The sequence below is a fragment of the Mustela putorius genome, unplaced genomic scaffold (assembly GCF_011764305.1).
Source record: "Mustela putorius furo isolate JIRA1106 unplaced genomic scaffold, ASM1176430v1.1 tig00000179_pilon_pilon_pilon, whole genome shotgun sequence".
In the NCBI taxonomy this organism is placed as follows: Eukaryota; Metazoa; Chordata; class Mammalia; order Carnivora; family Mustelidae; genus Mustela; species Mustela putorius.
Genome location: NW_025421305.1, coordinates 2,115,805 through 2,259,983, shown reverse-complemented (window position 1 = coordinate 2,259,983; position 144,179 = coordinate 2,115,805).

The window sequence follows — 144,179 nt, the reverse complement described above, 5'->3', positions numbered from 1 at the left end:
CATCTTGTTGGTGTCTCAGTTTTTCATTTGTAAAGTGGTACTACAACTACTACTAAACACTCTGAACCCTTCATATTATTTTACATCTAGAATAAACATCCAGATTTAAAAAAAAAAAAAAATGTTCCATGTGTAAGACTGAGTCCTAAAAGCTCTGTTTTAGCTTCTGGGCAAACTGCATGAATTAAGCCAATGCATAAGCTAATTGCAGTTTGTTGTTTAGTTTTGGGGTTTCTAGTCTTTAAGAATAAAGGCCTGTCAGGACCAGTAAGCCAGAGACACAACATTCATTATTCCTTTTCATGGAGTTGGTATTTATGAACTTCAAACATTAAATGTTGAGGAAAGGAAATCATAGATAAAAGCATTTCCTTTAATTACTTGGCATCAGTTTCCTTCTCACATTCTGTCTTAGGAACATGTAAGTAACAATGCGGGTGTTGTTGATGAAAAGTATTTTTAGATTTAGATTCAACTTAACTTTGTCACTTTAATGTACAACACTGATAGCTTACTCTTATTTAATAAATAATAATGAGAATTTAGAGCAATTATCCAAGGACACCGGGGGTGGGAGCAGGTTAGGATGCAAGCTGCCAGAATGTTTAGGCAACAGCAAATGGGCCAGGTTAACCAGAGGGCAGATCTGCTGGGTCCTACATAGAATAGGGGTCCAAACTAAAGGGTACAAGGTAGAGAAATTCGACTCAGCTTGGGCATAAGTCTAGAAGATCATCCTGAAATCTGTCCAAGGTGACAGGAGGCCAGATGGGTGCAACATAACCAAAAACAGAAAAGAATTCAAAATGAGATATATCAATCCAGCCAAAAATAGCATCTGGAAGCTCCAAACAGCAGACAGTCATCTTGAAAACAAAAACGAAAAGTGAGGATAGGGCATGTCAGGGAGTGATTTCTACCACTACCACAAAGGCAGTGGTTACCAACACAGGCTTTGTATTCAAACAGACTGAGTTAAATACCTATTTAACTTTGGATAGTTCTTTCAATTTTCCAAAATTCATGTTCTTTTTCATACAGTTGGTAGACAATTAAACAATGTTTATATAGTGTTCACAATATCTAGTGTGCACATTATCTAGAATGTTCTCAATAATAAAAATAAAATGTAACTTTAGCCTAATGAACATGATAATTATGAAGATATTCAGACTTCTAGGGTAAGTGTCCTTTTTGTGAATAACACTGCACTATTAATAGAAGATATATAGATATAAATATATCCTATCTTTCTTCAGTCTTTTTAATCATGAGGGCTCTTTTTCTTTGGATAATAAAAATGTAAATAAACTTGGCAATATGAGACTGCCTTTTTCAGATTTGTCCAGCTGTTTCTACAAACTTACAGAGCCAAGACTGACCAGGACAGAGTGTTCCAGAAGTTTCCACCCTACTACTGGTTAGGATGCGGCATAATTGATACTAAAGTATCTCTGGTTTGGCATCCCATGTACATTGGGCAACCCCTTAGTCTCCAGGTTCTTATGCCTATCCTAATGTTGTAGCCTGTCCCTAGACCCTCTTTGTTAGGTCAGCAAATCCACCTGAGCTTCTTATTTTCTCTTTGGTATTCCAGTGTCTAAAGCTAAACCCAAGCTTTAGCTCTAATTTGTTGTGGATTGCAGTTAATCATCTACCACTTTCATTCATGGTAAGCTGGGGATATGAGAAGAATTAACTTTTATGAAATAAGGTGCAGGACCTGACAAAAATGTGAGGAAACAAGGCAAGCTAAAGGCCAGAGAAACTGAATTTTACAACTGACATGGTAAGTCGTTGCTGCAGTAGAACTCTAGGGAATGGGAAAATTCTTTCAGGATACTGAGAAGAGATAATAGTACTGCAACTCCACAGGGCAGGCTCACCCAAGGTGTCTAAGAATTAAAAATGGACCCTGAAAAGCTGTGGAAAAGCTGAAATGCTCATTGCTTCCAAAACTACTCTGTGGAAACTTTAGCCAATTTGTAGAAATAGTCTGACACTTCTAAACTAATTTAGGGTATAGGAAAGATTAAATAATTCCAAATCTTTCCTGGCCTCTAAGTGGAGCATAAGATTTACTAGTTTGTTAATTTCCATTTGGAGAAAATATAAGGGCAGCAAAACCTGGAAATTTCTGGATATACATCTGAGGTACTGAAATTGGAAAAAAAATAAGGTCAAGGGTGATTCTTGCTAGCTCAAAACTTCTTGAACAAACACACATATATACACACTCAAATATACTCACTCATACACATACTCACAGTCTCTCTTGCTCTCTCTCTCTCTCACACACACACACACATGCACACACACCCTTTCTAAATTTTATGATGATTGAGATCAATCACTAGGTCCTGTCCCTGGATTTTTCTTCAACTGTCAGCCTCAGAGATAAATCAAATATCTTACTATAAATTATATCAGATTAACCTATTTAGCCAAATTATTAGAGTTGTGATTGGAAAAAAAATGTGATAGACACAGTACATCACTGTTTGGCAAGGCAACAGACAAAGATTCTCTTGTAGAATGGGAATTAAAGAGGAATAGAATGATAAAAGTTTTGTGAAAGAAAAGAAGCTAACTGAATTAAATGAATTAGTAAGTGTTTTAACACAACGCTCAGAGAATAATTACAGAGAACATCACTCAGCTTAGAAATCTGACAGAGCTAACTTTAAGTATGAGCTCGAATATTTATTAGCTTTATAACAATGGACAACTTGCTTAACTCTTCTAAGCCTCTGTTTCCTCAACTCTTTACAGCAACAATAGCAATAACCTTCATATGGTGGTTCTGAAGATTCAGTGAAAGTTTGTTAAATCTTCTTAGCATAGTGATCTATCTTGGCTTAATTAAAAAAAAAAACTTTTTGAGGTGCTTGGTTGGCTCAGTCAGTAGAGCATATGACTCTTGGTCTAATAAGGGTCATGAGTCAACCCCCCACATAGAGCACAGAGTTTACTTAAAATAATTTTTTTTTAATTTCAATTAAAAAAAAACTTTTCAAGCTTTGCAATTCAAAGATAAAATGTACCATCTTGAAAAGATATGTAACCCTCATACAAGTATAGTTTAAAGATCCTGTCGGTGGGAATGATATAGAAAGGTATCAAATATCAGATGAGTGATGGAATGAACAATACTAAGATCCCTTAGCCTATGAGTCTACAATCCTATGCCCAAATTATTAGACAGTTGGGATCTATGTAATAGATCCCCAGTCTTTCAGCAATCTTTGAGGAGATAACAGGTGTCGTGTCCCTGGGGCTGAAGATACTGGGAATGCTGCACTATGTAGCAGTTGTAAAGTCTTCTGTTCAAGTAGCAAACACCTTTCTCAAATTGGTCAAGCAATAAGAAAATATAATTATTTTAATTATAACAGTTGAAGGACAGGTTACATTGGGATTAGATAAATGAGTGATTTAAATAAATTATCTAGCAATTTTCTTATGACTTCTTCTATTAACAGGATCTTTTTCATCTTAAAGCAGGTTTTCCTCATAGTCCTAAAATAAAATGGCTGCCAGCCACAACTGCGGAACCATGCTTTCTGGTTTATAAACATTCCTCACTCCCAACTGCTCTTTTCTTTGGTACAACTGGGCCATTGAAGGATATAAGGTCACCTCCAGAAGATTAACATTACCAGTGCATTTCTAGGCACTGACTAGCTTATACCAGTTAAAAATGCACACTCCAATTAATAAATGGAATCAACTTGCCAGAAGCACATAACCAAAGAAGTAGAGGTCAAGACCTAAAGAAAATGGATGTTTTTAGTAAGGGAAAAAAAATGGTGAAAGCTGGCTAGGAACAGGGCTCATTGTAGGCTAACAACTTCAGAAAATAGGGTTGGGTAAGAGATCATCAGTGCATACCCTAAGACTGGATGCTCTAGAATAAGAACAAAGTAAGAAAAGAATTAGGTCAAATTTAAAAAGATACAGGATATAGAAGCAAGTGGACTTTATTCACATTTTTTTCCAACTACAATTCTCTTCACATAAGAATAAAAAAATTATGGAAAATTGTAAAGAAATGATGCAAGTTAAATATGACAGGCACCTATTAGGCACTGAATATTTTTTCAGTACATGTATATGATTGTAATAGGAAACATTTTTTTCTGAGTACTCATATTGTGATGATGCTAAGTATACTCTATACATTATTTTATTAATAGGAATTCTTATTGACTAAATAAATGAATAAATCAGTGTGTTGAGAGAACATCTATACAAAGGCAATGCTACAAAATCATAACTCATTCAAGTTTCACCTTTCCATAAAATTGATCTAGAATGGTTGTTAAAGATAACTAGAATGTGAACTTGGCTGGGTAGTAGCCAAATGTAAGTTTGGGAAGTTGTACGAAATTGTGGGAAATGTGATTTGGTTTGATAGAAACAAAACTTTGAAACTCAGGTGGAGAGTTAGAGAAATTGGTGATAATTCCAGAACAGAGAACACAATACCCTAAAATAGCTTATAATGGCCCCCCCAAAAAGGAAGCTTTCAGATAAGTTTGTATGCTGTTAAAACAAAAGAACAAGAATATCCAAAGAAAAGTTTCATTTAAGCATATAAGTATTTTCTCCTTGGAAAAAGTCAACAAGACTTTTTAACAGGATCTTAAGAGTTCTCAATGGCTGTGTCCTTCTTGTCTTGATTTGGACTTGAATTCACCATGTAATAATAATACACTTATTATACCAAGTTTGGTAAAAAGTAGAATCTCAAACAAAGGCTGTATGCACATAACATAAAGCCCACAACTTCTCTTTTCCACAAACCCCATTTTGCTGGCTCTGGGTTTCTCTTGCCATTTCTTGCCAAATTATATTTGCTCTCTGTCAATGTCCATTGGCAATCTGACAAAGTGCTGAATCTGCAGGAAACATGGCATGCTGTGCAACAGTTCCCAGAGCAGATTTCTGACAGATTTTCTTCCCCTGTAATAATAAGTTTTGCACTACATTTTATGCAGAGGGGCACAAATTAGTTAATATTTCTAAAGCATTTTGAAGATGAAAAGTGCCATATATATACTAAGTTTTACTATTAATTTCTGCTGCTTTAAGGATCAAGGTAAGTAAGGAAACACATTAAGTTTTACTCATAGAAGCATTAACATGTTGCTAAGATGATCAGGATGCCCGAAAATGACAAAACATTTCATTTGCCTTCACACTGGACAACCTTTGATAAAAGAGATAAATCAATGTTCTGGTTTAAAAAAAAAAAAAGACATCACATTCATAATTTATTTGAGTTATAGATGAAATACTACAAAGATTTTCCGTATTTTGACAATGTTGTAGATAGTCACTTGAAAACTGAGGACATTCTCAATTAATTCAAAATCCTTTTAGTAGAACTGGTACTTCTCTGTCTGCATCTTTCTCCTTTTCACAGATAATATTTCACTTAACGCAAAGTCCCCAACTAACAAGGACAGACCTAATTCCTAACAATTTCTTAGCACCCAGGTTAAGAAATACCAATTTTTCTTGGCCATATCTCAAAATATTAAATCAAAACCATCAGGGATGAATCTGAAGCATTTCTGTTTTTAACAGGAGTTCCAACTGCTTCTGCTTTGCAGTTGTAGTTGGAAATCATGATCAGCTAATTCCTATAGTTCTAAAAGCTTTGGGGGGTTTTTCCTGACAAACCACAATGCTTTCACTCTTAAAATATGCATTGTGGTTACCTACTTATCTTAAATTGGTTCAAACTGTAGGAAATGAAAATCCATAAAGTTTTTAGAACTTGGGCTGCTTCTTCTTAACCTCTGATTAAGTTTCTAACTTTTATTAAAAAAGTTTTTCTCTTCTTTGCAACTTTGGTCATTTTTCTATTTCCATCCTCACTTGCCAGAAAGGTTTGGTGATATTAGATCAGGAAATCACCTATAGTCCTCAGTACAACTCTACCCTTTGATGGCTACTATAGTCCTCAGTCTTGCTCTGGCAATGCATTAACTTCTTGCTTTTAACTATTTTAAATTCAGACAAGACTTAACTTAGGCCTTTGAAGATATTCTGTTCAATGGAATTTTGTGTGTTCACCTTGTCTACTTTTACTGTTTCATCTCATTTTCCTTTAAAGTCCTATCTCTCAATGTGTCTTTGTTTTATTTATTTTTCATCCACCTTCTTATTCTTTTCTTTTCAAATGTGGAACGAGAGGTGCCATTATCAAATGGTCAGGTTCACTGCCAGCATATACCAGAATACTATAATCAACCCCAATTGCAAACTGGGCTCCTGTTAGTAAAACTGTGTCACTTCATTTCCTGACCAATTCAGATGTATCATGGTAGAGGCAAAAGTGCATAAGATCTAGTGTGAGAAAGTTTATTTAATCTGCGTTTAGACCTTTATTAACTGTGACCTCAAACAAGAAACTGACTCCCTAGCTTTGTGAAAGGAAGACAATGATAAAGGCTCTACCCACTCCATGGAAGGGCTGTTAAGATCCAATAAAATCACGGATCTGAAAGTGCTTTGAAAACTGTCAGATAACTGTTGCACATAAGAGAAAGTCTACAAACTAAAAAGCCATGGCTTCAATATAAAAGTCACCGGAAATTGATTAACTTTTCCATTTATCTCTGGATAAAGAAAAAAACCAGGTGGAAAAGTACAGAGAAAGACAATACTTCAGTGAACCAGACACAAAACTGTAGGAGCACTGAGCTGAAGCCAACATAACAGAAAGCAGCGTAGAAAGACACAGAAATGAGCAGCATCACTTGAGCCACTAGATCAGGCTTGGCCTGACAATAGTTCTACTTTGGGACTTTTCAAATAAATGAGCAAAAGCCTTTTCTTTTGTTGTTTTTTTTTGTGTTTTTTTTTTGTTGTTGTTGTTGTTAAATTCTGCTTTAAGGTACTAAGGTACTAAGGCACTATGCTAGGTTCTAGGATTTAAAAAGTTGAATACACATAATTTGGCTTGAGGGGAGGGTAGTCTTTGCTAAAAACATATTTAAAAGGGGGACCTGGGTGGTTCAGTCAGTTAAGCATCTGACTCTTGATTTTGGCCCAGGTTATGATCTCAGAGTATCATCTCAGGGTTGTGAGATAGAGCCCTATACAGAGCTCTGTTCTGGGTGTGGAGCCTACTTTAAAGATTATCTCTCTGTCTCTCCTCTGCCCCTCCCCCCATTTCTCTCAAAAGATAATAAATTTAAAAAAATATTTAAAAACTACAAATATCTTCACTTAGAAAGGATGAATGAGGACGTCCTTGGGAAAGATTATACTTTGGAATGTTACAGAACTGTGTCCCTTGACAAAATATTCTTTTATAAGAGAAATGTGGGTCTCAGATAAAGCTATTGTATTATTGACCATTGCCAAACATCTACCCTTTTTTAACCTTAGGTTTTGTGGAGAAATTTTTACTTCACTGGAAAAACATTTGAGAACAATGGAAGCCTTTGTCAGCAGTATTGATCTACAGTTAGTCTTTGATTCTAAAGACAGGCATCACTATGGGCCAAACTATGTGATCTCAGCACAGGTCTTAGGCTATGAAGGTCCCTTCAAAGTCTGAACCATAATACCACTGTGAGAGAGCAGATAGGTATGGGCTCTCAACATTAAATTTCAATCAGAAACCAAGAAAGAGACTTGTGTTCTAGCCCTACTTCTTTTTAATTTATTTCAAATAATTTGATACATCTTTCGAATGATCTGAATGAATACCTTCCTGCCACAGGAAATAAGAAGACAAGAACCTACTTCTGTGCTGAAGACACAGATTTCTCATTAGGTTCCAGGAATTGCCCTGATAAGCTACGAAGCCTGCTGGCTAAACACTGTCAGTTTAATACCCATTGTACCAAAACCCCAAATTATTTGAGATAGACGTCCCAAAATGCAGATGAAAAAAAATGAGTGAAATCCATCCAAAAGGATTTTTAATTTAGGTATCTGAACTAAATATTAATATATTACATTTTCATTGAAAAAACAGATAGCACATGCCAGATTGTTTGTTAGGAAGGATTTGAGGTTGCTTAGTAATTAGGATTCAGTCCTGGGGTATCTGGGTGGCTCAGTTGGTTAAGTGTCTGCCTTCAGCCCAGATCATGATCCCAGGGTCCTGGGATGGAGCCCTGTGTCAGGCTCCCTGCCCAGTAGAGGAGTATGCTTCTCCCTCTTCCCGTGCTCCCGTGCACATGCTCTCTCACTCACTCTCTCAAATAAATAAACAAAATCTTCAAAAAAAAAAAAGAAAGAAAATAAAAGATGCAGTCCCTGCCCTTAAGAAACTTATGTTCTGAAGTGGAATGTTAAGACCATACAAATTCTATAGTCATATTTTGATAGAGACTAAGGTAAGAAGTCAAACTGTTGAATAATTGCTTTGATCAGACAATGAGCAACAGCAAACTATGTCTCTAAGTTTATTGTAATTACAAGTTCAGCAAGTATCTTTAGCTAACATGACTTTGACCCTTAATCTTAGTTAATTTTCTTATGTTTATTTCAAGAATCCTCAATTTTTTTAATGGTATTTTAAATCTTTTGAAGAATGGGTAAAGTTTTGGGTCTCTGCTTAACCATCAAACCTGCATAATAAGGTCACCTCTTGCATAACTTACATTTCATTCACTAAAAACTGAATGAACAAGAAAATGTGTTACAAACGAGGGAAAAGGGAAAATACAGCACCTTACAATTGAAGGAGGCCAGGCCATCAAGTTTAATACAAAACCATTTGGGAAGGTAACATTTGACGAAATCTCTCATGATATTCCTACATAACAGTTAACAGTAGTACCCACAGGTATACTCAGATGCATGAACAGAGTTGACTCGTGGATTATGTCCAATCTAGAAACCAGACTCTAAGAACATGTCTTTTTTTTTTTTTTTTTTTTTTTTTTTTTTTTTTTTTTTTTTTTTTAAATATTTTTATTTATTTATTTGACAGAGAGAGATCACAAGCAGGCAGAGAGGCAGGCAGAGAGAGAGGAGGAAGCAGGCTCCCCACTGAGCAGAGAGCCCGATGTGGGCCTCGATCCCAGGACCCTGAGATCATGACCTGAGCCGAAGGCAGCGGCTTAACCCACTGAGCCACCCAGGCGCCCTCTAAGAACATGTCTTAGAAGGTATCCTTGGTTTCATCCTGTGCAGTGTCTTTAATCACATATCAGATGAAGCCATACAAGCCATATTTAGTATATTTTCAGGATGCAATAATTTCAGTGGGATGGCTAAATTTCTGGATAGCAGAAACATGGCATTTAAGGCTTTCATCTAGATTCACATACCCTGTTTGATTCAACAATTAAATATACAAATTCAAGCTAGACAAGACTGCAACTGATTTTAATTTGAAATCACAGAATCGGTGTGAGCCAGACGTATTCTACTATTCCAAAAAGGAAACAAGGCTATAGTGTGAATGCTCTATACTTTTATTTCATGGAGTTAATAAACAGCAGTGTGCAGGAATGGAAGCAGGGGTGGTGATGGTCCCAGAGACATCTCTGTAGAAATGTTGAGAGAATGTGCAATATTTAGCTTGGAAAGAGAGATGCTTGACTGTGATCTCCAAATATTTGAAAGCCTACTGTGTATAAAGGAAAGTAGACGTATTATAAACATTTTGAAAGTCAAAACTAGGATCAATGGGTAAAACTTATAGAGAGGCAGATTACATCTCCATAAAAGGAAGACATTTAAATGACAGGAACTGGTAAATGGATTTCCTTAAAAGAAATGAAAACTGAGAAAATGACAAAATGTAAAGTGGTCATGCATCAAGGGTGCTGTGGGAAAATTTCTTAATTGTGAGAGAAGTTAACACTTCATGGTCCCTAGTTTGTTTAACTCTAAGAGTCTATGGTTCTATACATTGCATTATTATTAGTATACACCTTATATAAATATCTGTCCACCAATTTTTATTCTTTTTATTTTTATTTCTATTCAGTATTCCAGAATTCATTGTTTATGCACCACACCCAGTGTTCCATGCAATCCGTGTCCTCCCTAATACCCTCGACCAGGCTCACCCAATCTCCCACCCCTTTACCCTCCAAAACCCTCAGTTTGTTTCTAAGAGTCCACAGTCTCTCTTGGTTTGTCTCCCCCTCCAATTTCCCCCAACTCACTTCTCCTTTAATGAGCATGCCCTCAGATCTTACATCCTCTTTCCCACATGGCATTGGTATCCTACTCCCTAGGATGAAGCTAGGTGTGCCCTCAACACAAGTTATTAATACTATCTCAGCAACTGATAGAACATCCAGTGTAATAAAACAAAACAAAACACAAATATAAGAAAGAAGTTGGAATTAGGTGTTTTCAATGATTTCAATAATAGTTTTCTATACTGAGAAAGGGGACTGAAAGTTACCTTTTCCCAAATTGATATGAAGGTTTGGGAAACAATAGCTTTTTATTTTCATAATCACCCTGATATCAGTCCTCACCAAAAAACCACACTGACAATGCAGAGATCCCACAAATCATTTTACATGAAATAATCTATGTCCTTGGTTAATTTTTTTATTCACTTATCCACCTAAAGAAAGTTCTACTCTTCAAAACTTTGCCAATTTTTACCATTACTTCCAAACTCTATGTCCTACACTCTGGAATATTTCCTAGTTGTTCTCCAACTGGAAATGCCTACTCATCTTTTAATACCCTAGGTAGAAATGCCCATTCCAGCTTTCTTGCCAATAAATTCATTATCTCCATTATAGCTTTTGTGATGCATTATTTATGTGTTAGTTTCCCCATCTAAATTAAGAATACTTTTTAGGAAGAAATTTAATTTTGCTCATTTTTATGACCTTTTTAGAAGCAAACCCTAGGGTATCTGGGACATGGCAGCTATTAAAAACAGTGAGGAAAAATGACTGTAGTAATACATACAGTGAACAAGCTGATGTAGTGATTAAGTAAGAAAAATTCACTTGTAGGAATGATGAACTTAAAAGTATAACAAATGTATCATTACATGAAATAAATACACACCTAAAGGAAATACAGTAAACACAATTTCTCTGAAAATAAGCTAAGGTTCAGTGCCCTAGCATCATCCACTATCACTTACAGCAACAGACTTTAAATGATCATTATCACCTAATCTGTCTGATTCTTGGAAGGATATTCACATAAGAAAACTCTGCAGATAATAAAATTTAACTTTTTTTAATGTGTCAAACTTCCATTTTTTTCCTAAAAAGATTAATCACTCTCACTTTAATGCTAAAGATGTGTTTGTTCATTTTTGCTTCTCAGACCATATATGTAGCAAAAACAACAAATACTTATTGAATGTATTTATCATTATACATTCTATATCAGCTTTTCTCTCTCCTTCCTTAATCCAGCACCTCTGCTATTAAAAATGCTCTGTATGACTCCTTCTTTCAAATTACTATCTTCATAGATTAAGAAATTAGGTAAGCCTATGGTTAGATTTGTGTGAAAGAAAATTAAAAAATCTGAATCATATGCTTTTCAGGGTACTGAAGTTAGAGCTTCACTTGTAATTTTTCTTGATATGGCTCATTTTTTAGTCTCTTTGTGTTTGATATTGGTCAAATATTGACTCCCAGATACAGAAGCATGAAATTTGAAAAAAAAATATCTATTGGTATCAGGTACCTAAATGAGGAGATGGTATTGTTGTAGTTCTCTGACAGAATCTCTTGATTTTTACACAAAAGTGAAGTTGATGACCAATAAAATCAGAACATTTAATTTCTTATATCTGGATTTGAAAAAAAACATTATTTGTTCTGAGTGAATAATAATAAAACTAATAAATATTAGTAAAAATTTAATGGAAAAACAAGACTGATACATGTGGGTCAACAAAGTGTATGTGACATCACTGATTAAAGTTTCACAAATTCAGTGCAAATATGAGCAATATTATAGGATGGGAATATTATCTTTGGAACTATACTATGATAGTACATTTGGTGGTTTGTTTTTTGGTTTAGGTTTTTTTGTGTTTTTTTTTTTTAGCACTAAGAACTTTGCCTAAACTGTATTACTTAACAGCATAATGCTGTTATTTGAAATGTAAATAGTGGGTGCTCTATGGAGCTATGTGCTGAATTGGACACAATCTGATTCAAGGGTATTTTAATCAGTGAAATTTATGGAGCAGCAGTATAACACCCTCATGATACCGATACATTCAGTGTTATTCATGCAGTGGTACTGTTGTATGCTTGTTGATTACTGAAGTGAGAGGTATGCCACACATTATGTGTTACTTTCTCAGCAGCTGAAGAACACTTTAAATGTTATATCAGAGATGAAATACTGTCTCCTGAGCAAATCACATGACTCTCACTCCCCTAACACTTTTAACATATATCACAAATGGATTTCAACTATATCTCGCACTTCAGATACGTTTTAAAATTTTGTTTATACAGTCAAGTCATACAGTGTTATAAAACAAGTTAAAGGAACTGCACTTATTAAGATTACAGAGATAACTCCTAGGTTAAGGAAAATCAACTTGGGCAAAGAAAAGAACTTGTGGTCCGTTCTATCCTAGGTCTAAAGTTGGTGTCAAAGAATGTTTTCATTTGTAGGTCTTCTGTATTTTAATGTCTTTGTATGTGCCTTTAATTGTATGTATTTGCATTATGTTTTAAGGATTTTAGTACATGGAAGTGAGACCCTGTGTGTTTGAAATTCTTTGTCAGCTGGAAATATAAAATTCCGTGCAGGGAGCTTGACAACACGATCAATAATAAGAGGTTTATGTTCTTTACTTAAATGCTATGCATTTCTCATCTACTGAATCCTCAAACAAATTCTGAGTTGTATATTGTTACCTCTAATCTACATAAAAAGACATTGAGGTGTGGAGTGGTTGAGTGACTTGCTTAAAATCACACAGCATTGTTCAAGGGTTGGAACCAGGTCTACTTCCCCCTCTGTCACAAAGTTATGATCTCCACCCAAGGGCTGTGCCAGAGAATAATATAACAAAGGTGTGTCAGATTCCATTCTAGTGTTTGTTCCTTAATATTGATTTAAAGGAGACAGAAATATCCCAATTCATTTTTTTTAATATTTTATTTATTTACTTGACAGACAGAGATCACAAGTAGGCAGAGAGGCAGGCAGAGAGAGAGGAGGAAGCAGGCTCCCTGCTGAGCAGAGAGCCCGATGTGGGGCTCAATACCAGGACCCTGAGATCATGACCTGAACTGAAGGCAGAGGCTTAACCCACTGAGCCACCCAGGCACCCCTCCCAATTCATTTTTAACTATAAACATATAAAACTATTTTTCTGTTCCACATTTATTTCCAGGGAAATACAGAAAAAGCATGCAAAGGGAAATGGGAAAAGTTAATCCTAGGTCTATAACCATCTTGAAATAATACTCTGCTTAGCTTTAAGGTCTTTTGAAAACTCTAACAATGATCAAATGACACTACACAACCAAATTGGTGGTATCTTTTTTGGATCATCTTGTTAGTGTGCTCTTGAAGGGCATCCTGACCTATGTTGCTCCAAGTGTCCAAAAAGCATCAATTTTCTACCTTGATTTTCTCTGATTATTGACAATTTTCTCTGCTAGGGACTGTGTGGATGATGAGCCAAAACTCAACGTGATTGGCCAGGTTAACAAAGTGAGAACAATCCAGTCAATCAGTGTTCACCTCATTAGTATAGTTCTCTTTTGTAATTCATGAAAAGGTATCTTGAAATATACAAAGAAATTTTCACTATAAGGTAGAAAACATTTTCTTGTGGGTTTGGTCTTACCCATCTTGAGGCTTGTAGTATTTAATGATAAAAATGTAAAAGACTTCTTTCTCTGTCTCCATTACCAAGTCCCTTTCTAATTTTTTTCCTTATCCTTTGGTACTTGGAAGTAGCATTTTTAATCTCATCCACCAACATGGTATAATTATTTAATAATTTAAATCTCTTTGCTTATAGATTGCTTATCCATAAGAAAAATAAGGAGCCATAAAAATCTTAGATAATTTTGAAGGTACAAGCTTCAAATATATTTTAGGATATGATTCCTTATTTGTCAATAAAATAAAAAGTTATACTTACAATTTAGAATAACTACTAGGAAATACTGTCATTTGATAACAACAGGAAGTATTCATTTCATTATGAATTTTCTAACTTTGGCAAGGACCTTGGACTTAAAATAGTGTTGAGTTTGGAAAATGGCCAAGAATGTATTTTAAAACCATAAGAATATAAAACCTAAAAATAGATAATAAAGCTTAATGTAGACTAATGCTTGAATATGTAGTCAAGTTAGTAAACTGTGTCTCTGATATAAACTGCCATTATTCATAAAATGGCTGCATAAGTCAGCTCAGAGTAGCAGTAGATAGATGGTACTATATAAATTCTTAAAGCCAGTGAATTTCCATTGGCAATTAATGCCAAACTTATTCTGCCTATAAAAGAAAAGCATTAAAAAATGGCATACACTTAGGTGTCACCTGTCATCTATTGTTCTTCAAAATACAACTCCATATCAGCTTCTAATACTCAACAAATATGTCCATATGCATTGTTTACTTTTACCTGTTTAGATGTTGTCTTAAAAGATTCTGGGAATAATAATTAATGGAAAAGGAGGAAGTATTACAGACAAGAGTTCTTCATAAGAACTATTAGCTATAAAATTCTTCCTATTGTAGTCTAAAAATTGTATATATAACTTTTTTCTCAACTATGAAGCCAATCCATTAGACTGAATGTTAAACCAAAAATGACAATGTCTCTAATTTTATGATTGCCTGCCTGTAATCTTTTTGTTAGTCTTTTGTTCTATTATATACAAATTAAAAATATTTGCAAATATTATTTTATCTATTCTAATTTACAAAACTATGATACCTAGAATTTTTAAAAATCTTTATAAGTAGATGAAGTTCGTAGTTTTATTTGACTGTATTATTTTGGAAACAATGTTTTGAAGATAGCAAGTTTAATTTTAGGGACATATTTTGACATATTTTAGAGACATATTTGTCTCTAGAAATAATACTTGAGAAAACACATCTGTTTGCTTGCCAGTGTTAACACATGAATTGCAAGCTGTTTGAAAGTTATTGAAGAGTCGTGACAAGTAACAGTTTATAAAGTTGTTTGGAGGATCTTATGTGTATCACTGGGACCAATGTTAGGTCCAGTTAGTCTCTTTTAACAGCTTCATCAATGATCAGGAGGAAAGAAGAGACAACATGTTAATTAAATCCCTGGAGCCATTAAATCCGAGAATCAATCTATAAAAAGTATCAGTCCAAAGTACTTAGTTCAAAAGAACACTACAGAATTTGTATTTCAACAAGAAAGTCATGGAATAATATTTAAAATGGTACCTCAAAAATTACATTTCCTACAATATGGAAAAATTGAACAAAGGTGACTTTTTGCCTAAATTTCATGGATGTTCATTTTTTATTTGCCCACAGAGATGAAAACAAACAAACATGAAAATGTACAATGTATGTGTACAGAGCAGTAATATTCAAATAAATTCAAGCTTAACCATGAAACTCATTTGCCCTTGACTGTTTTTCCTTAGAGCTAAGCACTTTGAACTTTGCTTGCAGAGTCAGCTTTTCTCCATTCTTTAAAGAACAATGCTAACTACAGTTTATGGACCCAGAAGGAGCTCTGTTGAGGTCTCTAGAGGTAGATGGATGGCCCAGACTGCTACTGTTCATCTGGGTCCAGCCTTAAAGATCACTTGTGTAACTGAGTTTCTGTCATCTTCCTGTTTCTAACGGGAAGCTCTTTCCCACCTTTCTCTCCTTGTGCTTTTGGCCCAGCTTTGTAATGTGACTGGTCCTCCAGTATCTGTGCCATGACATTTTCCTTCTTCGTACTAGCCATCCCTCTTTGTCTTGCCCTGGGAACTGAAAATTCCTGTTTCTAAATCCCAAATTCTGCTTCATGCCAACAGATACTTCTGACAATACTTACCTGGCTGCCTATCTGCTTCCCTGAGTTATCAATATGTTGAGCTTCTCTGGCATTCTATTTTCCTATGTTCTTTCTCCTTGCTTATCAGAATACCTTATTATTCAATCTTTCTAATAGCAACAGTTTGCTGTCACAAATGATGAGTAATATACACATACCTGTAATTAATAAACAATATTACAAAGAAACAAAATGCTTCTCTAATTTTAAGACAAAGATAGCAGTGTAAAGTTTATTTCCCAATTATCTTTAATAGTACATATGAATGTAAAATGGAATATCCACATTAAAAAAATTCCAAATGAATGCAACATATTTGCTATTAGACAAATCTCATTTGCTAATTTCATTATGGGAATAAATTCATTGTTTTTATTGTCTTAATCTGAACTAATCCTCTATTCTAGATTTTTGTTTGGGGCAATTTTCCATCACATTCAGGTTTAAAAAAAATAATTAGAATTTTGCACTCAGTAAAATGTTATGTATCAGTGCTGTTATTATAATGATGACTTAATAATAATAATTTTGTTAGTTGAAAAAATAAAGAAGAAATATTACACCGCTTGTCACTTCCTGTTCCACATAATAATGCTTGGCACTTACGAATTATTCTTGCACTTCAGCAATGCATAACTACCTGAAGACACAATTTCTGGCCCTAGCATGAAGCATAAAAGACCCAGTTCTTTATTAAACTCTATTCTTGGTATCCTCTGCCAATTAATCAAATGTTTCATAAGACCAATCTTGTTCCCTTCCATGACATATAATTTCATCCTTGGGACTTTTGTTTTCATATCTATCTAAGGAATCCCTGCTGATTTTTGACGCAGGGATGTGCTAGTAAATATTTAACAACCAGTTCTCCAAGGGGAGTAAAAACACTAATTTATAGCATTTAGCAACTTTAACTTAGACATGCACACCACAGACATGTACCTCCTGGATGGAGTTGTCCAACTCTCCTTCATTAGAACTGAGTCTCATAAGGGGACAATGAAGCCCAGAAATATAGTCCTAACCCCAAAAAACAAAACTTTTCATCTAAGGCAACAGTCTAAACCTGAAGATATCTATTAAGCCGTCCTTGATTCCCCACATTAAATTATTTCAAATTCATTTCTTTAATGGTGATGGGACTACCCAACTCAGTTCACCACTGTTAACTTTAACTTGGCTTTTGCTTCATGAGACATGCTTTGCATCTCTTTCTTTTTAAACATTGTTTGACCTCTTATAACTGTGCTCTCCGGGTTTCTGTGATCCAATACTTTTTATGGTTCACACTATATCTCACTATTATTCTTTCTTTGTCTCCACCAGGGCTCCCTCTTCCTTGTCTAACTTTTAAAGGTTGATTTTCTAAGGATTTCTTTTTTGGCCCTTTAATCATTTCACTCTACATATATGTCATAGATTTTATGTATGCCCCCAAGTAGTAGCTCTTAAAGTTTTAATCAGCTCAGGTATCTCTTCTAAGTTTAGACCTTTTCATGAATGTTTATAGTATCTTTATTCATAATCACCAAAAACTGGAAATAACAAAAATATCATTGACTAAACATATGAATAAACAAATTGTAATCTAACTATACAATGAAATACTACTCAGCAGTAAAACAAAACAAAACTTCTGATATACGGAGTAGCATCCATGCGTCTCAAAGGTATCATGCTAAGTGAAAGCAATGAGATACAAAAAGTTATATACTGTATGATTCTATTTTTATAACATTACAGCAAGAAAAAAGTTTAGTGACAGAAAACAATTTAGTGTTTTCCAGATATTGGATGTCTATGAAAGATTTATTGAAAAAGAAAGCAAGGGAACATTATGAGGTGACAATGTCTTCCATAACTTGATTTTGATAGTGAGTCATATATATTTGTCATAATTTTTAATCTGCACCTAAATGAACTTATCTTTATTCCATGTAAATTATACTTTAATAACACTGATGTTAAAAAAATCAACATATCAGGGGTACCTCGGGAGCTCAGTTGGGTAGGCACCTGACTCTTGATTTTGGCTCACATTATCTCAGGTTCTTGTGATCAAGCCCCACTTAGGGTCTGGGCTCAGGGCCGGGCCTTCTTGTCCCTCTCTGTCCCATTCACACGCACTCACTACCACACTCTCGCGCTCTCGCTCTCTCACTCTCTCTCTCTCTCAAATAAAGTCCTCGGATGCCCATGTGGCTCAGTCAGTTAAGTGTCTGTTTTCAGCTCAGGTCATGATCCCATGGTCCTGGGAAGGAGTCCCAGGCTCCTTGCTCCTACTCCTCTGTCTACTGCTTCCCCTGCTTGTGCACTCTCTCTCTCTCTCTCTGGCAAATAAATAAAATCTTTAAAAATAAATAAACAAAATGATAAAATCTTTTTAAAATATCAACATACCAAATACTGAATCCGTTATCTTCCCTTCCTCAATTTTTTCCTGTACCTATATTTTAAATGTCAATTATGTCAACTACCCAATTATTTAAGGAGAGTTACAAAGTCATTTTTGATTCTTCTCCCTTCCTAACATTCTGTATTTACTCCACTGCCAACTCTTGACAAACTAAATCTCTAAAACATGTTTTCAAATTCCTTCCCTCCTTAGAGCAAATGAGCAACTACAGACTTTCATCTTCTCTTGCTTAACTAAAACAAAATTTTTGAAGTCCCCTCTGGGATATCACAACTCTCCATTCCTCCTTTAATCACCAGGAACACTCACGTTTATCACTAGGATGCCTTATTATATAAGCTGGCACAATTTACTGTCCTTTTTCATGACAAAACCTTGTTAAATTTTTTGATATCTGTATTTAATATTATCCTAAATGCACACACAAGATTTCTGAAGAACTGATTTTTAATTTACTTACAAAAATAATAAATGTGTAGTTCTCTTGTGTCCCAATTTTTACTTCTGTGGAAATGTGGTGAAATGCAGGTATCATCCTACATATAGGGCATCAGTATTACAGGTGAAGAACTCAAAAAATATAGACCTGGGTATTCATATGAAGGAGAGATACACTGTTTCCTCCCCTTCCAATAAAGTTTTCTTAGAAATGTAATGGAAAGGATCCTGAATCCTAACCTTTTGGAATGTAAATAAATTCTCCAGGGAAAATGTAGAACCAGTATATCTAGTCTTATCCCCTCTTAAAATAAAAACACATGCCTCCAGGGAGGTAAATCTCTCTGGATGGTTTTTCACTATCCACTCAGTCATAATTTAAATCCCAAACCTGTCTTTTAATTCAGATCCCAAGTTTCAGTAAAATTTGCTCAGAAAGCTCTAACTGCAGAAACATAAGAAAATCTGTACAGTCCCACATGCTACTCCTGTTGCTCTGTAACTCTCATTTTATCTCACAGCAAGATTATGTTAGTCCTTTAGAGGTGTGGGTGGGGGAAAGAATGGGTATTTTGAAAAACTTTGCTTGTAATTCATCGTTGTTATGCCCTACTTAAAAATTACCAGTATGATGGATGATAATATATTGGGACTAAGTAGAAAAAGCAAATAAAATAAAATATCATTCGCATAAAGAGTTGAATTTACTAATTACTTTTATCTGGCCAACTAAATTTTCCTTCCAAATTAGTTTTCCTTAAGTAGCTGCCCTTCTGCTTCTTATCATCTGCCAAGATTAATTTATTAATTATACAAATATTTATAGAATGTCTATAATATGGTAGCAATTATGTTATGTGCTGGCGATACAAATCATGAGCAACAAGTACACAGTCCCTATTCTTGGTGAGTCTAAAGCATGTAGGGGAGTCATATATTAATCAAATAATCACAGTGATGACATGTAATTAGGAACTGAGATGGGTATACTGAGGGAAATAATCTATGAGGGAATATATCCCATATACCTGATTTATACAGGGAATCAAGGCAAGCTTCCTGAAATACAGCTGGCTAGGATATTAAGGATGAAAGAGTTACACAACAAGGAAGGAGAAAGGAAATATTCCTCACAGAGAAAAACGGAGCATGAAAAACCCTGTTGCAGAAGTGAGCAGGCAGATCCTACAGACCTGGGGTCAATGAAGAGAAAAGCAGAAGGTGGGAGGCCAGAGACGTCAGGGATAGCAAGGAGCCAGACTACTGGGGGCTTCATTGCCATTTTAAGGACTGTGGTCTTTATTTTACTTTTTCTAAGATCAACAATCTCTCAATAAAAGTTTTTAAGCCTGATGTGTGTCTGATGATCGGCATTTTTAAGTATCTGGTTGTTATTGAAAGACTATATTGCAGAGGAAAAGATAAGATATGAGGAGAATAGGTTTTAGTCAGTTCTGTATTCTAGGCTATAATGGTTAATTTTATGTGTCAGCTTGTCTGGGCTAAGGCATACCCAGTTAGCTAGTAAAACATTCTTTCTGTATGTGTTTCTGAGGGCATTTCTGGAAGAGATTAACATTTGAATCAGTAGACTGATTAAAGACAAGGTAGGTATCCTGCAATCCAATCTGTTGAGGGGCTAGTTAGAGCAAAAGAGCAGAGGAAGGATGAATCTGTTCTCTTTGCCTGATCTAGGACATCCATTTTCTCCTGCCCTCAGATACTGGTGTTTCTGGTTGTCACACCTTTGGATTCACTTTGGGATTTACACCATTAACCCTCCCCACCAATTCTCCGGTCTTTAAATCTGAACTGAGACACAACCATCAACTTCCCTGGTTCTAATGTCTTCAGATATAGACTGAATTACAATACCAGCCTTCCTAGCTTGCAGATTCTCAGATTTCTCAGCCTCCATAATCATATGAGACAATTCCTATACAAAAATATCCTCTTTTTCAATCTCTCTCTCTCTCTCTCTCTACACACACACACACACACACACACACACACATTATTGGTTCTGTTTCTTTGACTAGTGCATAGGCAAATGACAAGGGTAATCTGGACTATGACTGTGATACTGGAGGTAAAGAAAAGTGGATCAATTCATGAAATACTTAGAAAAGAAAATAAGGGGTACCTGCCTGGCTCAATCAATCAGCAGAACATGTGACTCTTGATCTCAGGGTCATGAACTCAAGCCCTATGTTGGGTGTAGAGCTTACTTAATAAAGAAAAATAATAATAATAATACTTTAAAAAGTTAAAAATAGAAAAGGAAATAGATTGCATTATATGGCAGTTGACGAAATGAAGGAGTCACAGTTTTCTACCAGCTTTCTTGTTTAAGAAGTAAAGTGTCATTTTCTAAACTGGGCAATAGCTTGGTGATAGAGAGTTCAATTTTTTACCTGATGCATTTGAACTACATTGAGACAGTCAAGTAACTACATTAAGTTAGCAGTTGTGCAGTTAGTTCTAAAGCTCAGAGAAGAGGACTGAACTGGAGGTCCTAGTTTTATATTTGGTAACTAAGGCTATGGCATGGATGAGCTTCCCTAGGGGTAAGAATAGAAGAAATCTTCAATTAAGCCTTAAGAAATTTCAACACTTAAAATCAGATAGAAGAAGACAATCTGCTAAGAAAAAAAGAGAAGAGATGCACAGGTAGAAGTGAATTCAGGAAAATGTGATGTTCAGAAAGCCAAGGGAGGAGAGAATTTTAAGAAGGATATAGTCAATATCACTAAATAACGCTACAAGGTCAGATTCAAAAGTAATTGGAAAGTGCTCACTTATCAGAGAAATATGGAGGAATTTTATGATTTAGTGAGAGCTCTTTTGGGGAGTAATGGAGTACAAGTTAGACTAAAGAGACTTAGGAGTAGAAAATAAACAAATACAGACAGCAAGTTTAGGGAACTCTTCCACAAAGTTGGTCACAAAGAGAAAAAAAAATGGGCAAAAGTTTGAAGAGCTATACTGTAAACAGAGTGTTTTGGTGGCACACCCAGAAATGACAGCAATTCTAGGTCAAGTTTGGAAGTTAAGGAAAACCCTAATGACTCCAAACTATACCCATGAACTGTAGCTATAGAATTGTTCTGAGATGACACACAGAAATAGATATGAGTTAAAATGGTGAAGAGCAGGAAGTCTGAGATAAGATGAAGAGAACTGATCCTTAAAAAAGAAACAATTCAGATGTAATAAACTATCCATTTCAAGCATTGCTCTCTTAAGGAAAATATAGCCAAAACAATGAAAAGACTTGGAGATAGATAGATAGATAAATAGATATCTTTCTTTAATTTTCAAAGAGAAATTTTGCATTTTTTTCTTTTTAAAACATGTATATGATTTTAGCAATACACTCTTTTTGCCCATAGTTTTGTCACTGTGATCTCACCTATTACCAATTGATAAAGGGGGTAGGGGGTGAACTGTCATCTTTGGGAGAATTTTGTTTGACTTTTAAGAAATAGAACACTGTTTTGAAATGATTTAAATGTTCTCAAGACATCTGAACACAGAACAGTTTTCTAAATAACTAAATTGCACACCTCAGGTTAGCAAAGTGCTGACGAAGATAAGTACTATTCCTACTGGAAATCATAGTCTAAAGTCAATGCAAAGAGTTTTGAGTTCATTAACACCAGCATATTTTCTCAGAGTCAAAAATACATCATTTTCTGTATTTATTGTTATGACTTAAACCATTTTGGATGGAAACAGAGAAAGAAAGAGAAAATACTACTAATCCTATGCCTGTAATTACTTTATTCACTATTCTCAAATATCCATAGATAAAATTACATATAATCATTCAAGATAACTGTCAGGGTTTGTTTAAAAGGAAACTCCAAGTTCATATTTAAAGTTTTGGGGAAATGTTTAACAATATCTATTTGCATAGGAAACTAAGAAATAATGAAATATAAGAGAAAAATCATCCCTGGAGATCAAGGTAAATTATAGCAGGAAGAATGACTTCTGTTTTGAAAAGTAATTCATGATGATTAGCTCATATATATGGCCTGGAGGATTTGTTGATCTTATCAGCAGACCTCTTTCAAGTACATCTACATGATGCCCGTATGTATGCATGCATGAATAAGTAGATGTCATTTAAGATATATTAATTGTGTAAAAACACACACACAATTACTAAATGGAGTTTGTTGTTGTTGTTGTTGTTTCTTCCCTAAATGGACTATAAGAAGGAGAAACTTCTTTTTGAAGAAACAAAATTCTAAAGCATAACACCAGACATTAAACTTCTCAACCAAATTCCTTCCTAACTGTTCACTGACATTCAAGAAAAATATTGTTCAGAGGTTTAAAAACTATGTACCAGAATTTTAAAAATATCTATCATTGAGCACACTGTACCCAAATATCAGAACATAACCCCTTCTATATATGCATAGTTAGGAAATGCCAGGAGATATAATCCTAATTGACACATCTCTGAGCTCTAATATTCTTAAGACTTTTCACATGACACTTTCTACTACAAATAAAATATTCTACAAGTTTATAACTAGTGCTAAGGATAAACAGAGGTTTCTTTAGTATGTATATATATATATATATATATATATTACCTTTTATTATAAAATCAATTTACTAAAGTTCAATGATGAAGACATCCTAGGGTGATCCCACAATGATTCTAGCCTTTCTATAATGCCCTGCCCTTGAGCATAGGTGACATCTATGATTTGCTTCTAACTAATGGAATATAACAAGGAAGGCGAGATGTCACTCCCTTGCTCAGGTTATGTTATATAAGACCTCCTATCAGACTGGAAAAAGAGACTTTCTTATTGGTCTTGAAGAAAGAGGCCAGGTAGCAGGAAACTAGGAGTAGTCTCCAAGAGCTGACAGCCTCAGTCCTATTACCTCAGGACACAATTCTGTAAACAACATGAATGGATTGGAAAGAGGACTCTGAGCTCCAGATAAAACGCTGCCCTGGCTGACACCTTGTGAGACCCTTGGTAGCCATGTCCAGACTCATGACCCACCACAGAAACCATGAAATAATAAAGGGGTGTTGTTTTACATCGCTGCATTTGTTATGCAGCAAGAGAAAGCCAACAGATTTGTGTTTTTTATAAAAGACTTCAGAATGATTCCCTAATCATTCTGTTTGGAGAAAATCAAAGCAACCTTTGAGAGTTCACCAAATCTTGTTCTCACGTCCCCTATTGAAAGCTTTTCATATTACAGCATCCTTTAGAATGTATTTGCTTGTGCTTACCTCTTGATGACTTAGGGAGTAATGACTCAGTTATGCACACATGCATTTTTTAATCCTTTAAAAAATGTAAGGCATAAAAAATTTAAGAAATCTTAAACTTCAAGATAATCAATAGTATAATAAACTTAAATCCCAGATGAGGGAAATCATGTGGTCCCAAAATAAAACAGAATGTTGGAAATAACAGCAGATAAAAAGTTAAAGAATAATATAAGTAAATTATTACAGTATTTGAAAATTACAAATAAAATATCTCCAAAGCCAAATACAAATGCCAAGAAGTCCAAGTACATATGACAAGAAAAACATACTTGCCAAGTCCTAAACAGTATTAAGGTATTATCAGTAGTGTCAACAGAGTTGTAATTGTCATTTAAGTATTTTTTTGCTGTGTCCCAGAGACTTTATACCTTTCATTTCACTAAAGTTCTTCTACCAGGACTATATAATATAGATGTTATCATTTACAAAGGAGGAATTTATAATTTACAATTCCCAATTTACAAATGAGAAAATAAATCTTAAAGAGGTTCAGTGATGTTTTCAACTTTACTTACATCTAGTAAGTAGCAGAACAGTGAACTAAAGCCATGTCTTTCTAATTCAGAAGCTGATATTTAAAAATCTACTCGAAATTTCTTCCCAGAGATACAACAACTTATATGGAGAAACTCTCTTCTCATTTAATTTATCTGTTAACTTGACTCTTGAAGTTCTTGTTACTTGTTTGTTTCAACAAAGTATGTCAGACAAAGAGTACATAGATTATGCTGCTGTAAGAAACAAACCCTAAATCCCAGTGGCTGACAAGAGCAAAGGTTTATTTCGCTCTGGCTTTCCATGTCCTGCATGGCATTTGCCCCTGAATCACATCACCTTCAAAGTGGGAGCCAGACTGTGGACAGCCTCTTTCTGAAACACTGCTGGTATCATGGCAGAGGGATTAAAAAGAATAAAGCAAACTGAAAGCTAGCTATCTTGTTTTCAACTAGAATGATATCCATTCTCATACTTCATTACCCAAAGCAAATCACATGATTACATATATAGTCGATAATGTCGAGAAATAAATTCCTCTTTCGGTAAAGGGCAGAAAATAGTGAATACTAACAGTCCAATACAAAGTACTCATATATTCCAAGTCTTTGAATATTTGTAAATGTTTACATATATGAATAAGTGCAAAGAAGGATTTCATAATTATAAGAGATCCAAAATCAAAGGACAGATATAAAAATCCAGAGTTATTTTTTAACAAAACAATATAATAAAAAAATAGCTACCCTAATCAAGAAATACATAATATATACATGTTTATATCCACAGTTGCCAAGGAATCAAAGACATCTAAAAATGTTTTATACAACTCTCTGATGGTAAATCTGAGAATCTGGATGAAATGAGTGATTTCTAGGAAAATAAAATACTTATCTGACTTAAAAGGATGTAAAAAACTTAGTTATACTAAGAACTATAAGAAAAAATTAGAGTGTTGTAAGAAAACTACCCCTCCAAATAAAACACCTCATGGAAAGGAAATTATGGTGAACTGATTTTCTTAAGCCAGCATAAAGTCAATTAAAAAAACTTTTTGCCAATAACAGTAAGAAAGAAAAAAGGAAGAAAGGAAGGAAGGGAGGGAGGGAAGGAAGGGAAAAGAATATCACTGACTAATAAAACATTTAAAATTTCCAAACAGAATGATATTCAATAATGCTGAGGAATCGACACATGGATGAACACATGGATGGATAGAATGAAAGATCTCAAATATGCCTGGGAATCAAAGATATGAAGAGGTAATATTTTACATGGTTGACAATAATTTTATTAGTAAATAAAAGGAATAAGGATAACTGAAGTACTTAGGATGAAAAAGTTGAATTTCTACTTCATAATGAGTACAAAACAAATTCCAAATAATTCGTTTTTAAATTTTACAAAAAACTCAGTTTTACATTTATCCATAATTTTGTATGGCAGAGAAACTATTCTAGCATGAAGACAAATCCAGAGTTGATTAAGAGATTAGTACAGTACATGTTACTGAAATAAGGTAAAAACAAAATTTCTGTATGACCAAAATTGCCATCATCAAAATCAAGCTGCAGTTAATGATGAGAAAATTAATATTATAACTCTTAGCATAGTAGCTAGCACTGAGACATTACTTGACATTTTTTTGAATGAATGTATACATTTGACAAATAGCTTATTCTAAAAGTGTACTTATAAATCTGTGCATAATACATGAATACCCTAACAGTGGAAGAAGCAAAGGTTATGAACTAGAAATTTACCAAAAATAAAGGATAAATGGCCAGTAAATGTGTGAAATATATATACGTTCTACCAGGAAAAAAGTAAACTAAAACAACAGTGATACAGTATTTCTAACTTTCAAATTGCCCAAGATTAAAAAGACTGTGAAAAACAAAAGATAACAAATGACTCTGAGTATACAGGTCACAGGCACTTCCGACAGTGTTACTGGAATATAAACAAATAAAAATTTCCTATAGAGCTGTTGGATGGTATGTATCAAAATTTAAATATGACTTCCCTCTTCAGAATCTAGTAATTTATCTTAAAAGATATAACAGAATCACTGCACAAAGATTTGTCAGATTAGACTCATGATGATACACAGAGAGATGAACAGATAAATATAAATATTGATACATATTTTTGTGGATATAACATTTAAAATTAAAATATGATACTCATCAATATTATTGAGTTGAGAAGGTTTCCATAAAACAAAACCCCTGAGCACCTGCAACATCATCTATAGGTCATGAGGCAGGAAGAGGAAGATGGCCTGCTTCAATCAATTTGAGTATCAGGATGCCAATGTCTTTATGGGATCCCAGCCATTCTCCTTAGAGGCAGTCCTCAGCTCTCTGCAGCATCACCAAACCTGATGTAACTATGCTCAGTCTCTGGGAATTATAGTCATAGGTCAAGTTCTGAACACCCAGGGATTCTACTAATGCTGGGCAGCTAGCTTGTCTCTGAGTCTGCAGTGGGAGCACTTAGGTCCAGTAAAATATCCTACAGTTCCCTAGGTTTTCTTGGGTTCTACCTATAACTTACTCCATCTGTCTCCTTTTTGATTTCTCCAATAACAGACTCCTTCATAAAAGAGTATTCGATATTATAATAGGCTCTTGAAGACCTCTTTATATTTCTAGAAGGTAAACTCCTTATATATCTGAACCTAATCCTGGACCCTGCCACCATTTGTGCATAATCCTCAAATAATCCCATGGAATCTGAGGCACATTTGCAGCTCCTCATGACACTAGGATACTTATGACACTATCTGATGGTTGGCCACTGCCATAAGGGAGATATTTTCTACTCACTTCTCCAGCATCAATTTGTCCCCCAAACTTCTCCCCTGTTTACTATCTCAAATGTGGGGTTTTAATTTGTACTCCTCTTACATCACACTATATTGACATGGTATTTTATCTTTTTTTTTAAGATTTTATTTATTTATTTGACAGAGATCACAAATAGGTAGAAAGACAGGCAGAGATGGAGAGGAGGAAGCAGGCTCCCTGCTGAGCAGAGAGGCCCACGTGGGGCTCAATCCCAGGACCCTGGGATCATGACCTGAGTAGAAGGCAGAGGCTTTAACCCACTGAGCCACCAGGGTGCCCTTGTATTTTATCTTCTAATAGAATGATAACACCTTAAAAAACAGCATTGTTTATTATGCTACCCCCCAAAATGCTTAGCACGCTACTGTACAAATTTGATTCCCAATAAATATTTGAACAAATAGAACAAACATATAGATGTTTATTTAGAGGTAATATAGGAAACATAAAAAAAGTCTGAGATTTTAAATATCAAGTATTCATCCTTATATTTTAGCCATAGACCTATATAATACTAAAATTTCATATGTAATATTTCCAGAATGCCTGATTTCTTAGTACTAGAGCTGATATATACTGTGTCCTTTGTCTGACTGTAGATATACTTGATAATGACTTATGTTTCATGTAGATATACTTGAAATATTTATTCCATAGAATTGTGTGCCTGAAAAGTTCTTCCAAATCTTTCTGCAAATTGTCTACAAGGCAATAACATTATTGTATCATATGCAAATTTAGTAGCCTACTAAATGTAAGAGCATTTCATACTGTAAGTTAAATGTCTTTGTAAATGTGCAGGACACTAAAAGTTTCAGATATAGGAATTTTTGAATTAAGTCTTACCACTGGACTTGAGGAAATTAATACCAACCAGCAAGGATTGCTCATCTGGTGAACAAAAGACTTCCCTTGATTAAAAACCAAGCAGTTAGTGTGCCTTATTTTAAAAAGACTTGGCTTGGGTGCCTGGGTGGCTCAGTGGATTAAAGCCTCTGCCTTCAGCTCAGGTCATGATTCCAGGGTTCTGGGATCGAGCCCCCCATGGGGCTCTCTGCTCAGCAGGGAGCCTGCTTCCTCCTCTCTCTCTGCCTGCCTCTCTGCCTACTTGTGATCTCTGCCGGTCAAATAAATAAATAAAATCTTTAAAAAACTAAAAATAAATAAAATAAAAAGACTTGCCTTCAGAGACAGTGGATTTTGCTGCTATTTTGAATTTCTAAATGAGGCCCTGATTTCCGATTGCAATGGGTCCTGCTGACAAGTTCCAGGGTTTCACAGCCATGCCTCACTGCTTGAGTTTTGCTTCACTGTGTCCTTCTGCTCACATCCTGGAAAGCTCCCTCCTCCATTTGCCATCAAGCAGCTGCTTAAGCATCCAGCTGTCATCTGTCTTTCACACATGCCCCACCCAGAGGAGTTTCTCCTGCAACATGCTGTAAGTACTTCTGTGCTGAGGAACTGACTGCATTCAAAACCCCACAGAGAATAACAAGTTCAAGGGACACACTAAGACTCTGTAGCCAGTTTGAAATACCAGAATAATTGTAATGGAAGTAATTTAGCAAACCTGGGATCAGTAAAGTGGCAAATTGATTAGTTATCTACATCTAATATATTGATAACCAAAGAAGAGAAGTCATAAACCAAAAGGTTCTGAAGGAGTGAATAAAAAGGAGAAAGATAAATTAATACATGGAGTGAGCACTTTGATTATTAAATACGGAAATATTCCCAAGGCCACAAAAGAAATTAAAGAAATAACAACATGAAATAGTAAACTTTTAAAGATTTCATTTATCTCTTTGGAAGAGAGAGAGAGAGGACCAGCAGGGGGAGGGGCAGAGGGAGAGGGAGAAAGAGACTCTCCACTGAGCAGGGAATGTGACAACATGGGGCTGATCCCAGCATGCTGAGATCATGACCTGAGCCAAAGGCAGACACCTAACTGACTGAGCCACCCAGGTGCCCTTGAAATAGTAAATTTTTTAAAAAATGTTCCTGTTTCAATTATTAGTCATTATAATGCAGACACATGAAAACATATTCCAGACTCTACGTTTCTGTATAAAGTTTATACAAATCTTAAAACTGAAAAAAGCTTGGTGATAAATGATCCAGGTGCTATCTTCATAATGCCTTGGAGGTCTCAACACTTAGGCCATCACCAGCACCTCATAAAAATTCCCTATATTTTGAATGGGAGAGGGGCTGATTTGATGTAGTGTTTATACCCATGATATTGAAAGGAACTGACAGAAGTGAATTTGTACAGGAAAGGGCAAAGAGAATAAAATAAAAATTCAAGGCTATTAGTCAAAAAGAAAGAAAAAAAAGTAAGTTCTTCAAGGCAAAGTGATTAAAAGCATGACAGTGAAAAGGTCCAAAGGGAATAAATGTTTCAAACAAGGCTAGAGTGTTAAAATATACATCTGGAAGGATTTGACACCTACATTTCTAAAGGGCCTGAATGATTTTCAGCAGACCTCAGGCTAAAAATTTGTAATGAGAACTTCTCAGAAGAAAATACCAAGGGGAAAGAATCGGCTGTTAATAAAAAGGAGTTCGTATTTTGTTTCCTTTAATTCACATTTGTTGAATTTTCTTTAATGAGGAATATGACTTATGGTCACAGAAAAGGTAAGAGAGAATAATAGTTTGTATCTACTAAATAGAACATTTCTGATTGTTTTGTAAACACTACCATATAAAATGTCTATACAATTCAGTGACATTCAACAAATATCACAGTGAAATAACAAAGTGAGCAACAAGAAGAGAGCAACATTGTCTGCCTCTACTGCTCTACCAACAGACACTGAATAGAGATGATGGGAAAACCATGGAGAAGAAATTAAAGATGTCCTTACACATATAGGGGAAGCAGTCAACCTGCCTACAAGAAGATTTAAAAACAGACATAACACCTTTCCATAAATATAACTATAAATATATCTCAAGTTATAATGTCTGAAATTTAACCAGCAATACTTCTTTTTTAGTGTTATTATTATTTTATTACTATTTTCTTTTATTATATGATGCTAATAATCATTTAGTCAAAAAAGAGAAAGGCCTAGGAGAGATTAGTTAACAACAAAATGAAAACAAAAATCCTTGTAAGGATCTTGACATACAGAACTTGTCTATTTGAGCACCTTGAAAGGATGGGGAATCAGAAAGCAAAGTAAGAACTGAGTAGAAGGAGAAAACAATTCAAAGATAACCACTGAATATTTTGAAATCTTATAAGACTGGCAGTGGCCTTTTAAAAACTGTTTATTTTATTTAAGATCTGAAAGTTGCAAAAACAATACAGTAAATCTTCATACAACTTTCCCTATGATTCTGTAAATCTGCAAGTAATATCTAGACCTTACTCAAATTTTACCTCTTGTCCCACTATTTTCCTTCACAAGGAAAGAGAAAAAAAAATTCTGGTCCAAAATCCAATCCAGGGTCACACATTTAACTGTGAGGTCACTTTAGTTTCCTTTAAACTAGAAAATTTTCGCTATCTATCTTTGTATTTCTTCACGTTGACATTTTAGAGATTTTATAAAATGTTACTTAATTTTTGTTTTCCCAAGGTTTTCTCACAATTAGATTCAGTTTATGCCATTTTGGCAAAAATAACACAAAAGCGATGTGGCCTCACTGCATCATATCAGGCAGCACATGAGGTCGATCTGTCCCACTAATGGTGATATTAACTTTTATAGTCACTAGATTAAGGTAGTATGCCAGGCATTTCCACTGTGAAGTTACTCATTCTCTCTTTTAAATCAGTAAGTATCCTGTGAGGAAATATTTTAAAACTATGTAAATGTCCTCTTGCTCACTACATTTTTCCTCCACTAGTTTTACCTTGCAACAATGATTTGTACCTAAAACAATTATTACTATGGAGGTTGCCAAAGGGTGATTTTCTTATTATTTCTACATTTATTAGACCTAACCATATGGTTGAATTTGTTATTAATTGTGAATAAACTAATCTTTAGTTGATTTATCTAACAGGTGATATTAAGAGAAACCATTGATTAAGGCATTAGAGGAAAATATTTTTATCTGTTATATACATCTTTTTACAAGCTAGATATTCATCATAAGACAGCATCTTCTTGAAACATAATTTTAGAACTGCATTAAAACCCCATCACAAAGAACACTAAATCCAGACAAAACTGATAGTCTCCAATAGCGGACAGGAGACTGGAACCTACCAAGAACAAGATTAGCCAAATAACATTGTCTGAGTGCCCCTGAAAAGTAAGAGAAGAATGTCTAGATATACTCATTAACAAGCTTTATGCTATATTTTTCTTTTTAAAGTTACCCTCCTTCTGAAGAAATCTTTAGGTCTATCTTCTGTGAGACTCAACAGAAAACTGAAGAAATCACATTATATTTTTACAATTAGATTTGTAATTGGAACGATAGTTGGGCATTCAGAAAATTATGTGGGGAAATTTTTTCAAAGATGCTTTTCTACATGCCTGGAAGTTCAGAAGTTTTTTCAAAATTGTAATTTATACTTTTCCTCAGGCCCCTTATATTTTGGCGTTTATGGAACCACTTTATTTCTTTTTCCCAAAACAAATTTTCTGAACAGCACAACAGAGTGCCAAATGAGCCATAAAAAAATTTTAAGTTTACTATATAAGTCACGGTTCTCCAGAGAAACAAAACCAATCGGGGATATATAGAGATAGATAGAGATAGAGATATACAGATATATAGATATAGATATAGATATATAGATATATATAGATATGCACTAATCAATTAGGATATATACACCCAATAGGATACACATGCACATACACACACACACACACACACACACACACATTTGTATGTAGGTTTATTATAGGAATTGACTCATGCAGTTATGGAGGCCAAGAAGTCCCACAGTTTGCCTTCTGCAAGCTGGAGAATGAGGAAAGCTGGTGGCTAGTGATATAATTCAGTCTGAGTCTGATATAATTCAGTCCATGAATCAGGACACCAATATCTGAGGGCAGGAGAAGATGGAGGTCCTAGCTCAAGCAAAGAAAGTAAATTCAATCTTACCCCAACTTTTTGCTCTCTTCAACCCCTCAAGATTGAGTGATACCCTCCCACATGGATGAGGGTGGATCTCTTCACTCAGTCTACTGAATCAAATACTAATCTCTTCAAAATACTAATCTCTACTCACAGACACATCTAGAATAATGTTTTATATATATTTATATTTAATAATAAATATAAGCTATCTGGGTAACCATTAGGCTAGTCAAGTAAGTTGACATATAAAACCAGCTATTACCATTTACCATTTTATGATCATGGAAAACTTACTTACTTTTTGGTCATAGAACAAAATTCGACCTTTATGGAGTAAATGAGAAATCAGAAATGTCTAATTACATATTAATTGTTAATAAATTAAAGTCACAGTTTTCAAGTATTTGTATTAAAACAAGTTATTAGGTCCTGCTAGATGCATTTTGCTTCCTGTATAGATCTGAGATGATCTGGAGATCAACTAAAGCTCTAGAGGCCTAATAGTCAGGACACCCAATGTCCAGATTCAGCTCAATACTAATTACTTATGTGATACTGGGTGAGTTAATAACCATCACTCACACTGATTTTCTGTAAAAGGAAAGAGGTAGATAATATCATCTCTTGGATTTAAGACCTAAAATTCTATAAACCTAAGGAAAAGCTGTTCTGATTCTGATAATATTTCTTAAATTCTGATTACATTCCCAATTAGCACATTATATTCAAAAGACATTATTCTACTCTTAATATATATTAACCCACCTGCTCCTTATATATATATTTAACTACATACATCCTGTCTCTATTATTTTAATGAATTATGTATATGTTACTTCAGCTTAGCCTAAAGTATCATTAATTCCACATTAGTTATGATCAAAAATAAAATATCACTAATTCAAATTATTAACATCCAAATCATGAGACTTTACTACATAGTCTATGTTTTTCCTTTCTGTCAATAAACATTTGCACTATCCAACTAATAAATCTTTTCCTTTCTTATTACAATAAAAATTATCATAATAAATAATTATCATAGTAATAATTATTATTATTACAATCAAATTTCACTTGCATGAAAATTTGCTTTCATATAGCCTGCATGAACATTCTAACCTACCTGACAATTTCCCCAATATCAACAAAATGCATTCTGGTAAAATATTTTATTCTCACCTTAGTTTGGTTAGTATGAACCAACCCCTTCAGGTTTGGCTGTCTCTACAATACTGAACAAAAACCAAGTTCCTATATGACTGGGGGCGAAACTACCATGCCTAAGACCTGGCAAATACAGCAAGACAGTTGAGGTCTGATCATAGTCAGTAAACTTTGCCCCAGGGGTTCCACTCACCATAAGCTTCTCTTAGAATGTGCTATTTCCCTCTACACTGGACATTTCTGCTAGCTTCAAGCCAATTAGTGGAGCTTTTCAGGTAAAACAGACTCTAGTAATTTTGTACCTAACTCTTAGAGGTTTGCCTGATAGAAAACTAGTGTTAGATAAGAGCCACCAATCAAAAAACTCAATGTTTTCTATTTAAATATGAGATAACAAAATATGAAAAGACACAAATGCACAAAGTGATTATTCCAGGGCCTGGGATATTAAGGTGAATGATGAAAGAAGCTTTCCAAAGTTAAATCATTAAGTTATAACCAATATCCAGGTTTATCTAATAATATATATGCCTAACCTGGTAGCACATCCCGGTGCACAAAGCCTAAAGAAGAGCTATTTCACTTCAAGATACTGGATATTTTTTTTCCCATTTAGAGAAGGTATATATCTAATGTTCAATTAGCCTTGTCAAAAAAAGTAGACAGACTCATCCTGGACCAAACTTCTCCCGCCATGCCACTTTCATTACCTGCTTATGAGTCTACTGTATTGTGCACAGCGGTATCCAGGTAATAACAGTAACTTACCAGGAAGCGGTCTTTGTCACATGTCACTAAAGAGACTAGGGATGTGTTAATAGGTTAAGCCACATTAAAGCTTATGAGTCTACTGTATTCTGCACGGGGGTATCCAGGTAATAACAGTAACTTACCTGGAAGCAGTCTTTGTCACATGTCACTAAAGAGACTAGGGATGTGTTAATAGGTTAAAGCCACATTGATCAAGGTTGGTGCTCATCTGAAGGATCAACTAAGGAAATCTATAGTTATCTCTATACTCTATAGTCATCCTGTTGACATGGTATGGTTCTCATCTAAGTATAACCATATTTGTTCCTTCTGGCTTTTTTTATATGCTTCTCTTCAGTTGGCTTCCAACTCCCATCTGATAGCCTTTTTTCTACTTTAAGAATAGTACACAGGTATAAACACCCTAACAGATAGATAGATGGATGGATGGATGGATGGATGGATGGCTAGATAGATAAATAGATACCCTCTTATTCATTTCATCCCCATATTTTTTCCCTCTCTCTCAAACCTCTCTGTATCTCTTCAAACAAATAAAAGCAACTATCAACTACCCCTACCTAAATCCTAGAGTTTCTCTCCTAAATCATCAGAGTTTGATTTCTAAAGATATACATCCTAGAACTTTCTTACACAGAGATTAACCTGGGTGAATCTTGGACTTCAAATTTTTTCCTACCTCCTTCTTCTCTGGTCCCTGTACTCTACTTGTTGTTGCCACCAACAACCAGGATTCAGGATACACATTTTTGAGTGCCTCTAGACACCAGAGGCTTTGTTATCTCATCTCGTTAATAGTACTAACAAGCATGCCAAGGAGTGAAAGTTATCCATATTTTACATTCAAAGACACTGAGAATGAAAGAATTGTAGCCGTGCCATGCATCACAGCTAATCAGTAGCAGATTCTGATATGTCTAATTCAAATGGCCATGCCCTTCCACTATAACAGATTGTTTCACCACAAGAATACCTCCTGCATGCTTTAAGTTTACCTGTGTATCTAACAAAAAAATAAGTCAGAGTCAGCAGTATCCCAAGATGTCACTTTGTTTTAGATCTAATCATTTTTCAAAATAGTGCATATTATAAGCATATAACTATATAGGGTGTGGTGTGTGTGTGTGTGTGTGTGTGTGTGTGTAAAAACAAGCCCTGAATTTTTAGGATATCCTTTTTAATGATTACTTTTAAAAAGTATTGTCACAGAAAAGGTTTGACTGAGTATAGCTGAATTTATTACATGCCAATTAAATTAGCACAGTACACAAGTAACTTTGTGCTTTGGGACCTCTTCGGGAATCTCCTTTTGATTTGGGGATTGCCATTTACCCATGCCTAGAAGGAAAGAATGATAGCTGAGGTGGCTGTGGATAGACAATGACTTCATTAATCATTGTGATGGAGATATGGGTTGTTCCTTGCAGTGACTCATTACAGAGTGCATCAAATAATAAACACTGACAGCTAGCTAGTAGTGAGTGAAGACTGACAGATGGTCAATAAATTCAGAACTGGCATATTTTTGTAAATTGATTGTAGGTTTGATTGCTTACAGTGCCTTTCACCACAATTTTAAATTACCAAAGTTGCCTTCCAGATTAAGCAATTAAAACTTAAATATGGAAAGTCCTAAAATTTGAGAATGGGATATTTCCTACTCTCTTATGCCCCTGAAATTAACACAATTATTTTTAGAGAAAAAAAAATCATTTTGGGAGTTTATGCAAAGAAAAAAATATGGTGGCTAAACTACAAATACTTTGCAATGAATGTCATGAAAGGTCTATGTAATATAAAAAATATAGCCACAAAATTCATGAAACTTTTTCCTATCTGGAATTATTATCTCCAATCTAAATATGCAAAGTTAAAAAAAGAAACAAATACAGAGCTTGAATAATGTGATACTTCATAAAATGCATTTCACAAGTCTAGATTTTCTGCCATATAAGATGTAGTTACTATAGGTAATATAGTTCCCTCTTCCCACAACTTTCAAAATTGCATGAATCTTATTTTAGTGGTTTGGGGAGATTTATAAAAAGCATGCCAATTTCAAAGCCCAAGGCAGTACATTCAATAAAGGCAACAAACCTGTCTTCTGTGTCTATAGTGTTCAAACAGCCTGTACCAGTTACTCTCCTTTGATAGCTCTTCCTCACAAAGCATAGATTGTAAAAGAAATCTGTCCTCAAGAATGATGAGAAAATACTCAGTCACTTCTATTAGTGACAGGCTTATGTTCCATATCAGCATCATATGTAAGTACTCAGAACATACCTTTTTTTCTCCATGTACTGGGTCTCTTCTATTTGCCCCTCTAGACATCCACCCTTCCCTATTATGGGTTTAATTGTATCCCCCACAAAAGATATGTTGATTTCCTAATTCTCCGTATCTGTAAATGTGGCTTTAACTTGGGAAAAGGGTCTTTGCAGGTGTAATCAAATTTGAAATGAGGTCATACTAAATCGGGTGGGCCCTAATCTACTCTGTCTTCATAAGAAGAGGACACAGACACATCATGTGATGACAAAAGGAGAGGCTGAAGCAGCTGCAAGCCAGAGAAGATCCTGGGTGGCTGGCAAAACACCAAAATTTGGGAAGAGGCAAGGAAAGATTTGCCCATGTAAGCTTCAGAGAGAGCATGGTCCTCCCGACCCCTTGATTTCAGACTTCTAACTTAAAAAAGTAAAATAATATATCTCTATTATTTTAAGCCATCCAGTTTGTCGTTCTGTGCCGCTAAGAAATGAATGCACTGTCTATCTTGCTTTGTGCCCAGGAAGATGACCCATACAGGCTGTAACAACGGGCTTCCTCTCACATTTGGTTCAGCTAGGCCAAAATAAAGTACTAGCAGGAAATGCAAGAGCAGTGGGAGAATGAGGATGTCTATTTAATTCCCCTAGTTACCTCCTGCTACTTGCTTTGACTCTATTGTTTCTCTCCCAAAGGCCACAGCTCCTGCCAGTTACCCTTCTCCAGAGAGCTATGCCCTCCAGGTCTACTAACCACCTTGTCCCCTTCGACCTTCAGGCTTCTGGGTGGTATCTTTTGCTACATAAGAAAATATCATCGACTCAGTGGCCTGAAACAGCATACATTCATTATTTCAAAGTTCCTGTGAGTCAAGAATCAGGGGTGGCTTAATCGGATCCTGGATTTCATTGTCTCCCAGGAGACAATGAAAGGTCTTGATCAAAGTTGGTGCTCATCTGAAGGATCAACTAAGGAAATTCATTTACATGGTTGTTAGCTATATTTAATTCCCTTTGGGCTGCTGATCTGAGAGTCTCAGGCTCTTTCTGGCTATTGACCAGAGGCTGTCCTCAATTCCTTGCCATGTGGCCTTCCCCAGCATAGCTACTTGCTTCATCAACACCAGCAAAAGAAAATACTCGCAAGACAGAGCCGGGATCTTTTGTAATTTAATCTTACAAGTGGTAAATTCTTAAAGTTGAGATATTCTGTTGCTTGTAAACAATCTACTCAAGGCGGGGGGTAAATTACATAAGGCAGCAACTACTACAAGGTCAGGATCACTGAGGATCATCTTAGAAGTTGCTGAACACACCATCTCTGGTTTTATTACTGAAATCCTGCCCACACCTTAGTAAACAGTTTCTTTCAAGTGTGCCATCTGTTTCCTTCCTCACTGTTGACTGATATGTAGGGTGATCAACAGAACCTAATCATTCTTCTTTCTATTCACTGTGATTAATTATTATCTACTTTGAACAAAGTGCTGGTTTCCCAGATTCACCAAAACCAAAGAAAGCCATATAGATTTGATTGTAGCAAGGCAAAGCACTGCAGACATTCTCAGCATATTTAGTCATCCAGGCCAACAGGGTATACAAATGTAACAATTCATCTAAGGCATAGAATAAAACTTTTTTTCTGAAATGATTTACATTTATCGTGGATTAGATCAAAGACAAAAGAGTTCCTGAGAAATTGTGCAGGATATCAAGGACCAGGGTAACTTCAACAAGTGTGTGAGTAAGGCAACTGAAAATGTAGTAATCAAGATCAATAGTAAACATGATCATGGAGAGAAGACAGCAGTCAGAGCTGGAGGACAAACACTAAATGTTTCTTCCAAGTGATAAAGACTGTAAGCAAGTAGACAGGTCAAGAAGGAAATTATGAGAATGTCGAGAGAAGCCCGGAATGGGAAATACTGAGATGTGTGCAGGGCAGGAGTATCAGTACAACAGGGAAAGAAGCACACTTGGACTTGGAGCAAGGGCAAGCTAGGTTAAAGACTCTTGCAGAGACATATAAGATCTATGTGGGAGAAGCAGGCATATCAGCAATTCCCTTTTGAAGAAAACAAGAAAAGGTGGTTTCCTTTTCCTTTTTTCTTTTATTTCTCAAGTAATAAAATATTGTAAACATAATTTCAAGGAAAGACTACCAAACTAGAAGTAGAATCAGCAAATATGGATCCCTCCTTGCTCCAACACAAACATCAATTTACCATGGGATACAGAGCAATTTACTAAATTATTTTAAAATTTTAATTTCCCATCTATAATATGATACAATAATATGTGACTTTCCCATATCACAAGAATGTTGGAACGATTAAAGATGATGAATGAAAACTACTTTAAAAAGTAAAAAGCATCAAATAAATATTATTAAAAATATTTTTCAGAGCTCAATCATGTGGCATATATTTATAACGGTTACAGGTCTCAGTAAAGCATCTCTTCGTAGGCATCTCTAAATTTTGTCATTAAAGTTTCAAAAGCAAAAAATTTTCTTTGCTTGATCGGGCCATTTTGGTAACTATCGAACTAAAACATATAATATATAAAAGATATATCAACTTAATGGCACTAGAGAGTTTTTCCCTAAGATATTTCAGTAATTCATGTCAGCTCAATATTGTGAAAAATGAGAATAATATTTTCTAATATTTTCTGACATAGTTTCCTTCTCAGTAATTAGATACCTCCCTGGGTAATGTTATCACATCTCCCTGGGAAATGTTATCTTAGAGGCAGAAATATATGATAAAGGAAATAATCCTGAAGGAAAAAGAAAAGGAAAATAGGAACTTTTTCCAAGAAAAGAGGACAAAAAGAGAGAGACAAAAAGAAAAATCTCAATCCTCATAATCTGTCATCCTAGCATATGTAAGAAGAAAGGAAGTATGGTAAAAAGGACACCAGACGACTTAGAAGTAAACTGGGTTCCTATAGAGGATCTTTTGCCCTACTGAATGTCTAGAGTGTTTCTCAACAATATGAACTGACCACTACACAGGAATGGTAGGGTGACTTCCATGCAATGTGATATGCTGACAGGGGATATTAGAAATAGCTGAGAGGTAAAAGTTAGTCTACCTACCATGGGGCAGTGTGATAAACATCATGAGGAACTATGTCAGAGACTGAGATGAAAAGTCTAAGCCAAGACAAACAGAATTTGGTTGGGACTCAAGAGAATTTATAGACAACAAGTTTAGGAGAGGCCAACTCAGCCCAGGAGTTACTCCAAGTGTCACTAGGTTTCCCAGCTCTGTAGAAAATGGTGGCAGAATACCCAATGAGCATATGGAATACCATACCTATCACAGAGGCCAAGAAGGAGTCAAAAATGGCCACATGAAGGCTCCACCCACACCCAGAGAAAGGCCACAGCAATCTCCCCATCTAGCCCACACAGCATCTTTGGAATAAGCAGACAAAGGGAAAAAACAACTCTCAAACAGCTGAGGTCATATTGCCTCAATATTTATCCCAAAGGAGAAGGGCTTAAACTAGATAAGACTGAGGTACATTCACTTAGTAAGTTCACATTTTATCTAACAACTCTGTGGATAGAGGTTATGAAAAAGTTCAAATGAGTTACAGAGAAATTTTTGCACATCTGGTTATAGGGTATGAATTTCAACTTTACCACTTTTCCAAACCTGTTTCACACATACACATTTTTTTAAAGTATCACATTTCAGACCCACAAAGAACTTAACCGTTTAAGAGGGACAAACATAATTTGCACAAATGTCTGTCTTACTGTGGAATGACAGGTTCTGAAATGAATGTGTATGTGTAATGTGGTACATTATATGTGACAAGGGGTCATGACACAAGACAAGCATCCTCAGGATCTAATGCCCTCCACTTTGGAATTAGATATAAATCCTGTAAATCAAATTGCAGTAGAAGTGCAGCCCACAGTTCTTTATTTTACAGTTCGCAGACTTTTTCCATCCTATAAAGTATTCATAAGTTCTTTTGAGTAGAAATTTTGAACTGGAATTCCATGTTTGTTAAAAAAAAAAAACAGTACACATTATAACAATATACATAAGGAATAATTTAGGACTGAGCTTAACTTCCTTTCAACTCCATTCTAGGTTTATTCTTTATGAAACACATAAATATCAGAAATATGTGGTATACTGAGCAGAGTTTCAAAAATCTGAAGCAGAGGAGATCATTTGCTGAAATGGAGAAGAAATGTCCAATTCTGGTGTCAAAATTCCTATTAGTAATCTTGTTACTCAGACACTTGCAATTTTAAAAGTTAATCTTCAGAAATCCATAAAAAAAAAAGGGATAATACTACTCCATTCATCCAGAAAAATTGGGTGTCAAATTCTTAGATAACATTACTTTAAAGCCAACTTAGAAATAATACAATAATAATATCAATAGTACAACAAATATTTCCAATTTCTAGGTAATCACTGGTTTCTGTGCCTGAGGTCAAATAATAATACTGGTTGATTTTTTTTCCTTAATAAAGAATTTCAACAATTTCAAGTATAGTGTTATTGGTATTTATCACAAAATCTACCAATTTATTCAACTAAAGGCAAGAATCCTAAGGATTGCTTGTTTATACATGGTGTTCCGACAACAGTAACCATCTGTACTTTGTCTCAAGCCACTTCATATTTTCCCAAAGTCCAGTCATAATTATTAAATTTTTCAAGAATGGACTAGCAGAAATGAATCTTAGATATTTCACTCTAGAAATCTTTATAGAGAAAATGGAAATTTTTATTTCAAAAACCCTCTTGTATTTCTATTTCTTACAGCAAGAAATGCCTTATGGCTTAATACCCAACCAACATGGCTATCCACAAATTTTATGTGATAGAGACAAAGTTTTATGTTATAGACATTTTTATTTTTTCAATCACTCAATCCATCTATTTCCCTACAGAGAGTTTTTGAAGCAACCAGCATCTACATTTTGGGACAGTTTCTTAAATTGTTGACCTGATTCTTTGATCTGCAGTCTCAAAAACCAAACATTAAATTAAGATGAAATTTCAGCTGCAGTATTATATTTTGATAGATTTTGAATCTTTGGAGGCATTGCTAGTAATGTGTAATGTAAGTCATTTTTAAAATTTTTATCTGATCTATATAATATTCAAAAGGTAAGTGAGCTTACAGTTGCCTGTGTCTATAGCAACAGGGAATTTATGCTTTTGAAATAGTTGCTAGCCACGAATGAATTTTTTTTCATTTTTTTAAAGATTTTATTTATTTATTTGACAGACAGAGATCACAAGTAGGCAGAGAGGCAGGCAGAGAGAGAGGAGGAAGCAGGCTCCCTGCTGAGCAGAGAGCCTGATGCGGACCCTGGGATCATGACCTGAGCAGAAGGTAGAGGCTTTAACCCACTGAGCCACCCAGGCGCCCCCCACGAATTAATTTTAAAATAGTGGACAGACCTATGGAGAATAGGTAGCTAAATTTAGTAGAAAAGGTTGATTAAAAAATAAATGATCACATTTTCTTTATACAATTGCTTACAGTGGTGGCTACTTCAAGCTTTAGTCTGGCATCCCAAGTTGCTTCAGTAGCCAAAATATACTGGAAATAAATTTTCAGTAACTTTAGGATAATCTATATCCTGGTTGGATATTAAATATTTTAATTTTTCTGAAAATTCATGTATGGAAAGTCACATTCACACTCCAAAATTTATGGTCCCTGAGTAGCAGTAATTCCTGCTTCTGCCACTGACTTACAGCCTTGACAATTCCTTCTTCTTTTTTTTTTCTTTTTAATATCATGAAACTTAACACTCCTGGCTCTGGTAGGAAGGTAATCTCCCCCCAATTATTTTCCCCTCCACATTTAGTATTCATGAACAACACTGATTAAAAAATTGGTATGGATATGGCTTATCATGTAACATACTGCTAGCCGACTAACAAAAAATAAATAAATAAACCTTAAATATTACAGAATATAACAGTGTGATTAAACATAGTAGAGAAATAAAAACAAACTTGCTCATCGTCCTGAAGATCATATTCAGTTATGCAATATTATCAGGAAAGTACATACAAAATATGTCTGGAAGATCACTCCATTATATTTGTTTAATTTAAAGAACTGTTTTTCTACTGAAAAGCAGTCCTCCATCTTAGTCATTTTCTATTTCTCAGGTTGGTAACATCATGAAAGTACCAGTCATTTGGGGAACAAAAAAGGAAGGACAGGACTAAAGTATATTTTGCTTTATTATCACCAGGCAGTTTTTTCTATAACTACCCATTTTTCTAAAATTATTCCTTTTCAATTATAACATCATCAACTGGGACTTTTTGAGGTACATAAAAGTAGGTAAAAATTCCTGTGTATCAGAAATTCTGATTTGTGTTATTGTTGTCTTAATCACTGAGACACAGCAGAATAGAAGACAACTGGTTAGAATCAGACTTTTCTTTCTCATAAAAAAAGTCACCTCAGGCCCCTAAAGAAATACAGGGCTTTTTTTTTTTTTTTTCTAATTCTTTGTTCTCTCCATTTGTTAAATAAATATAAAAGTATCTATATCACTTTCAATAAAATGTAGTATTTTAACTGAATTATATAAAGAAATTTTGAGATCACGTCTTAGAAACTTCTAGGGAAGAATCATGTATGATGATCAGTTTTCAACTCTGAAGTTACATGTTCATCTTCTGTTGTATTTAAATAAAGTTTAAAATAAAGGTCTAATGCAGCGGTTCTCAAACTTGAATCAGCATCAGAGTCACATGGAAACTTTGTGAAAATATAGAATTTTGGGCCTCATCCATAAATTTTCTGATTCAGTAGGACTGAGGCTATATCTAAGAATTTGTATCCCTAACAAATTCCCAGGCGATACTGCTGGTCAAGTCACTACACTTTAAGAACTACTGAGCTAAAGAATAGCTTTGTTCTGTGAACACACACAAAAATGGTAGCCATAAAGTATATAAAGGTGACCATAGAATAAGATAAACTCACAGAAACATTTGTCTCTCTCTGTTCATTTCAATGTCAGTTTTTGGAAGCTTTTGCTAGAAAGTGGTTCAGACCAAAGCAAAAAGTCATACAGCCGGGGTTGCTTAGATGAATTACATGCTTAACAAGACAGATGCCTGGCAAGATAGCTACATTAGATCACTGTACCATAAACTGTATTTTCTCCAGCACCCAATAGCTAGTAGTCCAGCTAACTCAATAAAAACAATATTAACGCTGTTACATTACCAGATGATCACACATTCCCATTAGCAACAGCCTCTGTGAAAGGTATTCCTAAGTTGGAAGTTAGCCAAACTCCTTCAAACAATCTCAACTTACAACATGATGTAATTTAGAAATGGCCATATAGCAATAAATATGGCTACAAAATATTGTGCAAGCCCTTTCTCAGACTTCTTGGGTGATAGAGAGAACTGAACATCTAGAGACTGCCTTAATGGTAGCCTTTATATATGTGTGTGTGAAACATATTACCATAATCTTTGGCTCTATGACCACAGAAAAATAAACATGCTTTCTGAAATTGAAAAAACAAACATTTTATCACTCCAGTCACTTTTAATACACAAATCCTTGCCTGTGCTCAGTAAGATATAAGTGGTAAGGATAAGGGAGAGAATAACAAGCAAGGTTTCTTATATTGTAATAACTAGTCACGTTTTCTTCCACAAAAGAGATCATTTACACCATTTTCTTGTACTGGGTGAAACTGAAGAACTAAAGCTGACAACATTAAAGCAGAAATATTTAAAACCCAACAGAATCTTAAGTGAGGTCTGTTTCCATTTTTTTCCTCTGCTGTGTATGTCAGGCAGGAGAGTATAGTGGACTTCTCATACTAAGAACTAGCTTTTCTATTCTCTTGCATTTTAGCATTATCCTTCAAGTACAGCCACCTACTCAGACAATCAACATGACTTTCTATGACTTCTCAGTAAATGAAGCTCACCCCACTAACCCAAGGGTACTGTCAATCTAAAATATCAATGAAAGCCTGAATTGCACATTTTATGATCAGCCAACTGTACTCAGGCAGTGTCCATATTTAGAAGAGTGCCACTTTCCTATCTTTTAAAATTATATTTTACTTTGTCCTCTCACCAATATAAGAAACCTATCATTTTGCATATTAAATGCAACATTACTAAAAATGCAGTAGAATAAATGGGTAGCTCTATTTCTACCCAAAGGAATTTCAGAGTTCTTTCTTTCAGATGGAAATCTCAAAAAAAAAAAAAACAGCATTAAGATTTTTCTTCCAACTAACTATATTTTACTTATTTTTTAAAATTGAGATTAAACTGGTATACAGTGTTGTATTAGTTTCAGGTGTACAACATAATAATTCAATTTTTGTATATATTACAAAGTGATCACCAAAGTAAGTCTAGTTACCATCCATTACCATACAGTTGACCCCTTCACTCATTTTTTTTAAAGATTTTATTTATTTATTTGATGGGCAGAGATCACAAGTAGGCAGAGAGGCAAACAGAGAGAGAGAGGGGAAGCAAGCTCCCTGCTGAGCAGAGATCATGACGCGGGGCTTGATCCCAGGACCCTGAGATCATGATCTGAGCCAAAGGCAGAGGCTTAACCCACAAAGCCACCCAGGCGCACCCCCGTTCACCCATTTTGTCCAACCTCAACCCTCTTCCCCACCAATCTATTCTCTGTATCTGAGTTTGATTTGGTTTAACTTAGTTCGGTTGGGCTGCTTTGTGTATGCGTTTTGTTTTTACATTCCACATGAAAGTGAACTCGTATTTGTCTTTCTCTTTCTGACTTACTTTACTCAAATATGCTCAAGGTCCATCCATGTTGTTGCAAAGGCAAGGTTTCCTCCTTTTTTAAGGTTGAGTAATATTCCATTGCATATGTGTGTGTGTGTGTGTGTGTGTGTGTGTATGTGTATATATATATATCACATCTTCTTTATTCATCTATCAATGGACATTTAGATTGTTTCCGTATCTCAGCTACTGTAAATAATGCTGCAATGAGCATGGCACATATATCTTTTCAAATTATTTTCATTTTCTATGGATAAATACCCAAAGTGGATTATCTACATCATATGGTGGTTCTATTTTTAATTTTTTTTTTGAGGAACCTCCATACTGTTTTCCATAGTGGCTGCATCAATATAAATTCCTAACAGTGTACAAGGGTTCCTTTTTCCCTATAGATTGTCCAATGCTTGCTTTTTTTTTTTTTCCTTTCTGGTAATAGCAATTCTAACTGGTATAAGGTGATATTTCATTGGCTTGCATTTCCCTGATGATTAGGGATGTTGAACATCTTTTCATGTGCCTATTGGTCAGGTATATGTCTTCCTTGAAAAAATGTCTATAATAACATGAAATTAGCAAGTATATATCTCATGTTCTAACTCTACTAATTTTGGCAAATGTTTCTCTTTACTAAGACATATATTTTCTTGATATATTTATATCAGAGACTGTTTTTTCAGGGTAGAGGAGGATAAGGAAACTATCTTCTAACTCAGCCTTCTGTAAAAGGTATGCAAGATTTTACTGAATAATTTTTCTACCATTTACCCATTCTTTGTTTTTAATATTTATTTTTATTTTAGAGAGAGAGAGAGACCACATGTGTGGGGGAGGGGGGGTTCGGGCAGAGGGAGAGAGAGAGAGAGAATCTAAAGCAGGCTCCACACTCAATGTACAGCTTGACTCAGTGCTCTATCCCATGAACCTGAGATCATGACCCAAGCAGAAATAAAAGAGTCAGACACCTAACCTACTGAGCCATCCAGGCACCCCTTTTAAACTATCCTTTTTTAACGAGTTTCTCAGATAGTTCCCCCAAGATTGGACATTCTGATTTAATAAGACTGGATGGATATTAAGTCACATGGTGGTATTTTAGTTTGTGTTTTCCCCTTATCTAAATCAATTCTAAAATAACCAAACTGCCACGACAAAAGAGGCCTATACAGAAGCCAAGTCATTGGCAAATGGGCTATAATATGGCTAATAATGTATTTTCGACCATCTTAAATGTGAAGCTGTTCTGTTGTGACTACAGCAGTTGAAAATACCAACTCAGAATTCCCTTGGGCAATGCCAATGTCCCTGCCATAACTCAGCTACAATTTCTTAGAATAGTACTGACCTTAGAAATACTGACCTAAGAAAGTTTCCCTTTACTCCACAAAATGAAAGCACAAAAGGAGTGAGCATTTTTCAACAATTTCATGAGTATAACACATGTATGAGATATTAGATGATATTAGCTTATGTATGGTTACAACATAGTTCTGATTTAATGAAAGAAATATTATCTTGAAAAGCAGACAACAGACCTATATTTGTAGCTAGGATTTATTCCTTATTTATAGAACTTCTTTTTTTTTTTTTTTTTTTTAATAGAACTTCTTAATTCAGGTGAGCTTCAGATATCCTCATGAATGGGGAAAGGTAATTATAATAATGCCTCCTTCATAACATCGCTTTGGGCACAAAAATGAAGCATTTGAAAATACTTTGCACTATGAAATCTCTATATAAATATTAGGTTTTTGATTCCTCCCTCCCCCACCCACCTCTGTTTCTTCCTGTTGTCTCAAAGAAACAGTCCTATAAAAAAGCTTGAAATTCAGTTTATGGCTTCAGTGATCACCTGTTGTTTGTTCACAATTGTCTTGTTCACAATTCCATCCACTTAAAACCCACTGATTTCTACACATCTCTACTCTCGAGTCTTTCTCAGGCTCCTCAAGTTCCTCGAAGTCAGAATCCACTCCTTCCCCTCTTAAAAAATCTGCCAATTTTCTTGCATTCTTGTTGCTGGAACCACTATCCATTATTATCTAATTCTCTATCATCTCCTTCCAGCTAGTTACCAGCCTTGGTCATTCTATGTCATTAATACTGCTCAGTGCCAAACTTCTGCATCAATTGTTATTGACATTGTTGAGGTTCAAGCCTTCACTTCTCTCCTGAATTAAGAGAAATCTTACTAACAGATCTACTTATCCTCAACCCCACTATTCCATTTCATCCCTCAAAGTGCTGCCAAAATACTCTCAATGGAATATACATCTGATTAGGTAATCCCTTTCTCAAAATCTCTATAAATTTACAGCATCATGAGGGTGAAATATGAATTCCTCCATGCAGATTTCTCCAGATGCAGCTTCCTTCTAGAACTGCCTCTCTAATTTCCAGTCTTGTTGAAAATGGAAGCCCTCCAAATGTGCCCACTCCGCTAAGCCTTTCCTATCCACAGACCTCTCATTCTCCCTGCAAGTGCTTCATTTTTTGCCTCTCAATCTTCAAGAAACATTAGATTTCTGGTTTTCTGATCTCTGCCTCAGGCTGGTATCAGTGCCCCTCCTGTGCTGCCAGGTCGCCCTTCTCACATCCTTATCATTTACAGCACACTAACATTTTTATAATTATTGCTTTGTTATTTGTCTTTGTCAATTATCATGTGAGTATTAATCTTTCTCTTAATATCTAAATTACCAGTGCCATTGTTGCCCAAAACACCACAGATAATCAATAAATGATTTCTGAAGGAGCACATTTTTCCAATCTGTCTTTCTTTGATTTGTTAAGAAGTCACTAAAATATTTTAACTAAGTTAATGATGTCTATTTACCAGCAGAAATATTACTTACTTGCCTGTGTATAACCCAAAACAAAATTTTGCCATTAAAGTGGAGTTAGAAATTCCAATCCTAAGGAAAGAAGTCGAATTTCGTCCAGTTCTACTGTAATGATTCCAGCTATAGGAACACTATCTGATTTTCAGAACACTGAACTGAAAATTACCAAATAACCTTGTCTCATTCCAAGCAACACTAAAGGTTGAAAGGGTCTTTCTTTGTAGAAAGATGACTCAATGTATTAAAATCAAATCTGACATTAGAGATTTATTCGATGCTTAGGAACATTTATCTTTTACCCATTAATTTTGCAAGCCTAACTAATAAATTTAAAAATGCAATACAGCCTCTTATTTAAAAAGATGTATTTTGTACTAAAATACGACTATGTTGTTTCACATATATTCAGAATTTCCATACAAAAAAAAAATCCTAGTTTTTATTTTGTTTGGTTGGTGTTGTAAATAATGATATCTCTAATTTATCGTTTAGGGAAAGAGAGACATGCTATCATAAGGGAGATGCTTTCTACAAGTAATTCCCTTATTTAACAAAAGGACATTCAAAAGAAAGTAAGGAAAAGGAAGCCAGAAGGATGGGAAATTCTTCATCAATGTGCACAAGCACATCAGCCAGGAACAGGAAAGCAAAGCATAATTCAGGTGGCCCATTAATTATGCTGTAATTGATATAAACAACTTGAGGTCAAAGCTCAAATTTACTGATTGTTTTTTATAAATAGTTTTCCTTGTTTCTTCCTCTTTTCATCCTGTGACCACACCCTCCTCACAGTAACCACATTCTACAAAATTCTGTCCCCCTCCAATGAAAAACAAATATATTTATGTAAAGTTTCCTGCAATTCAATTTAATCTCTTTAAAGGCTCTTTGGAAAAGAAGAGTTCATCTTTCTTTTTTCTCCTCAGAAAAACAGAAGTGCTTTAAGGAAATTATTTTATTATCATCATACATTCAGGGCTTTGTGTTCATGTACAAGGCTGAAATCCATAGTAACTTTTATTTTGTAGTTAGAAAAAGATAACATGAGATTTGCTGAAATCATGACATCTTTTAGGGAAATTGCACTAGAACTGAGTTTTGGTAAAATTCTTTCCAAAGATCTTTTGGCATTCCTATTATTAAAACTTTTATTAAATTCCCTGCTAGTTAAGCAATAAGGCAAATGCTGGATGAAACATTCCTCATGTGCTAAAATAATCACCTAGAAGATTTTCTGATTATCAAAATACCCTTTGAAATGGGTTATTAATACTACTACTCTCAGTTAAACATAGAGATATAGGTGTTAAGCCTAACCGAAAAATCCTCAGAAAACTCAATCCCCAATTTCTTAAAGATATAATCATCCCAACAACCCCTGAAGAATAAACTAAGCAGAACTGATATAACTGAGACAGAATTCAGAACACATACATTTAAATATGTAATTTTTCCTATAATATTTGCATTTCATTTCATTATCATTACTGAAAACAAAAGAGTAAAGATATTTTGAGGCACCTGGGTAGTACCTCAGTCAGTTAAGCATCTGACATCAGTTCAGGTCATGATCTCAGGGTCCTGGGATCAAACCCTGCATCAGGCTCCTTGCTCAGCAGAGTCTGCTTCTCCCTTTCCCTCTGACTCTCCTCCTCACTCATGCTCTCTCTCTCTCTCTCATTCTCTCTCAAATAAATAAAACCTAACCCTCCCCCCTAAAAAAGAGTAAAGACATTCATAATAGAAAATGTAGCTATAGGGCCCCTGGCTGATCAGTCAGTAGAGCATGTGACTCTTGATCTAGGGGTTGTAGGTTTGAGCCCCAGTTGGGTGTAGAGATTACTTAAAATCTTAAGAAATATAAATAAATAAACTTCAGCTATAAATGTATAACTCCTTTGTTTTCACATTGCAATTACTTATATATAAATTAATTCACTACCTTCAAATGTTGAAGTGTTAGCGTTCATGCACTAAACTCACATTAGATGAGATTTTAAATGACTGTATTTGATGACATGGCTCTTTGAAACTTCTGAAGTATATGTTACCAAACACTTTGATTTTCTATGGCTAAAATAATAAAGTCCTTAAAACAGGACCTCAGAGAGATCTTGCAACACATCTCAATGATGGCAAGAAGAAAGGTAGTATCTTTCAAAAGTGAAAGAAAAAAAAAGAAAGAGAAAAAATAGCTTCAATCATTCAGATCTCTTTGAAGAAAACGGCCAAGTCCATTTGCTGTTTTTAAAATAAAGTGATTTGTGGAGAGGGAGAGAAAAAGCACGGCACATAATATAAGCAGATGCTGTAATTTCAGTAACACTGGTGTTATAGGCTCCCAATGCATGCATATTCTTGGGACTGGAAAAAAGGGCAAAGCATTGCAAAGAAACTTAAATCTCTCATAAGATAGTCATTTACTAGAGGTTAATTAATTGAAAGAGAATGAAAACTCTACATGTTTACAGAATAGGTCTGATCTAAGATCAGATTGTTGAGGTCTTTAAAAAATTTTCTTTGAAAGAAAAATCTAGCCAAATATTTTAGAACATTATCTAAATTTTTAATTGAAAACAACCATCTCTTTTGAATAACAATAAACACGTATCAGTGGTGTTCTTTCTTTTTTAAAGAGAAACTAGCACATTTAGACTCTTCTTAAAATTTTCACGAAATACTGGGGCACCTGAGTGGCTCAGTGGTTAAACGTCTGCCTTTAGCTCTGGACATGATCCCAGGTTCCTGGGGTCCAGTCCCACATCGGGCTCCCTGTTCCATGGGAAGCCTACTTCTCCCTCTCCCAGCCCCTCTGCTTGTGTTCCCTCTCTCACTGTGTCTTTCTCCGTCAAATAAGTAAGTAAAATCTTTGAAAAAAAAATTTTGTGTGTGAAATACCATAATCATTTATAACTCTACCTTCCCAGGTCAGCATTCCTTTACTATCACATCTAACGTAACACCCCCCCCACAAAAATAAATAAACTAACCACCGAAGACCACATACTCCCATCTCATTCTTTTTTCCTTATCAGTATTTAATTATTCATTCATTTATTTATTTATCCATCTTCCATTCCCCAAGAATGTGCACATTATATAACAGGATCACATATAACCTGTTAACTGTGTACCTCCATGACCCTACAATATATCTGGCAGAGCAGCAAGACAATGAGTTATTTAAATTGCCTTTCAGGCATTCACTCACTACTTTTATATCTATCTTTTATTAGGATATCATGATGATGTTCTGTATGAAATCAAATATGTTTTCATGTCTGAATATACATTCAGATTTACAAACTAAAGTCCTTAAATTCTTTTCATTCATTGAATGAACTCATCCATTCATCCAATGAATTCGTTCATTCATTCATTCATTCATTCATGTTTTCTTTTATGAAGGTTCCTCTGTGGGGCTGGGATGAAGTTCATTAGCTGAGACAGGCTCTAAAATCAGCACCAGCTCCTTTCCAGCAGCAGGCTGCCAGACTTACCACTGCTGGAGGGGCATATGCGCCATCATGCATGAAAAAAGTAGCTTCGTAAACTACCTCTACGATCAGCACGGAGAAATGGACAAGGCTGCTATCACCATGCTCCTTTCGAATGACTTTTTCTTCCCTCCTGCTCTTCAGATGCCAAGAGAGAAGAGGTGGAAAAAAGGAGAGAGCAAAAGAGGGAAGGTAGGACAAGAGAACACCCAGCTGAGGAAAAGAGGTGTGGTAGCTTTCCCCCAAACCATCAATTGCCAAGGTTACTTCTGGCAGAGAGAAAAAGAAAAAGGGCCAGACTGTGCCTGCTTGAAGCTTTTGTACTTCTGCCCAGACTGTAGGGAAAATGATGGTATTAAATAAAAATGCCAGTGATAAAAAAATGGAAATCTTCCCAATAGTTTTCCTTGCCTGAAGGATGAACTGCTTGAAGCACTGACCTCCCTGCCGGTATCAATGAGGTCAAGAAACTAACTGTCACTCCTACAATTATGATTAATGATGCTCCCGCTGGTGACATATTTCTTACCACAGTCTCTGGAATACAGCAAGACTCAGTTGCCTTGTGTTGTGTTGAGTCATTGCTCTGGCAAAAGATCTATTTGCTAAAGCTAAAGGCTTAGCTTTCAACAAGGCATCCTCTTGATTCTTTGCTGCGACATCCTATCATGAAAGAACAGAGAGACCAGTACAAAGAATGACTGCTAAGAAGGATAAAACATTAAATTAATTTTAAAAAAGCTTTTGTACTGAATGGCAAAATGCGGCATAATGAATAATCAAACAATTAATAATGTAATCCTCTTAAAAGCACAGAACCACTATGCGAGAAGATTAAGTGTTTAACAGTTTCCAGTATAATGCAAATGGTAAGGATGAGCCTTTTTTTCCCCCACTTTTTAGGGTAATAGCATTGAAAGCACATTTCCGGATTTTAATTAAATACTATTAAATTTTCAGTAATAAGCCAGCAACAACAGTGCAGCAATATGGAAGGATTATCAAATACAAAGGTAAGTACACAATACCAAGAACCTAACATTTCTTGGTTCTTTTCCTAGAAAAGAGGTTACTTGAAAAGGTGCAGTCCCTTTTTAAGCTGCTATGGTACACATCACCAAATATCAAGCTGAATGCTAATCTGTAATAGTGACTACAAGATTGGGATTTAGATTAAAGTATTTCAAGAACAGTACAATTGTTAAAAAAAAAAAAAAAAACTCAAAAAACAAAGAATAGTTGCAGAGCTATAAAACAAAGGAACTGATGCATCCAAACTCCATCCCCATACTGCATTCTCAAAGCTGCAGTTAATACTCTCTATGACATCATATTTACATTACTGTGAGTATATTTTCACTATTTCCTAAACTATCACAAACGTGGGTTATCTTGACTCAGTGTCCCCAGAAACAGCACATAAGGGAAAGACTCATGTACAAGCTATTTAGTAGGAAATTTCTTCTAAGAGAAATGAGGCACAGGAAAAGAGCCAGAGGGTGCATTTTCAAATGAACCCCAATTCAGCCAGATCATGCAGGGAGCTCTGAGAACATAAATTACACCACTCTTTGCTCACCACCTGGCCTAGGTGATCCCTGCAGTCCAAGGCTGAATGCTCTAAAGAAACAGCACATGCAGAAGCAACACTGGGAAATAAAGGAGTTTTCAGGGAAATGACAGAGTATCAAATGTATCTCCACACAGTTGTAGTAAAAAAACATCTTCACTTATAATTACATATGAACTAGGTAAAATTTATAGTTAACTGCATTCTACGTTAAAATGCTAGTTAGGCCCAGCCTTGATACCTTTATTCAACTTGTCTCAACTTCCCATGGCAGACTCTTACAAGATTTATTCCCAAGACCTAACTGAACTTCAAACAAATGAGATTTTTGAAACCAGTAATATTTTGTCTAACACTGTAGAATTTGGTCTCAGGTTATCTATCTTGTGCCCTGTTCTGAGACCTGAGATGTATTCCTGAAACTCAACCTCACCCACACTCCCATAATGTTTCCCCTTTGTTTAGAATCCCAGTGTATTGCTTAGATCTCAGTCCTACTAAGCAGAGAGTTTCACACTTAACGTTTCTTCTCTGAGTTCTGACTCTAGTCTACTTTCTCACTTCCCATTTGATTATTTTCCATGAAATCCCAGAGGTTGTGCTTCATACATACATTTTTGAGAATTCAATATTCAGACTGTTGCTATTCTCCACTAGCATGGCCTCTTACTATCAAGTGTATATTTCAGACTCTCCTTCATCCTCTGTATGAAAACAGATCTACAGGCTCATCTCTTGAAAATGCCAGTCTCCTTGTATGTCTCATCCAGTAGCAGTCATCAGGGCCATACATAGCTACATCCTAAGTGATAATGTCAGTTATGGTTCTAAAGAAACCCACTAAAAAAAGAAAAAACAAGTTGTAGTAATTTTCAGTAAACAACTGCCGCGGGGGGGGGGGTGGCAGATCTAAAAGAAAAATAAATTCATAAAGTACTCTTGTATAAAAGGTTATTTGAGAAGCTTGGCAAAAAGTTTGCTTTATAAAGCTTTACTCCAAGAAGTAATTCTTCAGGTTATACCAGACTGAGAAGACAATCCTATCTGGAAATGAAGAACAACACTCATGATATGAAAAGTTTAACCACAGAATGACTATATAATAACCATAATGACTATTAAAATTACTTAATCTTGGAAGTCTGGATGCATAAACAATAGCTAAAAATCAAGGGGAAGACTGACTCAAGTAAACTAATCACCATTTTAAAAGGGAATTTTTTAAAAGCACAGAGCTCAGCGAACCAGTAATACTTAGCTTATCATTAATTATAAGGAGGCAAATAAATATTATGTAATTAGTGAAATTACATTTTAACATATGTAATTTTTTGAATTTTGAATGTCTGGGAATCCTTCATTTTGAATTTATTTTTAAAAGCTTAGCTATGCTAAAGTCAAGTCCATTGCTTGACATTTCCCATCTTCACTATGTAGAGAAGAGTCTGGGATAACCAAATCAAGGTAAAATCTGGTCTTCATCAAGTGTTTCAAGTCCAGAAACTGGTGGGCAAAATGCAACAGCCTGACTATTGAAGGAAAGAAGTGTGTGAAGCACAGAAAGGACCAGATGCTCGAGAAGACCAATTTGATGGGGATTTATAGAATATATGGGATAAATCAGGCAATAAACCCACTGAGAATTAAGGAGCAGACAGAAGTGGAGCCAGGAGGTCCACAGCTTATTTAGCATCTTTACAGCTGGAGTTGTCTTCAGCTCTCATTCCCTTCTAGCATACATCTATCAGTTTTGAAGTCATAGCTGTCTGAGACCAACCTCTGTGTGGTATAGTAGGGAGTTCTTGGACTTTATATCAGAAAGATCTGTATCTTATTCTAGTTCTGACAAATTAGCTGCATGGATGCAGGCAGAATATTTATATTATCTGAATTATAAGAGGAAGCATCATATCCCCCTTTTAGGAATACTATAAGGATTACATAAAAGAGTGGGTGTCAGGGTAGGGCATATTGCTCACTCCATATGAGTATTGATAAGTCTCTGCTTACTCACCCTCACATACTTCCAGCACCCTCTGAATAGAAAGTGTCTGGGTTTCATGGCTCTGGATTTTGTTCAGGGGTAATAGGAGAAAACAGCCATATAAGAGGTGCCATTACACTGGTGGAAAATGTGATGTTAGGTGGACCTACAAGTCCTCCTAATTTAGCAGGTACTGCAACCAGCCCAACACCAGTTGAGTCCAATGCCCAGTCTTACAAATATGGGCAGAGGAAGGTCAAATGCAAGATGAGTTCCTCCAGATCCAGAAGGAAAACTCATGAAGAACAGAAGGAAAAGTAGCAAGGGGAGATAGAAAGGAACCAAGTCAATCATGACAGCTGATTAAAAAAAAAAAAAAGAAAAGATAATACTTAGGAAACGAGCTCCTATAATTGCCAGAGTCTGCACTGGGTATTTTATACCTCATTTGATCCTCACAACCCCCTGAAAGGAAATATTAATATGATCAATTTATATAGGAGGACACTGAGGTTTATATAAGTAAAATAACTTGCCAAATGATACAATCAACAAGAGGCAGAATTGGTCTTTTTGAATCCGTATCTCCAGATCTTATTTGTGCTTTGTTGTGATCCATGTTTGCACAAATAGGTGGGGCTGAATTTATGTAGGAATTTTTTTTAATATTAGAGAAAAGCTTTTTTTTTAGTGGATGATAGTAAATTTAAAATGCTACGGCATTTACATTTCATAGGATACATTTAGAAGACCGATGGAACACATTTTAAAATGTCACAATTTACAATGTACTAAAAATCACATTCTTTGTAATTATTTAACATGGTGATATGGAATTTTTAGATGTCAACTTAAAAATGTACAAGGAGTTATATAATTTTTCAAAAGAGTATGTTTTCAAAATGTAAAGAGCACTTCCTGAGAGCAGAAGTTCTTAACACATGATGGGCATCAGGGGTATAATGTGGTGGTTACACATACAGACTTAGGAGTCAGTCTTGCTAGTTATATAACATTGGGCAAGTGACTTAAATTCAGCTCAGTCAACTTATCTCCAAAATGGGGATAAATACAATACCCTATATCAGTAGTTGTCAAACTTCAGCATATATCAGAATTTCCTGGAGATCTCATCAAAACACAGACTGCTAAGTCCCCACCCCAGAGTTTCTCATTCAGAACAATTGAGGTGAGGCCCCAAAATGCACATTTCCAACAAACTGCCAGGTAATGGTGATGATGCTGGTCCAGGGACCACACCTCGAGAAACTTTGATCTATCTGAAAAGGTCACTGTGCGAATTTCAGAAGTTAGTACGTAAAGTGCTTGTAATCACACTAACACATAATAGGTGTTTACACATATCAATTTGCCAGCATCATCAACTAGATTTGGATTCATTATAACAGAAAATTCTACTATAGTGGGTAAAACAGAAGGGAGTTGATATATTTCATTTAATAAGAGTATTGAGGTAAATCTTCGAAAGCTAGTATCACTGTTTAAGAACGTCATCAAGTTCCCAGGGTCTTCTTTCTTCAAGATCAATCATCTTTATTCCATGGCTTCTGTCATCATAGATTTATAATAGCTGATGTTTGTCCAGGAATGTTGTCTGCTATTGTTATGCATGTTAATCAAATTCTCCAGGCTAAGTCTTAGCTCTGCATTTGTTTATACTCCTACATCCTATCATCGTGTCTACCTAAGACAATTTAAAATTGTCTTAATTTAAAATTTAAATTTAAATGTCAATTACCCTTGACATTTGTTGCTGCATCACCTGGAATCCTACTCTCCTTTCCTGGGCAAAGTAGAATAGATTACTGGTTTATTACAAAGGATATTAAAGGTTGCAAATGAAGGGCCAGATGAAGAGGTTCATGGGACAAAGTCTGGAAGGGTCCTGAGCACAGGAGCTTCAATCACTATGGAGTCTGGGATGCATCACCCTCTCAACATGTATATGTGTTCTTGTTCACCAATCTGGAAGCTCCAAAGTAAGAATTTTGAATCCTTACACTAATGGGACCTGTTACCAGTGGGCCACAGGTTTATCCTGGAATTTTGATTGCTGATAAACATAAATCTTTCTAAATTTACCTAGATAATGATCTATAATAAACACAAAAATGAATTGATTGGATGCTAGGAGAAAATGAAAGAAAATTTTCCTAGATATCATATGTACACATAGGGTGAGTACATAAGCATCTTAAAAATTCCCTCAATTTACAAGATTTGTTTACCATGGTGAATACATTCTCAGAGTAAGAAGAGTTTTGAAAAGAAAAAAAAAATTTGGATGAAGTAATTTTGAGAAGTTCCAACAATGCTGCTACCCTACAGCGTCCCTCATATAATGTTGCAATCCTCTATCTCCACCCAAAATTTTCAACAGTCTCAATTTCTTTTTTTCCCTAAGGAAATGCAAATCCAGTTTCTAATGATAACCAGTGGAAAAATCTGACTTGCTTTTAAGAACTATTTTTCCAAACAAGTTAGTTGGCATTCATCGACACACTAACGAAACATAAAGATTCAGCTTGAACACTAAACTAACCCGAGTTCACATCTGAAATCAAAGTGGTGTCATATTTGACTGTGAAGAGAACTGAAACAGGTGTGAAAATGCTAACGCCTCAGAGCCTCTCTACTTAAAAAAATAAATATTTTTCTTGACACTCATTTTCTTAAAGAATGAATGGTAGAGGATGAGTAATGAAATGAATTTGTACATCAGATACCACCAAGAGCTTTGAAGCCATACTAAGTAAACCAAATGTGAATGTGGTAAGAAGCAGAAGAACCAAAATGTCTGTTATTACATCTGAACTATACCAGGCTTCCCAAATTTCCACTGAAGTCAGAAAGTCAGGAAATTTTACCAGTAAAGGATGTGAATATTTTTGCCAGGTAGAGCTGATTAAACTCTTTCCCTGAGGAAAGACTGATACTGAGAGAAAGCTAATATTTAGGGGTAAGTAACATAAACAACAAATTTATTCAAGTAGTACTCTTTACTGCGGACTCTATTTGATCTATTTGCACCAGTGCACACATGTGCATGCACTCACGCATGGAACCCTGAAAGTCAAACTGTATACCATACAGCACAGGCAAAGGAGTCATTCCAGAAGGCAGATTGCTATGGGGGAAGCAGCCAGAGGAGAAAAGCCGATTGTTTCTCTCTACCCAGCTGCTATTCACTTTCCAACCTAAACACAAAACTCACTTAATGCCTGCTGAATTCACTTTTAAATGACAATATAGATACCTCAATCTCAGCTAAATCTAATTTTATGCTCATTTCACTTTGCTGCATTTTTTTTCCTTCTAAGCTGCATTTTTCTTAAACAATCTCCAAACTGGCAGATTCTGACTAGCTTGTCAAAAAGGAAAAGAAATTTATGTTTCATAGGAAATTAATCAGTAGAACATTTATAAGAAGACCAAGCCAGACTAGTTTACAAATAAACAATACTTGAAGGGGAGAATTTTAATCTCATTATAACATCACCTTCTAAAATCTAGGACACAATTGTTTAATTCTCTTTAACTCACTGTATTTAAAGTTTACTGTGGCTTATTAATTTCAGGGAAAATAAGGAAGCTAAAGATCACCTTATTCAAATAAAATAGGAAGTGGGATGTAAACCAATAATAACCTTTAATACTGTGATGAAAATAGCCTTCATAAAAAAAGGGTAAACAACATTTCAGTCTAATTTACATCTGTATAAAATGTAAGCTAGAATTCAATATGCAATAAAATATTAGTATTTTTACTGCCAGCATAATTTTAACTAATCATTTCTTATTTCCATAGTTAACACTAAGTCATCTGCATGAAATTTGACTGAATAATGTTAGCCCAGCAACTGAAATTACAGTGGTTTTCCTCTTTCCAACTCACAAAATCGTTTTTCATTAATATTCTCACGCATTCCTAAACTAGTCCCAAACAGTATTAGCCTCTACTCTTTTCAGAATGTCACTAACTCCAAAACAGTTTTCTCCTTAACAATCTCTTTCTTTGTAATACATAAACACATTCTTCAGGGGCACTGTAATTATCCAAAATGAGCTTTAGTACTGCAAATTACTTCAGCACCCCTATGATTTATCTGTAGTAAACACACTTTATAATATTTATATTCCCATTAAAACTGCCACTAATAATGAATCGACAGTACCTAAACATTTATATGATACAACATGGACAAATACCGGATGCCCCTATAATAGTTACCAACGCTTGCTCTTCCTATCATGTTGGGAAAAACCAAACCTTGGCATTTTGCCGTGTTTATGAAAATACCTTTGAAAATGGTTCAGCACATTGCATTTCACATTTGCAACCATTTCCTTTAAAAAGATGGCATCCGTCCGTACTTATGAGGTCTGGGTTATTGCATTTTCACCTTATGCATCATTACTCCAAGTAGGTGTCTTATCAGCAGCTCCAGTTGCTGTGGAGAAGATTGGAATTAAGCACTGGAAGCTTTTTATTTACTTTACATGCTTTATTCCTACAAGATTTTCTGCATATAAGCTTCTTTGTTCAACTGAGAACTGGATACACTGCCAAGGCATTGTAAAATTTACATCTTGCTTTTTCTCCTGTATTCTTTCCAAAATTGGATTGAAAACAAAGTATAGTTTTTAATTACAGCTCTGACCAACAATAGACATTTTTTCCCCTAAGCATTGGCATTTCTATCAGTGGTGAGGTTTTATAAAAGCCTAATAGGAGATGTTTACTACTTAACTGCAATCAGACTTCTAGCAATTTCTGTGTCAGCTGAAACCAGAGGTATTCCTGATAATATTCATTTAAAGATAACCATCACCAAAGTTGATCTAACTATGATAAACAAGGGCATGGAGAAATCCAAAGCAAATTTACCTTATCCTTTTAATTTCATGTAATCCAGCATAATTCTCCTGTTAGCTTTCAGAGAAAAACTGAAAGAAATATTTCAGGTTTTTCTTTTTTTTCAAGTAATTTCAAAATAGAATTTTGATTAATGTTTTATTACTTATTTCAAACCATGATGGCCTATTTTATCTTGGAGTTGAAAAATCATCTTTTTTACCTTCAAAATGTCTTAATGGCTTAAATGTCTTCAGTAAGAGCAATAGCCAAGTTTACTGAGCAGAGGTTTAAGAAAACTGAAGAGCATAGTAAACACTGTTATGTGTTTTGAGGCTAAACTAGTCAAGAAAGAAAGGGTTCCATTTTCCATTTTGTAAGATTAAATTAGTGAACAATCCTCTAACATGGGGAAAACCTTTACTCTTCTTTTCGGAATTCTTACGTCTTTGACTTCTGTGGCACCTTGAGTTCCTCTTCTTTCCCTGACCTGGCTATCTCCTATACTCAACATATAGATATTAAAATTCCTCAGGACTCAGTCCTAGCTCTTTATTCTTTCACCATACTTTCCCCTGAGGTAATCTCATTCACTTTCAGAGCTTTAAAAACACTTAATGCTGATGACACTTAAATTTTTATGTTCAGCCCATGGCTCCTCTGAGATCCAGATTTCTACATTCAAATATTCAATTCTTGACTTAAACATTCCACAGATATCTCAAGCTTAACTCATCCAAAAGAGAATATTAAATTTCCCCAAATTTCCCATTTACTGTACATTTTCTGGCTCAATTAATTAACAAGACCACATTTTACCCCAGTGTCCCTAGCAAAATAGTAATAACAATAATAACAACAATAATAAAGTAGGATGCATCAACATCAGTAAATTCTGTCCATTCTAGCTCCAAAGTACATTTAAAATTGGTTCCATTATCTCCATCTCTACCGCCACCAATCTATTCAAAAACATCATTAATCCTGTCTTCCAAATTCCATGTCCACCTTCTACCAATTCTTCTTATTCTGTATAATAGCAAAAGTGGTATTTAAAAATATATAGTGAACTTTATATCAATTTCCTATTTCAATCCTCCACCTGCTTCCCAAAAACATTACAAATATAAGTCAAACTCATTGTCAAGATCTAAGAAGCTCTCCATGATCTGAACCCTGCCTACCTTATCAAACTTCACTTTCTTCTTTGCTCACTACATTTCAACCACCCTCACTTCCTTTTTCTCCCAAAACAAGTCATCCAAGAGCCTAAAATCAAGCTCCATCCTTTATCTAGAATATTTCATCTTCTACTCTCAGCCAGCATAACTTCTCTTCAACCAGAGCTCAGTCAAGTCCTCTGAGATGCCTTTCCTAACTATTCACTCTAAAGTAGATCCAACACCCCTCCTCCTTTATTCTTTCACACAGCTTATTTTATACCTCATAGCAATTATCACAATTATGTTGCTTATATTTTTATTGTCTTGAACTCTCACTTCCTATTTCAAAGTTCCTTGATTTTATTGTTCATTGTGCTATCCCTAACCCCTATCATGACACCTAATATATTATAGGTATTCAATGATGCTGCACAACTTTTGTTTTCTTCCACTTAGGTTAATTCCTGAAATATAAGGAAGTCCTGATAGTTATCAGAAAGTCCTGACTATTATTCAGCAAAGGGGATGTCTCAAGGAAAGCAAATAAGGAGTTTGCATCAGACAAAACAAAACTGATGTTAAAAAAAAAAAAAAGGCTGAGATATAAGAAGAAATGATGAACAAATAAAGAGGTAAAATAATAGGATCTGTACATAAATATTGACCAGCTAAGATAACAAATCTAAGAATTCAAAGAGATAAAGAGTTAGAATATATGACAAATATATCAATTGCTACATTAAATGTAAAAGACATAATAATGATAAAAGAATCACCAAGAAACTTTAATTTAAAATATGTATGTAATCAATAATGTGACTTAAAACGTATAAATTTATAAAATAAAGAACTACAAGGGTAAAAGTCAAATGTACAGTCAGTGGGAGCACATATAAACTCAAGAAAGATGTAGAGGAAAAAAGTTGACTTAGTGTGTATCAGAGCACCCAACATTGCAAGTTAAATTCTTCTAAGAACAAGCAGAACAATTATAAAAGTTGAACCAAATTCCATGCCATAAAGCAAGCATCAATAAACATGAAAGTAAGCATAAGGTTTATGATCTTTGCCAACTATCAACAATCAAAATATAATTAGAAAATCCCCATATGTTTGGACATTATAAAAACATATGTCAAAAGGAAATCAAGAGAGAATTTTAAAAATATACTGAGCTGACAACATTGAAAAATATAACATCAAATTTTGAAGTATGGCACAGAAAATAAAATAAATATATACATATAAAAAGAAGAATGATGAATGGCTTAAATGTAATGATTTGGCATCCATCTCAGGAAATTATAGAAAGAACAGGGGGGAAAGGCAGAAAGAATGAAATATTAGAGAAACAGAGCAAACGATGATGATGATGAAATAAAATGGTAACTATAATACAGAAGACAAACAGAGCCAAAATTTGAAGATTAATATCATGTGAAAAAAATATATATATATAAGAGGATTGACCAAAAAATAAAGATAATTCATATCAAGAATAAAATAGGGTGAGTATAAATAAGTCTTACAAATATTTCAAAGATATTAAATGTATGTTATAATCTTATTTCTATAAATTTGGAATTCAGTAAATACTGTGCTAGAAAATTCCTACAAAAAATACAACATACAAATTTGCCAAAAGAAATAATAAACTTAGATTAAAGTAATGGAACTGAGCCAGTAACATAAAGCTTTCTCCAAAACAAACTACAGGCCCAACTCACTTTACTGGCAAGTTTAAGGAAAATTCACTTAAATCCTACAGACTTCCAGAGAACAGAAAAATGGGTTAAACTCTAATTAAGTAGATCAAACTAGTATTTCCTTGATATCAAAACCAAATAAGAGTATAAGAGTAAATATAGTCCAATCTCATTTTGAATGTAGATGCAAAAATCTTTTAAAAGTATTGGCAAATTGAACCAAGCAACTGGTAAAAAGGATCATTTATCATGATCAAGTTGGTTTATAGCAGAAATGTGAAGTTAGCTTAATATTAGAAAAGCAATGTAGGGGCACCTGGGTGGCTCAGTGGGTTAAGGCCTCTGCCTTCGGCTAAGGTCATGATCCCAGAGTCCTGGGATCGAGCCCCACATCGGGCTCTCTGCTAGGCAGGAAGCCTGCTTCCCTTCCTCTCTCTCTGCCTCTCTCTCTGCCTACTTGTGATCTCTCTCTTTGCCAAATAAATAAATAAAATCTTTAAAAAAAAAAAAAAGAAAAAAGAAAAGAAAAGCAATGTAATTGGCCACTGACAGATAAAAAGGAAAAAAATACTCTACAAAAAGAAGAAAATGACTAGATCATTATATCCCAAATTCAGTTAAGGGCAGATAGAATTAATTATTACACAGTGTATTTGCTTTTAATAACTTCTTTTAATTATAGCATATAATCATTCTATTTTTCAATTATTATAATGATATTGGATTTCAATTTCCAATATACTAATTTTAATTCTTAAAAAGTTACTGATTTTTAAAAATGACAGTAAATTAGAAGAAACAACTAAGCCACTCAGGCAACCCCCACTATTTCCTTTTACTGATTTTGCTTTAATGATCTGTCCATCAATATAAGTGGAGTATTTAAGTCTCCTACTGTTGTATTCCTATTCATTAGCTCATTTATGTTTGTTATTAACTGTTTTGTTGTTGTTGTTTTGATGCTCTCAGATTTGGTGCATAAATATTTACTATTGTTTTATCTTCTTGATGGATTGTCCTCTTTATTTTTATATAGTCTCTTTGTCTCTTATTACACTCTTTGTCTTTTACAGTCTATTTTGCCTTATATAAGTATTACTACCCCAGCTTTCTTTTGACATACATTTGCATGATAAATATTTCTCCATCCCCAGGTGTCTAGATATGAAACAAGTCTCTTGTATGTAGCATATAGACAGATCTTGTTTTCTTGTTATTAATTTTTTTATCAACTCTGTCACCTTATATCTTTGATTGGAGCATGTGGTCCACTTACTTTCAAGGTAATTACTGATAGATGTAATTTATTACCATTTTGTTACTCTTTTGTGATTGTTTTTATAGATTTTCTCTGAGCATTTCTTCTATTGCTCTCTGTCATGGTTTTCTGGTTTTCTTTAGTGATATACTTGAATTCCTTTATCTTAATTTTTTGCACATCAATTGCTGGTTTTTTTGATTTGTGGTTACCATTAGGTTTGTATATAGTATCTTCTGCATATAATAGTATATATGAAGTTGATAATTGCTTAAATATGAACCCATTCTTTTCTTCTTTCTCCATGTCCCACCATATGTTAGGTATATGGTGTCATATTTTACATTCTTTTTTGCACTGATGTGTTATCTAGTTATATCCATGGGATGAAATAAGGTTAGGGCCCTCCTACTCTGCCATCTTTCCTGGAAGTCCCTTATAAACACTTTTTTGTTTTTTGCTTATTCTTTTTTGCCTATTCTAAAATTATACAATAAAGTGTAAATTAACACTTCTATGACTGACATCTTCTATTCAGCATAATGGTTTTCAAACTTATCCATGTGTTACAAATGTACAAATAGTTCTTTCATTTTATTTCCAAGTAGTATTTTTATTGTATAAATTCAACTTATTTAGCTATTCACTTTTAGATGAACATCTAAGATATTTTTAGTTTGAGGCTATTAAAATAAAATTGTTATGAACATTCTTATGCAATTCTTATTTTTGTCAACGTATGTTTTTATTTCTCTTGGATAACTGAGTAGAAGTAGAACTGCTCCACAGTGTAAATGTAACTTTGAAAAATACTGCCAGAAAGAGTCCAAGATGATGGAGGAGTAAGAGACCTTAGTTTTGTCTGGTCCTAGGAATGAACTCAGCTAGATAACGATCAAATAATCCTGAACACCTGCAAACTAAACTGGAGATCTAAGAAAAGAATAGCAGCAACTCTACAAATAGAAAAGTGACAACCTTCTGCAAGGTAGGAAGGTGAGGAGAAGTGAATCCAAGGCCATATATGGGAAGATAGACAGCAAGGGGAGAGAGCCTCCTTCAGCAGGCTACTGGCAAGTGATAGCGCAGCAGAGTACAAAATCGGAATTTACATAAGTCTGCTCTGGGGAGGGATGTTGCTCAAGCTGCTAAGCAGGAACAGATCCCTACCTGGCGCAATGTGATCTCAGGATTTCTGGGAGTCACATGAAGACTGGGGGTGCATGAGTGTGGTAGAGATACCAGGCACTGCAGTGGGGAAGCTAGCTGCAAAGTGGGAACCCAGGAGTGGGCTGTCAGCACAGGGTTGCCATAACCATGAATGGTGGCACAGGCAACTGCCCCCTGAGCAGCAAAAAGCAGCAGACCAGAGAGACCTCCAATAATCTCCTGGGAGAAGCCTGGGAGCACACCAGAGCAGTCTGCAGGGTTTGGAGATTCCAAACAGGGTTGCATGCCTGAATTAGATGCGCACTGTCACAAGCCTGGTGAGCACAGAGTGCAGCTGGAGACCAGGGAGAAAGGAGTGTCTGACTGCTTTTCTCTGAGGGCCTGCTGAGGAGTGGGGCTCCTAGCTCTCAGCTCTGGTGCCAGAGACTGGAAGGCCACCATTTTCATTTTCATCCTCTAAAGCTGTGCAGAAAGCTTTTAGAGAACAAAAACCACATAGAGCAAACGAGAGCAGATTACATAGCCTGGCCACTGGCAAGAGCAATGCAAGTCCACTTGGTGCAAAGACACATGCGAATCAATGTAATAGGCTCCTCCACCAGAAGATCAGCAAGAACATCATGCCAAGACAAAATTTACTGATCACAGAACTGCAAAACTCCAACTCTAAGCAAATATAGCACATAGAACTCATAGCTTTTCTCCATGACTCTTTAGTCTTTAACTTTAATTTTTTTTCTTTTACACTTTAAACTTTAACTTTTCCTCTTTCCTTCTTCAACCAATTTCTAATTTTATCAACATCTTTTTGAAGTCTTTTTAAATTTTCAGGTGCCTCGGTGCCTCAGTTGGTTAAATGATTCTGTACAGCTCAGGTCATGATCCTGGAGTTCCATGATCTAGTCAGGCATCAGGCTCCCAGCTCCATGGGGAGTCTGCTTCTCCCTCTGACCTTCTCCACTCTCATGCTCTCTCTCACTCTTGTCTCTCTCTCTCTCAAATAAATAAAATCTTAAAACAAAATAGAATAAAATCTTTTTAAATTTCTATTTTTATAATTACCTTCTATTCCTCCATTGTATTTAATCTTATTTGTGTATGTATATGTATATATATATATACATACATATATATACGTTTTTCTTTAAAATTTTGGGATGCAGTTTCTTCTAAAAGGCCAAAATACACACAAAATCTAGTATATGACTCTTCTAGTCACCCATCTGATCATATTCTCCTTTTTTTCTTCTTCTTCTTCTTCCTTTTTGTTGTTATTTGATGTTTTTGTTTTGTTTTTGATGCTGTTAAAGTCTTTCTTAATCTTCACCTTTATACTTACATTCCATCCTTTCAATGTATTTAATTTTATTTTTATATATTTAAGTTTTTCTTTCTTTACAATTTTGAGATACAGCTTCTTCTAACAAACCATCCAAAATACACTCAGGACATAGTGTATTGTTCTGTTCTGTTCACCTGTTTATATCTCTTCCTTTTTATTGTTTTTTTTTCCTTTCTCTTTTGTTGTCTTTTATTTTCCATTTTTACAATTACATCCTATCCTTCCACTGCATTTAATTATATTTTGTACATATATAAGTTTTTCTTCTCTACAATTTGGGATTTAGTTTTCTAAAAAAAAAAAAAAAAAAAAACAGACCAAAATACACAGAGAATCCAGTGTATTACTCTGTTCTGCTCACCTGTCTGATCATATTCCCTTCCCCCACCCCCGGTTTCGAGTCTCTTCTGATTTATTTAGTGTATATGTCTCTGCAGTTGTTGTTGCCATCTTAGTACTTTGTTCTCTCATTCATCTATCTTTCCCTAGACAGAATAATAAGGAGGAAAAACTCACCTCAAAAAAAGAGAACAAGAGCAGTACTGACTGCCAGGGACTTAACCAATATGGACATTGGTAAGATTTTGGAACTAGAGTTCAGAATAACAATTATAAAGAAACTAGCTGGCTTGAAAAAAAGCATAGAAGACACTAGAGAATACCTTTCTGGATAAATGAAAGAACTAAAATCTAACCAAGTCAAAATCAAAAAGGCAATTAAAAAGATGCAATCAAAAAAATGGAGGCTCTGCCAGAATAAATGAGGCAGACAAGATAATTAATGATACAGAAGACCAAATTATGGAGAACAAAGAAGCTGAGTAAAAGAGAGATAAACAACTACTGGGTCACAAGGGGAGAATTCGAGAGATAAGTGATACTATAAAGCAGAACAATATTAGAATAATTGGGATCCCAGAAGAAAATGAAAGTGGGGGCAGCGCATAAAGTATAGTGGAGCAAATTATAGAAGATAACTTCCCTAATCTGGAGAAGGAAACACGCATCAAAATCCTGAAGGCATAGAGAACCCCCTCAAAATCAACAAAAATAGTCCAACAACATTGCCACTGCAGAAACACAGAAAGAATCCTGAAAGCAGCTTGGGACAAGAGGTCTATAACCTATAAGAATGGAAACACTAAACTGGCAGCAGACCTATACATGGAGACCTGGCAGGACAGAAAGGACTGGCATGACATATTCAGGGTCTAAACAAGAAAAATATCCAGTCAAGATTACTTTATTCAGCTAGGATGTCATTCAAAATAGGAGTGACAAAAACTTCCAGGAAAAACAGAAACAAAAAGAATTTGTGATTACCAAACTAGCCATACAAGAAATATTAAAAGGGGTTCTCTAAGCAAAGAGAGAACACAAAAGTAACACAGACCAGAAAAGAACAGAGACAAGATACAGAACAGAGACAAGATACAGCAACAGTCAATTTACAGGAAATACAATGGCACTAAATTCATATCTTTCAGTGGTTACTCTGAATGTAAAGGGCTAAATGCCCCAATCAAAAGACACAGGATATCAGACTGGATGAAAAAGCAAGATCCATCAATAAGCTGTCTGCAAAAGACTCATTTTAGACCCAAAGACACCTCCGTTTAAAGTGAGGGGGTGGAAAATTATTTTTCATGCTAATGGACATCAAAAGAAAGCTGGGTAGCAATCACATTCTATCAGACAAATTAGATTTTAAACCAAAGACTGTAATAAGAAATGAGACAGACACTGTATCATAATTAAAGGGTCTATTCAACATGAAGATTTAACATATGTTAATATTTATGCCCCTAAGATGGGGCATAAATTACATAATCAATTACATAATTACAATTACATAATTACATAATCAATTCATAAGAAAATCAAATTACATAGTCAATTACATAATCAATTCATAAGAAAATCAAAGAAACACATCACTAATAATACAATAATAGTAGGGGACTTTAACACACCACCACCACCATCCCCCACCACACTGCAAAGGACAGATCATCTAAGGAGAAGATCAACAAGAAAATAAGGGCTTTGAATGACACTGGACAAGATGGACTTCACAGATATACTCAGAACATTCTATCCCACAGCAACAGAATACACATTCTTTTCAAATGCACATGGAATATTCCCCAGAATGGATCACATCCCATATCACAAATCAGGTCTCAACTGGTACCAAAAGATTGGGATAATTCCATGCATATTTTCAGTCTACAATGTTTGGAACTGGAACTCAATGACAAAAGGAAAGTTGGAAAGAATTCAACTACATGGAACCTAAAGAATATCCTACTAAAGAATGAATTGGTCAATCAGGAAATTAAAGAAGAATTAAAAGAAATCATGGAAATAAATGCAAATGAAAACACAATTGTTCAAAATCTTTGGGATGCAGCAAAGGCAGTCCTAAGAGGGAAGTACAGAGCACTACAAGCCTTTCTCAAGAAACAATAAAGGTCTCAAATGTACAACCTTACCTTACACCTAAAGGTGCTAGAGAAAGAACAGCAAATAAAGCCTATACGCAGCAGAGAAGAGAAATAATAAAGATTAGAGCAGAAATCAATGAAATAGAAACCAAAAGAATAGTAGAACAGAGCAACAAAACTAGAAGCTGGTTCTTTGAAAGAATTAAGAAGACTAATAAACCCCTGGCCAAATTTATCAAAAAGAAGAGAAAGGGGGCGCCTGGGTGGCTCAGGGTTAAGCCACTGCCTTCAGCTCAGGTCATGATTTCAGGGTCCTGGGATCGAGTCCCACATTGGGCTCTCTGCTCAGCAGGGAGCCTGCTTCCCTCTCTCTCTCTCTCTCTCTCTCCCTGTCTGCTTCTCTGCCTAATTGTTATCTCTCTGTGTCAAATAAACAAATAAAATCTTTATATAAAAAAAAAAAAGAAGAAGAGAAAGGACCCAAATAAATAATGAAAGAGGAGTGATCACAATCAACAACAAAGAAATACAAACAATTATAAGAACGTATTATGAGCACCTATATGTCCACAAATTAGGCAACCTGGAAAAAATGGATGCATTCCTAGAGATGTATAAACTACTAAAACTGAATCAGGAAGTAATAGAAAAGACCCATAACCAGCAAGGAAACTGAAGGATTAATAAAAAAATCTCCCAACAAACAAAAGCCTAGGGCCAGATGGCTTCCCAGCAGAATTCTACCAAACATTTAAAGAACTAACACCCATTATTCCGAAGCTATTTCAAAAAATCAAAATTGAAAGAAAACATCCAAATTCTTTCTATGAGACCAGCATTACCTTGATTCCCAAACCAGACGAAGACCCCACCAAAAAGGAGAATCACAGACTAATATCCCTGGTGAACATGGATGCAAAAATTCTCACCAAAATTCGAATAGGATCAAACAGTACATTAAAAGGATTATTCACCACGATGAAGTGGGATTTATTTCTGGGCTGCCAGGCTGATTTAACAAATGCAAATCAATCAATACATTTATTTTACATAATAAAAGAAAGGACAAGAACCCTATGATCCTCTCAACAGATAGAGAAAAAGCATATGACAAAGTACAGCATCCTTTCTTGATTAAACTCTTCACAGTATAGGGACAGAGGGTACATACCTCAGTATCATAAAAGCCATCTATGAAAACCCCACAGCAAATATCATTCTCAATGGGTAAAAATTGAGACCCTTTCTCTTAAGGACAGGAACACAACAGGGATTGCTGTTCAGAATAGTACTAGAAGTCCTAGCCTCAGCAATCAGAAAGCAAAAAGAAATAAAATGCATCTGAATAGGCAAAGAAGTCAAACTCTCACTCTTTGCAGATGGCATGATATTCTATGTGGAAAATGCAAAGGACTCCAAACTTGCTAGAATTCATACAGGAATTCCTCAATGTGGCAGGATATAAAATTAATGCACAGAAATCAGTTGCATTCCTATACACTAACAACGACACAGAAAAAAGAGAAACTAAGGAGTCGATCCTTTTTAAAACTGCACCCAAAACTGTAAGATACCGAGGGAAAAACCTAGCCAAAGAGGAAAAGGATCTGTACTCTGAAAACTATAGAACCCTCGTGAAAGAAATTGAGGAAGACATGAAGAAATGGAAAAACGTTCCATGTTTACAGATTGGAAGAACAAATATTGTTAAAACGTCTAAGCTACCTAGAGCAATCTATACATTCAATGCAATCCCTATCAAAATACCATCCACTTTTTTCATAGAGCTAGAACAAATAATCCTAACATTTATGTGGAACCAGAAAAGACCCCAAATAGAAAAAGGAATGCTGAAAAGGAAAACCAAAAGTGGTGGCATCACAATACTAGACTTCAAGCTCTATTACAAAGCTGTAATCATCAAGACAGTATGGTACAGGCACAGAAACAGACACATAGATCAAAGAATAGAGACACATAGAACAAAAATAGAGAACCCAGAAATAGACCCTCAACTCTATGGTCAACTAATCTTTGACATAGCAGGAACCCTATGATCCTGCAATTGTACTACTGTGTATTTACCCCAAAGATACAGATATGGTGAAAAGAAGGGCCATCTCTACCCCAATATTCAGAGCAGCAATGGCCACACTCACCAAACTGTGGAAAGAACCAAGATGCCTTTCAACAGACAATGGATAAAGAAGATATGGTCCATATATACAATGGAGTATTATGCCTCCATTAGAAAAGATGAATACACACCTTTTGTATCAACACGGGATGGGTCTGGAAGAGAATATGCTGAGTGAAATAAGTCAAGTAGAGAAAGTCAATTATCATATGGTTTCACTTACTTGTAAAGCATAAGGAATAACACAGAGGATATTGAGAGATGGAGAGGAGAAGTGAGTGAGGGAAAATCAGAGGGGGAGATAAACCATGAGAGACTGTGGACTCTGAGAAACAAACTGAAGGTTTTGGAGGGGAGGGGTGGTTGGGGATTAGGTGAGCCTGGTGGTGGGTATTATGGAGGGCACCTATTGCATGGAGCACTGGGTGTGATGCATAAGCATTGAATTTTGGGAGAAAGAAAGAAAGAAAGAAAGGGAGGGAGGGAGGGAGGGAGGGAAAAAAAAGAGAGAGAATTGACAGAAAAAAGACAGTCTCTTCAACAAATGGTGTTGGGAAAATTAACCAGCCACATGCAGAAGAATGAAACAGGACTGTTTCCTTACACCATACACAAAAACAGGTTCCACATGGATGAAAAACCTAAATGTAAGATAGGAATCCATCAAAATCCTACAAGAGAACACAGGCAGCAACCTCTTCAACTCTGGTCACAGCAACTTCTTGCTAGACATGTCTCCAAAGGCAAGGGAAACAAAGGCAAAAATGAACTACTGGGACTTCATGAAAGTAAAAAGCTTCTACACAGCAAAGGAAACCACAAGACAACCAACAGAATTGGAAAAGATATTTGAAAAAGATGTATCAGATAAAGGGCTAGTATCCAAGATCTATAAAGAACTTACCAAACTCAACACTCAAAAAACAAATAATCCAGTCAAGAAATGGGCAGAAGACATGAAGAGTCATTTCTCCAAAGAAGACATAGAAATGGCCAATACAGGAAAAAGTGCTCAACATCACTTGGCAACAATGAGATACCACCTTACACCAGTCAGAATGGCTAAAATTAACCATTTGGGAAATGACAGATATAGGGGAGAATGCAGAAAAAGGAGAACCCTCTTACACTGTTGGTGGGAATGCAATGAGGTTCCTCAAAAAGTTGAAAATTGATCTACCCTATGACCCAGCAACTGCACTGCTAGGTATTTACCCCAAAGATACAAATGTGATCCAAATGGCACATGCACTGCAATGTTTATAGCAGCACTGTCCATAAGAGTCAAGCTATAGAAAAAGCCCAGATGTCCATTGACAGATGAATAGAGAAAATGTGAGAGAGAGACACACACACACACGGGGGGGGAGGGGTTACACAGCCATCAAAAATAATTATATCTTGCCATTTGCAAGGACATGGATGGAACTAGAGGGTATTATGCTAAGTGAAATAAGTCAATCATATGATCTCACTGATATGTGAAATTTAAGAAATGAGGCAGAAGATCATAAGGGAAGAGAGAAAAAATGAAACAAGATGAAACCAGAGAGGGAGACGAACCTTAAGACTTTTAATCATAGGAAAAAAACTGAGGGCTGCTAGAGGGGAGAGGGGTAGAGGAACAGGGTAACTGGGTGATGGACACTGGGGAGGGTATGTGTGATAATGAGCACTGGGTATTATATAAGACTAATGAATCACAGACCTATACCCATGAAACTAATAATACATTATATGTTAATTAACTGAATTTAATTTTTTAGAAATTTCCAAATGGCTTTCCAAATTAGTTGTATCATTTTTACATACCAATCTCTAATTAGTGTTCCATTTGCTTGAATACTTGTCAATATTCACTCATGTCAACCTTCTAAAATTATGTTAAAATTAATCACTGGTTTCAGTTTCATAAGCCTAATGACAAATGATTTTGAATATTTTTTCATGTGTTATTGGTTTATCCTTTCATAAATGTTCATGTCTTTTGCCCATTTATTTAAAAATGGGTTTGAAATTTTTTAAATCGATTTTTAAAAGTTCTTTACATAGTCTGAAGTCCAACATCATATATATAAGTATTTTCAGTCTTAAGTCTTTTCATGAGCAAAACTTTTTAATATTTATCAGGTATAAATTATAAATCTTTCATTATTGTGTTATTATTATTTATTGTGTTATTGTGTTTTTGAGTTCCAGCTTTTCATTTTTTAAAATTTCTATTTCTTTACTAGGATTTCCCATAGGTTTACTCATCATATTCACTCTTTCCTTTAAGTTCTTAGACATATTTTAATAACTGTTTTAAACAGTGTGTCTACTAATTCTAACATATCTTCATCTCTGGACCTGTCTCTACTACTATTTTTATCCCTGATTATGAATTACAGAATTCCTTGCTTATATACTTATGCCATATGCTTATGCCTATGTAGTGATATTTTATCTTAACCCAAACCATTATGAATGCTATGTTATTAAAAGCAATTTTTCTTAATCTTTCATTAAAGACTGTTGAGTGTTATTCAGACAGAAAGTAAATTTAATTGTGAATCAGTATGATTGTCAGAATAGCTCTACATTATTTTTTATTCTAACTCTAGTGTAGCTCTATACATGTAGGAATCTACATTGAATGTTCATGGTGTTTAGCAAGGTCGAGCTGGTTGTCCCCCCTATCTTTCTCAGAAATGTGTGACCCCCACAATCTATGTTTACTTTCACAGCTCCCCAGCTTCCCCTGCACACTCACAACTTCGTATTTGGTGAAAAACTTAAAAATTATTCCTTGCCAAATTTATTTCTTTGCATAGCTTATTTCTCTCTGGTCCTTGGTTCTACAAATTCTAAACCATTTGGAAACCCTGCACTCTAATTTTTAACCCCCTAAACTTCAAAAGACTATCATACTCTGATTAAAAGCTCCATCTTTATGCTTTATAATCTGGAAATAGTCCCCAAGAAAAAGTAATGGTGATTATGGTTTCTTTTTCTCTCAGAGATTGCAGTCCTGTGTTGGTTCTTGCTGAATGAATAAAATGATTGTTATGTACTGTGTCCAGTTTGATTAGTGTTTATAGTGCATGGGCTAACCAAGTGCCATTACTCTGTCATGCTACAGCAAAAGTCTCCCAAGATGTTATATATGAAAGTAAATATGCACTGTTAACACAAAACATAAATTCCAGCAAGGAAAAGGTCAAGACTTACACAGGGACTTATATATGGACAAAGTTTTTAATACAAGTTCCCTTTAAAAATCTCTACTTCTGGGCACCTGCATGGCTCTGTGGGTTAAAGCCTCTGCCTTCAGCTCGGGTCATGATCCCAGGGTCCTGGGATCAAGTTCCACATCAGGCTCTCTGCTCAGCAGGGAGCCTGCTTCCCTCTCTCTCTCTCTGTCTGCCTCTCTGCCTACTTGTGATCTGTCTCTCTGTCAAATAAGTAAAATATTTAAAAACTAATGAATAAATAAATAAATATAAAAATCTATACCTCTATAAGAGTAAATTTCCTGGTTTCATCAATCCCAACGCAAAACAAATTTCTTTTGCTTTTTACCTTCCAGCTAAGTGAATTTTCAAAAATAATGTGAGCAACTTAAAATATCCATTAGCACTTAAGAAAAGTTAAAATACATTGTACATGTATACACTCTAAGTAAAGAAGCATACAAAATGTGACTTTTGGAAATGAAAATATGAACTAACCTATACATGGTATTTGACTTGACTTCATTTCCTCTCTTATGAATTTTCTGGATTCTTGAGCCTGTACAGCTTAAACTAGATATATATCGAGTTTTCCCTCACTTATCTCAAGGTGTTTCACGTCCTACTCTGTGTATAATCATCCTTAATCCTTACCACTCTTTCTCTCTCTGTCACACACACACACACGGCCCTGTGAGGACAGACCCATCAATGTCATTGCCAGGGACTTAGATAGGCAATGAGCATAACAAAATTTAAATTATTATCACACCCATTATCACTTTTTCCCTATTCCATCATGATTTAGAATCAGCTAGCTTTTACTATATGCTATGAAATGATATGATATGATACATTATGATATAAATACATACAAATATAAAAGCTGAGAAGATAGTTTTACTAACAAATTTAAAGCAATAAAAAAACAGGATGGGGGAGGAGTCAAGATGGCAGAGAAGTAGCAGGCTGAGACTACATCAGGTAGCAGGAAATCAGCTAGATAGCTTATCTAACCATTGCAAACACCTACAAGTCCAATGGGAGATCAAAGAGAGGAAGAACAGCAATTCTAGACAGAAAATTGACCGTTTTCTGAAAGGTAGGAGCCGCAGAGAAGTAAATCCAAAGCAACGGGAAGATAGACCACGGGGGCGGGGGGGGGGCAGCTCCAGGCAAGCAGCGGATCAACGGAGCACTAAATCAGGACTTTTAAAAGTCTGCTCCACTGAGGGACATCGCTTCAGAGGGTAAACCGGGGTGAAGCCCATGTGGAGTCAGCATGGCCCCAAGTCCCACAGGGTCACAGAAGGATGGGGGTGTCTGAGTGTTACAGAGCTCCCAGGTATTAGAGCGGGGAAGCTGGCTACAGAGACAGAGCCGAGGAGTGAGCTCTCAGCTCGGGGTTACCTTGAATTGGTCGCAGGCTGGGTGAGCTCAGAGCTGGAGGCCAGGGAGATGGGACTGATTGAGCACTTTTCTCTGAGGGTGCACTGAGGAGTGGGGCCCCGAGCTCTCGGCTCCTCCAGGCCAGAGATTGGGAGGCCGCCATTTTCATTCACGTCCTCTGGAACTCTATGGAAAGCATTCAGGGAACAAAAGCTCCCGAAAGCAAACCCGAGTGGATTACTTAGCCCAGCCCTGGTAAGGGCGGTGCAATTCCGCCTCAGGCAAATATGCTTGAGAATCAATACAACAGGCCCCTCCCAGAGAAGATCAACAAGAAATACAGCCAAGACCAAATTCACTTACCAAGGAGAGCAGCAGAATTCCAGAGGAGGAGAAAGCAAAGCACAGAACTCATGGCTTTCTCCCCATGATTCTTTAGTCTTGCAGTTAATTTAATTTTTTTTAATTTAATTTTTTTTCTTCTGCTAATTTTTTTAACTTTTACCCTTTTCTTTTTTAACGTTTTTTAACTAGCTTATCTTAACAATACCTTTCATTAAAAAAAAACTCTTCTTTGAACCTTCATTATTAAAATCATATTTTATCCTTCATTGTGTTTAACTTTTTGTACACACATAAGGTTTTTTCTTCTAAAAAATTTGGCCTACGACTTCTTCTAATAGATCAAAATATACCCTAAATCTAGCTCCAGGGTTGTTCTAGTCTCCAGCCCAAGCAAATTCTCCCAAGCAAATTTTCATTCCCCCAACAAACTTACTTTATCAACTCCTTTTTTAGAAATTTAAAAAAATATTTTTTTTTTCGTTTTTATAGGCATATTCCATCCCATCGTTGTGTTTGCCCTTATATATGTTTTTCATTCTTTAAAATTTGGGGAGATACTTTCTTCTAAGGGACCAAAATACTCCCCAAATTAGGTGGGTGACCCTGTTCTAGTCACCAGTCTAATATATACATATATATATATTTTTTTTTTTCTTTTATATAATTTTTCTTTATTTAATTTTTTTAATTTTTTTTTCTGAAATTCTTTTTATCCCCTTTCTCTGCACCCACCCCTCCATGAATGGGGTCTCTTCTGATTTGGTTAAAGTGCATTTTCCTGGGGTCTTTGCCACCCTTTTAGTATTTTATTTGCTCCTTCATATACTCTTATCTGGACAAAATGACAAGCAGGAAAAACTCACCACAAAAAAAAAAAAAAAAAGAAAAGAAGAAGAAGAGGCAGTACCAAAGGCTAGGGACCTAATCAATATAGACATTGATAATATATCAGATCTAGAGTTCAGAAAGATGATTCTCAAGGTTCTAGCCGGGCTTGAAAGAGACATGGAAGATATTAGAGAAATCCTCTCTGGATATATAAAGCCCTTTCTGGAGAAATAAAAGAACTAAAATCTAACCAGGTTGAAATTTTAAAAAAGCTATTAATGAGGTACAATAAAAAATGGAGGCGCTAACTGCTAGGATAAATGAGGCAGAAGAAAGAATTAGTGATATAGAAGATCAAATGACAGAGAATAAAGAAGCTAAGCAAAAGAGGGACAAATAGCTACTGGACCATGAGGGGAGAATTCGAGAGATAAATGACACCATTAGACGAAACAACATTAGAATAATTGGGATTCCAGAAGAAGAAGAGAGAGAGAGGGGAGCAGAAGGTATATTGGAGAGAATTATTGTAGAGAATTTCCCTAATGTGGCAAAGGGAACAAGCATCAAAAGCCAGGAGGTGCAGAGAACCCCTCTCAAAATCAACAAGAATAGGTCCACACCCTATCACCTAATAGTAAAATTTACAAGTCTTAGCAACAAAGAGAAAATCCTGAAAGAAGCCCGGGAAAAGAAGTCTGTAACATACAAGGGTAAAAACATTAGATTGGCAGCAGACTTATCCACAGAGACCTGGCAGGCCAGAAAGAACTGGCACGATATATTCAGAGCACTAAACAAGAAAAACATGCAGCCAAGAATACTATATCCAGCTAGGCTATCATTGAAAATAGAAGGGGAGATAAAAAGCTTCCAGGACAAACAAAAACTGAAAGAATTTGCAAACACCAAACCAGCTCTACAGGAAATATTGAAAGGGGTCCTCTAAGCAAAGAGAGAGGCTTAAAGTAGTAGATCAGAAAGGAACAGAGGCAATATACAATACCAGTCACCTTACAGGCAATACAATGGCACAAAATTCATATCTCTCAATAGTTACCCTGAATGTTATTGGACTAAATGCCACAGTCAAAAGACAGGGTATCAGAATGGATAAAAAACAAAACCCATCAATATGTTGCCCATAAGAAATTCATTTTAGATCCGAAGACACCTCCAGATTTAAAGTGAGGGGGTGGAAAACAATTTACCATGCTAATGGACATTAGAAGAAAGCTTATATCAGATAAGTTAGACTTTAAGCCAAAGACTATAATAAGGGATGAGGAAGAACACTATATCATACTCAAAGGGTCTGTCCAACAAGAAGATCTAATTTTAAATATCTATGCTCCTAACGTGAGAGCAGCCAAATATATGAACCAATTAATAACAAAATCAAAGAAACACATCCACAATAACACAATAATAGTAGGGGACTTTAACACTCCCCTCACTGAGATGGACAGATCATCTAAGCAAAAGATCAACAAGGAAATAAAGTTCTTAAATGACACATTGGACCAGATGGACATCACAGATATATTCAGAACATTCCATCCCAAAGCAACAGAATACACATTCTTCTTTAGTGCACATGGAACATTCTCCAGAATAGATCACATCCTGGATCATAAATCAGGTCACCGGTATCAAAAGATTGGGATCATTCCCTGCATATTTTCAGAGCACAATGCTCTGAACCTAGAATTCAATCACAAGAGGAAATTTGGAAAGAACCCAAATACATGGAGACTAAACAGCATCCTTCTAAAGAATAAATGGGTCAACCAGGAAATTAAAGAAGAATTGAAAAAATTCATGGAAACAAATGATAATGAAAACACAACAGTTCAAAATCTGTGGGACACAGCAAAGGCAGTCCTGAGAGGAAAATATATAGCAATACAACCCTTTCTCAAGAAACAAGAAAGGTCTCAAATACACCTAAAGGAGCTGGAGAAAGAACAAGAAAGAAAGCCTAAACCCAGCAGGAGAAAAGAAATAATAAAGATCAGAGCAGAAATCAATGAAATAGAAACCAAAAAAACAATGAACAAATCAATGAAATTAGGAGTTGGTTCTTTGAAAGAATTAATAAGATTGATAAACCCCTGGCCAGACTTATCAAAAAGAAAAGAGAAAGGACCCAAATAAATAAAATCATGAATGAAAGAGGAGAGGTCACAACCAACACCAAAGAAATACAAACAATTATAAGAACATATTATGAGCAACTCTACGCCAACAAATTTGACAATCTGGAATAAATGGATGCATTCCTAGAGACATATAAACTACCACAACTGAACCAGGAAAAGAAAACCTGAACAGAGCCATAACCAGTAAGGAGATTGAAATAGCCATCAAAAATCTCCAAACAAACAAAAGCCCAGGGCCAGATGGCTTCCCAGGGGAATTCGACCAAACATTTAAAGAAGAACCAATTCCTATTCTCCTGAAACTGTTCCAAAAAGTAGAAATGGTAGGAAAACTTCCAAACTCATTTTATGAGGTCAGCATCACCTTCATCCCAAAACCAGACAAAAATCCCATCAAAAAAGAGAATTACAGACGAATATCCTTGATGAACACAGATGCAAAAATTCTCATCAAAATACTAGCCAATAGGATTCAACAGTACATTAAAAGGATTATTCACCACGACCATGTGGAGTTATTCTAGGGCTGCAAGTTTGGTTCAACATCCACAAATCAATCAATGTGATACAACACATTAATAAAAGAAAGAACAAGAAAAAATGTTCCATGCTCCTGGATTGAAAAAACAAATATTGTGAAAATGTCGATGCTACCTAAAGCAATCTACACATTTAATGCAATCCCTAACAAAATGCCACCCATTTTTCTCAAAGAAATGGAACAAATAATCCTAAAATTTATATGGAACCAGAAAAGACCTCAAATAGCCAAAGGAATATTAAAATAGAAAGCCAAAGTTGGTGGCATCACAATTCCAGACTTCAAGCTCTATTACAAAACTGTCATCATCAAGACAGCATGGTACTGGCACAAAAACAGGCACATAGATCAATGGAACAGAATAGAGAGCCCAGAAATAGACCCTCAACTCTATGGTCAACTAATCTTTGACAAAGCGGGAAAGAATGTCCAATGGCAAAAAGACAGCCTCCTCAACAAATGGTGTTGGGAAAATTGGAGATCCACAAGCGGAAAAATGAAATTGGAGCATTTCCTTACACCACACACGAAAATAGACTCAATGTGAGAAAGGAATCCATCCAAATCCTTGAGGAGAATATAGGCAGCACCTCTTTGACCTCAGCCGCAGCAACGTCTTCCTAGGAACATTGCCAAAGGCAAGGAAAGCAAGGGCAAAAATGAACTACTGGGATTTCATCAAGATCAAAAGCTTTTGCACAGCAAAGGAAACAGTTAACAAAACCAAAAGACAACTGACAGAATGGGAGAAGATATTTGCAAACGACATATCAGATAAAGGGCTAGTATCCAAAATCTATAAAGAACTTAGCAAACTCAACACCCAAAGAACCAATAATCCAATCAAGAAATGGGCAGAGGACATGAACAGACATTTCTGCAAAGAAGACATCCAGATGACCAACAGACACATGAAAAAGTGTTCCACATCACTTGGCATCAGGGAAATACAAATCAAAACAACAATGAGATATCACCTCACACCAGTCAGAATGGCTAAAATTAACAAGTCAGGAAATGACAGATGCTGGCGAGGATGCGGAGAAAGGGTAACCCTCCTACACTGTTGGTGGGAATGCAAGCTGGTGCAACCACTCTGGAAAACAACATGGAGGTTCTTCGAAAAGTTGAAAATAGAACTACACTATGACCCAGCAATTGCACTACTGGGTATTTACCCTAAGGATACAAACTTAGTGATCCAAAGGGGCATGTGCACCTGAATGCTTATAGTAGCAATGTCCACGATATCCAAACTATGGAAAGAACCTAGATGTCCCATCAACAGATGAATGGATAAAGAAGAGGTGGTATATATACACAATGGAATGCCATGCAGCCATCAAAAGAAATGAAATCTTGCCATTTGCGATGACGTGGATGGAACTAGAGGGTATCGTGCTTAGTGAAATATGTCAATTGGAGAAAGACAACTATCATATGATCTCCTTGATATGAGGAAGTGGAGATGCAATGTGGGGGGTTTTGGAGGTAGGAAAAGAATAAATGAAACAAGATGGGATTGGCCTGGAGATAAACCATAAGTGACTCTTAATCTCACAGAACAAACTGAGGGTTGCTGGGGGGAGGGGGGTCGGGAGAGAGGGGTGGGGTTATGGACATTGGGGAGGGTATGTGCTATGGTGAGTGCTGTTAAGTGTAAACCTGGCGATTCACAGGCCTTTACACCTGGGGATAAAAATACATTATATGTTTATAAAAAATTTTTTTAAAAAGTAAATTTTAAAAAACAGGATGGTATCTAGAAACAAATATAAAGACTATATACAGATATGCATTTTTGTTATTATAAGAGTAATTCTGCTCCTGTACCCACAAATTTTGGTAGTGGTGGCTGATTCGTGTAGAGATGTAGAGAGCAAGAGTGGTTACAGAGATCATATAAAGTTTCCCAGGCAGATGACAAAAATATAAAACTTGAGTCATGTTAGAGGAGAAAACAGCTAAAATTCAAGACTTAATTTACTAACAAACCTTCAAAAAAAGAAAATAATAGGTTAAAAGATGAGCAGAAGCAAAAGAGCAACAGACCAGATCAAGAAAGAGCTCAGCAACAAGGAATTCCTTCATCTAGTTAGAGTCAAAATAGCCCATGGGGGAGTAGACCTTTAAGTGTAAAATAGTGAACTAATCATATTTGCATGGATGAGGAAAAGCACACAGTATAAGGGTCTCCTTAACCTTCACATACTAATAAGTTAGCTCTAACGTAAAGCTGATTACCAAACTTCGAATTACGGATTAAATCTGTATTTCCTTTCTCAGCCTCACCTCCAATCTTTATTTCAGCTAGGATACCAAATATCCCACTCTAGTCCTTGGTCCTTGAGCTACTCATGGTGCCTCCTGATGCTTTCTTATGTAGCCCTAGGGGGGAAAACAAGTACAGGGCAATTAATACACACACACATACACACACACACAAAAAAATACTGAGTAAAGTCAATTATATCTCAGCTAAGAGATAAATAAATTTTTTTTAATTTAAAAAATCAAAAAGACTGAGAAAGGAAAACATTAAAAACGTGAGGCTAAGAAAACTTAAATAAGCTCTACACTCACAGAGCAAGGAAGTGGCAGAATATAGAACAAGGCCTCTCTGTTGTTCGAGGTTGTATTCTGCGCCTTATTCTCTTCCCCATTCAGAGTATTTTGGAAGGGGAGTAGGATTTGTGTGAGTAACCCTTTCCAAAACCAAAGATGAGATTTTGTTAGTACAAATTGTAGTAAAAGACATGAGACAATGTCACATTTGTTATTTTGTAATAGCCTTTAGTCAAAAATAATGACATTAGATGAAACAGGATTAACAGCCTTTACTTATAAATGAGAAAATCAAATGAAATTGAAGATTAAATCATATCATGTCAACAAAATATCTATACTTTAGTATCTGATTCCTCTTTAATAAGTATCCAAAATTCTATAAAGCTCTTGTAAAATTCCTAGTGAATCAAACTTACCCCAAATTCACCCCTCTTAGAACCCATAAAAGGTTAAGATCCCATTGTGTGTGTGTGTGTATATGTATATATATATAGTGTATATGTGTGTGTGTATGTGAAATATAAAAGCATCAAAATCCAGAAGGATATTATTTACCACTGCAAAGGCAATATTTTGTCTAAGAGGCACTACTGACCTGGTTTTGTACAGGGGGCCACAATTTTGAGGGTAATATTCACCTGGCGAGAATCCAAGCCTGAAGTTAGCCAGGATGTACTGTTATGGCAGTACTGATTGTTAAAATATTTAAATACTTCCATGTTGATTGGTAAATAGCAGCTGCAACAAGCAGTAACATGAATAATATAAATTCCAGCACATGTACTTTATTTTAGAAATCAACATACACTGTAATTCTAGGACATTTTTTTTCTAGAAGAGATACTGCATAGAGTGCAAGGCCTGCTCCAAAATCTTACCATTTATTACAAAGTTCAAGTAGTTGTATATGTAAATGTAAATGTAACGTAATACGTAAACATTTTGAGGTAGGTATTTTGAACTCTTATGAAAGGTCTGGCAGGTGGTGCAGCTTCAAGAGGAGCCAGAGAGGAGATTAAGGAAAAACCAAAGTTTACTCTACTCACAGATTCTAGAGACAGAAGTCATTATATACCATGAAGGATCACATGGGAAAGCACCAGGGTGGTCAGGAGACGAAAATAGTTGTGAGGGGAGGGTATAGACTTCTGTGGGAAATGCTAGACAGGGCAGGTTTGACAGTTTAGGACTGGCTAGTTAGAGTAATGTCTTCAGTGGGCTTCGGGTGATAAGAGTAGTCCCTAGTTGCCTGGCACCTGAGCCCGGAAGGATTAAAGCAGAGAGATGTTGCCTCTAAGCATGCCCAGGCCAGAGAGAGGAAGTGACTCTGGACTGGTTAGTTTCCATACAAAGACATGCATCTGGCTGGGTCCTTTGCTATCTCTAAAAATTAGCTAGCCCTGGGAGAGGCAGCTTCTCTCCAGCCAAAAAGATATTTTTCACAATATCAAAACATCATATTATACAAAAAAAAAAATTTTTTAATATTTATAATGCAGGGGGAGAAAAGACTACACAGCCAAACTGAGGAGGACCTGTTTATAAATCTCCACAAGAAATAGCTGTCCATAGTGTACTGAGAAGGAAACATGCTCAGGTACTGAATGGGTGTCTGCTGGGGCTGTTGTCAAAGATAGATGGTGCAGTGGGCTCTCCAATGGAATTTTTAAAGGCATTTGCATTTTTGATAACTTACTTCTTGGTGGGTAGTACCTTCCTTGTAAGTTGTGGAAGATCAAGTGACAGACATCCAAAACACATTTAATAGTTGGAAGAACACACACCACAGGAAGTGGCAGTGAAGCCCAGTTTGCCATACTCTCTTAAATCTGTCTCTTACCACCTCCAGCCCCTCCTTCCCATGCCTGCCACTGCCCTTTTTCCTGGGAACATTCCAAGCCTGACTTTCCCCTGGCAAAACAAGCCCAGCACCTTGTCCATCAGTAACTGCAGTTTGTACTCTGCCCTCCTTACTTTCTTATCACATTCTGTTTTTGTCTCAATTAATAACTTGGAATCCATTAGTTACCACTTCACCTACTGGCACTATCTTCCTCCTGATTCACCCACAGGATCTATAACTGTGTCATGCTCTTCTGGGAAAGAAGAAGAAAAAAGCCCAAGATTCTGACTCCAAAAACCCAGTATCAACCATTCTCCAGCCACTTCTTGTTCTTCTGCCCTTTTTCCTCTCTTTCCCTCTGCTCATGTTGTTTGAACATTGGTTATTTGGCCAACCCAAAGGGGGAGGAAGGAGAATGAAACATGAGCAGTGGAGGCCTGAAGAGCAAGGTGTAGAGTCAACCCTATGATGAGGAGACAGCCTGCATATGTCTGAGAGAATGCCTAGTCACCATATGACTAGACAACTGAATGGGGAAATTACTGGAACAGATTGAAGCATGACTCTGACAGGGACATCATTTAGCTAGGAACTACATAAACAAAAGATCATATCACCAATTATAACTCCAGGACTACCTCTGATGTGTTTGCCCTGTTGGATAGTTGCCTCTCTAACCCACAATCTTGGTCATGTATCTATACCTTTGGCAAAAATTAGAAGATTATTTTCAATTCCACTGATGGCAGCAATTCATTTCTAATTAGAAATAATGTTGAAAATTTATTTGGTGAGCTACAGTGCTCTTGTAACTTGTTAAAGACACTTTTGTTCACTATACAATAGCTTTGTTATTTCTAGTCCTTTCTTCTTTAATGTCAAAGCCTTAAGCTCTGAGGGTGAAGATGCCAGAACTTTAATATACTTAATTTTCTCCCCCCACCTCCACCACCCCCACCAGATGCTACAACAGACCCTCCTACTGGAGGGAGCCTGGAAATATTTTTATCCCTGATAAAAGCATACCTGCCAGGACAAAAGATTCAATACTCTCTCCCAACCCCAACCTCAATCTTTCTTCCTTTTTCAGCCTGAGGGCTGAGGCTTGAAGCTGCTGTCACTATCTTCCAACCAAGAAGGCAGACTGATGATAAATTATGGGTGACAAAACAGAAAGTGGTATGAGTTTTCACATCCGAGAGACCACTAAGGAGCCAAGCACCGATGCAATCACATGAGGGTTTATTTGACAAGCTTAAGCTTGGGCCCAAGTATACCTGACACCGGGGAATAAGGACTTGGACCCCGAACCAGATTACAGTCAGAGTTTTTAAAGGCAGAGTAGGGGGCACCCGGGTGGCTCAGTGGGTTAAGCTGCTGCCTTTGGCTCAGGTCATGATCTCAGGGTCCTGGGATCGAGTCCCGCATCAGGCTCTCTACTCTGCAGGGAGCCTGCTTCCTCCTCTCTCTCTCTCTGCCTGCCTCTCTGCCTACTTGTGATATCTCTCTGTCAAATAAATAAATAAAATCTTTAAAAAAAAAAATAAAGGCAGAGTAGGGATGGACTCGGCGGTGGGTGAGGACAAAGGGGATTATGGATGATGTAAGTCTCTAAGGACTTTCGGAAGTAAGGTCTCCAGGACCTTGAGAGGCTAGCTATTGTTGGGAAAGTTTATTTATTCCCAGTAATTCTCATGAGACCCTTTAGATGTATATCAGTGGGCCATACACTTGGGAATGATTCTCGACACTATCTTGGAGGTTTAGAGATAAAGGAATCGTTAAAGTAGACTTACAGGATCCTGGTCGGTCAGGCCAGGATTTTCCTTAGCAAAACCTCAAGGTGAGGGCAGTTAAGTCCTCAGGGGAGAGCCACTCTGTCTGTTTCAAGGGTTTGTCAGTAGGTAAAGAATTTTAATGATTTTCTTCTGCCTCTGTTTCCCACATCAGCTAAACTTGAGGTGGGATGGCCTTAATTTTCTCTGCCTCCACAGAAGACAAAGGGGTAATGTATATTAAGCAAGTAAAACAATCAGGAAAAACTACATAAAGACTTCTTGTTATCTGAGATAATAAATTTTCTTTATCTTCAATACATTTTTTTCTGAAGTGTTATTACTTACAGATGAAGGTATTCAAATTGAAATAACGCCCCTTGAAAGAACCCCACTGCTCATCTGTGGCAAGGCAAAGCATCTTATTTCCATTCATTCGCAGTCACTAGGCCCTCTGAATGGACCATCAAAAGGAGATAACAATTACCCCAAGTGAGCTGTGGAATTTGAAAGGATCATGGAAATCTGGAAGTGGAAGTTAATAAACATACCCTCTCTGCTACCTCATCCATATGCTTTTCTACCATGTTGTTCCTGAGAAGCCATCTAGCTTATACCCAAACTTTCTTAAGACCGAACTCATTACCTCATGAAGCAGCCCAACTCTCCCCTTGCTGTCTTTTTATTATTAAATTTTCTTACCAGACCAAAGCACAGCCCATTAGAAAGAGGAACTTGGTGATGTTGACTCTTTCCTTAATGTACATTTGTAAAATGCACTGGTCTACAATGAAACCATCTGAGACTTGGAGAAAATAACATATTGAGTAATTTTATATTTTTCTTAAACTTTAACAAATCATTAACACATTTTTAATTGATTCAAAAGTAAAGAATGTGAATAAAGATTAACATTATATTGTAAATAACATAACTAACATATTTAGTATGATTAGTACAGCAGACTTGCTGCACTTGTTAAGACACAAAAACAAATGAAGACCAAATTCCAAGCAGAAAAAAACAGTTTAATCATACAAACCAAGTTCAGTTCAGTGTAGATTATTTTGCAAGACTAAAATGACCTGGGTCATTTCTTGCTTATGCCTCAGAAATGATAAGCAAAACTTAAACTGTTTTCCAAAGTTGATATGGGGTAACCACTGACCATTTCCTTACCATTTGAGAAAATTCCAATATTATAACCAACCACTGTGAAGAATAAACAGTCACTGCCTCCTCCCTTTTAAGGTGCTTTATAACAATATACTCCTGAGTCTCATCCTTTTAGTCTGAATGCTCCTTGTTTACAAACTTTTTTGGCATATGCACAATAAACTTTTACTAATAACAACTTTGATGACTCATTGGTTTTGTTATTTCTGAACTCTTGATATTTTATGGCATCAGAAGTGGGATCCAGGGGCGCCTGGGTGGCTCAGTAGGTTAAAGCCTCTGCCTTCAGCTCAGGTCATGATCTCAGGGTTCTGGGATCCAGTCTGCAACGGGCTCTCTGCTCAGCGGGAAGCCTGCTTCCTCCTCTCTCTCTCTGCCTGCATCTCTACTTGTGATCTCTATCTGTCAAATAAATAAATAAAATCTTAAAAATAATAATAATAAATAAATAAATAAAAGAAGTGGGATCCAAAGAAGATCCCAAATGATTCCAAGGTTGGTGAGCAAACAAGTGCTGGTGCCCACAGAGCCCAATGAGCTCATGGCTTTCACCCTGACTGTGGAGTGAGAGAGGAAACCTCTCTTGGATCTGAGCCACTCTCTTTGCATTTTGAGCTCTCCACCTTTACTGTTCATACCTGTATTTCACTTGGTAAATTTCTCTGCAAGTCACCCTATTGGTCCAAAAGGGAAGAAGATATGTAACTCCCTGTGTTCTGAAAGAGTTGTTGGAAAACTGTGCCCTTAATTGTTAAGGTATCTTAGGGAATCTAAAGCAAATATGGTCTATGGACCAAGATCTTGTGACTTTTTGGAAAATGGGTGAACTTTTAGAATTGTACCAGCCACTCTGGGGAACACTTAACTTAGGTAAGTCCACCTTAAGGGGCACCCTTGGAAGAAAGGATTCCAAACCCCTCAGAGACAATGAAATGCATTCTTTGAGTGGAATGCAGGAGCTTCCAAAAGATAAAATGACTCTCAAAACAGCTCTAAAGGGATCCTTACAACATGCAAATAAATCTCTAGCAAAACTCTCTCTGTCCAGTCTGAGCAGGTAAGCTTAAATCTGTTCACCTGCCAAAATCACAATGTGAATACAACTATTCTTTTGAGTTTTGTACTTGAGACATGGCTAATTTTTTTAAAGTTTTATTTAAATTCCAGTTAGCTAACATATGGTGTAATATTAGTTTCAGGTATACAATATAGTGATTTAACTCGTCCATATAACACCTAGTGCTCATCACAGTAAGTACACTCCTTAATCCCAATACCTATTCCCTCACCCACCTCCCTGCTAGTAACCATCAGTTTGTTCTCTATAGTTTAAAGAGCCAGTTTCCTGGTTTACCTCTCTCTTTTTTCCCCATTTGCTTGTTTTATTTCTTAAATTCCACCATATGGGTGAAGTCATATGGTAGTTGTCTCCTTCTGACTGACTTATTTCACTGAGCATAATACTCTCTAGTTCCATCCATACCATTGCAAGTTACAAAATTTCATTCTTTTTAAGGCTGAATAATATTCCATTATATATATATTATATATATAATATATATACACCACCTCTTCATTATCCACTCATCAGTCGATGGATACTTGGGCTCTTTCTATAATTCCGCTATTGCAGATACTGCTGCTATAAAGATTGGGGTGCATGTATCCCTCTGAATTAGTATTCTTCTATCCTTTGGGTAAATATCTAGTAGTGCAATTGCTGGATCATAGTGTCGGTCTAATTTTAACTTTTTGAGAACCCTCCAAACTGTTTCCTACTATGGCTGCACCAGTTTGCATTCCCAACAGCAGTGCAAGAGGCTTTCTCTTTCTCCACATCCCTGCCAACACCTGCTGTTTCTTATGTTGTTGATTTTAGCCATCTGACAGGTGTGAGGTGATATCCTCATTGTAGTTTTGATGTGCATCTCCCTGATGATTGCATCTTCTCCTGTATATGTTGGCCATTTGTGTGTCTTCTTTGGAAAAATATTTATCATGTCTTCTGGCCATTTCTTAATTGGATTATTCATTATTGGGGGGTGTTCAGTTGGTAAGTTTTTTATATATTTTGGATACTAACACTTTATTAGGTATGTAGATTGCAAATATCTTCTCCCATTTCATAGTTCTGCCTTTTAGTTTTGTTGATTGTTTCCTTCGCTGTGCAGAAACTTTTTTTTTAATGAAGTCCCTATTGGGCCTGTAAACAATAAACAAGTTTCCCTTGCCTCAGGAGATGTATCTAGAAAGAATTTACTATGGCCAAAGTCAAAGCGGTTACTACCTGTGCTCTCCCCTAGAACTTTTATGGTGTCAGGCCTCACATTTAGGTCTTTAATCCATTTTGAATTTATTTTTCTGTATGATATAAAAAATGCTCCATATCATTCTTTTGCATATTGCTGTCCAGTTTTCCCAAAACCATTTGTTGCAGAGACCATCTTTATCCCATTGGATATCCTTTCCTTCTCTGTCAAAGATTAACTGATCAAGCATTTGTATCTTAATGAAAGATCTTACTTGAAAAAAGGTTTACACACAATGTAGTTTCAATGTGTTAAGTATATCGCTATTCCCATATGCTTCCACACATAAGTTTAAAAACACATCTTAATGAAAATGAAGATGTTAACTGAAAGAAGGTTTATACACAGTGCAGTTGCAATGATGGCTTAAATTTTTTTAACAAAAGCTATAAGCTCTCTGTTTGGGTCTGTATGTTTATGTATGTCTACATACGTATGTTATAAGGTATGTTATTTTCTCTACCTACAGATGATATTGCCAAAACTAGTTTATAAAGAGTTCTAAATAACTGGAAAAAAAATTAAGTATTTACATAAATCAAATATACTCTCAGAAATATAGAAACTTACTCAAATATTTTTCAAATTCACATGATCTGGGATAATCTTGATAAATAAAAACTAAGCAAAGGCTGTTTAACAAAAGTAGGCCAGTCTTTAAAATTTGCCAAAAGGTAAAAATAACAAGATGACAGCTGTTTGATATCTAAGCATAATTGTTAAAATCAAGTAACTTAAATAAACATAAGGAAGATAATAGTGAATAGTGTATTTAAATAACATATTCACTGAATATCTAAACCATTTTCAAGTAAATTAATATTAAATGTTAAAATAAGTTAATTTTTTAATTTTTTCACAGAGAGACAAATGTCTTTTTCATCTATTAATAAACATGTTTTGTGTCACATTGAAAAATGTTTCTATGAGGAAGAATGTATGTCTAGAAATTATGAAATATATCTATAAATTTACTAAAGGGTGCTAAAATATGGTAGTTCACCACTGTCAGCTTCCTAGTTTTCACTAGAAAGCAGAGATTACTAATAGTTAAGATTTATAATCAGTATGTAAAAATAAAACTACGAAAAATGATGATGAAAGGAAGTGATTTTATATGAAAAATAGATAAGAAAAATAGAATGTGTTTGGATCAGTAATTTATCCAAACCAAGACATGTGTTTTTGAGTTTGGGATTTTTTTGGGGGGGGGGTTTGGTTTTGTTTTGGTAAGGGAAAAAAGAAAGTTTGTCTTAAAGTAAAATGATTTCAGAATAAGAAAGCAAAAGGATGAGACAAATCTAAATGGATGTAAAAACTGTAGAAGGTTTGTGGGAAACGACCCCTGAGAAAGGAATTTTATGTGTAGCCAAGCTGAGATTGGAATCAATTTATTGTGTTAAAAAAAAGAAATTTTAATATAAAAAAAAGAAATTTTTTTATAAATATAAAAAAAATTTTAATATAAAAAGAACAAATCAGAATTTGATTTTGTCTCTGTTAAAAGGATAGGGTTTTCTTAGATTCCTGTTCTACTCTCAAGAGATTATAAACAAAGGTTTTTCTTCACCTTTAATGTAATTGCATAGAAAACAAAGATCCCATGTCTTAAGAAAATAATTTCTTGTGTTTCATGTTATCTTTACCAAGTCTTTGACTACTTAGAAAAATAACTGAGTCTTTTCTATTAAAAGATCCAAGGGTTTTTTTAACAACTATATTAATTTCTATATTTGTCTTTGAAACCTTTTAATTGTCCTTGGCTGAATGGATAGTTAAATATTGTTTCACAGAGAACTATGACCCTATTTGATCAGATGCTTTAAATCTTTTGACATTTTTAACTTCCCCAAATTAAATTTTGAATGAAGTAAAATATAAATGTTAATTTATTTTGGCCTTTTAATATGTTAAATTGCATGAAAAATATTGTTGATTAAAAAGTAAAGTTTAAACTTCTTAGCTCATATTTATATGGGATATATATCATCAAAATAAATAATTCAGAAATTATATGACATTTCTAAAAATTTGATGTTTTCGTATGTTATCACTCATAATTTTCCAGTATACGTCACAATTTACTTGTCAGTTGCGTGTATATGTGTGTGTGTGTGTGTGCGCATGTGTGAACTATTAGCAGACCTTTAACCATGGTTATTTTTAAGTCTTTGGTCATTTACAGACAGTCATTATTTTACTCTGATAATTTTGGAGAAAAAAGTGCTTCATTTTCAAAGAGATTCACAGAGAAGATCCCTGCAAACACTCTAAAATGCCAGTTTTCTCGTAACTTTAGGATCATGACACTGAACTGGGTAAGAATTTCTAAAACTTTAATGGAGACTGATTAATAAAGCTGATAATCCAAAATGACGCAATACAAGAAGTAATTATATAACAGTGAATAAACTGATGAAGATTATTGTGATTTTCATGACTTCATTTAAAACACTGCTGGTTCTTTACTGTTTTATTTCCCACATTTAAAGGGCCCCCTTTTCACCTCTCTTTTAAGCTATCTATAACCTGGAGCAATTTGGTAAAGTGCATCTTTGCAACAAAAGTTTAAACATTTTTCTTTTTCTCCCTACCTGATTCCTCCAGAATCCAGAAACTTTTATTAAATATTCTTATCTCTTATGACAATATATGTATTTGCAAAAATTCAATATAAATCTGATCTCCTTGTAACAGGACACAATTAGACAAGTTCTTGTCTTGGCACCCTAACCTTGAGAGGCTTATGAAAGTCCAATCTGAGTTTACTTATGGGAAGTTCCCACAAAGCAGATTTTAAAAAGCCTATAAGGTCAAACACTGTTCTTGCTGCACTTATATAAATAATCAGACAAAATTTATTGTAAAAAAAACTTAATTTGTAAACAAATTAATCTTTCTTTTTTTTTTTAAAGATTTTATTCATTTATCTGACAGATCGCGCAAGTAGTCAGAGAGGCAGTTAGAGAGAGAGGAGGAAGCAGGCTCCCTGTTGAGCAGAGAGCCCAATGTGGGGCTGATCCCAGGACCCTGGGATCATGACCTGAGCCGAAGGCAGAGGCTTTAACCCACTGAGCCACTCAGGTGCCCTAATCTTTCTTTTTTAATAGAAATGGGAATGACTGTAGAGAAAAAAATTATATTTCAATAATATGTCTTTGTGGATAACAGATTTTAATCCTATTAATTGTCTTTGAGATTTTGTTTTTACCTGTAAACTAGACCAATCTAGATCCTGGATCCTGAATTCCTCTACTTTCCTCCAATATTTGGTTAGAATTCTCCAAACTAATGTTTCCAATTTTCTCCCATTTTTTTGAACTTCGAATCACTACAGAACTAAAGTTGCCCCTTGCCCAAAGTCACACCAGTTAAAGCCAGACAACTTAATATAAACCCAAGAGAAATCACAATATCTCACAATCTTTATGCCTGTTGCTATACGGCCACTCAGAAAGCTCACCAGAGACATTCAAACTGCAACTCAGGAATGTCTGTCAGATTGTCACTGCCCAACCCCAGTCCCTCTGAAGATTTTTTGAAACTAATATCCAGAAACATTCTCAACTGGCTTTTCCCCAAGCTCAGAAACTGAATTTATAATTTGCTTGAACTATCAACTTTTGTGGGGTTTTTTTTTGTTTTCATAGAAATGCCTCTAATTAAATTACCTGATTCTTTACATCTTGTGGAGCTGACCTGCAACCTCTCCTCTCAAACTAAAACATCCTCATATTCATCCTGTCCTAAGTAACAATATGTGATTGTTAATACATCATGCTGTGCATATATAAATAACTTTTTAAAATTATAATCCATTTGAGTTATTTAACTGGTTAATCTTGGCTTAGGGTAATCTCTGTTCCAGGGAATTTGTCAGTCCTTGGTTTTTGTTCTCTGGATAGTCATTATAGTAACCTCTCTAGTGCACTGTATACTCTTGAGGGTTTTAAATGCCTGTGATAGCCATTCACATGCTAAACAGTATCCATCAGGATCCCACAACTGGATAAGATCAATAATAACCACATAAATGATGAAGATGGTGACTACATGGCCCTCTAACCTAAAGACTCAACTAATGGAAAGAGGAAATATGTGCTTCTTCAGCCTGATTACATCAACAGTGGTAAATGAGAATAAGGCGATATTGGTTGGTCACACTCTCAGCCTGCTGGGAGAATAACCAAAGGGTGAAGGCAAAGGGGAGAGGAGAACTGTTAAAATTAAAAACAAATGAAAACTTTGAAAACTCCCTGAGTGGACAAAAACAGCACAATCATATACACAAAGTTTAATTTAGCTTGTTTTGCAAGACTAACTTGACCTGGGTCCCTTCTTGCTTACGTCTCTGAAATCATAAGCAAAACTTGAACTCTTTCCCCAAGATTAATATGAAATAACCACTGACCAACTGCCTATCATTTAAGAAAATTCTAATATATCTAATATCTATATGTCTATCAATATCTAATATAACCATTCACTGTGAGGAGTAAACAGTCACTGCTTTCTCACTATAAAAGCTACTTTATAACAATATGCCCCTGAGCCTCATTTTATGTTTTGATTTGAGGGCTCTGAGTTCATGAACTATCTTTTTGATGTGTACACAATAAATTCTTACTAATTACTACTTCAGTGATTCACAGGTTTTACTTTGGTTATTTCTAAACGTTTGACACACTTGAATTATTAATGATGTATTAACAAAGAAGATAAAAAGTAAATAAAAATAATTTATAAAAGAGAACAAAAACCACTAGGAAGGAATTGAAGACAGAAAGCTATAAAAACATTGAGGAAAAAATTGACTACATATTTTAAAATGTATATAACTAATGAAATATCAAACATAAATATCTAAGTACTTTTTCCAGAACTTGGCTTTATTCAGCAATTAATGGTCTTTAAAGATTCATGCATTTATTTATTTTTCAAATGCTTTCCATTTTATTTTGACTTTTTTTTTTAAGATTTTATTTATTTGTCTGAGAGAGAGAGAACACAAGCAGGGGAACAGCAGGCAGAGGGAGAAGCAGGGTCCTCATTGAACAAGAAGCCCAATGAGGGACTTGATCCCAGGTACCTAGGATCATGACCTGAGCTGAAGGCAGTCGCTTAACCGACTGAGCCACCCAAATCTTTTCTTTTTTTTTTAAGATTTTATTTATTTATTTGACAGAGATCACAAGTAGGCAGAGAGGCAGGCAGAGAGAGAGAGGAGGAAACAGGCTCCCTGCTGAGCAGAGAGCCCGATGTGGGGCTCGATCCCAGGACCCTGAGATCATGACCCGAGCTGAAGGCAGCAGCTTAACCCACTGAGCCACCCAGGCGCCCCAAGCCACCCAAATCTTAAGAGTCACCAACTCTTAAAATCATCAGAAGTTCAAAATAAAATTCATTGAAGGAAATTCCTTATTTATGTATTTTATTTTGACACTTGCTCAAAACGCCATTAAGATTTGCTTAGTGATCAATGGGCTGATTTGGAATTTCTTGTGTGCCTATAATGTCATATTGAGATACTGCATTATTCTAAGATTCTAAAAATTGTTAATAAAACTTAATAGAACTATTCTATGTTATTCCGTCAAGCGTGAGACTGCAAAATTGCAATATATCTGTAAGTCACAGACATGAACAATACTTATGAAAATAGAAAACAAGCTTAAGAATTGTATAGTATAGTCATTGATCTTACAGAACCAACTGTCTGCTGGAGCAAAGATGGATCCTGCACACCCAAACAGCCTTATACTTACTTAGTGTTCTCTCAATCTTCTAAGACACATGTACCCATCTTTTAAATCAGGAATAAGATTGTGTCACTCTGGACTATAAACTAATCTCCAAAATACACATTGTGAATTACCTCTTTTGGCAAAGCAATAGACAAGATAACATGTACTACATTTTTCTGTGATTCTTTGCATTTTACACAAAATTCCAGTTGAATGGCATGGGGGAAGCAAACAATATATTCAAGGTCATGTATCATTAGTGAAAGTTTATTTTCTCAATTAAGTCATGCATTTAAACAAAGCCATAGAATTAGACCAGTGCACAGTTAAGTGCCACACTGTATATTAAGCCATCTGTTTTTACCATTTTTGAGCTAAAATATCAAAATCTGCCCCTAGTGTCCTCAAATTGCAAAGCACCAATTACCAGGCTAAGGTTTGGTGTGTCTACAATTTGTTTCATGATTTCACAGTTCATTTCAATAGAGACATAATGATTTGTCACAAATTCTGTTATGTTAGCAAAAAAATTTCCAAAAGTTCATCTTTGAACTTCCATTTTAACATGATATATTCTTGAACATTTCATTTCCAGGATTTTGCTTACCATTATTCCAAACAAAATAAACTCCTGGAAAACATAAAATGGAATGCTAGGTGCTATCTAGTATGTATTTTTTCCTTTATTTTGTTGACCATACTAGGAAAACAAAAAGGTTAATTTTGTGCTTAAGTACTACCCAAATCACCTTTCAAAACGTCACTTCCAGAAACATCACTTTTTTTCTGGTTGATATCCCTTTATATCCTAATCTGAAAGTCAAATGAGCATTTCCAGGCAAAAGAAGTAAGAGCTTGGGTGTGCCAGTGGGTTTATTTTTAATTGGAAAAAGAACTTCTCTTTCTTAAAAGTCAGGTAATGATTTCAATGTGTTTCTAAGCAAGACCTGAATAAAATATTAGACAATCATGCTCAAAAGCTATTAGTGGTTTTCTAATCTAATACAAAGGGAGGCAGTTTTTAAAGTAATTGGAGTTTTCTTTATTTGTAGCTGTAGAACTTGCGGGAAATTTAGCAATAAGACCATTTTTTGAAATTTTCATCAGGCAAAGCACTGAATGTCAACTTCTTTATATGTAAATAGGAGAAATATCCTCAAGTATTAGCTGATAAATGTAACACATTGAAAGATTCTATGGAGGTAGATATACAGTATTCATAGGATAAAATCTAGACCTGCAGCAGGAAGAGATATGTCTTTTTACTGTTTTATTTTTCACAGCAGGATCTTGTAATAATTTTTATATTTTTGGAGTCGAATTTGAAGGGTAGAAACTAATATGTTCTTAGATAAAGAGATTTTAACTGAATCAAATGGATCTATGCTTTTTTAACTCTGATCAAAAGTCTCTGTTAACCACATAATTTGCCTGTCCACAATTTACTGCAAATGCTTGCACAGGAAATGACTAAGCATGGAGAAATAGATAACTTGTATTTAGTGAAGGAGTTGTGTGACAAGCTAGAAAGCCAAAACAGTTGAACTATGTTGTGTAAGGGTGAATTGCTTCATTTCCCTCTGGACACTTTAGCATTAAATGCAGAACTTTCCTGGGAATGTTGGGTGCATGGTGTATTGGGTTCATGTTTTTAGTTGATAACTTTTGATAGCTGTGTTAAGTTTCAGGATTAAGAAAGAAAATCAGACAAAGTGCCAAAATATAGACTATTCCAACCACCTTACCCCCAAAAGAAAAGCTCTTTCAAGAATATAAATCCTATTTTGCATGGTGGAGGTTCAATTAAGAAAAAAGGATTTATATGCAATTAGCATACAAAACGCCATCTCAGAAACACTTAAATGATGACAAAAGAATTGCTTCCCCACTGCATCTTTAAAAGGGCACAGACACAGTATTTCTTGTTCTGCTAATAGTCGTTTGTTTTCTTACTACTGTTCATCTATTTCCCACTTTTGAAGACTATCTTTCTCTTTTTTAGGAAAGCATATATGAAATATTAAAATGAATCCTACTCACTTGACTGAGAGACAAATTATAATGACTATGATTTTATATATCATAAACATAATCTAAAAAATAAGAACTTGTCACATTTTTAATACATGGTGATGTATTTTTCAACCTAGCAAGATGCATTAAAATACATTGTCCTTAAGAGATTTCAAATTCACTGCCAGACACTTATGTTTTCACTTTAAATCCAAAGACAATGCTCCAAGTAAAAATGAAAAGTAAATTCCATAGTCAGAAAGTCTAGTGGCTGTGAGCCCTTGTTTCATGGGACTTGAGACTGGACAAATTAATAGCCTGCTGATTCAACCTCTGTGAGTGACAGGCTAAAGCTTAAAAAAAAAAAAGTAAGTGTACTTTGGGCCCTGGCTACCAAGCAAGAGTCTTATTATTATTAACAGATGTAAAATCAGTATAAATCTTTCAGCTTTTCAATATAGGGATTTTTTTCTAAAAAAACCTATAAAAAGAGTATTATTAGTATTTCTGTTCATCTATTAAAATAAGGTAGAAGTTGGAGCTCTTCTCCTCTTCTGGCTAAAAACAGTAAGAGAATCAACATTATGCAAGGCAGTGCTTCAGATCTTTAATCTCCGAACAATTCTTCATTCATTATCATGTCAGCCACTCAGTTAATAGTAAGATTATGTCTAAATTTCAGGGTCTCAGAGATAATTTAATTTAATGCCTAATTTTATAGTCGAGTAAAGGGAATCAACATAGTTCACTCAGCTATTTGGTGGTATAACCACTAGTAAAACTCAAATCTTCTAATTGTCAATCAACAGTTTTGGGGATTTATTTTTCTCTCCTCCATCATACTTAACAGTAATGTTGTTTTATAAACCGAAGTCAGTGGCTTTGAAACGTGTTTGAAGATATGGTGAGAAACAGATTTCACATCATTAGCACCCCTCCCCCCCACCACAAACACACACACACACACACACACACGCGCGCGCGCATGCAAAAAAAAAAAAAGACACAAAGTTTCTTGAAACAATACCTACTAAATATGATGCTCCAAGGGATTTGTGGCTTCTTTCTTTTATATGCTATTCTATTTATTTTTAAATGGTCATCAAGATCTAGTAAAATAATTTTCACTATTTACTAAGTAAGAAGTAAATGATAATACATTTCGAAACAATAAATATAGTCTAACTTTCCTATGTTGTTTTCAAAGAGACATAAAGAAATTTAACTGTAACTTGAAGAACTTATGCCAATAATAAATAGGTATCAGGATGGGGCACATGCCTTTCAGAAGGAGGAAAATCCTAAACAAAGTTGATTGTGCTGATTTTACTCATCATGCATGCCTTCCTCATATCACTATTCACCCAGGCCTGCTTGTTTGATTAACACTCTGGCCCTTCCAGTCAAGAAGAGGATGATCTAAAGAAGCAGCTTTATTTCCCTATAACCGCTTCCACCTTCTCAGTTTCCTTTTCCTGGGCAAAAACATTTGCATTCTAGCCACATATTACAGAGATGTCAGAAAATCAGAATAGTTCTCACTATAATTACTTTTCCTCTCACAAGTAATCAGGTTTCTCAAATTCTGCTGGATAATTCCATGTTAACAATCATTAAATAAATGCTCATGTCTTTTAGTTCAGTACCCCATTTCATGGTCATGGACAAGCCATTCTTCTGTCTAATTCCTCTCTCTAAACATGTGATAGGGAGCCCCATGGAATACTTATAAGTCCTTTGACTTGGTCTTGGTAGTCACTTGCCACCTCTGTACCCCATCTCCTCCTGAACATTCAAATTCTTGTCACTCTCCCACTCTTATTCTGCCTGTCTCATAAATATGCACATCCCTACAGGGACACATATCTGAATTAGGGGATTAGCATGTGCAAACTGACTTGACTTTTAGGGTAATACAGATATGTACCCACCCCATTGCCACACATCTGCCATACCTCTGTGAACACACATAGAGGCCCTCACAACTACCACAAGCTGGTTCAGAGACCAAGTGACTACTGGATAGTTCTGTGATTTTGTTCACTTGCTTTGAGCCAAAACTGAAGCAAAACCTAATATGAGAGAGAGGGAAAGGAGGCATCCTTCTGGTTTAAGAGGATACAGAATGTGGATACTGTATCTCACAGTTCCTCACAATAATTTAAAAACCTGAGGTCTGTTTCCCAATGCTCTCAGAGGCTACTAGAAATTTATGTATATAAAAATATATTGGAGGGTATGTGCTTTGGTGAGTGCTGTGAAGTGTGGAAACCTGGTGATTCACAGACCTGTACCCCTGGGGATAAAAACATATGTTTATAAAAAATAAAAAATTAAAAAATATATATATCATCTGGGTAATAATCAGATTTGGATTATTACTCAAATTATTTTATAATAATAAAGTATTTATATTTATTATATATATTCTAAATAATATATAATAAAATGTTATCATTTTAATGATATTATTAATATTAATAATAATATTTTATAATAATAAAGTATTTATATTTATTATATATTATAAATAATATATAATATTAAAATAATTTGAGTAATAATCTGAATCTGAATGACCATCTGAATTGGGAAAGGAAAGGAGAGAATGAAAGGAAGAGGAATAAAAGGAAATGAATACCTTACTAGGTGTTGGATAACACCAGTGTAAACAAAGAACAAAGCTATGCTGAAGTCTTCAACACAACTTTTATTGACTGTTTTGTGTTCATACACCTATCAGTTTGTTTTTGGTAGCAGTTATGCAAGTAGTGAAAAGGGTGTTCAGAAAGATAGTACTTGATTATAACAATCACTTATGGTTAAGCTGTCTCTACATCCCTGAAGCATTAATGAGTCCTCAAAAAGAACAAATTAAAAGGAATAAAAACACATTGGACAACCGTGCCCCTTGAAACAAGGCATCCTTTATTCCTGAGCTAAAATTATTTTTCAGCCAGTAAAGGAGTAGCCTGGTGTGAGGACTCTGCTCTGTGGAGCAGTTATAGGGATGGGAGGTGTTGCCATCCAGACCTCTAAATGGACAGAGAAAAATTTCTGCTTCTCCACATTTCACCCACTGAATCTACATCACATGAAACTACAAAATAAAAGCCAGAACTCTTCAAACTTACCCAGATGATCAACCCAGTAATCCTGACTGTAGGTACTCTAAACTTAAAGTAGCACAGCCACCACAGCTTCCTCCCTATGGTGGAAAGAACCTATCCTAATGTAGGTGTACAGTTCTTAGCAAAGAACTATAATCTAAGTGTACAGTTCTTAGCAGACTTAGCACTGCAGCGAAAGCTACATAAGCAAAAGTGTGGACAAAAAGTTCTCTTGAAAATGTTATTTCCTTTATATTCCTTTAAGTTAAATGTGTATGGAAACAGAGGAGGAAACTTATGTTGTCAAACCACTACTGGGATGGGTTCTTCTTATTGAATGTGGAGTGAAAGGTTAAGCAATGAGAAATCTGGCAAGTCTTTTTGGCCAATCTTTTTCAACAATCTATTTCAGAAGGCCTTACGTGTCTGTGTTCTGCTTTCAACCTCACCATTTGTCTGAGGGTGACGAGGCACAATTGTGACAAGTCACATATGGTTGTCTGCACGTTCCTCAAATTCAACTAAGGCAAAAATAAATAAATAAATAAATAAATAAGAACAGAAACAAGAAACAATAATGTCTGTCTGTCTGTCTGAGATGCTACAAGTAAGTGACACAGAAGCCAAGGTGCCCAGGAAGCAGAGATTTGATTTAGAACCAAGAGTACCTGGAGAAATGTTGAACAGTCTCCCAGAATCATAAATCGTTTTCTCTAGAATGATCTAAAAAAATAATTTGAGCTCTTAACTATGCCTTCTTTAGTCCCCTTACCCAGCTGAGTAAGTACTTTGGCTATGTTACAACTGCAAACTGGCATGTGGGTGTGTGCTATATGCCCTTAAAGACTTATAAATATCAGAATCACTTCCACAAGACAACTACATTTTTTCCACAAGACAGCTACATTTTAAAGCCAAAGCTTTTATGCAAACATTTCAGAATGTGTGTGTTTAGTGTGGCAAACATAACGTGATCACTTCATTTGAGAAGAGCAACATAATTTCCCCCCTTTAAAAATGTATGCTTTGAAAAAGTGCTCCACATCACTTGGCATCAGGGAAATACAAACCAAAAGCACAGTGAGATATCACCTTACACCAGTCAGAATGGTCAAAATTAACAAGTCAGGAAATGACAGATGTTGGCGAGGATGCAGAAAGAGGGAACCCTCCTACACTGTTGATGGGAATGCAAGCTGGTGCAACCTCTCTGGAAAACAGCATGGAGGTTCCTCAAAATGTTGAAAATAGAACTGCCCTATGACCCAGCAATTGCACTATTGGGTATTTACCCTAAAGATACAAACGTAGTGATCCAAAGGGGCACGTGCACCTGAATGACTGGAGAGAGGAAGAAGGCAGACCAAGAAGAAAAAAAAAAAATGGAGTACAGACAAAAAAGCAAATGGTGGATTTCAGCATAGCAATGAATGACGATGTCATTTTATATGTAAACTTGACAGAATTATAAAAGATTTGGTATGAGTGGGCTTCTTTTTGAAATCAGTTGCAAAGTGAAATTCTATTCTTGTACTGATTTTGAGCAAAATATATATGCTAAGTCTGGTTCAGTAGCTGATATATATGATATATGATATGTGATATGATGAATTGACTCCATCTCTATGAAACCACTGGGAATCTTTCACCATACCTGGAATCCTAAAAAAATAAGAGATCACTTCCTGACTTGTTGATTTTAGCCATTCTGACTGGTGTGAGGTGATATCTCATTGTGGTTTTGATTTGTATTTCCCTGATGCCAAGTGATATGGAGCACTTTTTCATGTGTCTGTTGGCCATCTGGATGTCTTCTTTGCAGAAATGTCTGTTCATGTCCTCTGCCCATTTCTTGATTGGATTATTTGTTCTTTGGGTGTTGAGTTTGCTAAGTTCTTTATAGATTCTGGACACTAGTCCTTTATCTGATATGTCGTTTGCAAATATCTTCTCCCATTCTGTCAGTTGTCTTTTGATTTTGTTAACTGTTTCCTTTGCTGTGCAAAAGCTTTTGATCTTGATGGAATCCCAATAGTTCATTTTTGCCCTTGCTTCCCTTGCCTTTGGCATTGTTCCTAGGAAGATGTTGCTGCGGCTGAGGTCGAAGAGGTTGCTGCCTGTATTCTCCTCAAGGATTTTGATGGATTCCTTTCGCACATTGAGGTCCTTCATCCATTTTGAGTCTATTTTTGTGTGTGGTGTAAGGAAATGGTCCAATTTCATTTTTCTGCATGTGGCTCTCCAATTTTCCCAGCACCATTTATTGAAGAGGCTGTCTTTTTTCCATTGGACATTCTTTCCTGCTTTGTCGAAGATGAGTTGACCATAGAGTTGAGAGTCTATTTCTGGGCTCTCTATTCTGTTCCATTGATCTATGTGCCTGTTTTTGTGCCAGTACCATGCTGTCTTGATGATGACAGCTTTGTAATAGAGCTTGAAGTCCGGAATTGTGATGCCACCAACGTTGGCTTTCTTTTTCAATATCCCTTTGGCTATTCGAGGTCTTTTCAGGAAATGACAGATGCTGGCGAGGATGTGGAGAAAGGGGAATCCTCCTACACTGTTGGTGGGAATGCAAGCTGGTGCAGCCACTCTGGAAAACAGCATCGAGGTTCCTCAAAATGTTGAAAATAGAACTGCCCTATGACCCAGCAATTGCACTATTGGGTATTTACCCTAAAGATACAAACGTAGTGATCCAAAGGGGCACGTGCACCCGAATGTTTATAGCAGCAATGTCCACAATAGCCAAACTATGGAAAGAACCTAGATGTCCATCAACAGATGAATGGATCAAGAAGATGTGGTATATATACACAATGGAATACTATGCAGCCATCAAAAGAAATGAAATCTTGCCATTTGCGACAACATGGATGGAACTAGAGCGTATCATGCTTAGCGAAATAAGTCAAGCAGAGAAAGACAACTATCATATGATCTCCCTGATATGAGGAAGTGGTGATGCAACATGGGTGCTTAAGTGGGTAGGAGAAGAATAAATGAAACAAGATGGGATGGGAGGGAGACAAACCATAAGTGACTCTTGATCTCACAAAACAAACTGAGGGTTGCTGGGGGGAGGGGGTTTGGGAGAAGGGGGTGGGATTATGGACATTGGGGAGGGTATGTGCTTTGGTGAGTGCTGTGAAGTGTGTAAACCTGGTGATTCACAGACCTGTACCCCTGGGGATAAAAATATATGTGTATAAAAAAAAAAAAGAAGGGAATCTTTCTGCCCTTCAACAGACGAATGGATAAGGAAAATGTGGTCCATATACACTATGGAGTATTATGCCTCCATCAGAAAGGATGAATATCCAACTTTTGTAGCAACATGGATGGGACTGGAAAAGATTATGCTGAGATTATGCTCTCAAGCAGAGAGAGTCAATTATCATATGGTTTCACTTACTTGTGGAGCATAACAAATATCATGGAGGACATGGGGAGTTGGAGAGGAGAAGGGAGTTGGGGGAAATTGGAAGGGGAGGTGAACCATGAGAAACTATGGATTCCGAAAAACAATCTGAGGGGAATGAAGTGGTGGGGGGGTGGGAGGTTGGGGTACCAGGTGGTGGGTATTATAGAGGGCACAGATTGCATGGAGCACTGGGTGTGGTGCAAAAATAATGAATACTGTTATGCTGAAAATAAATACATTTAATAAAAAAAATAAGAGATCACGTTTTACATAAAAAAATTTTAAATCAAGATAAATTAAAAAACTCAATATAAAAAAATGATTCCAATAAAATTGACAAGAAATTAAGGAAATATTTTCTGATCACTAGGTGGAAAGAGAATACCTAACAAAATAAGGTGAAATGAAAGATCATTATTAAGATGCTTCCTTGACCTATATGAACATTTAAAAATATTTTTAAAATTTAAAATGTAAAAATAATTAGCAAATATTGCTATGAATATGACAAACAGTAATAAAATACTCAATAAAAGCCTTGTGCAAATAAATATGTTAAATGTTATACCTTAAACATGAGCAAAAAACATCAATCCTAGAGAAGACAAAAAAGAAAATAAGGAGTATTTAATGAGTACATAAATGCTGAAATACTCAGTGTTGGTGAGGATGTAATGAGATGAGCAAACTCACAAACTGCCTGTAGGGCTATGAGTTGGTTTAGCTTTTCCAGAAGTCGTATATACCCAAAATCTTCTGGTAAATCTATTTCTGTGATATTATCCCACTCAAATTATCATAAATATGAATACATCTTAGTGTAAATATGCCAAATATTATATTATTTATTATATTAAAATAATATTATCCTAAGTGTCCAGGAATGGATAAATAATGATGCCACATACTCAAGACAGCACATTATGCCACTACTGAAATGGTGTTTTCAATGCATGATCAATGAAGTGATAAAAGGCTATTAGGAGAACAAAAAAGTAGAATACAAAATTATATGCTTACTGGAATTCTTATGGTCTCTGTCTTGGTCTCTCTGTCTATATTTAGATGCAGAAAACAGACAACAGATACACGAAGCTGGTGAGAAACACAGAAAATGTATCCCATGGCTATATGTGGATTCTCAGAATAAGAAACTTCCATTTACTTTCTCACACTTTTCCACATTTTTCAAATTTTTCAAAATAAGCACATATTTCTTCTGTGATTTTTTTTTCTGATCACTTTTTACCAATCACAAAACACTATTCTCCTCAAGAACTAATAAATAGGAAAAATATACTCTGAAATAAAGAGAAGCTTAAGTTGTGATCTAAAGAATGAAGCCTGCTCAATTTTCTGCAGTATGATCATACAGTGTAAGAAAAGACCTAAAGATTGCTACTGTACATTTTTACATATAAGTAGACCCTACACAAAGTTCCACTTCATCACTAAGTGTGGGAATGGTCTGTCCCGTATGTGTTACTAATAATAAAACACACACACACACACACACACATCTTATTTGATTATATATTCTGGGGTATATATTCTGTGTGTTTGTGTGTATGTGTGTGTGTGTGTGTGTGTGCGCGTGCATGTGTGATGCCAAAGAATACACTACTGACTTTCAAATGAGCTGATACAACAGACTTATCAAGACAAAATTATCCTGTAGCCTTTTGTAAGTTCCAAGTTCATTTGTAGTTACCATACATTTGGGAAAATTAGTTATCCTTAACTGATAGAAATCCTATCATCATAGTCTGAGCTTTTGCAGTTTCTAAAGCCTTAACAGCCAGAACTGTGCAGGCATAGAGTATAAAGCTACTAACACTGTCAAAACCCCCGGCAGAATGAGCTGAGATCACAATTGTTGAGATTGACATCAATCACAACTGAGCCAACAGAGTCAAGTCTTCCAGCCTCTGAAAATGTTATGACTACATCTATTATTTCCCATCTCTGATTTTATCAGCCCATCCCACACCAAATTCCTCAGGATTTTAGATTACCAACTTTTTCTTTTTTCTTATGGTTTTTTTTTGGGGGGGGGGGTTGGGGTTTTTTTTTGCATGTTAAGCTCTAACCTTTCACTCTTAACTAGTTCTTTCCCACTGGCAAGAAAGTGGACTGAATTTCTCTCCCATTAAATAAATACAAAAATAATAAATGCAAAATCCTCTATATGCCTTCTAACAAACATTGGATCTGTTATCTCCTTCCACAACATCTTAAAAGACTTCCTTGTTGTTTCTGTCTACACTGTATTTTCTCCCAATCACTTCTCAATCCATGGTTAAGTCCAAGATATATTTTTTAGTAGTTATCTTATTAAGTGTCTTTTTTAAAAAATCTGAAGCTCTAGCCATTTCTCTGAGCACCTCAGAGATTACATCTCAAAAGGCACCTCAGAACTACACCAAATTTATGATCGGCCACACCCACCCCAGCCATCACCACTATTCTTAATTTCGCTCTATTTTTATGCTATTTCATGGAACAGTAAAATCTCATTAAGTTGCATAAATCATATATTTAAGCATCATTCATTATACATCCCTTACTATTTCCTTGTCCAATATAAATCCTAATCTGGCTGCTTTTTGCTTCCCAAAAGGTATCCGTTTTACCTACCTCTATCATATCTTGACTGGTCTTGCTGCCTTCACTCTTGCCTCCCTCCAATCTCCATTTTGCAACCAGAATATTTTCAAAATGCAAGTGTGACGATGTCCTTCTCTGCTAGAAACCGAAAGGGGTTTCTATTAGTTCATTAAGCATCTTTCATGTGTACTAAAATACCATTCACATTCCTAGCTGTTGCCTCTCTCTTCATTGCCTCTCCTACCATCTCTATCTGCTATCTGTGCTCAGAGCATGTTAACTTCTTCCACACCCTAAAGAGGACAAGTTCCACCTTTCCAGAGTGCATGTCATTTTTCACCCTAACTGAAATGCTCATCACCAAGACACCTCATTGCTATTATTTAATTCTTACTCAAGTCTTACGTTTTAGTATATATATAACTTACATTCTTATATCACTTAAGTTGACTTTTCAAAATCAACCTCCTCAAGCATAGACCAAGTCTCATAATACCCTTTTTTTCAGGGTAGTTCTCACAGTTTTGATTTTAAATTGTAGCTACAACCCCTTTACTGCCTAAAATACATTATGAATGAATACATGAATAATTAATTAATATGTACTAGGTACTGGATGGCAAGAGAGATTTTAAAATAAATAAAGCTCAGTTCCTTCTCTCCTTGCTGATGGGAAAGAAACCTAGGCAAATAATTAAAGGCATAATGCAGTGTTATAAGTATAGCAATAAGGAAATATTCTATGCAAGTTTGTGGAGAGGAAGATCCAATTAATTCTGTATGGAAGGGACAAGGCAGGCAGGCTTCAAAGAAAAGCTGACATTTGTGCTAGACTTTGAAGGATGATCTGGAGTTTGTGAGGTGAAGACATTGAGACAAAGATATTCCATGCATAAAGAATTGTATCAGCAAAGTCAAAAAGGTACTGACATGCATGGCGGATATCAGGAACTTAGCATTAATGCTTCATTGTGTCCAGAACATATAGTGTAAAGGGGGTGTGATGCAAGATAAAACAAAGAATTTGGGATAAAACTGCCAAGTTGCTGAAATGCTATTCAAAGAACTCTAGTCTGTACTTTCTCTGAATACAGTGGGATCCCTTCTTTTTCACCTGCAGGTTTCTCTTCTAGCTTAGTAGACTGAGTGGATTATAAGAGAATTTACTGAGACAATGGACATATATGGAGAAAAATGTGCTGTGGAGATGAGTGCCTTTTAGAACATATAATCTAATAAAAGACATACACTACTGCTACCTCTATTATGGTAATATGCAGGAAAACCTTATTTTTCTTAACAGCTGAAGAAAGAGTATCTTAAGGAGATCCCATAATTTGCTCATGAAGTCTTTGGATAACTCTGCTTAGAGTCTGGGCTAATAACTAGGAACTGCAAACCTGGGAACCAACTACATGGAATTTCTATCCAATATAGGAATATATGAGGAAATACAGAAAATTAGCAGTTTGGGAAAGATCGAGAAAGAGGGAAACACTGTAACTGGCACCTGAGAAGAGATTGCCAGTGGATATTTGGAGGTGAAACGTGTGACATGTGTGATGCAGGACTCTTCTTCAGTTTCTCAGTGGATCCTTCAGTGAATTCCACATTTCTCACTAATGCCTTTGGAATTATGTTTTCTTTTAGGAGAATGCAAAGAAGTGACCAGTGCTGTTTTATGCCTGATTCATGGAGCAATTAGAAGAGAACCATATATGGGTTTCAAGACACTTTAAAAGCCTTATAGAATATAAAGCAGTATACAGAAGCAGAGAAATTTAGTAGCACAAAGCTCCTGTTTGAGACTTCCTGAAACAGAAGAGAACATTCCACAGAAAGGGATAAAGCATAAGCAAGGGCACAGAGGCATAAGATAGTAATCTGGGATAACTACATGTATAAAGGGTAAAAGAAAGAAGAAAATAGTGGGGAATGATTAATAACTTCAGGCCAATTTTTGATTAAAATATAGAATCCATATTTATTTTTTCCCAATAGTATTTGATAGTATTTAATAGTACTAGTTATTTTAAATATTTTATTATGAATACTTGCAAAAAGGCATAAGGAATAAAACAATGATCACACAAGGAGGCAAAAAGAAGTTCAGCAGGTCTCCACCACTCTATTGTTGAAAAAAATGTTTTGAATGTTTTGAATGTGCTGAAAAAAATGTTTTGAAATTTCACTAAAGAAACTTTTTAAATAATGCATATAAGAGCCACTTTTGTGGGGTCACCATGTCCTCCTCACATGCACAAAATCATGGATTATTTCCTGCAATATCCCCATGAAGAAAAGGATGTTCTTGATAAAATTCAAGGCTTAATAACTAAAATAAAGGTCTGTCTCCTGGTTGAGGATGAATTTATGGTAAGAGTACTCAAGAATAAGAATTTCCTCTCCCTTCACTCAGATACATGGCTAATGTTGGTATATGCTAAATACAAGTTCCTGCTCAGGGTCAAAGTGAAGTCTCCTTCAATTTACAGGTTAGATGAGCAAATATACATCACTAATTCTGTAAAGCTCTCATAAAAAATAAAAAGATTAGTATCATTACATTGCCATTATATTTTAATAATTATTAAAACAAAGGACTACCAACTATAGATGGCTCAATAGACTTGGTGCTTCCTTCCTCTGCATCTGTAATGAATTAAACAGATTTTATATTTTCAACAAATCAATTGCCTATTCCCTAATTTACATTATCGTTCTCTTAGAAAAGATGAAACATTTACTCTTATGGCAAGGTGTGATGACAGACTGAATGAGTACAGGGTTTTTATGCAAACTATTCATTGACACTAGCAGAACAGAAAATATCACTTAATATCAAAGATAAATTAGCCAAAAAAATTATTTTAAAAAATTCTCCCAACTTAATTTTAAAGCCCAAGATTACTAAGACATCTATGATTCTTGCTGCACACATAACATATTTAAGGGAAAAACACTGCTCCATCCACAATTCTCTAAAAATTTTCTTTCCTTCTTTTCCAAGACATCAAGGAAAATGATATCAACTATTTATCTTATCTATAGAATGTTAGAGGACTTCTTGGTTGCTCAAAAATATTACAGGACTTCTTGGTTGTTCAAAAAAAAAAAAAATACTGAATCTATAGCCATCCAAAAATCTTCAGTGAAAGTGAATAGTGACTGTGTAGGAGAGTTTCTCTCACATTTCATCATGCACCTTCTCTAACTCACACTAAAATAAGGTGACTCTTAGAATCATTTTATTAACATTACTTAACCATGTTAAGGAAAATCGCTCTCAGAATGAATTTAGTCGAACCACACCAACCCTCTGGGAAATCATTTAATCAAACTGTCAGGCTAATCATGGTTTGTTAAGTGCCTGAGGCCTTATTTAAAACCTGAATATACTGAAAACAAACCACACCCTCACTATTAACCTTAATACTGTCATGAAACTGGCTAGCTCAAATACCTGAGAGACAAATGAGGAGCTCACAACTTTCACCTACTCTAAATTTATCCCAACTTCCTGCCAGATCACACCAACAACCACATTAAAAAGTAATAATAACAGGGGCACCTGGGTGGCTCAGTCAGTTGAGCCTCCAACTCTTGCCTTTGGCTCAAGTCATGATCTCAGGGTCATGAGATCAAGCCCCACATGAGGCTCCATGCGGGGTTTGGAGTCTGCTTAAAATTCTCTCTCTCCCTCTGCTCCTTCCCCTCAACAGCCCCCAACCCTGCTCTCACAGGTTTATACACTCTCTCTCTCAAAGAAAAAAAAAAAAAGTAATAATAATAATAATAGACAATAATAATACTTTCTGGGATGATGATTGGTTATCTCTGCTGTTATTTTTTTAATTGTCTTTATAAATTTAGGTTCATTGCTATGCCAAGATTTATGACTTCCAAACATAAAATATTTCTAAAACTAATATTCAAGAAAATACAATAGCCCTGATTCACAGTGAGTTTCCATTAGTTCAGCAAATCTATCCAAGCACAAATATAGAAGTTTTGATGTTGTGCCCTATTTCTCAGTAGTAATATGTCAGTTCTCATTAGATATATAATAAAGTGTATTGCAAGACCTTTCAAGTTAGCAACCATTCTGACAAAAACCTGGTATCAGGATGAACAGCTGTTGCAAAGAAGTGATTCTTAAGGAAATATAAATGTAATCAACCACTATTGAAAAAGAGAATTATAATATAAAAAAAATTAGCAGGCATAAATTCTCCATATTTTTGAGTAGCCGGTTAAGTATTCTCTTTTCCCAAATATTAGCAAATCTCCAACTGTAATCACCCATGCTCTAGTAGTTAATGCTCCTTCAAATCTTTCTCCCACCACCTTCTGTAATACATTTTTTCAGTCATCCAAAACCAGTGAAAACATTGACACACATTTTATTTATCATGCCAAAAGCAAAACTGTGAAAAAAAATAAAAATTGAAACAGAGCCAGATACAAAAGATTGCAACTTCTAAAACATAGTATCAGTTTTTTTGAGCTTTCCATCCTAATGCCTTTAATCATATTTGTCCCCAAACATGACTGAATAAATGTGCAAAAGACAGCTAAGCTGCATATATTGTTAGGAAAAGTATCCCACAAAAAGTAGAGGACTAAATGAGTATGAAGAGAGAACAGGGAGACATTACAAATGATCTTCATTAAAACAACTGTGTTAATCTTCAATGAACATCAACATTTGCAATCATTTTTAAATTCATGCAGTTTAAAAATAACAGTTCAATCATAACTCTAAAAAATACTTATATGCAAATAATCCTTGCAAAGTTTATGTTTTTCAAATAGAAACTTTCATAATTTTTATCTCATAATTTTTCACTTATTCGCAAGGGACAGCCACACCTACTAGGACCACCTCTTATTTATTTATTCAGGAATACTTTTGAAAGCCCATTATAGGCAGAATCTATGCCGGACACTCCTATCAAAAGAAATGTGAATAGCTACCTTTAACTTACCTTTTTACTATAATATTAGGTTTTGTATATTTGACTGTAAGTGCTGAAAGAGGGTTCAAAACTATGGAACCATCATTTACTGTAAAAGGCATGTGTGGGGTTTTTCACTGTGAATAAGAGGTCAGAAGACCAGAGAAATACCAACATGGCAAAAAAAAAAAAAAATCAATAATGACTGAACATATAAAAATAGAAACAAAAAGCCACAATCAGGAAAAGAAATATTCCTCTCAGGTACCAAAACCATGAAGGAAAGAGAGTGAAGTATTTTTATAAACGTGAAAATACCGTCCTACTCTAGGAGAGGCAGCCTCATAATTATGGCTGTTTTGTTTAATGTTGTTTTGGTTTTTACTCCCTTTGTGTATATGCTAAAATTAAAATATCAGAAAGTTGAGTCAACATAAATCAATGGGGCATCACTGCAGTCACTGAATAAAGTATCTGTTTCTTCAACAACCACTAATGACTGTTAAAAATCATTTTAATGAATATAACTATTAAAAAGTTGGAAGTGTCTAGGGCCACCTGGGTGGCTCAGTTGGTTAAGTGTCTGCCTTTAGCTCAGGCCATGATCCCAAAGTCCTGGGATCTAGCCCCACATCAGGCTCCCTGCTTCTCCCTCTGGCCCTCACCTTGCTTATGCTCTCTCTTTCTTTCTCTCTTTCTCTCAGATAAATAAATAAAATCTTAAAAAGTTGGAAGTGAGAAATGTCTAATTCTCCTCACCCAGAGAAATTTGACTACCACCCCCTTTATACCCCATTCAAACTTCTCTCGTAGCACATAACACTTTACTGTACTTCTTAATAAGTATGTCTCATTTTATATGCCATGATCATCTGGAGGGTAAGGACTTTGTCTTATGTAACATGGTACCCATAATGCAGGGTAGTATATAATAGCATTTCCTAAATAAGAAACAGGAAATGTATATTTGAACTTGATTGCTAACTGATCAAAGTCAGAAAAGGATATAAAACCAAGAGTACTACTAGTTTGTCTTGGAAAAATCAGTTTGATTTTAAAATGTAGTATTTTCATTAACATTGCTGTGGTTCTGTTGTCTAATATTGCAAGGCCTATATCTTTAAATTCTGCTTATATAATTGGCTTTCAGCATGACACAGATTAAGTCATTCAAACTCTCTACCCCTTAGTAGTACAATTTATTCTAATTTACCTTGCAGTAAGGTTGGGAGAAAAGAGCTATGAAGCAAATTATAATATAAAAGTCTATATAAAGATTAATGGCGAGAACTTTGACTTATAAAAAGTGATTATAATGAAATAAAACAATTCTGGATTCAGCAGAAACTTATATCAGAAACATAGCAGCTATAGAAACAACTTCAAAGTTATTTCAACTACTACTTATCCTAACAGCATTATATCCAGATTATAATTGGGATATTTATTCTTGTAGCTCCTGAATATATTTCTAAAATTATCTAATATGCCTTATTTTCTAATAATAAACACAATGAAGTTATAAAGCTTATTACTTATTTTAAAATCCACAACTCCGAACTAGGACAATGAATTTATAAATTTAACCAAGGAAATTAAAGACCTATACTCTGAAAACTAAGAAGATGATGAAAGAAATTCAAGATGACACAAATAAATGAAAGGGTATACCACATTCATTGGGAGAATTAATATTGTTAAAATGTCTATACTACCCAAAGCAATCTACAAATTCAAATTCTGTTAAAATACCAATGGTGTCTTTCAGAGAACAGAAGAAATACTACTAAAACTTGTATGGAACCACAAAGACCTTGAATTACAAAAGCAATCTTGAAAAAGAATAAAGCTGGAAGTATCACATTCCAGATTTCAAACTATACTACAAAGTTTTAGTGACCAAAACAGTATGGTATTGTCACAAAAACAGACATATAGATCAACGGAAACAAAGAAAAAGCCCAGAAATAAACTCATGCTTTTATGGTCCATTAACCTAAAACAAAGAATATACAGTGGGGAAATGAGAATCTCTTCAACAAATGATGTTGGGAAAACGGGACAGCTGCATACAAAAGAATAAAACAGGACCACTTCCTTACCTCATATATAAAAATAAAATCAAATGGGATTAAAAAAAAAACTTAATGTAATATCTGAGGGCATAAAATTCCTAAAAGAAAACACAGTGAATTCAGATATATATATATATATTTATATTATAAACATAAATTATGCATTATGTTTAATATTTAGTATAAAGACTAAATTAGTATATAAGTTTATATTGTAAGTATAAACTATATTTTGGATCTGTCTCCTCAACCAGAAGAAAAATAAACAATTGGTACTATAGCAAGCTAAAAAACCTTTGCACAGTGAAGAAAAAACTATTAACAAAATAAGGCACCCTATGGAATGAGAGAAGATATTTGCAAATGATATATTCTGTAAGGGGTTATTATCAAAAATATATAAAGAACTCATACAACTCAACACCAAACAATACATAATCTGACTTTAAAATGAGATGCTTGAACAGGCATTTTTCCAAAGACAACATACAGATGGCCAACGACACAAGAAAAGATGTTCAAAATCATTAATCATTAAAGAAACAAAAATCAAAGCCACATTGAGATATTATCTCACACATATCAGGAATGAATGGCTAGTATCAAAAAGACAAGTAATAACAACTGTTGATTAGAATGTGAAGAAAAGGGAACTCTTGTGCACTGTTGGGAATATAAATTGATGCAGCCACTGTGGAAAACAGCATGGAAGTTTCACAAAAATTAAATACAGAAATACCATATGATCTAGCAACTCTACCTCCTGGTACTTACTCAAAGAAAATGAAAATACTAATCCAAAAAATTATATACATCCTTATGTTCACAACAGCATTACTTACAATAACCAAGATATGGAAGCAGTGTAAGTGTCCATCAATAGATGAATAGATAAGATGTAGTATACACTGAAATATTACTCAGGCATAAACAATAATTAAATCTTGTCATTTGCAACAACATGGATAGGCCTAGAGGATATTATGCTAAGTAAGTAAGTCAGAAAAGACAAATACCTTATAATTTCACTTACATGTAAAATTTAAAAAGCAAAATTAACAAATAAAACAAAAACAGAAACAGACTCATAAATACAAACAACAAACTGGTGTTTGTTAGAGGTAAGGGGTAGGGAAAACGGGATTAAGAGATACAATATTCTAGTTATAAATAAGTCATGGGAACGGAAAGTACATCAGGGAAAATATAGTTAACAATATTATAATAACTTTGGTAACAGTAAATGGACTTATCATGGTGCTCATTTCTTAATGTAGATAAATGTTGAATCACTATGTTGTATACCTGAAACTAAAATAATATTATATGTCAACTACACTTCAATAAAAAAGGAGAAAAAATAAGAATAGATTTAAAACTCCTAGATAACAAGAACTACTTTTTTTCCATGCTTTTTGTATACCTCATAATACCCAGCAAAGTATATCGCAGAGAGCAAATAAAAGTACTTGATCTGTTTATCTTAAAAAAAGAAACACAGTGGAGTCTTTGGTTTCAGCTCCAGCATGTAAAGGAACGAGAAGTTGTCACTCCTATTCTTACAACAAAAATATCTGGACAAGTCAAAAATCAATTGCTTTTCTTGGATCTATGAGAGAACTGAGATCATTGCCAGAATACCACTCTGAAATCTAGAAAGACAGGCACACGCAGAAGTATGCAATCAAGTAAGATATCCATACCTGGAGCAGAGAGCCATAAACTGGTAGAAATACTTAAAAAGTAATTTCAGCAAATTGCTGGAAGTTGAGTTTGGATTACTGACAGAAACACTCCTGGTATTCCCAGTCATATGAGGGTATCCACATTTTTATGGAAGCTACTTCCAGAAGCTCCACCAGGTTCTCAAGGTATATAAAGGCTCTGGCAGGAGGAGAAGACTAATGTTGTGAAACGTGCCTAAAACTTTCTCCATAAAAAAGGTCTACTCTCCAGGGATGAAGTTTGCCAGAGCACAATCCTGAAATATTTTCCTGTTGAGGGAAAGGAATTCCTCCCCATTCTATCCTCCTCAGCCTCCTAGTCATAGTGAAATGGAGAGAAAATGTAATCAATAAGGAAAGAGATGGAAAAAGGATGCACCCAGGGGAGGGATAAGAGGAGGTGTAGGGATAGGTTTTGGAGGGGGTCATACCACTGGAGAAACACATGAAAGTCAGTCACTGGGCCAAGACACCAGCCCAATAAAGATAGATTTAATCAGTTTTAGCCCAAAGCAGTCAGAATAATAAAAAATAGGCAGAAATCAATAAAACTGAAAATAAGAAACCAATTGAGAAAATCATCAAAAGCAAAAGCTAGTTCTTTGAAAAGATCACTAAAATTGGCAAACCATTATTAGCAGTACATCAATCTAATTAGTAAATAGAGGAAGTAGAGAGTAGAGAGCTGGTTTAATATTTGAAAATCAGATGATGTAATCTACCACATCATCAGGATAAAGAAGAAAAAAAACATGATCTATCAATAAAGGCAGGAAAAAATGTAACAAAACCTAACATTCTTTCATCATAAAAATAGTCAGCAAAATTAAAACAGGGGGAAACTCCGTTTAATTTGATAAAGAATCTATAAAAATTCTGCAGGTAACATAATACTTAATGGTAAAAAACTAGACACTTTTCTCCTTAAGACTGGGAACAAGGCAAGGAAGTCATCTCTTGTTTCTACAGTATTTCATAATGATTTTAATTTGAATTTCTCTAGTCATGTTAAACATATCTCCATGTGTTTATTTGCCCTTTATATGCCTTATTCAGTAAAGTCTTCTGTTTCTTTGCCTACTTCCAAGTGGATTGTTTGTGGGGGATTTTTTTGTTTTGTTTTTTACTTTTAAGGTTAGAGAGTTTTTTAATTATTCTGAATATGGTTCTTTGCAAAGAAAGGATTTGAAATTGTTTTCTCCCAGTTGGTGGCTTATCTTTTCATTGTCTAACAGGGTCTTTCACAGAGCAGGTTTTTCATTTTAATGAAGTTCAATTTATCAATTTTTTATTTAAAGGATTATCATGTCTAAAAACTTGTCATCTAACATCAAGTCATGAAGATTTTCTACTATATCCTCTTTTAAAAGTTTTGTGCTTTTATCTTACACATTTAGTTCATAATAATCCATTCTGAGTTCAGTTTTGACATGTGAATTGTTACCTACCATTTGTTAAAAAGATTATTTACCTCCATGGAATTATTTTTGCAAGTTTGTCAAAAAACTGCAACTTCAGGGTCACCTGGGTGGCTCAGTGGGTTAAGCCTCGGCCTTCAGCTCAGGTCATGATCTTAGGTCCTGGGATCGAGCCCTGGCACTGGGCTCTCTGCTCACCAGGGACACTGCTTCCCCCTTTGTCTCTCTGCCTGCCTCTCTGTCTACTTGTGATCTCTGTCAATTAAATAAATAAAATCTAAAAAACAAAAAAACTACAACTCCAGTTTAACATGCATAAATTTAATAAACTGTCAATTTAAAATCACAACTGTAAAGCTATTTTGTGGCATAGGGTAATATTTAAGAGAATCTCAGTTTCATCTTATTTAAGTTTAATTTCTTAGATTTATTTTTTAAAATGTGAGGGGGGAGAATTTTTTTCCTATTTTTTCTTCTTTTTTATAAATTTTCTTCATTTCAACTTTATTGAGATACCTCATGTCCTACTGACAAATGGGAATTATATTTAAGGAATACAACTTGATGTTTTGATATTTAAATTACTCCAATTTTTACCACAACCAACTGGCATTTACTCCTGGGCTGCAAGGGTGGTTCAATACCCACAATCAATCAATATGATACACTACATTAATAAAAGAAAGAACAAGAATCATATAATCCTATCAACAGATGCAGACAAAGCATTTGACAAAGGCCAGCAACCTTATTGATTAAAACTTTTTATAATGTAGGGATGGAGGGAACATACTCAATATCATAAAAACCATAGACAAAAAGCCAATAGCAGATATCATTCTCAGTGGCAAAAAACTGAGAGCTTTTCCCAGGTCAGAAACACAACAGGGATGTCCACTTTCACTACTGTTGTTCAACATAGTACTAAAGTTCTAGCCTCAGCAATCAGGAAACAACAACAACAAAAAAAAAGGCATCTGAATCAGCAAAGAAGTCAGATTCTCACTCTTCGCAGATGACATAATACTCTATGTGGAAAACCCAAAGGAGTCCACCCCAAACTTGCTAGAACTCATACAGGAGTTTAGCAACGTGCCAGGAATTAAAATCAATGCACAGAAATCATTTGCATTCCTATACACTAACCATGACACAAATAAAAGAGAAATTAAGGAGTCGATCCCATTTGCAATTGCTCCCAAAAGCATAAGATACCTAAGAGAAAACCTAACCAAGGAGGAAAAGGATCTGTACTCTGAAAGCTATAGAACCGTCATGAAAGAAACTGAGGAAACACAAAGAAATGGAAAAACGTTCCTGCTTATAGACTAGAAGAACAAATATTGTTAAATGTCTATGCTACCTAGAGCAATCTATACGTTCAACACAATCCTATAAAAATACCATGAACTTTTTTCATAGAGCTGGAATAAATATTCCAAACATTTGTGTTGAACAGGAAAAGACCCCAAATAGACAAAAGAATGTTGAAAAAGAAAACCAAAACTAGTGGCATCACAATGTCAGACTTAAAGCTCTATTACAAAGCTGTCATCATCACGACAGTATGGTACTAGCAAAAAAACAGACACATAGATCAATGGAGCAGAACAGAGAACCCAGAAATGGACCTTCAGCTCTATGGTCAACAATCTTTGACATAGCAGGAAAGAATATTCAATGGAAAAAAGACAGCCTCTTCAACAAATGGTGTTGGGAAAATTGGACAGCCACATGTGGAAAAATGAAATTGGGCCATTTCTTTACACCACACATGAAAATGGACTCAAAATGGATGAAGGACCTCAATGTGAGAAAGGAATCCATCCAAATCCTTGAGGAGAACATAGGCATCAGCCTCTTCGACCTCAGCCACAGCAACGTCTTCCTAGGAACATCGCCAAAGGCAAGGAAAGCAAGGGAAAAAATGAACTATTGGGATTTCATCAAGATCAAAAGCTTTTGCACAGCAAAGGAAACAGTTAACAAAATCAAAAGACAACTGACAGAATGGGAGAAGATATTTGCAAACGACTTATCAGATAAAGGGCTAGTATCCAAAATCTAAAAAGAACTTTTCAAACTCAATACCCAAAGAACAAATAATCCAATCAAGAAATGGGCAGAGGACATGAACAGACATTTCTGCAAAGAAGACATTCAGATGGCAAACAGACACATGAAAAAATGCTCCACATCACTCGGCATCAGGGAAATACAAATCAAAACCACAATGAGATACCACCTCACACCAGTAAGAATGGCTAAAATTAACAAGTCAGGAAATGACAGATGCTGGTGAGGATGCAGAGAAAGGGGAAGCCTCCTACACTGTTGGTGGGAATGCAAGCTGGTGCAACCACTCTGGAAAACAGCATGGAGGTTCCTCAGAAAGTTGAAAACAGAACTACCCTTTGACTCAGCAATTGCACTACTGGGTATTTACCCTAAAGATACAAACGTAGTGATCCGAAGGAGCATGTGCACTGGAATTTTATAGCAGCAGTGTCCACAATAGCCAAACTATGGAAAGAACCTAGATGTCCATCAACAGATGAATGGATAAAGAAGAGGTGGTATATATATACACACAATGGAATAATATGCAGCCATCAAAAGAAATGAAATCTTGCCATTTGCAATGATGTGGATGGAACTGGAGGGTATTATGCTTAGCGAAATAAGTCAGTCGGAGAAAGGCAACTATTGTGATCTCCCTGATATGAGGAAGTGGAGATGCAATGTGGGGGGTTTGGGGGGTAGGAATAGAATAAATGAAACAAGATGGGATTGGGAGGGAATAAACCATCAGAGACTCTTAATCTCACAAAACAAACGAGGGTTGCCTGGGGGAGGGGGGATAGGGAGAGGATGGTGAGGTTATGGACATTGGGGAGGGTATGTGCTATGGTGAGTGCTGTGAAGTGTGTAAATCTGGCGATTCACAGACTGCTATTTATAGACCTGTATCCCTGGGGCTAAGAATACATTATATGTTAATTTTTAAAAAGAGAAATTAAAAAAAAACCTTTAAATACAATCATTTTTGGAACAAAGTTATAAAACCTAATTCAAATTGTCAGATAATCTAAATATAATTTATATTTGGTTGTGTGTGTGTATGTGAGCAAAGATATACATATATTTGTATGTATAATACAATATAAGACAGCCTCTTCAACAAATGTTGTTGGGAAAATCAGATAGTCACATGCAGAAGAATGAAACTAGAACATTTCCTTACACCATACAGAAAAACAGACTCCACATGGATGAAAGACCTAAATTTGAGATAGGAATCCATCAAGATCCCAGAGGGGAACACAGGCAGCAATCTCTTCAATCTCAGCCACAGCAACTTCTTGCTAGACATGTCTCCAAAGACAAGAGAAACAAAGGCCAAAATGAACTATAGGGACTTCATCAAGATAAAAAGCTTCTGCACAGCAAAACAAACAGTTGACAAAACTGACAACTGACAGAATGGGAGAAGATATTTGCAAATGTCTTATCAGATAAAGGGCTTATCTGATTAAGAGCTAGTCTCCAAATCCAGAAAGAACTTTTCAAACTCAACACCCAAACAACAAATAATCCTGTCAAGAAATGGGCAGAAGATATGAACAGACATTTCTCTGAATAACACATACAAATCGCCAACAGATATATGAGAAAATTACCAACATCACTCAGCATCAGGGAAATACAAATCAAAACCACAATGAGATATCACCTCCCACCAGTCAGAATGGCTAAAATTAGTAAGGCAGGAAATGACAGATGTTGGCGAGGATGTGGAAAAAGGGGAACTCTTACATTGTTGGTGGCAGTGCAAGCTTAAGCAGCCACTCTGGAAAACAGTATGGAGTTTCCTCAAAAAGTTGAAAATAGAGCTATCTTACAACCCAGCAATCATACTACTAGGTATTTACCCCAAAGAAACAAATGTAGTGATCCAAAGGGGCACCTGCATCCCAATGCTTATAGCAGCAACATCCACAATAGCCAAACTATGGAAGGATCCCAGATGTCCATTGACAGATGAATGGATAAAGAAGAAGTGGTATATATACACAATGGAATACCATGCAGCCATCAAAAGAAATGAAATCTTGCCATTAGCAACGACATGGATGGAACTAGAAGGCATAATGCTAAGTAAAATAATCAGAGGAAGACAATTATCATACAATTTCATTCATATGTGGAATTTAAGAAATAAAAAAAGGAGCGAAAGGGAGGGAAAAATAAAATAAGACAAAATCAGAGAGGAAGATAAATAAGAAACAAACTGAGGGGAGGAAGGGGGATGTGGTTCTTGGGTGATGGACATTAAGAAGGGCATGTGATGTAATGAGCACTAGGTATTATATAAGACTGATGAACTGGGGAGCCTGGGTGGCTCAGTGGGTTAAAGCCTCTGCCTTCAGCTCAGGTCATGATCCCAGGATCTTGGGATCGAGCCCCAAATCGGGCTCTCTGCTCAGTGGGAAGCCTGCTTCCCTTCCTCTCTCTCTGCCTGCCTCTCTGCCTACTTGTGATCTCTGTCAAATAAATAAATAAAATCTTAAAAAAAAAACCTGATGAATGACTGAGCTCTACCTCTGAAACTAGTGATATACTGTATGTTAATTGAATTTAAATAATTTTTTAAATTAATTAATAAATACTCAAAATTTTAGTTCTTGGTCTGGCAATCAATATATTTCTTTTTTAATCAAACACATTAAATGTACAAATTCCATTTAAAGTGTTGAAAAGTGATTAAATAAATATGTCAAGAATACCACGTATTATTGAAAGGCCCCTTAAAAGTGATTACTAGAGCTTTGTAGACATATCAATAGAAAAATAATTCACACAAGCTGTGAATTATGTCTTCTGATTTGCAAGTGCAGTAAACTGAACACTAATTTTAAAAAACAAAGAACACCTATTAAATAGCTAAAATGAAAAATTATAATAATACCAAATTCTGGAGATGAGGCAGACAAACTTAGCCTTTCATAAATTGCTACTAGAAATATAAAATTTACATCTACTCAGGAGAACAGTTTGGAAGTTTCTTACAAAATTAAGTATGTACTGAACACATGACACACAGCAATGCCAACCATGGGCATTTATTCCAGGGCAATAAAACTTAGGTTCACATAAAACCTGGTATATAAATGTTCATAGCAACTTTATCTGTAGGAGCCAAATACAGGAAACAATCTAAATGTCTTAAAGAGATGAATATTTAAACAAGGTGTAATACCTCATTACCAGAGAATACTACTCAATAGTCAAAAAGGAAGGAACTACCGAAAGATGTAACAATTTGGATGAATCTCAAGGAAATTACGCTGAATAAAAAAATCTCAAGGAAATTACACTGAATAAAAAAATAGAATCCTGAAAGCTTACATATAGTAAGGCTTAATTCATATAAGAGTATGGAAATGACAAAATTGTAGACAGAAATCAGATTAGTGGTTATTGAGAGCTAGGGACTGACAGCATTAAGTGGAAAAAGAGGGAGAGGGAATATGTCTTAAAAGGCAATATGAAGAATCCTTATGGTGAGGGAACTGTCTTTAACTTGACGTGATGGTGGTCACATAAATCTAGACACATGATAAAACTGCACGGAACTAAGTACACATGCTGCTAAGTGCATGTCAAACTGGTAAAATCCAAGAAAGATCAATGGATTGTACCAATATCCTGGTTGTCTTACTCAACTCCATATTTGCAAGATGTTAACACTAAGAGAAATCAGGTGAAATGTAATCATAATCTCTGCATTATTTCTTGTAACTATACATGAATCTGTAATTGATTTTTTGAACATAACTAGAACATTTTAAATATAAAAAGAAAAAGAAATCTCTGAAAAGACCCTTCTGTGCACATACACAAAAAATCCCATTAGGGCATTAACTACAAAACAAAACTTATAGGATAAAGATACACAGAAATTGTTTAAATAATGGATGAAGGGCACCTGGGTGGCTCAGTGGGTTCAAGCCTCTGCCTTCGGCTCAGGTCATGATCCCAGGGTCCTGGGATGGAGCCCTGCATCCGGCTCTCTGCTCGGCAGGGAGCCTGCTTCCCCCTCTATCTCTCTGCCTGCCTCTCTGCCTACTTGTGATCTCTGTCTGTCAAATAAATAAATAAAATATTTAATAAATAAATAAATAAATAAAGGATGAAAACATAGATGTATTTAATAAATTACCCTGCTGTTACTGTTGTCACTATATTATTACAACTTCTATAAATACTACCTTTAATTTATTATTTTGAACTGGCATTTGCTCTTATGCATATTCTTCCTTCAAATATCTTCAGAGCTAACTTTCTCACCTTATTTAGGTATCTGAGAATTTTACCACAGAAAACATCACTTCTTTGAAACCTATCTTAAATAACCCTGCTCTGTTTTTCCACCTATTAATGCTCCCCATTCCATTCCTTTCCTGGATTTATTTTTCTTCTTAGCACTTGTGACCAAATGAGATATTGCATATTTATGTGTTTGCTTGTTTACTCTCAATTCCTGCTGCCCTCAGAAAGCAAGCTTTATGAGAACAGGTCTTCATCTGCTGTGTTCACTGCTGCAGCTCCTCTCCTTACAAAGTACCTGATATGATGGAGGTTCAGGAACTATTAAATAAATAAACACTGGGTGCTTAGGTGATTCAGTTGGTTAAGCATCTGCGCTCAGGTCACATCATGATTCTAGGATCCTGGGATCAAGCCCCTCCCTCTTCCTCTGCAGCTCCCCCAACTTGTTGTGTTCTCTATCAAATAAATAAAAACCTTTTTAATAAATAAACATTATAATAAACTGATTAAGTGAATATTGATATTAGCTATAATAATGTAAATTTTAATATATTCTCTGGTTTTAAGAAATTGTTTCTGATGTGTAAGAAAAATGTTCAAGAAATTATTTTAGAAATATATTTCCAAACTTTCCATTAAAATACTCATAAAACAATTTTTGAAAAGGATTTTCTGTGTACCTCAACGACCAAAAAAAACCCCAAAACAAAAAACAAGGAAATGTGTTCTCCTAGGGTTTACATTCCCCTTATGCCTTATTCATGAGTTAGGGCCCCTTTTGGAAACTGTTCTCTTAATGTCACTTCTCTCCCTCTGGTTCCTGGAGTTCCACCACTTAGGATGTAAGCTCAGTTGCCTCAAACTAAAATGCATTTCATTCAGGTTCCATATAAAATCTCTCTCTTTTTTTTCCAAACAAAATCTCTTGAAGGTTCTTTTTGGCTCTTTTTTTGGAACATTGGAATTCATCAAGCTGCTTAAATATAAGTTCTCCCCATTTGTTCTTTCCAGGATATCCACTAGTTTCTTTATGCTCCCTAGAAATAAGAAACAGCAAGTTTTAAATACCTATTGTGCACCACAACTGCTTTATAAGTGATACATACTTTCCTTCTGCTTCAGTTGTTAAAGGAACAAGTTTTCCACCACTGTTAAGTGGTTTACAGCAACTTTTCCAATAAACCCATGTGGCTAACTCTTCACTTAAGGGTTAAGTAGGGGGAGAAATTACATACGACCTTTGGAGAAATACAAGTACCTACTATTAAGTATTCTGAAAATGTCATATATGTTTTAGGGTATGAGAAAGGCTGTGGCTCTAATGGACAGTTAGCAGATAGCAGAGTTGCAGTAAAACCAACTCCTACTCCAAATTATGCAGGATTTGCAAAGAGGTACAGGAAATCTTATTCATAACTCCTAGAGACCTTGAACTTATAAAAAGCACTCAGAGAGGGATTTGAGAAGACTGGTGAGCAATACTGTAAAATATAAGGTACCCCGAGATAACACAGATTTGATACTACTCATAATTGGCTCCCATTTTCTATCTAGCTCCCTATTCTCAAAATGCCCAGAATATGACACGAGGTTTGGTAGTACATGAATGATTCTTGATCATTATAAATATATGGCTTGCCATATATAACAACAATATATGGCTTTCCTAGTGTAACTTTTATTACCTTTATATCCAGACCAAAAATTACTGTTTTTCATTATACTCATAACAACATAACCTCATGGTTTATGCATCTGAATTCTAGAGCCAAACTTTTGTGTTACTGTGGGAATTCTGCTATATATCTCTAAAGGCAGCTTTTGCCCTCCTAAGACTCCTCTGCAGACCTGGAGCCTAGCTGGAAGGGAGGGATGGCGTGAGGAAGACAGGATGGTTTTCAATAAGACTAAAGAATGTGTTTAAGTGTTTGAGAGTGTGTTTCAAAAGTTGGGAACCTGACTCATGTGCATGTCTGACTGATGGCTGACTAACTGATGTCTACCCTTATTTAGGTAATACAAAGACTGGCTTAATTCACAGACTGGCAGAGCACTGGGATCGGTCTGTCTCCAAATTCATCAGAGCAGGAGAAACTGAGCCTTTCCCTCAGAGCCTACATGTGGGTCACAGGGGAGAAAAGACTGGCATGAGCTCATCCTGGGTCCTGTCTAATAATGCTGTCTGAAAATCCACAAAAACTACAGTAGAGAGATATAGCAATAACAAAGGTGGGTATCAAGAAAGGAGGCACAAACCACCACAGACTATAAGACAGGAGCCAGCAGAAAACCTCTGAAGTGAAGTGTCTGTTAAACATATTGCAAGAAAAGAAAGGCAACTTAGATCATCTGCCAAGGCCAACCATCTAAGTCAGAGAACCAAGCAATATTGTCTTATCCTCTTAATATCTTCCCCACTTCAACTCAGAGTAAAGAATAGTGAGGGAGAACAGGTGGAGGGTCCTACTTTTCTCATTCTCTAGCCCAGAGTATATCCAAGTAAGGGAGGGAAGTTGAAGCTGAAAAGTTATTAATTCCAATTATTATACAGGATTATACATTCCAATTATATAACTGGTACAATATTTCTGACAATGTTTCTTTAGGACTGTGTCTTATCTAAGAATCTGCCCTATAGGCTTGGGTCTCCTGGGATTTTCTTGCAAGGAAAGAAGAATACTACACACTGCTTTGATATGGGAGACAAGAAAATAAAACTGCATTTTTATCAAAATCCATGCATCATGCTTATTCAACATACTAGCCACACACGCTTTATGTCATTTATTCCTCACGGCATCTTTGAAAGTTAAGCATGCAGCTTGTTCAAGATTGCATGCTCAGGAAGGGCCTGGGCTTGATTTAATGCTCTGTTCTTGCTGTCTTGAAATTCTTAATAATTTTAAAACAAGGGATACCACATTTTCATTTTGCGCTGGGCCTTACAAATTATATAGTTGGTCATGCAAAGGAGTTTTGGGGTGTTGGCTACATTCAATTGCTTGACCTACACTGGAATTATATGGGTGTTGACTTTAAATAATTTGTTATACTGTACATATGTTTTATGCAATTTTATGCATGTATTCTGTATTGTACAATTTAAGATATTAAAAATAAGTCCTTCCCCAGAAATAGGTTTACTCGATGAAATGGAAAAAAAAATTTTTTTTTTAATTTCTGACACATTCTCAAGGAGATGCAAAAGCATGCCTTACCAAATAGACAAAAATAAGAAGAGAGTAAACCTATTTTTTAATTTAAGAAGCGAAATAAATTCTCCACTCAAAGTACTAAATAGCAGACTTGACATGGCAGAAAAATACGTTTTTAAGGAAAAAAGGGTAAGTCTCAGATGTAATCATACAATTTGGAATGAAGACATAAAATGACAAAAGATAATAGATACGGATGGTTAAAAAACAGATATTCAACTCAAAATAGTGGTTATGTCCAAAGGAGAAAAAAAAAATGGATCAAAAGCTAATTCTAATAACAATTTTCCCAGAGTAGAAAAAGATACTAAAAAATATGACTGTGTTCATGGCAATTTAACAAGCAATGTGTTTCTTATTAATTTTATTATTTAAATTCCAAGAAAAGAGAATTGGATCTGAAACTTTCAAAACTGAAAAATAATAATCCTCCAAAAATTAATCTTTAATAAAGCAAAGAGTTCCATTTTTTGTTCTTTTCTCTGCAGAAAACAATAGAGAAATATCTTTGAGTTTTGGCAGTGAAGACAGAGAAGTGATAACACAAAACACATGGTAACCAGTCAAGCTGGCATTCATAATTGAAAACAGAATGGAAACCTCAGAGAGGTTATTTCAGAAAATACACTCAAATATGTCTATGAAAGAAAATTAAAGATATTCCTTAGTCAACTAGAAAAATGAAAATAAATCAAATTCAGATCTCTCTCATTTGGAAGTCATAGTAGAACAGAAAAGAACTACCAAAAAACACTGAAACTAGCAAGAGAAAAAACTTCAGAATTCACTAAACATTACTAAGAGAAAGGCTGATGCTGTACGTCTAAATAACTGGTGTAACTATGGTAACTAACGTAGGATACAAATGACAAAATATGCCTTAATAGGAGATCACTTTTTTTTCTTGAATAAGGGCTTATGGATCCAAATTAAATTAATGAAAGTACATAAAGTAGGAAGAAAAAGAGCAGAAGTACTATACTTCTTACTTTTCCATAAAATGAAGTTAAGTTGTAATTTTTTGTCTTCATAAAAGCATCACAAATACAACTCTAAAAAATCTATGAAACCTGTTAAAATTGCCACCAATAAAGTTAAAATCAAATCTCCATTTTTATAAATTATTGTGGAAGATAAGAACATACAGAGTATTTCCTATACAATACAACACAAAATAGAAAGAGAAACAGCTTGGCTGAAAGAGGCATAAAATTAACACAAGTCAGATGCAGAAAAACAATTAGAATCAATTACAATAAAGTTAAATTCAAAATTAATCATATGGTTTAAACAAAAATTCCTCCAGAGCCTCAGAACAGTCCTAAATGCCCATTATTTCAGAGTACAAAATACAGGACTATATAGAAAATTTTAAAATTAAAAGAAAAAACTACTATAATACAGTCCAATCTTCTTGATGAACATGGAAGCTAAAATTGTAATTGAAGTAATAAGGAACAGAGGAGAATCAAACCTATATAGCCCTTTTGATAATTTAGCAGAGAACTGATACAGATTTGAACTGCCTCAAAGGAAGAAAGGCAAATACCAGCCACTACATACTAGGAGACCCCTTATCTAAAAATATCTGTTCCAGACCAAGGAACTTATATTTCTTACAGGCTCACAGATATGTGCTGGCTCTCAATATGAATGCATGGGGCTTTCCATTACTGGCAAAAAAGCTACCATGTACCATGAGTCTTACATGCTTCCCCAAATAGTGGAACAGTGAAATTTTGGGTGACCCGCCTGTAATATGCTCTTCTCTGCCAATAAATTTAAACCCTGTGTTAAATCTACTGTGCTAGTGATGTTGTCCATGATCACTTGCACAACAAGAAGTCAACAATTTATTATACTAAAGTGCATTCATCAGAGAAATTAAAAGTGGTTAAATTTATAAGATTGATTAACATCATGTCACATAAAAAGGATAAATAAGAAAAATTTGTATTATTTCTTTACTGGGATGGAAAAAAAAAAGATGTTTGATAAAATATTATGCCCAAGTATTTTAAAATACTTTAATGAGGACAAGAAGGATAGATTCAGAGTGTTTATTTCAAAACATCTGGTATCATACTTAGTGGAGAAAGTGCTAAACATTTTTCCTTTCAAAATCAGTAGCAAAGGAATTAAGATTCCTGCTCAGGGCACCTGGGTGGCTCAGCCTTTAAGCATCTGCCTTCAGCTCAGGTCATGATCCTGGGGTCCTGGGATTGAGCTCCACATGAGCCCTCCACCAGGCTCCCAGTTCAGCAGGAAGTCTGCTTCTCCCTCTCACACTCCCCTTGCTTATGTTCCCTCTCTCGCTGTCTTTCTCTCTGTCAAATAAATAAACAAAACCTTAAAAAAAAAAAATCCTACTCACTCAAAACCAGTGATATTTCAGAACTGATCAGTTTCACAATTTAAGAACCAAAAATAAGTGGAAACTAATACAAAAAAGGTAGAAAATATATTTGCTAGATGCAGAAGATGAGATCCAGAAGAACTAAAAAATTAATCAATTGAAAAATAAAATTCATAGGGGAATTCAGCAACAAGAAATAAAGATAAATATCAAAAATATCTATTCCAACTCCATACACCAAATTCAAGAATTCCCATTAGAAATAGTAACAAGGAGGGGAACATGGGTGGCTAAGTCAGTTAAGCATCCAACTCTTGATTTCAGCTCAGGTTGTGCTCTCAGGGTCCTGGGATCAAGCCCTGCATCAAGACCTGAGGAACTATAGAATACTCATGAAAGAAAATGAAGAAGACACGAAAAGATGGAAAAATATTCCATGATCATGGATTGGAAGAATAAACATTGTTAAAATGTCTATAATGCCCAGAGAAATCTATACTTTCAATGCCATCCTGATCAAAATTCCACTGACATTTTTCAAAGTGTTGGAACAAATAATCCTAAAATTTGTATGGAACCAAAAGAGACCCCGAATCACCAAGAAAATGCTGAAAAAGAAAAACCTGGGGGCATCACATTGCCTGATTTCAAGCTTTACTACAAAGCTGTGATCACCAAGACAGCATGATACTGGCACAAAAACAGACACATAGACCAATGGAATAGAGTAGAGAGCCCAGATATGGACCCTCAACTCTATGGTCATATAATCTTTGAAAAGCAGGAAAAAATACCCAGTAGGGGGTGGGGAGAGTCTCTTCAATAAATGGTGCTGGGAAAACTGGACAGCTATGTATAGAAGAATGAAACTTGACCATTCTTTCACACCATACACAAAGATAAACTCAAAATGCATGAAAGACCTCAACATGAAGCAGGAATACATCAAAATCCTAGAGGAGAGCATAGGCAGTAACCTCTTCAACATTGGCCGCAGCAACTTCTTTCAAGATATGTCTCCAAAGGCAAAGGAAACAAAAGTGAAAATGAACTTTTGGGACTTCATCAAGATTAAAAGCTTCTGTACAGCAAAGGAAACAGTTAACAAAACAAAGAGGCAAGCCACGAAATGGAAGAAGATATTCGCAAATGACACTATAGACAAAGGACTGATATTCAAGATCTATTAAGAACTCCTCAAACTAAACACACACAAAACAGATAATCACATCAAAAAGTGGGCAGAAGACATGAACAGACACTTCTCCAAAGAAGACATACAAATGGCTAACATCACCATTAGCCATCAGGGAGATTCAAATCAAAACCATATTGATATACCACCTTACACCAGTTAGAATGGCCAAAATCAAACAAGACAGTAAACAATATGTGTTGGAGAGGATGTGGAGGAAGAGGAACCCTCTTATACTGTTGGTGGGAATGCAAGTTGGTGCAGCCACTTTGGAAAACAGTGTGGAGATTCCTTAAGAAATAAAAATAGAGCTACCCTATGCAATTGCACTACTGTGGATTTACCCCAAAGATACAGATGTAGTGAAAAGAGGGGCCATCTGTACCCCAATGTTCATAGCAGCAATGGCCACAGTTGCCAAACTGTGTAAAGAATAAGATGCCCTTCAACAGACAAAAGGATAAAGAAAATATGGTCCATATATAAAATGGAATATTATGCAGCCATCAGAAAAAATGCATACCCAAATTTTGTATCAACATGGATGGGACTGGAAGAGGTTATGCTGAGTGAAATAAGTCAAGCAGAGAAAGACAATTATTATATGGTTTCACTTACTTGTGGAGCATAAGAAATAACATGGAGGACATTAGGAGATGGAAAGGAAAAGTGAACTGGGATAAATCAGAGGGGGATAGGAACCATGAGAGACTGTGGACTCTGAGAAACAAACTGAGGGTTTTGGAGGGGAGTGGGTACCTGGTGGTGGGTATTAAGGAGGGCACGTATTGCGTGAAACACTGGGTGTGGTGCACAAACAATGAATCTTGGAACACTGAAAAAATTAAATTAAATTAAAAAAAAAAAAAAAAAAGACCTGCCTCGGGATCCTTGCTCAGTGAGGAGTCAGCTTGGGGGATTTGTCTCCTCCCTCCCTCTGCCCTTTCCTATGCTCTCATGCATGTGCTCACTTTCTCTCGAAAATAAATAAAATAAATCTTTAGAAAGAAAATTAAAAAAAAAAAAAAGCAACAAGGGGTACCTGGGTGGCTCAAGTAGTTAAGCAACTGACCTTTTTTTTTTTTTTTTTTTTTAAAGATTTACTTACTTATTTGAGAGAGGGAGAGAGAGCTATATTAGGGAGGGAAGGGGCAGATGAAGAGAGCAAGAGAGGCTTAAGCAGCCCCCCAGCTGAGCACAGAGTCCAATGTGGGGTTGATCTCATGACCCTGCAATCGCAACCTGAGCCCATACCAAGAGACTGAGGCTTAACCAACTCCACCACCCAGGAAGCCCAAGCATCTGCCTCTTAATTTTCGCCCAGGTCACGATCTCAGGATCATGAGATGGATACCAGCATTGGGCTCCAAACTCGGTGAGCAATCTCCTTGAGAATTCTCTCTCCCTCTCCCTCTGCCCCTCCACATCTTGTGTGCTCTATAAATAAATAAAATCTTTTTTAAAAAAACAAAAAGAAATAGCAATAAAAAATTAAGTAGGAATTATCCTAATTAAAAATGTGAGTAAACTACAGGGATAAAACTATAAAGAACTATTTTATATTTGTTTCTAAGAAAAAAAGCATCTCCATTTTTCTTTCATATTTCACAATAGTGTTAATATCAAGCTTTTAAATCTTGCCAAATTAATCCAAAGTTTTATGTGATCAGATTAAAATTGTAATGGGATATAATTTGAATACTGAGGAAGTACTCTAACAGATGAAGTTTAAATTACCAGATCAGAGAACATCTTAGAAATTTTTCAAAAGGAAAACAAATTATATAGTTATAATTAAACCATTGGTTTATTTGTCTACAGATAAATATACAGAGTACAGCAAGAAGTGACCAAATAGAAATTATATTAAATATATGATAAAAGAGGCATCACATATCAAGGAATAATGAAAAGATCTTCCAATATATGACCTAGGGCGAGGGAGATCTACACATATCTTCAGTTCATACCATACAGCATAATTCATTTTTTATGAGTTAAAAAGTTTTAGTAAGAAAAATCATACAAAACTGATCTGAATATATATCTTTTTTGAAGAGAGTCTGAATTTTAATGAAACAAACATACCAAAAAAAGAAGAAAAAAATCCCATATTTAAGTCCTTTAAAATAAAAATGCTTGCATTTGAAGAAGTTTGTAGAAGCTAAAAGGGAAAGAGAAGACAGGGTTCAAATTTACAAAGAATAATTAATAAACAAACAGGTAATACTTTCAGAAACCAAACTATTGTTTTAATTTGCATTTATTTGACAACTACTGAGATTAGCATGTTTACTTCATAGTTGTAATTCTAACCTAGTGTGCTACCTATTTATGTCCTTTTAATATATGTCTATTAGAATTATAACATTTTTCTAATTATTTCATATTTGGAAAAAATATTTTTAATAAATAAAGCAGATGATACTGCTGGTGTACAAAATTAGTTTTAAAAGCACCAAGCCCCACTAGTTATCAAAAAAATGTAAGTCAAGACTACAATGAAAATGTATACCTGCCTGTTAAATAGACCAATGTTAAAAAAAAGATTTTATTTATTTATTTATTTATTTATTTATTTGACAGAGAGAGACAGCAAGAGAGGCAATACAAGCAGGGGGAGTGGAAGAGGGAAAAGCAGGCTCCCCGCTCAGTGGGGCTTGATCCCACAACTTCAGGATCATGACCCAAGTCAAAGGCAGATGCTTAACAACTGAGCCACCCAGGCACCCCAAATTAGCAAATTTTTTAAAAAGATAACCCCCAAAGCTGTCTTGGGAATAGCAGAAATTTTCTCTCATTTGTATTTGGAAACAGTGAAACTGAAACTCCAATTTGGAGAGCAATTTATAATTAAGAGCAATACTTATAAAGTGTTATAAAAATCTTAATGATAGTAAGCCCGTATCCTAAAAACAAACAGACATACAACCTTAAAACATGGAAAGGTCATTTTTAAAATTTCTAAATAGCCTGCATATCCAACAGCACAGGAATGAGAAAGCAAATTATGGCATTCATAAGGGAACTCAATGCTATCATTAAAATGGTGATTATGAAGATTACATAACAGCATGGAAATACATATGATAATTTCATTATAGAAAAACACAAAAGCAAAATATAAAATGATGCACATAGTAGTAAAAGAACAAAATGGAAAGAAATGCACTAAACTGATAATCCATTAATACATTTTTAAATAATAAAAAGAATGTTCAATTCTTTTAAGTTTTAAACTAACAATCTCTAGTCGTAATTAAAAGTATCCAGTTCAATATATTAATCTACACTCCATTCCTCATTCAAAAATAAAACACCCCTTATTCCTACCCCAGCTGGGGTCGGAACCGGGGGGCTGGGGAGGGAAAGGATTTAACTGTTTTCCTGCTTCTCCCTAGGTTGTCAGCTTGGGACTTAGGTTCCTCTCGTTGTTGGTGTTGTTCATCATTGGAAGTGGTCCTCTTAGGCAGGATTTTTTTTTAGTAGACTTTTTTTTTTAGAGCAGTTTTAGACTCACAGCAAAACTTGAAAGGACAAGTAAAGAAATTCTCCCTGCCCACATACCTACATAACCTCCCCCAATTTGAACATTTCCCACCAGAGGGGTACATCTGTTACAACTGATGAACCTACACTGACACACTGTCATCACCAGAGTTCACAGTTTACATTAGAGTTCATTCTTGGTAGCATACATTCTACAGGTTTGACTAATGTATAATGACATGTTTCCACCATTATAGTATGCCATTGAGTAGTTTCACTGCCCTAAAACTATTCTGAGCTCTACCTATTTATCCCTAACTCCTGGTTAGAGAGAATTTTAATCAGCTCTTTCTCTCTTTGGCTTCATTTCATCCATGAGAAATGCACACTCATCCTTTGCTCCCAGGGATTACTGCAGCCAAAAGTAACACACTTCTCTGTCTGCCTTTCAGGCTTGAGACAAGAACAAAGAGAAACCACCTACAGTACTCTGAGCTGCTACAAGCCTGACTTCTTTAACTTGAGGCCGAGTAACCAGCGGAGGCCACAGCACCCCTCACCTCCCTAGGAGCCCAGGAGCTACACATAGACCATCCCTACTCCCTAGAGAGGTCTCACAAGTCACTTTCCCTCTCTCCAGCTTCTTCACTCTTTTACATTCTTGAAATGGTCAGAAGATCCTTGGACGACTACTCTAAAGATTTTTCTCATGGTTCATCAGATGCTTCAACTTTAATAAGCTGTCACAAAACCATAAAGAGCACAGAGAAGCCTGACAGGTCCTAAATGATCACTGTTGTTTTCAATTTATTTTATGATTAAAAAAATGTGTAAATAGTGAAGGGAAGGAAAAGATAACTCAGGAATCAAATAACCAGCTCAGGAATCAAATAATCAGAAATCAGAACATCAAGATTCCTCTTGAACCCTTGTTACTGCTATGCCTTGGTCAATGTCCTTAAACTCCTTGAGCTTGTTTCCTCATCTGAAGTTGGAAAAATTAAAAGCAGCTGTTCTACTTCTTCTGTTATAATAAACAGATAATTTCTTTGCTACAACTATTATATCAACATAAGCTAGCCTTATTATAACAATTGTTTATTCCATAAATAGAAATATTCCAATATACTGTTTTCTTCTTAACATGTGTGAACTGCTTTGCTCATCAAAATGGTGGAATGATCAGTAAGATATTCAGAAGTAAATACCAAAGTCAAAATTTGCTGTTACAACTTATTCATTGAGGCTGATCAGAATAGCCACAAAGCATTTTAAAAAAAAAGTACTTGTTAATATTTGAGGAAAATAAAATATAGCTTGCGAGCTTTTGGGACCTCTAGTACTCCTCTTAGTCAGATGCCACTCGCTTTTCTCTATTCCCCCAGCACACAGTTCACTCCATTCAGCAAATGGATTTTGCCTGTTTCACAGCATCTAGTCACCCAGTACTATCTTTACTTTTCCTGTGTGGAATCTCGCTTTCACAGTTGAAATATGAGTAAAAACAGCATAAAAAAAAGTATCATTTTTATTTCAGTAGATTTAAGGCAAATACTGAAAGCCAATAATGCTATGCCCCAGAAAGAGTCTTCTTTACACATTTTGTAATAATGAAGAAATCATATGAAATTATATATATGGACATACTTATATACATATATAAATGTACATGTATATATTTACCTTCTGAAGATATATGTATCCAGTAAAACATTAATAAAATAACTTTGAAATGAGTTAACTGTAAATAATTTCAGTATTAGTAATGAAGTATGATACTTCAACAGAACATGGAAATATTTACAGCATTTTTCACAGAATTTTATGATTTGCATGTTGAAAAATCACTCAAAATTACGCTAGTTATCTTTTATGTAAGAACCCTGAGTGATGAAGTGATTTATCCAAAGGAGTTTGCAAAATCAGAATGAGATTTGAGGTTGATTGTGTGTGCTGTATGTGTTTTATACAACATCACAGCCTTATCAGGTCTTGTTATAAATCTTGCTGAGTGATAGTTATTGAAATTGTCAACCTGAGACCTAACCGGGGCCAAAAGGATCAAAAGAGACAATCAAGAGAAGAAAGAACCTGCCAGAGTTCCTGTCCTCCTGCTTAACTTGTATTTCCCATATCCTAAGTGGTGACATCCACTTTGGTCCCTTCACCCACTCAGGATTCATCACTCAGATTTTTTATATGAATTAGTGGGCCTCCGATCCCCTCAAGTTATAGTGCTCTTCCCACCATATTCATCACCTAATTGCTGGGTACACTTCACTGTTTCACTCCCTATCTCTCACATACCATATGCTTAAATTCTGGTTAAGCATACAGACTGTGACCCCCGTATTTCAGAATCACCCAAACAAGGCTTTTCAGTGTCTCCACAGAAAGACAAACTTCGGCTTGCCAGTGATGGCCCCACTGCCATTCCTGCACATATGCAGCTTTTAAGAGCGCCATAAACGAGACCTTGCTGCCCACAGTGTCACTCTATCAGGGACTGAGATCACCCCCTAGTACTTCAGGCTAGACATACTCACTAAAAAGGAAACTTTGAGTCAAGGGGGAGATAAGCATCAGACACAGAAGAAAAACCCAAGTCTCCCAGGGTGATCTGACCTTCCTTCCTGATATAGAAAACATCACCCAATATAGAAGAGAGATCCAATGAAGGGCCCTGCCCCTGAGACAACTGTAAATTCATTAACTCAGAATTCTACACTTAGCTTTCTCCATCTTCACCACCCCGCACATACACTACTGTTCTTCACCACCCACTTTACACCCATCGCTGAAGCCCAAGGAATAGTTTAAAGGATACAAACATTTACAAATCCCTTTGCTTAACTAAGATCTCTATGGGATGACAATATAAAGTTGGAATTCAGGAGTAAACAACAGTCATTTTAAGTAAATGTTTTCAATTTATATGTCAGATATGTTTTGATCTCTTTTCATTATTTACTTATGTATTCAGAAATTTTGGACAAATATATAAAATTATACATTGGGAAAAGTAAGAGTAATTAAATATAAAACTATAACTGTATTTAATTTGTCACTTTGGAAAATGATGAGATCAAATTATAGGTACTAGAATTAAACTGCCCAAGTTCACACACCATTTCTACTGTTTGTTTGCATGGTAACCTGGACAATCTACTTAACTTATCTGAACCTGGATGTTCTCAAGTATAAAGCAGAGATAACAGAATCCACTGCATGGAGTTAGTCTTTAAATAAGTTGGCACATGAAAAATGTCTCGCATACCACCTGGTACACATGAACACTTAGTAAATGTCTACTATGCTTCTAAAAGAAGATGATGGAGGAGAACATATTTCAATCATGAAGAACAGACTGTAAAGAAACAATGTCTTTCAACAGGAAATGAAAGATTTAAGACTGTGGTACTTCATTACCGCAGAATACTACTCAGCAATAAAAAAGAATAAACAATTAATACACACAATAACCGGGTGGATTTCAAAGGAATAATGCTAACTAAAAAAGCCAATCACTCAATCTCACATACTATGTGATTCCATTTACATAACCTTTCTGAAATAACAAAATAATAAAGATGGAGAGCAGACTACTGCTTTCTAGGGATTATGGGAGAGAAAAGGAGTAAAGTGATTCTAGTCATAAACTGATAACACAAGAGATCCTCGTGATGCAAATGTTCTGAATCTTGACTGTGGTAGTAGTTACACAAATCTATAGATGTAATAAAATTGCAGGGAACTAAGTATACACATACATATACATGTGCATGCATGTGAAACTGATGAGATCTGAATTAGTTCTGTGGATTACATCAATGTCAATTTCCTGGTTGTGATACAGTACTTCAGTTGTGCAGGATATTACCTTTGGGGGAAGTTTAGTGAAATTTCCATGGAATAACTGTATTATTTTGTATAACTGAGTATGAATTTATGGCTATCTCCAAACAAAACGGTAAAAAAAAAAACACTAAAATAATTTTCTGGGGATTCTATAATTAAGTCATTCTATCTTTGGTCTTTTCTCATTCAAGAATGAGAAAAATTAACAAACAGAAGAATATGTTGGTGAAAGTGTATCTTATAGCTATTGAAAATCCTGTAGAAATAGAAGATTACAACTGATAGGCAAATAAATGACTTTGCCAACTATGTTTTTCCTTTGAAAAGGAAGAAACAAAATTAGGCATTCACTGACAGTTTACTTGCAGTCTATAGACTGAGTGTTGTCAGTTAGTGCAGATTTGCCTGATTTTTCAACCATCAGATACAAAAATAGCTCATCCTAAACTCCTGACATCTATAATCTAAGAATCTCAGCAATTGTGCATGGGAACTTTACATACACACACACACACACACACACAGCAGTCACAAGTTAGAAGGAAATAGGAGCAGGAAGCAGAGATTTTGTTTGTACAAGTCCTTCTTGCCCTTCCCACCTGGTTTACTTCAACGCCAGACATTTCTTTTTTGGCCTTAACTTCCTCAAGGTATTTACCAGACTGAGACTGGATAGAATAAGTCACCAGGGAAGGAAATGCTGACTGCTGGTGTTTACCTGAGTAGCACGGGCCAGCCTGAATCAATGTGTCCGTGGTCCTGTGAGTATTGTAGAGGACCTGGCATTTGCCTCAGTGCTATTTGTTGGACAACTAGTATTCCCTTGCTGCTGTGATATTCTGCATTATTAAACTTCACCGATTTGTTTGTAAGCTTTCCATCTCATCTATGACACTGGCAAAAATTCTGTCAATTTCCCCTGTCTCCCGGAAGTCTTTCATTTGAGTAGTCATAAACAGGCTGGTGCCATGAAGTCCTCAAAGCCCCAGATGCCAATATCATATTGACAGTAGCATATTGTACACATTGTAATTGGAAAACAGGAGGAACTGTGCAGTTAGTTTAAAAACAAAATTCTGTTAAACATCAACCTTCAATTAATGGAATTTAAATTTTCTCCAATAGGTCTTTTTAAAAAGTACTTAAAAAACCAACTGCAAACTTATGTCTGTAAACTCAATAAAAATAAATTATTAGAAAGATGACAAGGAAAAACCATGAAGACATAAAAAAATATAACCCCAAACATTATTACTAAATCAACATAGAATTATTCTATCATATTTCTATAAAAAATTCTAAACACTTAACTCTCAATTCTTGTGCAAATTGCAGTGTAAGTAGTCCATGAGCCAACATTAATTCATCCTCCCATTTTGAGCAGTGATGAACTAGAGGATATTCTGTCAACTAGTTTTCCTTCTTCCTTTCCTTAATCTTTTTTAATACTCACCTTTAGACCACTCCTCTCCACTTGGTTTCTCTATTCTCTTTCTTCTCTTGGCAAAGAAAAAGGATGAATCTACCTGATCCTCCACACAAGCATGTTATCTCAGTAAAAAAATAAATAACTGTTTTAAGACTCGGCAGGTCCACATTTATCAAGCTTGATGCTTGACTTCTACTTTCTCAATGGTTAAAAGGACCCCATAAAGTAGGAATTATCTCAGGGAAATCAAAGTAAGTCAACTTGTAAGTAGCAGGGCCAGATATAAAATCTCAATTTTTTTTTCCAAAATCTGAATGTTCTCTACGCCATTTCTACCTCCTGCTATAAGTTCTAAAAGATTATTCTAACTATGTAAATCATTTGGTATGTAGTTATTAGCATTTTCTAGCACAAAGAGCTCAGTATATTTTTTAGACTTCCTTCCATTGTTATTTAATTACTTATATATGCATTTATTTTCTTTCCCAAGGAGAGAACATATCCTCTTTGAAGGCAGAGATTTTGCCTATTACATTTTATATCTTCCACAGCATCTAGCACAGAATATAAATCCACATTTAGTAAATAGAGAATAAGAAAACTGACATCAGTTCTTCTATTATTAGATGAAATTTTATTATGCATACTATAATATTTTTTAAGAGAACTGAAATAATACTTTAAAGTGAAAGAAATATTTTAATACCAAAATAAAAATATGACAACATAATTTTAATTCTTTTTGATGATTAAAAAGACCTTCCAAAATCATAGAAATAAGTTCTTATTGTTTTGGCAAAATATACGTAAGTGCAGTTACACTTATTTACTTTATTTTCTTATTTTGAACCACCATTATTTAGCAAAGCAGTTTGGAGGACCCTGAAGATAGGGTTGTATTTAGTCCTGGATGGTAAGGGCCTTTAGTCAACAAACAGAATATCAGACTAACCTCAAGAAGAAGCACCTGATGATTCAAGTTAGATGGTTTTCCAATGTACTCTGCCATCTTGGACTTGCTTCACAGTTGACTGAATCCCTACATCTGCTTTAAAAGCTTTCTACTTTTAATTTTGCCAAAGCCTCTTTAAACATTGCCTATGTGCACTGAAGCTTTTTCAAACAAATCAGAGCTTTTTATGTCTCGAAAGCAGCTGTGAGGACTTCACATTTTCACAAAGGGAATAAAAGATGGAGGCTGTAAAGAGTGACTTATGGGAGTCTTTGTAGTTGCAAATAAAATGTCTTAATAAGCTTATTCATATAAACAAAAAAATGGGAAATGATCAAAACTATGAAAAATAATTTGCTATCTTGACCAGTATAATTATATCAGTGGAATCTGTCTACTGCTGTGGGAGAGAAAAATAAAAATAAATAACATTAATGCTCTAAAATATCACACATTAGAAAACTATACTTATGCTTCCAATTCAGGTTCTCGGCACAATTTAAATGGCTCAGACTGATGGACAATTAGATAATTCCATTTTTTTTCTAGTGTTCTGAGGTAACTCAAGTGTCAAATTGTAATATATACAAAAGAAAACAAGTAAGATTCTGGAATATTATCATGAACCTATTACATCTTGATAATAATATCTTTATTTATAGTCTGAGCCCTGAGTAATCAAATTGAACACATACTTCTAAGAAAAGAATGCTGTTTTGCTAGGTATTAAATTGCATGGTAGGGTTTAATCCTACTCTCAGAATATCTGAGAACAATTTCTAATATATTTACATTGTGAATTATTTTATTTATTTTATTTTATTTTATTTTATTGATAAAACCATTCACATCATTAATGACCAACATTAATATGCATCAGCAAGAACTGATCACTACATTGCGTGTTCTTAATGGGAACAGAAAACTCATGACATAACCTGATATGTGTGTACTGGAAAAGTAAACATTTGAATTAATAACAAAATATAAAAAAGTCCTGAAATAGTGTTCACAGACCATACAAGGGCTAGACTTTCCTTTCTTTATTAGTTCTATATGTACTGTAGCTCTTTTCAGACTAACTGTATCATAATCCTGTTCTCTTTCTTATTAGATGGAACTAGATATCCTAGATATCCCAGATATCAACTGGCATCCAATGGTTTATCAAACAAGTGAATGAAATAAGAGGCAGATAAATGACTGAATAAAAATATAAATATTACTATGCCTAATCAGGACTGAATAAACTGTTGTATTAGCTTTTCTACTTCTTTAGATCTCTTACTATATCCAGTATGGTAATTTTCAAACTCTAGTCATTACATAAGGATTTGTTTTTATTAAGACACCATGGTTAACATTCTTACCCCTCCAAACAACCACATTAAGAAGTCACATTTGTTCACTTTAAATTAATAAATTTTCACTGCATTAAAAATGATTGGAAGCCTTTTTAATTTCTTCCATAGGCTTTCATAAGTGGCACCTCCATTATACAGTAAGTCCATTTTCCCCTCTTGATTTTATATACCATAGTTTGAAAGGCTATGTTTGTATACCATAGTTTGAAAGGCTATGTTTACCAATAACAACAAATAGACAAAACTAAGTAGAACAAGTAAGTGTAAGTACCAGATGAAAGCCTAAATCCCTCCAAGGTTATAATAGAAAGTTAAGACACCAGAAGACAGAATTACCACCGCCAGCCATAGTTTGAGCACAGGTGGTGGTGCTCTGTCAGACTGGGTCTAAATCCTAGGCCCTCCATTTTAGCTTTATGAGGACAAGTAACCTCTCTGTGCTTCACTTTCCTCATGGTTAAACTGCAAACAATAACAGCATTTACCCCCTCAGCTTACCAGGAAAATTAAGTGGGAACATGCATACAGCTAAGTATTCCAAAATGCGTTAGCTGTTATTATCATTATAGAGAATCTATACGCTTTTCTAGGATATAGACATTTTCAAATTACGTGTATTTTTTCAGTATTGCTTGCCCTAAAGTTCATTTGTGCATTAGGGATGTTCTTATTTCCTAAATTTAATGTGGATTATATTTTGTATTTAATTCTTGGTCCAGCATTATCATAAGAATGTTTGTAGAGGATGAGGGTAGAATAATTATCCCTAGTAAGATCCCTTCCTTGAAAAAAATCCTAGAGGACAAGAAGTTGGAATTGACAACCTTTCATTTGCCCTTTGTTCCCTCTTGCCATCCCTCCCTGCTTTTAATAAACCTGCTTCCTGAGTGCTCTCTGTGTCCTCATGATGTACTTCAATATAAAACAAGGTGATTAAAACTGTCACCAAAGTATTAAAGGTGTGTCACACTTCCCACAATGTTTGCATTTTAAAAGAGGCTTTTCTGTAATAGTTGTGCTTTCTATATTGTGTAAGTCTCAAGTAGTGAAATTTCAGTCACTGTAACATCTACTGCATAACAGAGACAGATAATCTTAGAGTATATGGGGGGCAAGTACACATTTCACTAAAGGCAAGACAAGTGAAGCTGAAAATGATAGCCTGGTAAGTCTAATATCAACAGTAAAATAATGAAACAGGCCCAATGAGATGAAATTTATCAAATCTGGAGGATGATGGAACCATGAGCAATAAGCAGCATGGTTTTATAAAGAACAAATCATGCCCGACACAATCAATAGCTCTTTTCAACAGAATGATAAAATTAGAGGATGAAGGGAATCAGGTAAATGTTGCCTATTTGCACTATCACAATGCATTTAAAATGGTCCCTGTGCGTTTTAAATTCAACCATAGATAAAAACTGATTCAGCTATGAATGTTTTCGAAAAAGTCCAAAAAAAAATTGTAAAATGTCCTAGATAATGACAATGCAAGCCGTTTTGGGATGCTCGAATTAATAAAGCACATGCAGTGCATTTCCTAAACTGATGAAAGGGAAAAGGTGTATCAGAATTATGTATAACATACTTAGTGAATAGCATATTTCATGAAATGCAATTAGGCAGGTTTTGAAGTACAATGGATAATCTGAAAGTATCTTAAGTGAGATCCCTGCAACAACTATCTCTTCACTAAAATAAAACAGGCTGAGCTAAGGGAAAAGCCCTCACGACCAATAATCAAGAAATCCTAGGTGTGTTCTCTTTCCATCTTCTCTAATTGCAGTTTCTGTGACTCTTTTACTGTCTGGGATTCATTCCCCAGACTGTAGGATTAAATATGGTATGGCAGGAATCTGTTCATGCCCACTGAAAAGATCACCTCTTCGACCAGAATCTGATGGGACAAGTTTGTAGATACCTTCTCAACTCTGACACCCCTGGTCTTACTAAGAACAAAGACAATCACAGCCTTGGTTCAGAGATGCTCTCCTGGTCTGGAGTCTAATGACAGAGAGACTGAAAAGTAATAAATAACCACAGGGCAATGAAATAAAACAGAGCAACTGAAATAAAATAATAAGAGATCATCAAGGGGAACTGAGTAAACTTCCAAAAAGGCAACATTTCCACTGGGCCTTTTTAAGGAAGTATGCCATATAAAGGAAGTGCAGACATGGGAACTCTCCTCATGGATATAATGAGAACTCCTGTTCAGCCTAGCCCAGAATGCTGCTTTGAGATTAGATGGAATGTGTTTGTAAAACATATAAATTTGAAAGATTTTAGTTACATTTAAGCAATTAAAAATGCTTTGAAATAAAATCACTTAGTTGGATAAATGCTAGATAAGGCTTAAAGGCGGACTTCATCCTAAACATGGCAGCATCAGCATCGCGGAGCTCTATCCACCTCTCTAACTCTGCCTCTACCTCCTGAGTAGGGTAGGGAGATGTCACACGCAGAGCAGAGCCTGAGTTTTGTTATGGGTATGCATACGCCAAAACAGAGCATGACTCACACGTGTGGGATATGAAACCTCCTACAGATCAGCATGGATTTACAGGCAGCAGCTGCCATTATCCTCCCCTGCAGTTATGTTCACTGTGAAGAGGGGAGTATCAGTGTTCCCACCATCCAAGCTTAAAAGCTTGGAATCACCTTTGACGCCTTCTCTCTGTTAGGATTTCACAGTAACTCATGTTTCTCATACTCATCTTTTTATTTCCTTTCAAGCTGACACCAACAAGTCTACTTTTTCACCTGAACAATTATAAGGCCCCCTACCTGAGGTCTTCCGTTAAGTATCTACCTTCTTTCCCTCCTCCAGTGCATCCTCCATACCAACCTGGCATATGAAAACACTGCTTTTGTCCTCTTGCATTCTTACTCAGAATTCATCAACAATTTCCCACTGCTTACAACAGTGATTCTCAAACTTCACCTGCATGAAAATCATGTCTGATGTTTATTTAAAACTGAGATTCCAGTATGCCCCTTCCTTTTCTGATTCAGTAGTGGTGGGGTCCTAGAACCTTAATTTTTTAACATACAAAAATTTCTTGTTGGTTTTATTGTTGAGCTCTTTGAGGAACATCCTGTGACAGAGATCAGCTCCTCTTAGGGTCTATACCTGAACATTAAATACCTGGTACCAAGTGTCATTAAGACTTGTAATCACTTTATTTAAACATAGGAATATAACAC